Source organism: Lepisosteus oculatus, unplaced genomic scaffold (assembly GCF_040954835.1).
Source record: "Lepisosteus oculatus isolate fLepOcu1 unplaced genomic scaffold, fLepOcu1.hap2 HAP2_SCAFFOLD_45, whole genome shotgun sequence".
Taxonomy (NCBI): domain Eukaryota; kingdom Metazoa; phylum Chordata; class Actinopteri; order Semionotiformes; family Lepisosteidae; genus Lepisosteus; species Lepisosteus oculatus.
Window position 1 is genome coordinate 1,496,810 of NW_027167988.1, and position 139,042 is coordinate 1,635,851.

Here is a 139,042-nt window from a genome sequence, read left to right on the forward strand (position 1 = left end):
AGAACTGGAGAGCAGCTGAATTTGTGCTCAGTAGGGTTGGGAGGACTCAGCATTGCTATTGTTCTAATTGGCATGAACTGCAGGGGATCTGAATCAGAACATGTCAGTTAGTTCGATCATTGCGTCAATATGTAGGCCACGTTAATATAGAATTATTACTTTGTCTGTCTCGTCTTTGTATATAGCTGAATGTCCCTGACAATTTCATGTTAGTTTTTAAGAACGACATTGGTGCTAATATATACATATATAGCATATAAGGAACACGTAAAAGTTGAGTCCATGCTGAAAAGATAAGAAAACCGCCACAACGTTTCATCTTGGAATAAATCTTTACTTGTTGTTTTGCAGCCTACCCATTCTGACCTAACTCCTCCCTTGAAATTCCCTAACAGATAAGGGTACGTAACGGCTCATGCGATGCTCAGTTGCAATTTGTCCCAAAACAAACAAGAACAGCAGCTGAGGGTTTGAGTTTGAACATGCACTGTATTAAAGCAGCTTTTATTTCCATTGATAAATGCTAGATATTCCTACAGAGATTCTCCAGGTGAGTAAGCGATTCCTGTTTCTGTTTCTATTTCTGTTTCATATATATATACAGTATATATATATATTGTAACGCCCTCGCCTGGTGGTGAGGAGGAAGCGCCCCTAGGCGCTCGTAGTACCGCTGGGCATGATGGGAGTGGTAGCCGGGAAGAGTCTGAGGGTCAGCACGATGACCAGCGGCTGACCCTACCTGTGTAAATAATGTCCTAGTAATTCTAGTGTCCTGTGTAGTCCTGTAAAAGTAGAGTGTGTTGTTAGGTAATTACCACCCTAAATGTGTGTACGTGTTCGTCAGTCTCCTCATGTGTGTGTAGATCCTGTGTTTGGTTTTGGTGTGGTTGTTAAATAAAGTCAGTGCTTGGTTAATCGCGTCTCCACTGTTCTTTAGTTCTGAAAAAGAACCTGCAAACGCTACATTGGTGTCAGAAGCGGGCAGAATGAACATCTCGTGGCAGACACTACCCGATTCCGTAAAGCGCCGGCTGACGCTGAAAGACGCAGAACCCATCGGCGGCGCACATAGGGAGCCTGAGCAACTCCTGGGTGCGACAGGTGGCCACAGCCCTTACAGGGGCTACCCAGTAGTGGTCCAGTAGAATTGGGGCGGCCGCCCCGGAGAGAGGATGCCCTCCCTGCCGGAGCCGATCAGCGATTCCCACACCCATCGGCGCGGGGAGCGAGCGTGCCGTATCCTGCCCCTGAGTCAGACAAGGCGGCGGCGGGGGCCGAGCGTTGCATGGAAGCGAGGCGTGCCGTTGAGGACCTCTTCCAGTGGAGCTGCGAGGGCCTCGATCAGGACCAGCGGCAGCGGCTCCAGGAGCTACTCACCCAGAACGAAGACCTCTTTGCGGCGAGGGATGAGGACTGCACCCGCACTGCCCTGGTCCAACACGAGATCAACACCGGCGACGCTCGGCCCATCCGCATCCCACCGGGACGCATGGTCCACGCCAAGCGGACCGCCGCCGAGGAAAAGATCCGGGAGATGGCCGCAGCGGGGGTAATTGAGCCCTCCGCGAGCCCGTGGTCGGCGCCAGCCGTACTGGTTAAAAAAAAAGACGGCTCGTGGAGGTTCTGCGTCAACTACCGCAAGCTGAACGAGGTCACCCGGAAGGATTCCTACCCCCTGCCGAGGATAGATGACGCCCTGGACTACATCACCGGGTCGACCTGGTTCAGCTCCCTGGACCTCCGCTGCGGCTACTGGCAGGTACCGCTTGCTCCCGATGCTCGCCCGAAGATGGCCTTTTCCATCGGCCAGGGCCTCTGGCAGTTTACTGTCATGCCTTTTGGCCTGTGCAATGCCCCGGCGACGTTCGAGAGGCTGATGGAGAGGGTGCTGGCATCGGTCCCGCGGAACCAGTGTGTGTTGTATCTGGACGATCTGCTGGTTCATGCACGGAGTTTCGACCAGGCCTTGACGAACCTCCAGGCGGTGCTGGCTTGCATCCGCCGTGCTGGCCTGAGGCTCAACCCCCGCAAGTGCGAGCTCCTGCGGCGGGAGGTGACCTTCCTGGGACATGTTGTTGGACCGCGAGGGGTGGCTACGGACCCAGGTAAGGTCGCCGCAGTGAGGGGCTGGCCGACTCCACGCACCGTCGCGGAGCTCCGCAGCTTTCTGGGGTTGGCCTCGTACTATCGGAGGTTCGTCCGGGACTTTGCCAGCATCGCTGCCCCGCTGCACCGCCTCACCGACAAGGGCCGCCGTTTTGACTGGGACTCTGGCTGTGAGACTGCCTTTGGCCGGTTGCGTGAAGCTCTGGTGGGGGCCCCCGTGCTGGCCTACCCTGACCCGCGGTTGCCGTATATTCTCGACACCGACGCGAGTGACTCGGGAGTGGGGGCGGTGTTGGCGCAGGAGGGGCCGGATGGGGAGCGCGTAGTGGCTTACTATAGTCGGGCTCTGACTAGGCCTGAGCGGAACTACTGCGTGACCCGTCGCGAGCTGCTGGCGGTGATGGCGGCGGTCCACCACTTCAGGCCGTACCTGTTCGGGACCCGGTTCCGGTTGAGGACCAACCATGCGTCCCTCACCTGGCTGCTCCACTTTAAGGAGCCAGAGGGGCAGATGGCGCGATGGATAGAGATCCTGCAGGAGTACGACTTCACTGTCGTGCACCGTGCGGGGTCTCGCCATCTCAATGTCGACGCTCTCTCGCGGCGCCCCTGCGAGGCCGCGGACTGCCATCACTGCGCCCGGCGGGAGCAGCGTGAGGAGGCTGTCCGCACCGTGGCGGGGGTGAGCGCCGCGGCCACGGCCCGGGAGGGGCTGCTGGGGGTGGGCCTGCCAGACCTGGCGCAACGTCAGGCAGCTGATCCTGACGTGGGGCCGGTGCTCCGCTGGAGGGCAGCAGGAGTGCGGCCTACGCGAGAGGAGCTCGCCCCGCACCCGAAGTCCGTCAAGGCCCTCTGCGCCCTGTGGGAGGCCTTGGAGGTAAAGGACGGGGTGCTGCGCCGTGGGTGGCGGGTACCCTCCAGTGGCGATGTACGGTGGCAGCTGGTGGTGCCTCGGTCGCTCCGCGGGGCGGTGCTCCGAGCGGTGCACGGCCAGCCGGGTGTGGGGCACTTCGGCGGTAAAAAAACCCTGCAGCGTCTCCGAGGCCATTTTTATTGGGGTCTTTGCCACCGGGACGTGGAGCGGTACTGCCGAACGTGTGCGGTGTGCGTGGCGCAGAAGGGTCCCCCCGAGCGCTCTCGGGCCCCCCTCCAACAACACCAGGTGGGGGCTCCTATGGAGCGGGTGGGAGTGGACGTTTTGGGCCCGTTTCCGCGCACTGAGGCCGGGAACCGCTACGTCTTGGTGGCCATGGATTACTTTACGAAGTGGCCGGAGGCCTACGCTTTCCCGGACCAGAGTGCCCCCACGGTGGCCGATGCACTGCTGGAGGGGATGTTTGCCAGGCTGGGGGTGCCGGAGGAGTTACACAGTGACCAGGGGCGTAACTTCGAGTCCCAGGTCTTCGCCAGAGTGTGCCAGCGCCTGGGGATTACTAAGACGCGGACCACACCGCTGCATCCCCAGAGCAACGGGTTGGTAGAGCGGTTTAATCGGACGCTCGCCACCCAGCTGGCCACCCTGGTGTCCCGGCACCAACGGGACTGGGACCGCCACCTCCCCCTTGCGCTCTGGGCGTATAGGACCGCGGTCCAGGAATCCACCGGGTGCATCCCGGCCTCGCTCATGCTGGGCCGGGAAATGCGAACACCGGTGGACCTGGTCTTCAGCCCGCCGCCCGGAGACGGGTCGGCACCGCCGGCTGGACCGGACTACGAGTGGGACCTGCGGCAGCGGATGCAGCGGGTGCACAGCTTTGCACGGACCCACCTGACACAGGCGGGGGTCCGGCAGAAGCGGTACTACGACCTGCGCTGCAGGGGGCCTGCCTTCCAGCCCGGGGACTCGGTTTGGGTGTACAACCCGCGCCGCCGCAAAGGCCTCAGCCCTAAGCTGCCGCCGTCGTGGGAGGGGCCCGCTGAGGTACTCGGGGTGGTGGGCGAGGTCTGCTACCGTGTCCGGTTGCGAACACGGGGGAGAGTGGTGGTCCTGCACCGAGACCGCCTGGCCCCCTACCGGGCCCGGGAGGAGGAGCCGTGTGGGGAGGCTCCAGAGGAGCAGCCGGGGCCGGAGCCGGCCGATAGTGTGGCGTCCGTGGATCGCCAGCCGTCACCGCGGCGCAGCGGCCGCTCACGCAGGGTTCCGCAGCAGTTGGCCGAATACGAGTACAGCCTGAGGGGGGTGTTCGACGTCGGCGAGACGCCAGCCGCTTCAGGTGGGGGCAGTGTAACGCCCTCGCCTGGTGGTGAGGAGGAAGCGCCCCTAGGCGCTCGTAGTACAGCTGGGCATGATGGGAGTGGTAGCCGGGAAGAGTCTGAGGGTCAGCACGATGACCAGCAGCTGACCCTACCTGTGTAAATAATGTCCTAGTAATTCTAGTGCCCTGTGTAGTCCTGTAAAAGTAGAGTGTGTTGTTAGGTAATTACCACCCTAAATGTGTGTACGTGTTCGTCAGTCTCCTCATGTGTGTGTAGATCCTGTGTTTGGTTTTGGTGTGGTTGTTAAATAAAGTCAGTGCTTGGTTAATCGCGTCTCCACTGTTCTTTAGTTCTGAAAAAGAACCTGCAAACGCTACATTGGTGTCAGAAGCGGGCAGAATGAACATCTCGTGGCAGACACTACCCGATTCCGTAAAGCGCCGGCTGACGCTGAAAGACGCAGAACCCATCGGCGGCGCACATAGGGAGCCTGAGCAACTCCTGGGTGCGACAGGTGGCCACAGCCCTTACAGGGGCTACCCAGTAGTGGTCCAGTAGAATTGGGGCGGCCGCCCCGGAGAGAGGATGCCCTCCCTGCCGGAGCCGATCAGCGATTCCCACACCCATCGGCGCGGGGAGCGAGCGTGCCGTATCCTGCCCCTGAGTCAGACAAGGCGGCGGCGGGGGCCGAGCGTTGCATGGAAGCGAGGCGTGCCGTTGAGGACCTCTTCCAGTGGAGCTGCGAGGGCCTCGATCAGGACCAGCGGCAGCGGCTCCAGGAGCTACTCACCCAGAACGAAGACCTCTTTGCGGCGAGGGATGAGGACTGCACCCGCACTGCCCTGGTCCAACACGAGATCAACACCGGCGACGCTCGGCCCATCCGCATCCCACCGGGACGCATGGTCCACGCCAAGCGGACCGCCGCCGAGGAAAAGATCCGGGAGATGGCCGCAGCGGGGGTAATTGAGCCCTCCGCGAGCCCGTGGTCGGCGCCAGCCGTACTGGTTAAAAAAAAAGACGGCTCGTGGAGGTTCTGCGTCAACTACCGCAAGCTGAACGAGGTCACCCGGAAGGATTCCTACCCCCTGCCGAGGATAGATGACGCCCTGGACTACATCACCGGGTCGACCTGGTTCAGCTCCCTGGACCTCCGCTGCGGCTACTGGCAGGTACCGCTTGCTCCCGATGCTCGCCCGAAGATGGCCTTTTCCATCGGCCAGGGCCTCTGGCAGTTTACTGTCATGCCTTTTGGCCTGTGCAATGCCCCGGCGACGTTCGAGAGGCTGATGGAGAGGGTGCTGGCATCGGTCCCGCGGAACCAGTGTGTGTTGTATCTGGACGATCTGCTGGTTCATGCACGGAGTTTCGACCAGGCCTTGACGAACCTCCAGGCGGTGCTGGCTTGCATCCGCCGTGCTGGCCTGAGGCTCAACCCCCGCAAGTGCGAGCTCCTGCGGCGGGAGGTGACCTTCCTGGGACATGTTGTTGGACCGCGAGGGGTGGCTACGGACCCAGGTAAGGTCGCCGCAGTGAGGGGCTGGCCGACTCCACGCACCGTCGCGGAGCTCCGCAGCTTTCTGGGGTTGGCCTCGTACTATCGGAGGTTCGTCCGGGACTTTGCCAGCATCGCTGCCCCGCTGCACCGCCTCACCGACAAGGGCCGCCGTTTTGACTGGGACTCTGGCTGTGAGACTGCCTTTGGCCGGTTGCGTGAAGCTCTGGTGGGGGCCCCCGTGCTGGCCTACCCTGACCCGCGGTTGCCGTATATTCTCGACACCGACGCGAGTGACTCGGGAGTGGGGGCGGTGTTGGCGCAGGAGGGGCCGGATGGGGAGCGCGTAGTGGCTTACTATAGTCGGGCTCTGACTAGGCCTGAGCGGAACTACTGCGTGACCCGTCGCGAGCTGCTGGCGGTGATGGCGGCGGTCCACCACTTCAGGCCGTACCTGTTCGGGACCCGGTTCCGGTTGAGGACCAACCATGCGTCCCTCACCTGGCTGCTCCACTTTAAGGAGCCAGAGGGGCAGATGGCGCGATGGATAGAGATCCTGCAGGAGTACGACTTCACTGTCGTGCACCGTGCGGGGTCTCGCCATCTCAATGTCGACGCTCTCTCGCGGCGCCCCTGCGAGGCCGCGGACTGCCATCACTGCGCCCGGCGGGAGCAGCGTGAGGAGGCTGTCCGCACCGTGGCGGGGGTGAGCGCCGCGGCCACGGCCCGGGAGGGGCTGCTGGGGGTGGGCCTGCCAGACCTGGCGCAACGTCAGGCAGCTGATCCTGACGTGGGGCCGGTGCTCCGCTGGAGGGCAGCAGGAGTGCGGCCTACGCGAGAGGAGCTCGCCCCGCACCCGAAGTCCGTCAAGGCCCTCTGCGCCCTGTGGGAGGCCTTGGAGGTAAAGGACGGGGTGCTGCGCCGTGGGTGGCGGGTACCCTCCAGTGGCGATGTACGGTGGCAGCTGGTGGTGCCTCGGTCGCTCCGCGGGGCGGTGCTCCGAGCGGTGCACGGCCAGCCGGGTGTGGGGCACTTCGGCGGTAAAAAAACCCTGCAGCGTCTCCGAGGCCATTTTTATTGGGGTCTTTGCCACCGGGACGTGGAGCGGTACTGCCGAACGTGTGCGGTGTGCGTGGCGCAGAAGGGTCCCCCCGAGCGCTCTCGGGCCCCCCTCCAACAACACCAGGTGGGGGCTCCTATGGAGCGGGTGGGAGTGGACGTTTTGGGCCCGTTTCCGCGCACTGAGGCCGGGAACCGCTACGTCTTGGTGGCCATGGATTACTTTACGAAGTGGCCGGAGGCCTACGCTTTCCCGGACCAGAGTGCCCCCACGGTGGCCGATGCACTGCTGGAGGGGATGTTTGCCAGGCTGGGGGTGCCGGAGGAGTTACACAGTGACCAGGGGCGTAACTTCGAGTCCCAGGTCTTCGCCAGAGTGTGCCAGCGCCTGGGGATTACTAAGACGCGGACCACACCGCTGCATCCCCAGAGCAACGGGTTGGTAGAGCGGTTTAATCGGACGCTCGCCACCCAGCTGGCCACCCTGGTGTCCCGGCACCAACGGGACTGGGACCGCCACCTCCCCCTTGCGCTCTGGGCGTATAGGACCGCGGTCCAGGAATCCACCGGGTGCATCCCGGCCTCGCTCATGCTGGGCCGGGAAATGCGAACACCGGTGGACCTGGTCTTCAGCCCGCCGCCCGGAGACGGGTCGGCACCGCCGGCTGGACCGGACTACGAGTGGGACCTGCGGCAGCGGATGCAGCGGGTGCACAGCTTTGCACGGACCCACCTGACACAGGCGGGGGTCCGGCAGAAGCGGTACTACGACCTGCGCTGCAGGGGGCCTGCCTTCCAGCCCGGGGACTCGGTTTGGGTGTACAACCCGCGCCGCCGCAAAGGCCTCAGCCCTAAGCTGCCGCCGTCGTGGGAGGGGCCCGCTGAGGTACTCGGGGTGGTGGGCGAGGTCTGCTACCGTGTCCGGTTGCGAACACGGGGGAGAGTGGTGGTCCTGCACCGAGACCGCCTGGCCCCCTACCGGGCCCGGGAGGAGGAGCCGTGTGGGGAGGCTCCAGAGGAGCAGCCGGGGCCGGAGCCGGCCGATAGTGTGGCGTCCGTGGATCGCCAGCCGTCACCGCGGCGCAGCGGCCGCTCACGCAGGGTTCCGCAGCAGTTGGCCGAATACGAGTACAGCCTGAGGGGGGTGTTCGACGTCGGCGAGACGCCAGACGCTTCAGGTGGGGGCAGTGTAACGCCCTCGCCTGGTGGTGAGGAGGAAGCGCCCCTAGGCGCTCGTAGTACAGCTGGGCATGATGGGAGTGGTAGCCGGGAAGAGTCTGAGGGTCAGCACGATGACCAGCAGCTGACCCTACCTGTGTAAATAATGTCCTAGTAATTCTAGTGCCCTGTGTAGTCCTGTAAAAGTAGAGTGTGTTGTTAGGTAATTACCACCCTAAATGTGTGTACGTGTTCGTCAGTCTCCTCATGTGTGTGTAGATCCTGTGTTTGGTTTTGGTGTGGTTGTTAAATAAAGTCAGTGCTTGGTTAATCGCGTCTCCACTGTTCTTTAGTTCTGAAAAAGAACCTGCAAACGCTACAATATGTTACATGTGTCTCTGCAATAGTATAAATGTGTTATACACTATCAGGGGCTGCTTTTTTGTGCACCTCATCTACAACAAGGGTTTTTTTTTCATTTATGTTTGTGGACCTTCACCATTTGAGGAAGTGAGTTAGATAAGAAAGTTACAGGTATGGTGAGCAATGACTGACAAAGGCACGTACTGCGTATTCCTTACAGAAGTGTAAGCAATTTGTTCTAAAAAACACAGACTAAAGTCCAACATCGTTAGCAATCTTATTACTTAAACAGAATTAACATCAATAAACTGTAAGGTGCTGGTACATGCGAGTAGATTTGATCTTCTATTAAACAAAAATGCAATTACAGCTCTAAAAAGGTCAACCTAGACTTCTGTAACAGATCTGTTCAGGTCATCGCTGTTCCTCTGACCTTGTGAGTCTTTGGAATTTTAAAAGGGTATTTTGCTTGCCTTTCATGTGGTCTGTGTACAAGTCACTGTGGCGTAAGCGGTCCTACACAGCCTTGCTATAGACGTGACGAGCCTCCGCTATGTTGCAATGGAGAACAGGTTCAGTACGGAGCTGCCGAGAAAATTCAGCTGGAAAGCTTGTTGCAGAAAAGCATCGTTACCTGTGTCCAGCTGCAAAGCGTCCTTCGTGGGTGCTGAAGAATCGATTTCACAGGCTGCGGGTCCAGGCGATTTAGAGTGTTAAAGGTCCCAGCGAAAACGAAACGGCGCTGGTCCTTTTACACGCACGCACGCAACCAAATGCAAAGGACGCCGTAGTCGGCAGGATTTGAACCTGCGCGGGGAGACCCCAACAGATTTCAAGTGCGTCACCTTAACCACTCGGCCACGACAACAGCGAGTGCCACGGCCGCTGCCTTCTTGCTACAATCGAACAGGGAGTGCGAGGCGGCGGCGGCGGAGGCAACTTTTTTCAAGTTCGCTCTCCGTTTAAGAAACCTTTTACGCCATACGTGCAAGCACACACACACACCTCAGAGGACTTAAGGGTGGCTTCAAGTTGGAATGATAAAGTCTCACCGTTCGGACATGAAAACAGAACTTTCTTAGACAGAAAGCAATCAACAACGGAGACATGTGGACGACGATTTTAGTCACTGCACTTTGAATAGCATTTTTACTCCAGTTACAGGAGATGCACCAATGGCCCTTGACCTACGCTCTTACCAATGCCTTGAACATTCAAACAAAACAGCCCTCAAGTCCTGCGGTTTAATATAACGCTGTTACGTGTCGAGGCAGTATTTGACTCTGTCCTACCGTTGAGACACGGGGCGTATATGGAAACGAACACATGCTACGGATCGTCTCTAATCAGTCCCTACAGTTGGAAGGCTCCTTGAAGCGTGCACCCCCATCATTCATCTTTGCGCATCTGTGAAAGGTAGACTCTTGAGCAATGTTTGAGCCAGCTCTAAGGCAACTAGTGCTATTGGACAGACACCTCTGGAAGATCCTAAGAGTCTCTTAACACCACTTCCAGCAGCAAGCTTAATTGTTCACTGGAGGTCTCCCACCCAGGTACTGACCAGGCAAAGAATCACCAGTACATTGAATGTGGAAGTTAATCCTGAAATCCAATTACATATCTCAAGGTAAGACAAATCCATAAGAACATGTCTTAGTATTACTTCATTTACATTAGTATGGCACTGAGATGGTGCTCTTCTTTAAGCTGTGGTTTACAGATGCAGCCATTCAAAACAAGCGGGCGATACCGCAATATTTTGCGGTGCGCTTTACTCAGTCTACCACGACTTACCGTAAATTCTCCTATAGTACCGCAATTAAAATAATAGTATCCGGAATTTCCACAAGGTGGAGCTAATAAAGCTCATCCTCTCATGTTTGAGCTGTCGCCATCAAAGTCTTTACCGAAGATATTACTAATAGTATTAATAATGAATGACCTTGGACAAGCTGTAAACTCAAAGTATTGCCCTGGTCCACATTCTTTTTTTCATCGACCGTCTTTGTAAAAGTAACACCACAGCATTTCGCAATCACGCATTTGTTTCCAATCATGCAAAGCACAGTAATTTTTGAAAATCTCCTATTCACCACGCCTTTCACCTGCTCATAAAAGAGATCAGTTTAGGAACATAAACACAGTACTGTATGCAAACTGTACTGTATACAGATGCAGCCATTCAAAATGGGTGGGGTATTTCGCGGCATACCCCGGTCGGTGTGTCGCGGTATCACGCGGTTAATCGCATCATTTGACGTCATGCTGGAAACTATCCGGCGTCACCTTGTAAAACCGCCAGGGGGAGCTTAACCTCTCATGTACAGCATTTGAGCTTTTAATTTTGAACTGTGTATTACAGCATGTTAATCATTAGTCATTAAAATGTTGGTATATTTTATGAAAGCAAGATTGCTCAGTTGGACAGAAGTACACAACCTACCTTTATCAGAAATATTTATGCATCAAAGCCTTTACCGAAGATATTACTAATAGTATTAATAATGAATGACTTTGGACAAGCTGTATACTCAAAGTATAATTTCTTTAGCACATTTGTACAAGCACTTGGAATCTGTCCAAGCCATACTTTGTCAGGCATTTTGTTTTACTTCAACGGGCATAAAAACTCCCTTGCTTTTAACAGGGCGTTTCATAATTTTTAACTACGAAAATGATTTAAAATGCGACACTTATCATTCAACTAGAGCTCAAAATATCACAAGGATCCTCAAGAGCACAGCAAAGACTGTTTTAAAAGATACTTGTATGAGATACATGAGAATCCAGGCTTTTTTATCAACGCTTTCTTTTCCGTATACCAGATTTTATGGAACCACTTCAGAAGGGTGTCAGCCAGTCAGATTCCAGGAATCGGTACTTTAAAGGAAAAATACACACCGGTATTCCATTTCTCCCTAACGATTTTAAGCATCGAAGTATTTAACTAGCATGTGAAATAGCGTGTGAAAAAGTGGTAGTTTTAAGCTTTTCTGCTAATATAATATGGAATCGCGTATCTAAAGAATTTAATAACGATATGATTATATTCGTGTACTGCGACAGGGCTGTGTAGGGCTGTTTAGCCTCCATCTTCATGCGACTTCCCTTGTAGCCTACTGGTCTACGTGCGCGATTACCAGCTCACAGGTTGTGTGTTCAAATCCAGCTGGTGCTGGACTTTTCTTTTAACAAACATTTCTTCGAAAAAATAGAATAGCAATATTATGGACAATCAATTGACTTTTATATTTCAAAAATCACAACATGATCGATTCTAAGTCATTTTTGATAACAATGAATAGTCACCTTCTTCCCTTCTGACAACGGTCACTGCTTCTGCTTCCTGCTTCTATTGTGTGTGTGTGTGTAATAGAGTAAATTTTTATAGAGAAATGGAGGCTGGACAGTATGCGTTACAATATAAACATTTATATTGATTTAAATCGTGTTTTGATTTAAATCGTAAACGCGTGTTTAATTATATGTGTTTTTTTAATCATAATCAGGCTAATGCAACATAAATTGATACAGTATCTTTGTCTTCTAAGTATTGTTGTAACAGAAGAAATAAGGTTCTTGATCGTGAGATGAAGTAAAACAGATGAGTTTATTGCATGCAAGGAACAATAAAGCCGAAGTCTTGTTTCCCGCAAGAAACAACAAAACCGAAGTATTGTTCCCCGTACTGTTACAAACTTTTGGGTTATATAGTGTTTTCTTCTCCGTTTCTGACGTCACTCGGTCTGATGGTAAAGAGGGGGGTTCATGGTATTTGGCCAGTTTACGATGTTCTGGACAAATGGTCAGTTTAACATTACACCCAGGGGGGTTCCTAGCTTGCATCTGCAATCCTTATCAGTTAACCCCCCTTTCCTGCCATAAACCCCAGCTTGTGACTTGAAAGTCTAAACCCCCTACAGAAAGGATTAAATTCAAACCCCCGTCTTCACATCTTTTTTCATTCCCCCCTTATAAAATATGGCATACGTCAGTGTAGCCTATTTTTATACATACAATGTCAGGGCAGATCTTTCCTTTCTTGGCGAACAGGTATGTATTGCCATGACATTGTACGTTCCACGGTTATAGCAAGATGTGATACATGTTTTTGTGCACGTGATGATTACAATTATACATATAAACAATACTATTCCTACAAATAAACACTGTAAAAAGGTTCCACCCCAGGCCCCAAACACAGACTTTACCCAAGACCCAATTCCCCAATTTTCAGTATAATAGTCCTGATATTTCTGTCCCTCATTGTAAATGTGTTGGGCCAGATCTGAGATGTGCTCAGAATTATCAGGGATATATGTGCAGCATTCAGTGCCAATTACTGCACAAGTTCCTCCTTGGGCCGCCAGTACATAATCTAAAGCTAGTCGGTTCTGCATGGCCACTGTTCTGAGGGCTACCATCTCATCATTAACAGCCTTCAGACTAGATGAGGTAGAATTTGCTAATTCTTCTAAAGTCGAGGCCATTTGAATTAACTCTCGACTCAGAAAGTTCATGCCGGCTTGTGGAAATATTATACCTAAATAATATTCCCAATCAGCCAATTTTCTTTGTGGTCTGTGGTTAGGTCCGAAGGGGCTGTGGGTTTGAACACGGATATGAGGAACCACATATCCTAAATAACATGAGCCAGACCACTGGGCTGGCAACCATGGGTAGGCTCGTTTTCCACAAATGAAATATGTTCCGTTTGGCGCTCCCCATGCCTCTGAAAATAAGAAGCTTATACCAAATTGTGGGGTGTGCCGATCCCATCCTGGAATTTGGAAGGTAGAGGTGGATATATTTGCAGCGATGGTAAGGTTGCAACGACTCCATCCAACCAAGTGCAGACCATTAGTGTGCTGAAAACATATGTTTCCCTCACGTTCCTTATTTAGAGTCAGGTATGGTGGTGTATGGCTTCTGTTATATTTAGGAGCGTAAGAGCCTGTGAAACTCGTGGGCTCTAAGCCTCGCTCCTGTAGATATTGTAATGTTGTGCAGGTTAAAGTCGTGTTATGGCAACCCCCATAGTTTGTCATATTAAAATCTCCTAAATTATCCCTCCAAATGATCATGCCTATGACTTCCTCGAGACGCCAAGGAATGGCCCCCATAGGAAGTCCTTCCTGTACATATTTGGGTAATGCGGCACACACCCAGCAGGCACTTTGGTTGGTTTTCTTAGCTGTCAGATAGGAGAGGCCTAAAAAGGAATTAATTCCATGTTCTCCTTTGTGGGAGAGATGATCATTAATCCCTGCGGAACATAGTCCTACAGCAACAATTATCGTTATTGACAGAAATGATTTCATTCTGAGTCTGTAAATGGGGATGAGGCTCGTCGGCAGTGTGACGCGTGGATCCAGCGATCTTTTCCTTCCACTCGAACCGCAGACTCAGTTGTCAACAGGATCTGGTAGGGTCCGTCCCACCTGGGCTGGAGAACCTGTGAAGGAAATTTCCTGATCCACACCCACTCTCCTGGGATGAGGTCGTGCCCTCCTTCAGGTGGTGGTCCCCACGCCTCCAGGACCTGCTCGCGGGCTCCTTGGGTGGCCTCTGTCAGCAACTTGCAATACTGTAACAGAGAATCAGTTAGTATACTCAAGCCTACTCTGTCATGTCCTGGAGAGTCACTCAGTCTCATGGGACGCCCCGTGATCACCTCAAACGGGCTCAGCCCCACTATTCGATTTGTTCCAGCCCAGATGCTGCACAGTACGGCGGGCAATGCATCCACCCAGGGGATCCCTCCCAGGTGGTACTTTGTCAATTTAGCTTTCAAAGTCCGGTTCACCCGTTCCACCATGCCAGAGGACTGCGGGTGATGAGGGCAATGCAGGTCCCATTTGATCCCTAGTAGGTCTGCCACCACCTGACACACTTTTCCAGTAAAATGTGTGCCCTGGTCTGAGTCTATGCGACACGGGAGTCCCCATCGGGGAATTACTTCTGTCACGAGATATTTGGCAGTTGTCTGCGCAGTCTCTCGTTTGACAGGGACAGCCTCCACCCATCTAGAAAACTGGTCCACCATCACTAGGAGACCTGTTTTCCCTTTACAGGGTGGCAGTGAACAATAGTCTATTTGCCAGTGTCTAAAGGGCCCCTCGGGTGCAGGACGTCGAAGATTAGGAGCCCGAACCGGCGGTGCTCCAGAGGCTTTTTGGCACTCGCCACAGCGTTGTACCACATCAGCTGCGAAGGGTGTGAAGCCTGTGCCCACCCAGCTCTGAGCAAAGTGTCGAGTCATTTGGCTAACACCTGGGTGCCCTGTGGAGTGTATTTGCTGTGCCAGGTAGGGCATTAGTTGCTTGGGACAGGCGGGTCTGCCTGTACGCTGGCACCTCCAGGTCCCATCCTTCTGCAGCCCCACATTGCGTTCCATCCAGGTCCATTTCTCAATCCTTAGGGCCTGGGCCTGGAGCTCGCTGAGCTGTTCCGTCCGGAGTGCCTGTATGTTCACTGTGCAAACTGAAATAATCTGAAGAGGTTTTTCTATAGCCCACTCCTCCCATTGCCCCAGGGCAGCTTGATGTGCTGTCCAGTCTGCCAGCTTATTGCCCCTGGCCTCGGGAGTGTCCTCTCTGCTGTGGCCCTTACATTTGACTACAGCTACCTGCTTTGGGAGTTGGAGAGCCTCAAGCAGCTCAGACACCAGATCTGCATTCTTTACCGGAGTGCCAGCAGAGGTTAAAAAATCCCTATTACTCCATAACCTTCCAAAGTCATGGCATACTCCAAATGCGTATCGTGAGTCTGTGTATATTATGGTGGTCTTGCCTTTTGCTAATTTACAGGCTTCCACCAAAGCTTTCAGTTCAGCTCACTGTGCTGACGTGGGTACCTCAAATCTTCCCCCACATTGGATATCATGTTCTGTAGTCACAGCCCAACCCGCTTTCCTCTCCCCACTAGAATTTGTGAATTAAGTTCCATCAGTGAAGAGGATGAGGTCTTCATTCCTTAGTGGTTGCTCGGCTATTTTGATGCCCTCATCTTCTCCCATTGCCCAAACATCACAGCTGTGTTCTAACATGTAGGCTTCTGATGGGTCAGGTAACAATGTGGCTGGATTTAGAGCTCCTTCACGTTCAATGGTAATATTTGGAGCCTCTAACAAGACCTGCCACTTGCTCCATCGTATCGCATTAACCTGACTGACCCGATTCAGGGACATGAGGGTGTGTACCGCATGTGGGCATCGAACAATCAGTTGTTGATCTAGTACTATGTTATTGACTGCCTGTACTGCTAGACAGACGGCCTGAACGGCTCGTAGACATGGACCCCAGCCCCTGGCTACCTCGTCCAAGGATCCAGAGTAATACCCTACCGGGCGGTACCTGCCCCCATGTTCCTGTGTTAGTACAGCTGTCCAAAATCCATTCTTTTCACTTACGTAGAGGTAGAATGGTTGATCTGTCTGAGGAAACCCCAATGCAGGAGCCTGTAACAGAGCTTGTTTTAAATCATTAAAAGCATGTTCAGCTTCAGGACTCCAAGCAATAGGATCAAGGGACCTCCCTCCCCCCTTTAATAGGTCTGTAAGTGGTTTGGCCCTTTCAGAAAAAGCATCAACCCAATTTCTATTGAAATTGCACAGACCCAGAAATGATCGGAGCTCTCTCACCGTATTGGGACTAGGGTGTGTTCGGATTGCCTAGGCCCGATCTTCTGTCAATTCCCTTTTTCCCTGACTAATCTTTTGTCCCAAGTAAATTACGGTGTCTAGGCATAACTGTGCTTTGCTATAACTAGCCTTGTGTCCTTTTTTAACCAGTTGGTTGAGAATAATTTGGAGGTCCTTCTTGTGGGTTTCCTCGTCAGGAGACGCGATTAAAATATCATCCACATATTGGATAACGACGGAGGACACTTGAGGCAGCTCCCGGAGATGCCTCCGAAGTGCCATGTGATACACGGTGGGGCTGTTATGAAACCCCTGTGGTAACCTGGTCCAAGTATATTGTTCTCCATCTACAACAAAAGCGAACCAATCTTGTAACTCTGGGTGTAGAGGAACAGACCAGAACCCATTAGCCATGTCAATTACTGAAAACACCTGGTGCTCAGGGGTCAGTAGTTGAAAAATAGCAGAGGGGTCTGCTACCAAGGGGGTGAGACGGTTGATGTGTTGATTAGCTTTTGAGTAATCAACTGTGAATCGCCATGCTCCGCTGGCTTTCTTTACGGGCCATATTGGACTGTTGCTTGTACTATGTGTTTTTCGTACAATGCCTTGAGTCAATAGTTTTTGTATTACTGGTCGAACCCCTTCCTCCGCCTCTTTGTTGATTTTATATGGCTTTGTGTATGGCGGGGATTTCCCAGTAAATGTGGCGGGTTCCATATCCAGAAGCCCGCATTCGTCCTTATCCATAGTCCAAATTGAATGCCCTTTTAGTTCGTCTTTTTGGAGGGACCAGATGTTTACCTCCACCCTCTCCTCATGTATGGTTAATGTAACCCCTTGTAGGTATTTCAGAGCATCCCATCCCAACAGATCTGGGGTAGATCCTACCCACATGACAGCATTAAATGTTACCTCCCCATCTCCTAGTCTAATCTTGAGTTTTTGAGTTTCTCTGAGTGTTATTCGATTACCCCCTACACCAGTGGCCTCCAGCTCCCTCCCTGTGAACATGACACCACACCGTTTGGCTGACTGTTCAGATAAACACGATAATTGAGCCCCAGTGTCCCATAAAAGTGACATTTGAATCCCATTAATCGTGCATTGTAATTTGAGCTCTTTTTCACTCAGTTCCTGAGATAGGCGTAGGGAGGCCACTAGGGGGAGTCCTAGTTTAAAAGCTCCCTGATAGCGCGTTTGTCTGCTTCGCTCAAATCCTGTAATTGTGACAACAGGTTTTTTTGCCCCTCTCGATTCGAGGGATTGAAAGGGGGATCTCGGTATCTTCCAATCCTGCCCTCACTGCCTAATCGCTTTTTGCAATTCTTTTGCCAATGTCCGAAATTTTTACAATAATGGCACCGAGTTGTAATTTCGCCTTTTGGATTTAGTCGGGTGTCAGGGCCAGCTCCACCCTTCAGTATGGGGGGTGTCCACCCTGTTTGTATTGCCCGCACCTTAGCATACATATTTCTCTCGATTTGCCGTGCCATTTTAACTATTTCCTCAAATTGTTTAGTCGTATCTTGCCCTATTTCGGGCTCTTTTAACTGAAGGGCTTTGGCTATATCAGGCTTAAGACCGCCCAAATAAATTTGTTTAATCACAGCAGAGGCGTCGCTATTCACATCATCTTCGTCACTTAGTCCTGAGCATTCCAGCCAGAGTGTGACGAAGCGGTCAGTGAAGTCAGCCACATCCTCGCTTTCTTTTTGCTGACGCGCAGATATCTTTTTCCAATCTGTCTTTGGTGGATAATTTTGTTTAAGCCATCGCCAAACCCATTCCCATCGCCCTCCCCTGCCGTTATCCTCACACAATTGTTTAAGTTCTCCGAGACGCTTTTCCCCTGTCCTTCTGAGGATCATAGCGGCAGTCAGGGGGGAGATACCATAAGTATCTTTTAATTCCTGAAGCGCACTCCAGGTTCGCTGCATCCCTAATTTTGGGTGCGGTACTTCTCTAGCCCACCGGTCAATATCCTCCGGTTTTGGATTTGATCGTATTGGGGATTCAGGGAAGGTAGGTGCGAGAACGGACCCCCTCGGCGGGGTGCGAGACGGAGCTAGAGTGGCGCTGTCATCAACGGCGCCAGCCCCTGCTACATCAAGTCCTTTCCCACTTCGAGTGAGAGTACAGACCTACGGGCGCCCTCCCTCTAACAGGAGAGACTTTGATCCGTCTTTATCACACTCATACCAAGTGTTATCCCAATCCGACCCCCCATCTCCATATGGCCACAGTGGGAATTGATCCCAATTATTTTCGTTTCCTGCCTGTTTGTTCCCCTGTGGGAGAGCAGGATATAACTTAGTCGCCGGCTGTAGCACATTAACCAGTGCAGCGTGACCAGGAGTTAATTCCTTCTTTAGTTTCTCATTCTCCTGTACTCCCTCTTTTAGCTTTTTTTCTAGTACCTCTTTTGCCGCGAATAAATTATCTTTCCTCTCATTTAACGCTTTTATTTTTTCTGTGAACTCCTTCTCTTTTTTATCCCATTCTGATTTCTCCTTCATGCTAATCTGCCACCTCAGGTGTCGGCCGATCACCAGGGCTGCAGCTAAATCTTTGTTTTTGTTCCAATGTTCATACGCTTTTTTACAGGCATCTTCGCCCCAAACTCCTTCTGACAGACTCAGCTTCTTCCTATATTTCTCTTCCCTTTCAGTCAATTTACACTTTTCCGATATGTAATCAGATACTTCCACCACTTTCTCAAACACCCAATTAGCACACATGTTTGGTTTCTTTAAGATTTACTTTTGTCGTGTGTGAGGTAACAGCTCATTCAGTAGGGGGATGTTTTCACTTGGAAAAACCTGTGCATTACTGCACTCATTCAGCTAAGGGCGTCTGTTACCTCCAGATCTAAATGCCTCTCCGAGACTTTAGAGAGGGCTTACACCGCACTGTTCACAGGTAAGAAACGAGACCTCGAAAACCCCCTTTCTTGATCAGTAATTCACCATCCCCAGAACGCCAGCATCGCTGCTTTTGCCCCGGGGTGGACTTACGCACTGAGCTCAATCAGGGCGATTCTCGGGTCTCAACGTCCTTTAAATCCTGCTACTTAATGCTTTGCTCTTTTATTATGAGGTGTGTTTATGTTAGTGTCGTGCGTGTGTATATGTATTTCACAAACAAGGAAAACACCAAAAACATACATACATATATATATATATCTTCTACTCCTGTTTCCTTTAAAACAAAAAAACCACGCCATGCCAATCTGTGCACAATCAAGGCGTAGCTAATCTCAGGACCCCGGGCGCAATTAAGGCCCACACCAATCCTGGATTATACGTGCATTTAATGCACCACTCCAGAACCCCGGGCGCAATTAAGGCCCACACCGATCCCGAGCCACAGAACTCCGGGCGCAATTAAGGCCCACACCGATCCTGAGCCTCAGAACTCCGGGCGCAATTAAGGCCCAAACCAGTTCTGACCTTCAGAACTCCGGGCGCAATTAAGGCCCACACCAGTCCTGAACTTCACGGTAAGGGTCCAAAACCCGTTCAAAAACTCCACGCGCAATTAAGGCATATACCAGCTTCGAACGCCTGTACACAATACCGCGGAACCCCTGCCAGACCAAATTCTGGGCTTACAGCAAACAACCCATTACATACACCGGTGTCTTCCCCGGGCCAGAGGAATTCAGAAACTCACGTTTACTCCGTCATCTCGGGCGATTCTCGCAGGGAGCAGAGATTTCCCAATCGGTCAGAGAGAGTCAGGACTTTTAAATAAAAGAGGAGTCCTTACCTCTTAGTTATGTGCGCGCTGACCATCTCTCCTGCCGATGGGAAGTTCTGCGCCTTCTGGAGCATCCAGACTACGCCAAATTTGTTGTAACAGAAGAAATAAGGTTCTTGATCCCGAGATGAAGTAAAACAGATGAGTTTATTGCATGCAAGGAACAATAAAGCCGAAGTCTTGTTTCCCGCAAGAAACAACAAAACCGAAGTATTGTTCCCCGTACTGTTACAAACTTTTGGGTTATATAGTGTTTTCTTCTCCGTTTCTGACGTCACTCGGTCTGATGGTAAAGAGGGGGGTTCATGGTATTTGGCCAGTTTACGATGTTCTGGACAAATGGTCAGTTTAACATTACACCCAGGGGGGTTCCTAGCTTGCATCTGCAATCCTTATCAGTTAACCCCCCTTTCCTGCCATAAACCCCAGCTTGTGACTTGAAAGTCTAAACCCCCTACAGAAAGGATTAAATTCAAACCCCCGTCTCCACATCTTTCTTCAGTATCTTAATAAAGTGAAGGAGCTGCCCCTTCGCCAAGGCGGCGTGGGGCAGAATGGACAACATAATGCAACTCCTGGAAACGAATGCGGTGCTCAGCTACCAGTACATTCTGCTGGGGCTGGCACCTACCGGACTGGACAGGGGGACGCAGTTCCTGATGTGGCTGCTGCTGTCCCTCACAAAGAAAGGCCTGTGGGACGCGAGGAACAATCTCATCCGGCACAACAACAAGTGGGGAGCGAGGGAGCTGGAAGAGAGGATCCTGGCGGACCTCAGGAGGAGGATGAAGCGCGACGTTGCTAAATGGGGTTTCCCCACGGCAAAGGAGCGCTGGAAAGGCCTATGGACCCTGTACAGGGATTAATGGTTTACAGCAAGCGGTAGGGTTTGGAGGGACTCTCATAATAGCGCAAATACGCCCACCCTTGCAAGGATTGATAACGGACAATCACCGCCGTTCCGCCGATGTTTTAATTTTGTGGAGTGTTATCGTGTGAGATGTTTCCTTTTGAGATGTGTTTTTTTTCGGAATAAAGTATATTTTATAAGAAAAAAAAAAGATTGTACCATAAAGATTTCCATGGAGAGGACTATGGTTTCCTGCAGGACTATGCCGGTAGGAGGACCAGGTTCCACAACTTCAAGGGGCTGTGTCGAGGCGATCCACAGTACTGTCAGGACCAGCCGTGGCAGTTTTAGGATTCCCATTCTGGAACATAGATGAGGCACATGGTACAGTTCCACTATAATTTTGAATATATTTTCCTAGCAGGACCTACAGTACAGTACCTAACTGCCTGCAGCTACAAAGGGGCACCCCCCTCTTTGATCGGGTTTGGACGTTTAACCCTATTCTGTGTTCTCCGGCGCCATTTGAGGTGGGCGATACAACCGGAGGTGGTTGCGATGCACCCACTTGTAGACCAGAGATTGCCTTCCCTTCTCAATCTGAATTCGATAAGCTACCGGTGATACCTTATCGACAATCTCGTGGGGTCCTGTCCAACTGGGTAAGTACTTCCGGGCCACCCCTGTGGGTTTGGCAAATTGGAAGTACAGGACCTTGTCTCCTACTTGGAGTTCCTGGTTAACTGCCTTTCAGTCATAGTATGCTTTCCTACCCTCTGCACTCCTTCCCAGATTGTTCTGGGCAAAAGCAAAGGTTGCCTGCAGATGTGCTCGCAGGTCTGACACATACTGATGGGCCGTAGCAGCCCCAGTCGTGCTCAGGTCCTCCACCCCATAAAGACAGTGTAGGGGAAGAGTCATCTTCCGACTTGTCATCATCTCAAAAGGTGGGACCCCCGTAGAGCAATGGGGCGTAGCTCGGATGGCCATCAGAACCAGGGGCAGCTTAATGTCTCAGTCCCTACTGCTGTTGAAGACAAACTTTTTGAGCATACTAACCACCGTTCGGTTTGCCCTTTCTGCCTGGCCCGAGGATTGAGGGTGGTAGGAGATATGCAACTGGGTCTTGACCCCAAGCATATTCCACAGGGTTGCCATTACTGTAGCTGTGAAATGGGTTCCCCGATCCGAGACCACGGTCAGGGGGAATCCCCATCGACTGAACACATGGTTCACCAACAGCACTGCAGTTGTCTCTGCCGTGTCGTTGGGTGCTGGGAGGCACTCAATCCATTTTGTGAATGCACACGTAACAGTGAGGAAATATTTGTTCCCTCTGGATGACCTCACCAGCGGCCCCACCCAATCCATTTGAAGATTGGACCAGGTGAATGTCATGCCCTTTTTCTGGAGTGGTGCACGGTGCAAGGGCCGTGATGGTTGGAACTGGCTACACGTCAGACACCCCTTTACATACGCGGCGATGTCTTGGCCCATGTGAGGCCAGAATGCCACCTGCTGGATAGTGTCGTATGTAGCCTTGATTCCCCGGTGACCCCCACAGGGTTCGTCATGAGCATGTTGGATCATGACCCCCCGATGACAGTGGGGAACTACCCACTTTGGGACACCTTGTGCAACTGGTACACAAACCAACAACCCCTTTATAATTTTTAGGTTGTCTTTCACCTCTGCCAGCTCCTTCAACTCCAGAGACTGGCTCAGCACCTGCTCCGAAAGAGGTTGACGCACTGGGTCAGCGATATGCTGATACATTTGCCCAATTGCTGGGTCCTGTTTCTGCATTTCCGCAAGATCGGTGTTAAAACCCTGTGACCCAAGCACTACAGATTGAGGGTCAGCTCCGACATCCTGTCTAGCCCTGCTTCGGGTGACCGCCTTGACCTCAGCCACGAATTCTGGGGGTAGCCATTCCTGCTGGAACTGCCAGGGTTCACCCTCTAAGGCACCAGATTTGGCCAACCGGTCGGCCTCATCATTCCCGTCTTTGTCGGGTCCCTTCACCTGGGAGTGTCCCTTCACCTTCCTCCAGTAAACCATCATTCCAGCCTCGGTCGTGAGCTTGTCACTGGCCAGGAACAACTCTTTGTTCTTTACTTCCTTGCCCCGGGCATTTTTCATGCCGTTACCCTTCCAATACGGAACGTGAGACACGAAGCTATGTCGGGCGTAGTTCGAGTCACTACAGATGACAAACTGTTTAAGGCCATGTGTCAGGGCCTGCTGGAGGGTGATCAGCACCCCAGCTACTTCCGCATACTGACTAGTCTTTGGTCCTAGCTTATAGCGGGTCGGCCCACAGGGAGTATTGTCTTGCCAGACTACTCCTACCCCTGCTAGCACCTGCTGTTCGTGGCGAAAAGAGCAACCGTCAACATAGGCCATGGGTAAGCCCTGGCCCACGTTCTCATCGTAGTACCGATGATTGTTCGGTAGCTCAGCAGCGGGAATTGTTTCTGGAGCTTCCATGTCAGTGTCACAGCCGTGACACACTTGGCCCAAAGCCAGGCCCTGTCCCAGGTACATTTTCTTGCTCTGTGCATAACGTACCTCTATCTCATAGCCTTGTAGGGCCATCATTCATGCCACAATCCTGCTATTTGACACCCTGCCCGCTTTCAGTCTCTGGCTATGCAGGAATGTCACAGGTTGGTGGCAGGTTTCGATGATGATCTTTTGTCCCCCAACATAACTACGGAAGTGTTCTACCGACCAGACCGTAGACAACAGGGCCTTCTCGCAGTCCAAGAACTTTTGCTCCACTGGGCTCAGGGCTCGACTGGCATATGCCACCACCCTTCGCTCTTGGTTATATTCCTGACTCAGAGCAGCCCCAAGGCAGTGCTCTGAGAACCCTGCTTCAAGGTAGAAGACCTTATTTTTGTCAGGGTAGGCCAAGCTAGGTAAAGCACTACCGAGTCTGCGCTTCAGCTCCATCACAGCCTGTTCTGGGGAAGGCCCCCACTCAAAGGGCACGTCTTTCTGCAACAGCTTGTGGAGGGGCCTTGCTATTTCAGCGTAATCCTCAATGAACTGCTGGGAATAATTACATACTCCCAGAAAGCTGCGCAGTTCAGACAGGTTAGTGGGCGACTTCATATTCTGGATAGCTTGGACTCTGCTGGACTGTGGCTGTATGCCTTGGGCTCCAACCAACAGTCCCACGTACTCCACTTGGGTCCTACACCACTGTCCCTTAGCCAGGGACAGTTTGGCCCCTGCACAGGAGAGCTGGGTCAACACATGCCTGATCTCGGCCATGTGTTCTTCCCAGGTCTGACTCCTCATCAGAATATTGTCCACATAGACCAGGTTGCCCCTGGCGGCTGCATCACTCATGGCTTTGTGCAGAAATATGTTGAACTCCACTGGGGAGTTGGAATACCCAAAGGGGCATCGATTCCAGGTGAACTGCCTGTTTCCAAAGGAAAAGGCCAGTTTGTACTGGTCTGTTGGTTCTACCTTAAGGGTCCAGAACCCATTGGCCACATCCACTGTGGTGAAATATTTCGCTGTTGTCACCTTGGCTAACTCCTGATCTAGGTAGATCATTGGCCATCGTGACAAAGGAACCTGTTTATTCAGCTGCCAGTAGTCAATGGTCAGACGCCATTTACCATTGGGTTTCAGCACCGGCCACAGTGGGGAGTTATAAGTGGAGTTACACTCCCTTATGATCTGACGCTCTAGTAGAGCATCCAACGTCTGCTTTATGGACTCGTATGCCGTGAGGGAATGCGATACTGCCTGACATAGGTTGGGCGGGCGCCAGGGGCCGTTGGAATGCGCACTGTGTTCAAATCCGTCACCCCGCAGTCATAGGCGTCCCGTGCAAACACTTCCCGGAAATCCTGGAAATTCTGACGCAGCTGCTGACGCTGGCTTTCCGTTTCCAGGGCATCTGCCTTGCCAACCTGTTCCTGTACCTGCTCTAGGAACCCCGCTTTTGACGGCATGGCGGTATCCCGGGTCGTACTCTCGGCTGAGTGGTCCATCGGAACACCTGCGTGTACTGTGTACACAACCATCTCATCCTTATCGCTAAGGTCCACCCTGCACACCTCCTGGTTGCAGAATCCCTCTATTGGCATAATTGCAATCATCCGCTGGGGGTAGGTGTAGTACACCTGCTCGGTTCCCCCCTCCCTGGCCAAGGGACCAGGGAGCTGCCCCAGTACTGGGATGGCCAGTTCGAAATCATAGAAACCATTGTCAATTACCAGTCCCATGTCAGTGCGAGCAGGGATTTTGACATCTTGTTTTGCTATGTTCTGCACCAACAGGCAGGTGGCTCGGCCATTCCGTTCCAGTCTGGGGGTACAACAGACTGCTAGGTTCAGTCTGATAAACTGAGCTGATGGTTGGAAGAAAACCATCTCAGCGTCCATTCTCTGTCCCTTCTTTAGGACAAGGCGTACTGGAAACCCTGCTGTTGACACAGGAACGATCAGGTCCGATTCGTTTACTACCTGGCAGGCCTGAGGAATCGTCTGACCTGACCGAATGTTCTCGGGGTCACCGCTTAGAGAGTGGGCATCTGGGTCCACCCGTGTCCACAGCACACTGTTTACTGTGTCCAGCTGGGCGCCCAGTCGAACCAATAGGTACTTCCAATAGGAAGTAGTGAGCAAACTTCCTTTTTCCGATGGAGATGGAAGCTACACAGCTTCCTTTGCTCCAAATGGACCTATGAGATGGGGGTGCCCACCACAGAACCTGTGACTGCGTCACCAGGGTCACCTGACAGCTTCGCGACAGGTCCTCGAACAGACCTTCACTGATTATGGACTTCTCAGAGCTGAGGCTAAGAATTACATCATCAACCTGCACTTCTGCCACCTGGACCCCCTCCCACCACCATGGGGTGGTAGTCCTGGACCCCCTGAGGTACCAGAGTGCACAGAAAGAACTCCCATTCATTACCGGACAGGGAGATCCACTCTTCTTCAGGGATGAAAAGGGGGTGTGCTTTACCTGGCGGGTCAAGCAGCTGCTTGGAGCACTGCTCCTGTAGTTGGGAGACCGTGGGAGTGCTGGCCTGGGCAGGACTTCCCTGTAGTTTTGGAAAGCAAGAAGAGACATTTATTCTCGTCCAGAGGAACCAGGAGGAACCTCCAACTCAGCTATAGTGTTCAGTGGGCACTGTGTGATCACAGCATAACCACTGAATCCCCCTTTTTGCTGTGCAACAGGCTTAGGGTTTTTGACCTGAGCCCACAATTTTCCACGCTGGCAGTCCACCAGAGGCTCCAGCCTGTCAAGCAGGTCTTGGCCAATGAGTAGTGGCTCTGTTTTAAACCTAGAGATGTAAACAGGATGCACCACGTTCATTGGCCCGAACCTAAGTGCCACCCACACTCGGTGTGTGATCTTGGCATGATCCTGGGTATAGCTGGAAATATCTATCTTACACGGTTCTACCTTAAGTCTGATGCCTTTTCCTTTCGCTACTCGTTTGAGCTCGCTGAGTAGATCGGCTGACATCAAACTAATTTCAGCCCCAGTGTCAATCAGTGCTTCTCTATCTAAGACGTTTTCAAGAGAAACCTTGATATAAATACGCCTTGCTTTGCCTTTCTGGCTGAGATTCCCTAAGAATTGTTGGAAGCCTGCCTTTTCTTTGACTTCAGGGGCGGGGTCAGCGCCCAACTCAGAGTCACAGCCTTCTTCCAGGCAGGAACCCTCCCACCCAATCAGATAGACTGAGGGAGGGGCTTGGGACGGATCCCCGCCTCCTCCAGTGAGAAGGGGCGTGGTCCCCCTAAGCTCATTCACACTTCCGGCATTCTGTGCGGAAGGTTTACCCTGTCCTGATCTCTCAGGCAGGGCTTGTTCAAGCCTGGCCAGGCGGGCTGCAGTTGACTCCCTTCGTCCAGTCTTATGATAGGCTCTGCCTGAGCCCTTGCCTTCCCCGTAGCGCTCACGGCGGCTCTGACACTTAGTGCGGTCCTGCCTGCCTATTTTGCGCCAGGGCTTAGCGAGCTCAGGAACCTCAGCTGCCTCGAGCTGAGGCGAGTCGTCAACCCTGCTGGCTTTAGTGGCGAACACGGCCGTTTTAGCAGGTTTTCGCTCTGAGGAAGCAGAGACTTCAGCTCCCCAGGCTTTTTGAGCCAACCTTCTAATGTCAGACATTTTCATCGCTTTTGCATCAGTGTGCATCACAATCATTTTCCTGACTGAGGGATGCAGATTAGCAATGAATAAACCTTTGAAATTCACGTTCTCTTCGCAACCCTCTTCATTCCGCCCTGCAAAATAAGTGTGCCTAAGCCTCTGATAATAGTCGCGAGGGGCTTCAGCTTTTTCGTGCTTAATATGGTGCACAGCAGCCACGGCAGCTATGGGATCGATAAAAGCCGAAAATTCTCCGATCATTGCCTGACACAGCTCCTCAAAGCTATTACAGACCTCCGGTCCTTGTCTAGACATCCACTCGTGGACCGCTCGGCTGGTAGTTTTCCTTACTAACATAGCCTTTTCCTGTTCGGACGCTTCGGGCATAAACTGCAAAGTATATCTCAGCTCATCGATGTAGGTCTCCACATTATTCCCTGACACTGACGGGTTAAACCTTTCTACATCTTTGGCTAACTGCCTCAGGGAGTGGAGGTTAATTTTTACGGTTTCTCCGCGGGCAGGGAGACGGCCGTGATCAGGAGCAGGGGGTCTATGCCTGAACTGACTCGCCCTTGCGTTTCGCGCAGGACTCGGCGATCTCCCCTATGCCGATCCGACCACAGACCCTGGCCGGGAGAAACCTCCTCCCGGCGCGCTGGGTGAGCGCTCCGGGCTGCTAGGTGGGCTGGCATGCAAGTGGGATCTAGTCTATTTTGCTTCCAGTACGGCAGCATCTGACTCCTTTTGCCTTTCCTGGCTGAGCTCATTTAAATTCTCAATTTCTTTTTCTTTTTCTTTCAAGCTCGCTTCCAGGTCTCTCCTAGCTACCTCAGCCGCAGTTTCTCTAGCAGACAAGTCATCTAATTTACCTAAAGCTTCCCTGAGTCAGTCTTCACTTTCCTCATTTTTCACTCTCTTTTCTCTGATTATATCCAACAACTCAACTCGCTCCGCCTTATATCTTTCTAGCGTTCCCTGAAGCTTTTGAAACTTTGTCAGCTCGGACAAAGACAGTTCCAGCTGTTTAGCTAGATTTAAGGTGAAACTCGATAGGACCAGAACTGCTTTCACAGACCCTCCTGTGTTAAGCTGGTTCGCTACCTTAGCTACTAAATCTACTTGCAGCTTCTCAATATCATCAAAGTTCAACTTTTCGATACCACTCCAGTAACCAGGATTGTCGTCGCTAGAAATAGTACTTATAAGCGACTCCACTTCAGACATTTTAGCAGCCATTGTCATTACGTCAGAGAAACTTTAAGAGTATTACTTTTTTTTTTCTTTTTCCAAAATACAGTATGGAATCTAGACACCCGAGCAGATGGATTTCCAATCAGCACACGTTACACTAAACGCTAGAAAACAGGGGGATTTCTTTACGCAGTTATCAGCACACCCGGTATTCGCGTATAGAAGCCGCGGTGCTGTGCTGAACTTGAACTCACAGCAACATCAGTTATTCTGTGCGACTGATTCTCATTTCATTCTTAACTCGCCCACCCAGGGACGCCATTAAATGTAATGGTTTGATGGGTTTACTGAGACAATTATTAATTGTAGCAGTAATCACGAGGTTGTTCGTTGGGGCTTTTAGAAAATCAATCGTCAGAACAACTAACAACGCACACACAGGGGTTCAATACACTAGATACATTTATTAATATAAATTGTGCACCAAACATATACTAGTCTGCCTGGATACGAGTGGCAGACCTTACTGTGAGGGTTATCAATATACAAGGTATATAATCCCGAAGAGATGCAAACACAAAGAGATACACAACAGAGAATATATGTCAATATATATCGTTCGGTTACCAAATCGCTAATCAGTGTTATTACCCACTGTTACTCTAAACTCGGAAGTAAATACATTACTCATGAATTAAATTGATAACAACTTGTGTTGAGGTACAATTGAATTCTCGAGACGCAATGTAGAACATGGGGTTTACTTATCCACTGTGTATGGATTTGGAATTTCCCGGCACGAACACCAAACCAGCTGACAGGCTCTGTTGCAGCCTCTGTTCCAGCGGTTGTCCAATGGGCGTTGTCCCGGCATCCTCTGGCTACCGGCCAACCAGTCAAGGTGCAGCTCGGAGTAGGACGGACGGAGGAATCTGACTGCGGCGCGCAGGGCAGTCGTTGCTCCGAGGGGATCTACCAGCAGTCCGGCTGGCTGGTAGAAAGTCTCTATGCACAGAGTGTGACCGCGAGTCCTCACAAGTCACTCTTGTGCCTGGGAAGAAGCTGGTTCGTTCCCGGTCCAGCACTGCTTCTGAATAAGCTATTCAGGTTGTCGACGAGGGTCCAGCTGTAGGGTCCAACTGTCCAACACAAACACAATCTGTAGCGTTTAGCGTGACATAGTCTTGCAGGCATCGTGCTGTCTCACTGCAATACTATACCGCTGGAGGAAACAGTCCATCTGGCCATGAAACTCATTTGAACGTCTAGCTACAGCAACTAACAATATCATGATTTATTCAGGATGTGTGGAATCAGCACGTCCCGGAGACAGCTTCCGAAATCGTGAGCATTCTCTGGTGGTGTCCTGCAGGGAGCCTGTGGGCGTGCGTTGGTGGTATAGTGGTGAGCATAGCTGCCTTCCAAGCAGTTGACCCGGGTTCGATTCCCGGCCAGCGCAGTGGCGATTGGTTCCAAATGCTGTCATGAGCCTTGGATTGTGACTAGCAAAGCGAAGCCTTTTGAAAGAGCAAAACGGAATTGAAGGAGAATCTTACAGGGGATTCTGAGCGGTGTCTGCATACACGCAGTCCGATACGGGTGCTGAAAGCTTGAGCTACTCTCAATGTCATGCTGCCTTTCCCCGGAGTAAATCTGTTACATTGAAAGAATGCTTCTGGCAGGTTCAAAAAGGGACCCTTGTTAATTGGAGAAATCAATGATTTCGAATGAATTCTGTATGCGTTAAAAGACAGCTATACACAGAAAACATGCAGGACACTGCTCATGATGTCTCAGTGCGTTTTTCCAAGCCATCTGACAAAGCCCGCCCACTGAAAACTGCAGCACATCGTGTAAAGACGTTCAACTTTGTAACTACTGCACGCACAGGAAGCAGAATAAATTCCTCTTTTCAAACTGTCAAAGGTTTGCTTTGCGAACGCTGCAGGACATCGCACAATCTCTTTTGAACGGGGACAAACCATTTCTTATGGGGCGCAGTAAGTACAGACGTTTAAAAAGCTCCACTCATGCCGACGATGCAGCATGAAGAAGCGCAACCTAACGTTTGACAGACAAAAGCCGGGCGCCGCTACGAGCAATATGAAATCAAACTGACAGCACACGGCGTTTCGCGCTGACTCAAAAGTGATCTCGACAGACGCTGTTCTCTGCATAACGCTGAAAGAGCTAAAGAGCGTTTCTGTTGAGACGTAACAAGCTCGTTTCTTTCTACCATGATGTCACCATGACCAAATCTGTCTTTAAACACCTTGCTCAGTCTCTGACGAGACAGTCAAAAATTGCTTTCGCCGATTGTATTGCAAACCGGCGGAAGCGGGGTATTGGGAAAAGTTTTCAACTAGCAATAATCGCGCCTCGGCTAAACCTCACAGGCTACGATACTGCCACTGCGCAAAGCTGACGGTTGCCAGGCAACCGCGGGGATCCTATGGAAATCGTTATCGATCGTCTCATGGCATGTCGTTGCGGTAACGCTTCATATTTGTCGTCTTCTTCTTCTTCTAGCTTGAGGTTTTGAAGAATTTCATGACAGACAAGGGCTCCGTTGGGAACAAAGGGCGTTGTGAGAAAACCGTTGCTTATTTTCAGCAGCAGAAATACAAGCCTTTAAATACAAGATGACAGAACAATGACGAAGGGCGTGCCGGGAGGAACTCATGCACTACAGAGGAAAGGGGGCGGGCACGTACAGTTCACATTCAAGCCACAAGTACTCTTCTCGGATGTTACACAAACATATCCTAACGTCTTGAAAGCATTGCAGCATGTTTGTGTCCCACTTCCCGTGGCTGCAGGACGACTGACACGAACGGACAAACACAATCTGTGGCGTTTAGCGTGACATAGTCTTGCAGGCATCGTGCTGTCTCACTGCAATACTATACCGCTGGAGGAAACAGTCCATCTGGCCATGAAACTCATTTGAACGTCTGGCTACAGCAACTAACAATATCATGATTTATTCAGGATGTGTGGAATCAGCACGTCTCGGAGACAGCTTCCGAAATCGTGAGCATTCTCTGGTGGTGTCCTGCAGGGCGCCTGTGGGCGTGCGTTGGTGGTATAGTGGTGAGCATAGCTGCCTTCCAAGCAGTTGACCCGGGTTCGATTCCCGGCCAACGCAGTGGCGATTGGTTCCAAATGCTGTCATGAGCCTTGGATTGTGACTAGCAAAGCAAAGCCTTTTGAAAGAGCAAAACGGAATTGAAGGAGAATCTTACAGGGGATTCTGAGCGGTGTCTGCATACACACAGTCCGATACGGGTGCTGAAAGCTTGAGCTACTCTCAATGTCATGCTGCCTTTCCCCGGAGTAAATCTGTTACATTGAAAGAATGCTTCTGGCAGGTTCAAAAAGGGACCCTTGTTAATAGGAGAAATCAATGATTTCGAATGAATTCTGTATGCGTTAAAAGACAGCTATACACAGAAAACATGCAGGACACTGCTCATGATGTTTCCCGAGCCGAAACAGTGCGTTTTTCCAAGCCATTTGACAAAGCCCGCCCACTGAAAACTGCAGCAGATCGTGTAAAGGCGTTCAACTTTGTAACTACTGCACGCACAGGAAGCAGAATAAATTCCTCTTTTCAAACTGTCAAAGGTTTGCTGCAGGACATCGCACAATCTCTTTTGAACGGGGACAAACGATTTCTTATGGGGCGCAGTAAGTACAGACGTTTATAAAGCTCCACTCATGCCGACGATGCAGCATGAAGAAGCGCAACCTAACGTTTGACAGACAAAAGCCGGGCGCCGCTACAAGCAATATGAAATCAAACTGACAGCACACGGCGTTTCGCGCTGACTCAAAAGTGATCTCGACAGACGCTGTTCTCTGCATAACGCTGAAAGAGCTAAAGAGCGTTTCTGTTGAAACGTAACAAGCTCGTTTCTTTCTATCATGATGTCACCATGACAAAATCTGTCTTTAAACACCTTGCTCAGTCTCTGACGAGACTATCAAAAATTGCTTTCGCCGATTGTATTGCAAACCGGCGGAAGGGGGGTATTGGGAAAAGTTTTCAACTAGTAATAATCACGCCTCGGCTAAACCTCACAGGCTACGATACTGCCACTGCGCAAAGCTGACGGTTGCCAGGCAACCGCGGGGATCCTACGGAAACGTTATCAATCGTCTCATGGCATGTCGTTGCTGTAACGCTTCATATTTGTCGTCTTCTTCTTCTAGTTTGAGGTTTTGAAGAATTTCATGACAGACAAGGGCTCCGTCGGAAACAAAGGGCGTTGTGAGAAAACCGTTGCTTATTTTCAGCTGCAGGAATACAACCCTTTAAATACAAGATGACAGAACAATGACGAAGGGCATGCCGGGAGGAACTCATGCACTACAGAGGAAAGGGGGCGGGCACGTACAGTTCACATTCAAGCCACAAGTACTCTTCTCGGATGTTGCATAAACAAATCCTAACGTCCTGAAAGCATTGCAGCATGTTTGTGTCCCACTTCCCGTGGTTGCAGGACGACTGACACGAACGGACAAACACAATCTGTGGCGTTTAGCGTGACATAGTCTTGCAGGCATCGTGCTGTCTCACTGCAATACTATACCGCTGGAGGAAACAGCCCGGGTTCGATGAGCCTTGGAATGTGACTAGGAAAGTGAAGCCTTTTGAAAGAGGTAAAACACTGCTCAAAGGAACTGAGGGAGAATCTTACAGGGGATTCTGAGCGGTGTCTAAATAAATAAATTCTTCAGCGTCCGCGGATGGCATTTTGCAGCTGGAAACAGATGTCGACGCTTTTTGAACAGAGCACCAAAAAAGCGTCTTTTTTGAAGGTACGGGTATTGAGCATTGGTGGTTCAGTGGAAGAATTCTTGCCTGCTAAGTAAGAGGCTCGGGTTCGATTCCTGGCCAATGCAGTGGCTTTTGCATGCTCACCACTATACCACCAACACACGCCCACAGGATCCCAGCAGGACACCACCAGAGAATGCTCACGATTTCGGAAGCTGTCTCCGGGACGTGCTGATTCCACACATCCTGAATAAATCATGATATTGTTAGTTGCTGTAGCTAGACGTTCAAATGAGTTTCATGGCCAGATGGACTGTTTCCTCCAGCGGTATAGTATTGCAGTGAGACAGCACGATGCCTGCAAGACTATGTCACGCTAAACGCCACAGATTGTGTTTGTCCAAATTTGAACTTTCACAAAAGCATGCTAGCAGACAAATGCGCCTCAGAGGACTTAAGGCTGGCTTCAAGTTGGAATGATAAAGTCTCCCCGTCCGGTTAGGAAAAGGGAACTTTGTTAGACAGAAAGAAGGAAGTAACAATAACGGAGAATTGTGTGCAAGGATTTTAGAAGCTGCGCAGCCCTGCAGTTTCAATAGCCCTTTTATTCGTGTTAGATGCTGGAATTGCCTTTTTTTGACGCTCTTACGAATGCGATGTCAACGAAAACAGAACAAAGCACAAAAAAACCCTCAAGTCCTGCAGTTGGATAGAATGCCGGATTTCTGCATGAATGGCTCCTAACATGTGATCTCATCTTTATCTAAGTCATAATAATCAATAAAGAGAGTCTGATTTAACAAACAACACACGCCCAACATTTGACATTGCTGTTTTAACAAATGTTTTAAACAATCAAGGTCATTGGTGGAAAAAGTACGTGAACCCTTATATTAAGGAGCTAGTGGAACCTCCTTTATTGACAAAAACCTCAACCCCCACTTTCTGTAGCGGCTGGTCAGACCTGAGCAGCGGTCAGGAGGCATTTTGGCCTATTCCTCTATGCAAAACTGTTTCAGTTCATGTATATTTTTGGGATGTCTTGCGCTGAACGGCCTGCTTCAGATCATGCCACAGCACTTCAATGGGATTGGGGTCAGGACTCTTACTTGGCCATCCCAAAATACGGAATTTCTTCTGTTTCAGCCACTCTGTTGTTGATGTACTCCTTTGTTTTTGTCATGTTGCATGACCCAGCGTCTTTCGAGTTTTAGATCACAGGCAGACACCCTGACATTCTGCTGTAGAATTTCCTGATACATCTTGGAATTCATCGGTCCCTCGATGATTGCAAGCCGTACAGCCTCCGCCATGCTTCCCAGGTGGGATGAGGTTTTGGAGTTGGTATGCAGTGTTTTGTTATCTCCAAACATAACGCTGTGCACATTTACCAACAAGTTCAACTTTTGTCACGTCTGTCCACAGAACATTGTTCCAGGAGTTGCTGTGGAACATCCATGTGGTCTTTAGCAAACTTGAGAGGGGCAGTGGTGGTTTTTTTGTTGGGGAGAGCAGTGGTTTCCTCCGTGGTGACCTCGGATGATCACCACTCCTGTTCAGATTTCTTCTTATGGTGGACTCATGAACACAGACGTAAGACAAAGTCAACCACCTGTTCGCTAGATCCCATCCCCACTCAGCTAGTCAAAGATTCCCTCGAAGGACTGGCAGGACCTATAATTAGTATGATGAATGCATCGCTTGCGTCAGGCGTTGTACCTGATCAATTTAAGGTAGCGGTTGTTAGACCGCTCCTTAAGAAGTCAAATTTGGATCCACAAGTTCTTAACAACTACAGGCCTGTCTCAAAGGTCCCATTTCAATCTAAAAGTCTTGAGAGAATAGTTGTTGCCCAACGTCAATCGTATCTGGATTCAAATAATATAATTGAGAAATTTCAGTCTGGTTTCTGAAACTGCATTAACGAGAGTCGTAAATGATATTCTCTTAGCTACTGATGCGGGGAATGCAACAGTGCTTGTGCTTCTAGATCTTAGAGCTGCCTTTGACACGGTTGACCTCTCTGTTTTGTTACACAGGCTTGAGTTTGAGGTTGGCTTATCTGGAACCGTCCTTCAGTGGTTTACTTCACATTTTACTCATCGTTTTCATTATGTTCAAATATCTAATAATTGTACTGCTTCATCAACGTCACCAGTTCAATTTGGGGTACCAGACGGATCAGTGCCGGGACCAATATTGCTCTCTCTCTCTACATGCTGCTGCTAGGTAGGATAATACGAAAAAATAATATGAACTTTCATTCATATGCTGATGACACTCAAATAAACATTTTGTTTACACCAAATGACAACTCTTCTATTATCACTTTAGTTAAATGCATAAATGAAGGAAAGACTTGGATGTGTGAAAACTTTTTGTTACTCAACTCTGAGAAAACTGAGGATCTGTTGATCGGAGGCAACAATACTGATAGGACTACTATAACTTCAGCACTTAACTCAGAGGATTTAAACATTTGCCTCAAAGAGACAGCACGTAACCTAGGCGGCATATTAGACACAAGGCTCTTAACAACTTGCATTGTTAAGTGCCTTGGGACAACCTTGTTGTGAAAGGCGCTATATAGAAATACATTGATTTGAACTGAATTGACAATGTAAAATGTTGTGTGTTGTTTGTTAAACAAGACTGTCTTTATTTATTATTATGCGTCAGATGAAGATCAGATCACATTTTAAGAGCCATTCATGTAGAAATCCAGATCATTCGTGTTTTAAAAGTCGCGGGAAGAGCGAAATGGGTGCTTTTCCTTTGTTGCGCAGACACACAACAACACCGTAGGGGGCAGGACTCGAAGCTTCGCGGGGAGACCCCGACGGCTTTTTAATCCATCGCCCTAACCACTCGGCCACGGCTGCAGCGCATGCTGCTTTCTTGATACAGTCTAACATAGAGTGCCGGGCGGCGGTGGAAACCTTTTTCAAAGTCGCTTTTGGTTTAACAACAACAAAAAAAAATTTCACAAAATGCATGCTAGCAGACAAATGCGCCTCGGAGAACTTAAGGCTGGCTTCAAGTTGGAATGATAGTCTCCCCGTCCGGTCAGGAAAAGGGAACTTTGTTAGACAGAAAGAAGGAAGTAACAATAACGGAGAATTGTGTGCAAGGATTTTAGAAGCTGCGCAGCCCTGCAGTTTCAATAGCCCTTTTATTCGTGTTAGATGCTGGAATTGCCTTTTTTTGACGCTCTTACGAATGCGATGTCAACGAAAACAGAACAAAGCACAAAAAACCCTCAAGTCCTGCAGTTGGATAGTTGGATAGAATGCCGTTACGCGTCCAAGCCGTATTTTCAAGACGTGATTCCCTGAGTCCCAAAAATTTGTAAGTTCTTTGGATGATCTGTGGACCGATCTTTCACGATGAAGAATTCCTTAAGAAGAATAGATCTCGGCCCACCATCCCAATGCCTCCATCTCAAAACAGCAACCTCCCACTGCCCTTAGTCTGCAAGGCAGTCCTTTCAAGTGCGATGATGACGCCGGGACCTTCGTTGCCTATTGTACGAGCTGAACTTTTGTGCTCATCAATTCAACGGTCTTTCCATCAACTCATCTTGTCTTTTGACGCTTCGTGTTTTGTGCTCCTTTGACTATCGGCATATCGGGTGACTGCAAACACTGAAGTTCTTGCTTACGGAGTGTGGAACAGTGTTTTCAAGTGATCGCTGTTCTGTCATGTTGACGCCGAGTGAATCTTTCTTTGGCAACATGGGCAGGCTGACAGCAAAAGTAATGGCAAATTTCTTGACTTATTTCTGAATATGAATGTTCTTTAGAAAAGGGATGCGGCATTGCTTCTCCCCCGTGTAAAGGTCACGCATTCCAGACGTGGTTATGAGCGAACAGTTGCCGCAAGTGTTTGAAAAGAGCAAGCAGCCATGCCCCGTGTGAGGATCAAACTCAGGACCTTCAGATAAAGAGACTGACGCGCTACCAACTACGCCAACGAGGCCAGCTGCAGTGCACAGCCGGAAAGTTTGCCTCATATGGATTTCAGTCGCCCGTTCCCTAATCTTCAGACGCCCTCTGCTGGATGTTGCATTTGCCTTTTGATCTCACCGATACTTTTTTGGTCTGTTTCTGTTGCGAGTCCGTTTTTCAGATCTCACCTAGCACAAGTCTCTCTGGCTGAAGTGGCCTCTCTGCTTCAGCATCGTGCCCTCACTCAGCCATTAAAAATTGGGAAATGCAGAAGCAAAAACTGCCCTCTCTCAGCCACCGAAACGTGTGCGGCTCGCCTTGCACTCTCTGCGCCTCGCATATTTATGGAGCTGTCTGCTCTTCTTTCTGTTGAAGTACGCAAGTTACGGGGCGTACTGCAGACTATGATGTGCTCAATGACAGCTTTCAAGATTTGAAAACTATGAGCTTGATGGCTCAAGTCGAACGAATGTGGTTGTTACGCAATTGATGATCAAACGCACATATTCTAACGATTCGTGAGAGTATGTTCTAAAGGTCCCTGGCTCGATCCCGGGTTTCGGCATTTTGTTTCATCGCTCCCTTTGTTCCTCTCTCCAGCGCCCCCTGCCTAAAATGACGCGTCCCTTTCTCAGCCCGAAACGCAAGCGATACACCAGCAACAAACCGTACAGGTTTCCGTAGTGTAGTGGTTATCACGTTTGCCTAACATGCGAAAGGTCCCAGGTTCGAGACTGGGTGCAAACAGCCTCTTCTTGCACGCTCCTGCACTTCACAGAGGTCTTGAACCACCAGTCATTTGTTCCCAATGTATTTCCGGTGCGTTCATGCACTCTTGTACTAAACGCACGTTTTTTCTGTACCTGGAGCCGATCATTTGCAATTGGGCTGTCCCGACAGACCAAGACGAGCTGTCGGCTCAAAAGCAGCGCAACACCTGCGAGAACAACAGAAAGATTAGTACCCAGCGGGGGCCTCTTAGTGAGCCCAAAATCTAATCAAGAATCGACTCCAGCAACAGGGCTGGGCGCATTGTTCCATACTCCGACCACTCTTGGTGTAAACAGGTCCCTCCTGGTCTCTGCATGAAATGCACTTTCCTGCGTTTGCTTTGGTGTAACTGGCTTCCCCTGCATGGGCGAATGTGAAGAAGATCCTTAGTAAGTCATTGAAGAAACCCGAGAAGAGGTCGGAGTGGCCTCTGTCGTTCATCAACGATCCAGTCAGGCAGTACTCCTCTGTAAAGCGCCGTTCGTTCACATCGATTGGCTTTTTTTTGCCTTCATTCATGCAAGTAGTAAAAGCAGACGCCCCTATTCTGCCGTGACCCAGATTTGAACCAGGGTTGTTGCGGCCACAACGCAAAGTACTGACCACTATACGATCACGGCGAGTTACCGATACACACGTGGCAGGGCGGAAAAGGCTGTGCTCTCTTCGTGTGACATAAACGGAAAAGTCCTGACGTTGCATTTCAACTGAGTCCCAGTATACATCGACCCTTCGACACTTTGAGTGACAACTCTCTTGCGTTTTCTCATATTTATGTAGTTTGCTTGCATGATGCCGGGAACAGGAGGGTTGTTCGCTGCCATATGGTCTAGTGGTTAGGATTCCTGGTTTTCACCCAGGCGGCCCTGGTTCGACTCCCGGTATGGGAACGTGTCAGTTTTGCCTCCTGCTTTCCAAAAGATCAGCACCGTGTACCAAGGAGCCGCATTAAAACTACTCGAACGTGCAAAACGTGCGAGAAGAGGGGGCGCTTGTTTCCAGCCGAAACTTCTCGCGTGTGAGACCAGCTGACCATCGCTGCAGGAGGTGGGAGGGTTACTCTGGTAGACAGGGCTGACCTTCGGCAATAGGATCTATACTCTCCAAGATGATATTTGCACTTTCTGGAGAGGCGATTTTCTCCACGTCAGCAGCCCGATTTCGTCGATTGCGTGGAGAGGGCTGTAGAATGTGACGCCGCCTTTCCTGCTCCGTCCATGACAGGCGTGCTGGTCTCTGGAGAGAGAGCACGGTCCATCAGCGCACTCCAATAAAGGCACTGGAAGCAGCTGAATCGCATTGGCGAAGCTCAGCACTGGGCCGCTGGGCATGTCTTACCACCGTTTCCGTAGTGTAGTGGTTATCACGTTCGCCTCACACGCGAAAGGTCCCCAGTTTGAAACCGGGCGAAAACAGACTTCTTTTGTCGCCACGCACAAAAGGGGATTGGGGATTCGCCTAGCGCTGTGATCGAACAGACCCACTCACCTCTTAGTGTGGCGGGATCTGCACAGTGCATGTCGCAGCGCATCCTTCTTTCACTTCAATGCGCGTCCTGATGTACCCCGGTCTCCCGCGTGACAGGTGGAGACAGGTGACAGGTCCGCGTGACAGGTCCTATACTAACGAGGAAGACATCGCTCTCTCCGACCCCCGGCATCGTGTCCCGACCCACCGTGCTGGAAGCCGACTCGTGCTGTGATTCCTTTACGGAGCAGAAATGACAACCGAGGAGCCGAGAGATCATTTCAGCATTTCGCGTCTGAACGGAAAACACAAACGACCAACTCGGAATGATTTGCCTTTGACGCTTATCAAAGCGTTCTTTGTGCATCGAACAGACCCACTCACCTCTTAGTGTGGCGGGATCTGCACAGTGCATGTCGCAGCGCTCCCTGCTTTCACTTCAATGTGCTTCCTGATGTCGAGTCGTGTGCTGTGCGGAGGCTCTGAAAGCGAGAGCAATGAAAAGGTGCACGACGCTGTGTTAGAAAACAGAGAAGTGAAAGGCAGTCCTTTCTCTAAGGAGGTAAAAGAAAAGCTACGCCCCGTCGGGGAATCGAACCCCGGTCTCCCACGTGACAGGCAGGGATACTTGCCACTATACTAACGAGGAAGACATCGGATGCTCCCACCCCCGGCATCGTGTCCCGACCCAGCGTGCTGGAAGGCGACGCGTGCTGTGATTCCTTTACGGAGCAGAAATGACAACCGAGGAGCCGAGAGATCATTTCAGCATTTCGCGTCTGAACGGAAAACACAAACGACCAACTCGGAATGACTTGCTTTGGACGCTTTTCAAAGCGTTCTTTGTGCATGACGACTGCGCCGCCTAGCAGATGCAAATGGGTTCTACAACTTTGAAGTAGCAAATGGAAGAGGGCTAAGCCCCCTCTCTTTTAGCCCAGGTTCGATCTGTCTCCCAGAATCACCAGGGCGCACACACACACACCCGTGCCGTTGAAGTGCTCTGCTTCATTTCTAAGGGCAACTCAACATTCACTCCTACCCCGAGTGCAGAAAAGACAGCGTCCGCAGCAACAACAGCTCAGGTCTCTGCACAGGAGCTAAGCTGCCCCCATCTCCTCTGCTCTGCGGCTCCTGCAGAGCGGAGTCCTGCCTGGAGCCGTGTTTACAGGCGGCGGCTCCCCACGCTCTGTCTGTGCGTCGTGAAATTAATTAATAACGTTAATAAATTTATAAAGTTAATAAAGTTATAAATTAGAAATTAATAACGATATAATTATATTCATGTACCGCAACACAAGAATAGTACACGCTGTACATTGTCTGTCGATAATGTTTCTGTAGTGCTTTAGTGGGTTAGGTTCCTGACTTCCATGTCACACGGTCTATGATTGAATCCCATGGAACTATGACTTTATTTTTTAACAAACATTTCTTTGAAAAAATGAAACGTTTCCCTTGGTCAGAGATTAAATAAAACCTCACTTTTTTAGGTTTTACTGTGCAGAGTGAGGTTTTACCTCACTTTTTTTGAGCAGAAGGTTTACTGTGACCTGAGAAGGGCTGGCATCCAATCACGGTGGTAAATACACACAAGCTCTCACTCATCTGAGCTACACGGCTCTCACTCATCTCGGGTGCGCCGAGCTGGTACGGAACATATTGAACTGATCGATGGCGAATTGTCTCTCAGACAGGCTTTTCACCTCTAAGCTCCCTGACTGACAGTGATCAGCTAGGTAGTGAAACAGTCAGCTGCTTCTAAGCCTTAAACAGCTGCATCTCGGCGCTTCCACGGAGAGATGATTTTAAAGCCGAACATCACCCATTGGGAACACCTTACTATCACTAGTTTAAGAGACTCTTAAGGTCTTGCAGAGGTGCCTGTCTAATAGCATGCGCTTTGCAAGCTATAGGTGTTTAGGCTGAGGCAGAATGCCTGTTAACAAAATGTTTTTCTAAAGGTGTGTCCAAGTGGCTGCAAAAGGACAACACTCCTGGGGCGCTGTGGCTTAGTTGGTTAAAGTGCCTGCCTAGTAAACAGGAGATCCTGGGTTCGAATCCCAGCGGTGCCTTCTTTGTTCTGTCTTCTTGAACAGTACTGGTCATTATAGACAACCGCCTACGGCTAGACTTAATTAAATGCAAGTATTCATTTCCTGTCTTTAACGCGACTTGTTTTTCTTAAAATGGATGCAACTTGCAAAACATGAAATACAAACCTTGCTAATCAGCGCTAGCGGCTGGCAAAAAAAAAAGAAGTCAGCAATGTTTTTTTCTTTAAAAAGAAAGAACAGACCTGTAGACCTGTTTTATTTGTAGGGCAGGGCGCATTCCCAAACGCGAATCTCCTGTTTTAGAAGTGAGGCTTATTAATAAGAAAGAATTAAGTGTTTCTGAGCTTTCACAAATTAGGCCTCATCTCTCTGTTCATCTCTGTGGTGCAGCCACAGAGAATCTATTCATGCAGGCTGATTTAAGGTTTCCCTTGATAAGGGACAGCTCCCAAAGGGGGATGCACTTAGCTAAGCCTGGCTATCATGATCAATGGTCATCCATTGGCGCCTATCTGTCTAGGGAGTGCCAGATGGACATCTGGACTGCATTCCTAAGTGTCAGGAGTAAGTGACTCATATCTCACCTTGATCAACCAATCAGGGACTGGTAGGGCCGAGTAACCCACGTGGGACTCTGATGCCCATGGATCTTTCAGCCGAAAGCTGAAGTTCCTCCAGGTAAAAACAGGCAACACAGAGAGCCTGAGAGATTCAGTGGGAATTCAGTAGAGATTTCTGTGGAGTTTTCTAAAGGGAATTCAAAGGAGAATTCCAGGGCAGGACAGCCCAGGAGCAGAAGGCTCCCAAGGGCAGGACATTCTCACAGCGCACCTCCTGACCATCCTGAGACTCAGCCCGGACAACCACGGAACGGCCAGTGTGTCCGAGTGCCAGAACTTTCCTTCTAAGAGTATAGAGCGGAGGTTGCCAGAGAGTAACCAGAGGATCCACCCGAGGTTAGCACCAGCAGCAGGCCTCGTGAACAGGTCGGAACTGTGGACAGTTGAATCACTATTCAGAACTAGCTCTTCATCAGGAACGAACCGGTCTTCTTCTTGACTTGCTGGGACCCATAGTCATCTTTTCTCCTGTGCACAAACTTTGCTAGTTAAAGCCAACACTAACTAGCCGGTCAGTGAGCATCAGCAGGGCACCGTCGCAACCCGCACAGCACAGCCTGGCACCTAGACAGAGAGCGCGGATTGGACAGAAACAAGCGTGCAACCGCTTCTTTGTGCCCGCAGGAGATCTGAATCCCCAGAGATTGGATGAGTATTCAACTTCACTGCATTACTGCTCGAGAATTCAATTGTTATCCCAACCAGTTGATATCAATTTAATTCCTAAGAGTTATGTACTTGTTTTCAGTATCTAATGTAGAAGTTATAACCAGGTTCATTTATGAAATGGTCTAAATGAATGATATACTGAACGTATGTCCTCTTGATATGTGTAACACTTTGTAACTGACTGAATATATACCTTTTGTATTCTGATAACCCTCTCGATAAGATCTGTTCGTTTTACATGCATATTCTATGTATTGTAACGCCCTCGCCTGGTGGTGAGGAGGAAGCGCCCCTAGGCGCTCGTAGTACCGCTGGGCATGCTGGGAGTGGTAGCCGGAGTGCGGCCTATGCGAGAGAAGCTCGCCCCAAACCCAAAGTCCGTCAAGGCCCTCTGCGCCCTGTGGGAGGCCTTGGAGGTAAAGGACGGGGTGCTGCGCCGGGGGTGGCGGGTACCCTCCAGTGGCGAGGTACGGTGGCGGCTGATGGTGCCTTGGTCGCTCCGCGGGGCGGTGCTCCGAGCAGTGCATGGCCAGCCGGGCGTGGGGCACTTTGGCGGTAAAAAAACCCTGCAGCGCCTCCGAGGCCATTTTTATTGGGGTCTTTGCCACCGGGACGTGGAGCGGAACTGCCGAACGTGTGCAGTGTGCGTGGCGCAGAAGGGTCCCCCCGAGCGCTCTCGGGCCCCCCTCCAACAACACCAGGTGGGGGCTCCTATGGAGCGGGTGGGGGTGGACGTTTTGGGCCCGTTTCCGCGCACCGAGGCCGGGAACCTCTACGTCTTGGTGGCCATGGATTATTTTATGAAGTGGCCGGAGGCCTACGCCCTCCCGGACCAGAGTGCCCCCACGGTGGCCGATGCACTGCTGGAGGGGATGTTTGCCTGGCTGGGGGTGCCGGAGGAATTACATAGTGACCAGGGGCGTAACTTCGAGTCCCAGGTCTTAGCCAGAGTGTGCCAGCGCCTGGGGATCACTAAGACGCGGACCACACCGCTGCATCCCCAGAGCAACGGGTTGGTGGAGCGGTTTAATCGTACGCTCACCACCCAGCTGGCCACCCTGGTGTCCCGGCACCAACGGGACTGGGACCGCCACCTCCCCCTTGCGCTCTGGGCGTATAGGACCGCGGTCCAGGAATCCACCGGGTGCACCCCGGCCTCACTCATGCTGGGCCGGGAAATGTGAACCCCGGTGGACCTGGTCTTCGGCCCGCCGCCCGGAGACTGGTCGGCACCGCTGGCTGGACCGGACAACGAGTGGGACCTGCGGCAGCGGATGCAGCAGGTGCACAGCTTTGCACGGACCCACCTGACACAGGCGGGGGTCCGGCAGAAGCGGCACTACGACCTGCGCTGCAGGGGGCCTGCCTTCCAGCCCGGGGACTCGGTTTGGGTGTACAACCAGCGCCACCGCAAATGCCTCAGCCCTAAGCTGGCGCCGTCGTGGGAGGGGCCCGCTGAGGTACTCTGGGTGGTGGGCGAGGTCTGCTACCGTGTCCGGTTGCGAACATGGGGGAGAGTGGTGGTCCTGCACCGAGACCGCCTGGCCCCCTACCGGGCCCGGGAGGAGGAGCCGTGTGGGGAGGCTCTAGAGGACCAGCCGGGGCTGGAGCCGGCCGATAGTGGGGCGTCCGTGGGTCGCCAGCCGTCACCGTGGCGCAGCGGCTGCTCACGCAGGGTTCCACAGCAGTTAGCCGAGTACGAGTACAGCCTGAGGGGGGTGTTCGACGTCGGCGAGACGCCAGACGCTTCAGGTTTTTAAGGAGTAAGAGTGCAGGGGGTCTAAACCTGCGATCCAGTGTGTTGAAGTATTTCACAACACTACCCCTAGCACATCTGGAAATAAATCCTCATAATGATTATTGCCCTGGGCATGTACCAAAAAATCACTGAGCATATATATATATATCACTGTGTTGAAGCTAGAGACACAGAATAACTGCAAGCACATCCTAAATACAGTGTTCCTGCACCTTTGACCTCATCCAGAATGTATCGTTTTTTGAAAGGGATTGCTGTCAGAATGCACAACTGAATCCCAAACAGAATCTCTAGTCAAATATGATCATTTGTGAAACAGGCAAATGAGTCTCTCAGGTGCCCATTTTCAGACACAATTATGCAATACTTTCACCATGCGTTGAGCAATAGGGATTAAAGATACCAGAGGTAAGGTTTAAAAGTGATTCTGAGGTGCAACACATCAGCGATACAGCTAGGCATCTGAAATGTGGGGTTTGAGAGCCCTTCAGGGAACACCGTACCCTAAAGGTACCAAAAGTCCACTAGTATAAGCATTAAGTCACTGTCACCCCTGTTACAATGTGATTGCTACATATCTTCATTTCTTTGGTTTTTAAGGAGTAAGAGTGCAGGGGGTCTAAATCTGCGATCCAGTGTGTTGAAGTATTTCACAACACTACCTGTAGCCCGTCTGGAAATAAATCCTCATTCTGATTATTGACCTGGGCATGTACCAATAAATCACTGAGCATATATATATATCACTGTGTTGAAGCTAGAGACCTTTATGTAATATTATGATGCTAAAATGTCATTTTCACATATATTAATGTAATAAATGATTGCTTATGCTTTATAAACAAATCTAATTAAAATAAAAGCTTACGTTTTGTATTTATCTTGTACCATAGAACATGATTTGCTTTGTATTTCAAGCCCACAAAGTGTCCAACTGACGCACTACATGATATAAGGAAGATTATCACATGCATATCGGTATTATCTTTCTTATGAAAATGCATTCCTTTCATTACCTTTTACTTTTTAAAATGAACTCAAATTGTGTATAATGTAATAATTTAAGTAGAATAGATTCTAATAATATAATGATCCAGTGTGTTGCACTACTTCACTGCTTCACTGCTCTATGCCGTCTGGAAATAAATCCTCAGACTGCTTACTGCCCTGGGCATGTACCAATAAATTACAGGAGCACATCTATATATCACTGCGATGAAGCAGGAGACACACAATCACTGCAAACACATCCTAAATACAGTGTTCCAGCACCTTTGACCTCATCCAGTACGTATCATTTCTTGAAAGGGATTGCTGTCCGAATGCACATCTGAATCCCAAACAGAATCTCTAGTAAAATACGATCATTTGTGAAACAGGTAAATGACGGTCTCAGGGGCCCATTCCTCATTCTCAAGACACATCTATGCAGTACGTACACCATGCATTGAGCAATAGGGATTAAAGACACCACAGGTAAGGTTAGAAGTCATTCTGACTATATTCTAAAATATTGGACTCATATTCTTATGATGGCAGTCACTTATGATAGTGACAGAGACGCTGTGTTGTAAAAGGGCGCTGTCTTTTGGATGAGATGTAAAACAGAGGTCACAGCGAGCTGAAAAACACGTTTTGAAAAGTGTGCTTTTCCTGCCCCAGAAGTTAAATGGGGGTGACCAAAGTTGCCCAAACATGATTATTTCTCTGTCACTATGCTGGGGAATTGGGACCCGCACAGCCCTCAGGGTGAATGCCCCCCCGCCGGCACCATTAACACCGCTTCCAGCTGGAAGCTTTCTTTTTCCCTGTAGCTCACCCTCATCCGGGTACTGACCTGGCTCACACCTGCTTAGCTTCAGTGGGTTTTCAGTTGCGAGTTGCAAGGGGATGCAAGTGATGGAGCCGCTCGCTGCAAAAGCTACTGCATTGGCCGGGAATCGAACCCGAGCCTCCCGCGTGGCAGGCGAGAATTCTACCACTGAACCACCAATGCTCGGTACCTGGGCCTTCAAAAAAGACGCTTTTTTGGTGCTCTGTGCAAAACGCGTCGACATCTGCTTCCAGCTGCAAAATGCCATTCGCGGACGCTGAAGAACTTATTTCCGACACAGCGGGTACAAGCAATTGGGCATTTTAAAACCACCAGGAACAGCAAAGAGGCGCGCTTCTTTGCTTGCGCCGGAACACACCGACTGGAGGCGGACAACGTAGTCGGCAGGATTCAAACCTGCGCGGGGAGACCCCAATGGATTTCTAGTCCATCACCTAAACCACTCGGCCACGACTACAGAAAGCCCCACCGCCGCTGCGTTCTTGCTACAATCTTACCTGGATCGCGAGGCGCCGGCGGAAGCCTATTTCAAAGTCGTTCTCCGTTTCAAAAAAACATTTCCAAAATACAAGCCTTGCAGACAGACACGCCTCAGAGGACTTAAGGGTGGCTTCATGTCGGAATGATAAAGTCTCCCCGTCCGGACATGAAAATGCCAGTTTGTTACACACAAAAAAAGAATCAACAACAGAGAAATGCCCACAAGCATTTGAAAAGCCGCACCACGTCGCACTTGAAATAGCTCTTACATTAGTGGTAGACGCAGGAATCGCCTTTTTATTTACGCTCTTACCAACGCGATGGAAAGACAACAAAGCAAAGCAGAGCAAAACAAAACGAACAAACGAAAACCCTCACGTCCCGCACTTGCATATAACGCCGTTACGTGCCCAAGCGGTATTGTACGTCATCTTAGCGCTGCACCCCGGGGCGTACGGTATATGGGAACGAGCACACGCCACGATTCGTCTCGAATCACTCCCTACAGCTGTAAGGCGCCTTGAAGCGTGCACCCCCAACATTCTTCTTTGCGCATCTGTGAAAGGTAAACTCTTGAGCAAACTCTGAACCAGCTCTAAGGAAACCAATCCGATTAGACGTTACTTTGACTCATCTTTTTACGCTCAGTGCTGGATTGCTCAAACTCCAGCTAGGGTTAGGGTTAGCATTCCCACGCTACTTAGACACTTTGTTTACGCTCAGTGCTGGATTTTGGGAACTTCAGGACGAGTGGGAATTTTCTCCTATATGTCCATTCTGTTTTGTTTTGGAGACTCTTGGCTGCCTATGTTGTACAGTGCAGCGTGAAGAAAACATTTTCCAAAACTGTGTCAGCTCAAAAGTTGTAAGAAAACCTCTCCAGCTGCTTTAACTCTCTTCATTTTTGTCATTTAATGTGACACTCGATGTATAACTGGAGCCTCACCATTTGCAGTTCGACACCACTTTACAGTATATGGCAAAAGCATGGCAGACTGTGCCGGACCGGCAGATAACTTCCGCTTATTTTTACCATATTAAACATTGGAAATCCTCCCACTTGCATTTGTGACACTTGATTTTGGCTCCACCTAAGACACTCTTGAATCTTCAAACACTTTTCTCTTCTCCCGCAACACTCTTGTCTGTCGGCACTATGTGGCAGCGTTGCATGACAACCCCTCTCACCACGGAAAGGAACCTAACAGCTTTGGTAAGAGAGGAGAAAAGGACCTGGCCCGTACAGGGATCGAACCCGAGACCTTGGCATTATTAGCACCACGCTCTAACCAGCTGAGCTAAACGGCCTCACGACAGTGTTCCTCTCTGTGCTGCAAAAATCGATCTCAGGGAATTTCTTTTGCCCTCCTTTGAATAGAAAGCCGTGTAATTCAGTGTACGGGCTTTCTCGTGCAGTTTCATGGTTCTTGTAACCCAAATCCTACACTGGCCTGAAGTGCCCCCCCATTTCACAACAGTTTTCAGCTGATTTAAAATGTACCTAAAGGAGAAGCATTATTGAAGACCATCAATTACCAAGAGCTTTTGTCAAAGGTTTTGGTGGTCATTTTTAATGACCACAGAGCGCTGTGACCTCGGTTTTACATCTCATCCGAAAGACAGCACCCTTTTACAACACAGCATCTCCGTCACTATACTGGGGCATTGGGACCCGCACAGACCTCAGGGTGAGCGCCCCCCCCCGCCGGCACCATTAACACCGCTTCCAGCTGGAAGCTTTGTTTTTCCCTGTAGCTCACCCTCATCCGGGTACTGACCTGGCTCACACCTGCTTAGCTTCAGTGGGTTTTTTGAGTTGCGAGTTGCAAGGGGGTGCAAGTGATGGAGCCGCTCGCTGCAAAAGCCACTGCATTGGCCGGGAATCGAACCCGAGCCTCTTGCGTGGCAGGCGAGAAATCTACCACTGAACCACCAATGCTCAGTGCCTGGGCCTTCAAAAAAGACGCTTTTTTGGTGCTCTGTGCAAAACGCGTCGACATCTGCTTCCAACTGCAAAATGCCATTCGCGGACGCTGAAGAACTTATTTCCAAGGCAGCGGGTACAAGCGATTGGGCGTTTTAAAACCACCAGGAACAGCAAAGAGGCGCGCTTCTTTGCTTGCGCCGAAACACACCGACTGGAGGCGGACAACGTAGTCGGCAGGATTCGAATCTGCGCGGGGAGACGCCAATGGATTTCTAGTCCATGGCCTTAACCACTCGGCCACGACTACAGCAAGCCCCACTGCCGCTGCGTTCTTGCTACAATCTTACCTGGATCGCGAGGCGCCGGCGGAAGCCTATTTCAAAGTCGTTCTCCGTTTCAAAAAAACATTTCCAAAATACAAGCCTTGCAGACAGACACGCCTCAGAGGACTTAAGGGTGGCTTCATGTCGGAATGATAAAGTCTCCCCGTCCGGACATGAAAATGCCACTTTGTTACACACAAAAAAAGAATCAACAACAGAGAAATGCCCACAAGCATTTGAAAAGCCGCACCACGTCGCACTTGAAATAGCTCTTACATTAGTGGTAGACGCAGGAATCGCCTTTTTATTTACGCTCTTACCAACGCGATGGAAAGCAAAACAAAGCAAAGCAGAGCAAAACAAAACGAACAAACGAAAACCCTCATGTCCTGCACTTGCGTATAACGCCGTTACGTGCCCAAGCGGTATTATACGTCATCCTAGCACTGCACCCCGGGGCGTACGGTATATGGGAACGAGCACGCGCCACGAATCGTCTCGAATCACTCCCTACAGCTGTAAGGCGCCTTGAAGCGTGCACCGCCAACATTCTTCTTTGCGCATCTGTGAAAGGTAAACTCTTGAGCAAACTCTAAACCAGCTCTAAGGAAACTAATCCGATTAGACGTTACTTTGACTCATCCTTTAAGGGACCTTTGTTAATTGGAGAAATCAATGATTTCGAATGAATTCTGTATGCGTTAAAAGACAGCTATACACAGAAAACATGCAGGACACTGCTCATGATGTTTCCCGAGCCGAAACACAGTGCGTTTTTCCAAGCCATCTGACAAAGCCCGCCCACTGAAAACTGCAGCAGATCGTGTAAAGACGTTCAACTTTGTAACTACTGCACGCACAGGAAGCAGAATAAATTCCTCTTTTCAAACTGTCAAAGGTTTGCTTTGCGAACGCTGCAGGACATCGCACAATCTCTTTTGAACGGGGACAAACGATTTCTTATGAGGCGCACTAAGTACAGACGTTTAAAAAGCTCCACTCATGCCGACCATGCAGCATGAAGAAGCGCAACCTAACGTTTGCATTCCTAGCTCTGTTGCAACCTAGCACTGTTGCATTCCGCGCATCAGTAGCTAAGAGAATATCATTTAAGGCTCTTGTTAATGCTGTTTCAGAAACCAGATTGAAATTTCTCAAGTATATTATTTGAATCCAGATACGATTGACGTTGGGCAACAACTATTCTCTCAAAACTTTTAGATTGAAATGGGACCTTTGAGACAGGCCTGTAGTTGTTAAGAACTTGTGGATCCAAATTTGACTTCTTAAGGAGCGGTCTAACAACCGCTACCTTAAATTGATCAGGTACAACGCCTGACGCAAGCGATGCATTCATCATACTAATTATAGGTCCTGCCAGTCCTTCGAGGGAATCTTTGACTAGCTGAGTGGGGATGGGATCTAGCGAACAGGTGGTTGACTTTGTCTTACGTCTGTGTCCATGAGTCCACCATAAGAAGAAATCTGAACAGGAGTGGTGATCATGCGAGGTCACCACGGAGGAAACCACTGCTCTCCCCCCCAAAAAAAACCACCACTGCCCCTCTCAAGTTTGCTAAAGACCACATGGATGTTCCACAGCAACTCCTGGAACAATGTTCTGTGGACAGACGTGACAAAAGTTGAACTTGTTGGTAAATGTGCACAGCGTTATGTTTGGAGATAACAAAACACTGCATACCAACTCCAAAACCTCATCCCACCTGGGAAGCATGGCGGAGGCTGTACGGCTTGCAATCATCAAGGGACCGATGAATTCAAAGATGTATCAGGAAATTCTACAGCAGAATGTCAGGGTGTCTGCCTGTGATCTAAAACTCGAAAGACGCTGGGTCATGCAGCATGACAAAAACAAAGGAGTACATCAACAACAGAGTGGCTGAAACAGAAGAAATTCCATATTTTGGGATGGCCAAGTAAGAGTCCTGACCCCAATCCCATTGAAGTGCTGTGGCGTGATCTGAAGCAGGCCATTCAGCACAAGACATCCCAAAAATATACATGAACTGAAACAGTTTTGCATAGAGGAATAGGCCAAAATACCTCCTAACCGCTGCTCAGGTCTGACCAGCCACTACAGAAAGTGGGAATTGAGGTTTTTGTCATAAAGGAGGTTCCACTAGCTCCTTAATATAAGGGTTCACGTACTTTTTCCATCAATGACCTTGATTGTTTAAACCATTTGGTCAATAAAGAAACAGCAATGTCAAATGTTGGGCGTGTGTTGTTTGTTAAATCAGACTCTCTTTATTAATTATTATGACTTAGATAAAGATAAGATCACATGTTAGGAGCCATTCATGCAGAAATCCACATCATTCCGAAGGGCTGTTTACAAAAGTTTTTCTCCCAACTGTATGTGAGAGAAAAGCAGAGACGCTCACTGAGTAAGGTGGGGTTGTAGCTTTGCAAATCACAAGGACATTTGTACGCTCAAAATGGGACAGGAGCACCCCAGATGGGACTCAAACCCACAATCCCTGTTTTAGGAGGCCAGTGTCTTAGCCATTAGGCCACTGGGGCATACTGGGTAGGGTCAATCACGCTGATGAGAGCCAGTTTTTTTTTCCTTTGCTTTTTCAAAGGGATCCCCAAAATTAGGGAAGTTAGGCAGCAGAAGGTTTACTGTGACCTGAGAAGGACCGGCATCCAATCACGGTGGTACACACACACACGCTCTCACTCATCTGAGCTACACGGCTACCAAGATGATCTCAGTTGCACCGAGCAGGAACGGAACATATTGAACTGATCGACGGCGAATTGTCTCTCAGACAGGCTTTTCACCTCTGAGCTCCCTGACTGACAGTAATCAGCTAGGTAGTGAAACAGTCAGCTGCTTCTAAGCCTTAAACAGCTGCATCTCGGCGCTTCCACAGAGAGATGATTTGAAAGCCAAACATCGCCCATTGGGAACACCTTACTATCACTAGTTTAAGAGACTCTTAAGGTCTTGCAGAGGTGCCTGTCTAATAGCATGCGCTTTGCAAGCTATAGGTGTTTAGGCTGAGGCAGAATGCCTGTTAACAAAATGTTTTTCTAAAGGGGCCTCGCACTCTTTTCCAAGCAATGGTCACCATCCCCACCGAGTGTCACAATGTAGTCATGTCCTAGGACATCACCTGTTAGTCTCCATTTGTCTGCCACCAACACTTTAGGTTACGGGGTCACAACCGCACCCCAAAGACCAGAGGAGCCGTTGGCGTTCTGGCGGCGCAGATTGGGCTGAAGGTGGGGCGCTTGAATCTCGCTGTTGGAGGCCGTCTGAAACTGACCCAAGCCTTTCCCTTGAATTAAATGTAAATAAGAAATGAACCCCAGATGCACATGGAATCAATCACGTGTTTCCTTTGAGCCGTTTCAGAGACTGCTCCAGAGTTTACCTTGCACAGATGCGCAAAGATTAATGATGGGGGTGCACGCTTCCAGGCGTCTTACAACTGTAGGGACTGATTAGAGACAATTCGTAGCTTGTGCTCATTTCCCTCTATTCCCCGTGTTGCAGTGGTAGGATGACGTAAATTCCTGCTTCGACACGTAACGGCATTATAATCAAGTGCAGGAGCTGAGGGCTTTAGTTTTGTTTCGTTTTCCATGGCGTTCGTAAGCGCGCAAATCAAAGGCAATTCCTGCGTCTAACACGAATGTAAATGCTTTTGAAAGTGCAGTGTGGTGCAGGTTGTAAAATCCTTGTCCACATTTTTGGTTTGTTGATGTTTTTTCTGTCTGCCAAAGTTGCATTTTGACATCCGGACTGGGGGACTTTATCATTTGAACGTGAAGCCAGCCTTAAACCCTCTGAGGCGTGTCTGTCTGCCGGCACGAATCTTGTGAAAGGTATTTTTTTTAACGGAGAGCAACTTTAAAAAGGTTTCCGCAGCCAAATCGCAGTCCGTGTTTGATTATAGGAGGAATGCGGCAGCGGCGAGCTCGCATTTGTCCTGCTCGAGTGGTTAAGGCGATGGGCTCGAAATGCGTTGGGGCTTCCCCGCGTAGGTTCGAAACCTGCCGACTCCGGCGTCTGCCGCACGTCGCCTTGTGCCTGCGCGGCAGAGGCGAAGTGCCGCTTTCCCTTTCCTGGTACTATAACAACGCGAAATCGCTTGGACCCGCTGCCATGGAAATCAATTCTTCAGATAACTACACATTTTGCGTTCGCACCTCTGGTGCTCTACTTATGCCTTTGAAAACCTAATGAATAAAGCTGAAAGAACCGACACGATATGTAGGTGCTGGTAAAGCACGCAGTAAAGAACTGTTAACAGCAAGGGTTTCAGTGGGTTAACTGAGGAGAAGGCGTGATCGCTAATTGTTGACTTTTTATTTGGTGTTAGAAACACTCTTACTGTGCATGACGTGCAACAAATGTAGCCACAGAAATTGCATCACGCTTTCATGTATGCTATTGCAGACACCAACGTTGCCTAGATAGAAAACCGAAATAGCCGTGGGTTTGCTTGCTGGTCTGAAGGATCTCTCTTCGAATCTCTATCATTTGTCAATGGAAGTAAAAGGCGCTGCAATCTCATACGTTCAGAATCAAACCCGCAGCTGTTGTTCGACTTTATTTCTTGACTAATTACAACTGAGTGTCGCATGAGCAGTTACATAAACTTGTCTGGTATATTTGAACACAAATGCCGTTCTTCAATTAAAACTAACAGTACATTGTCAGGGACATTCAGTTCTATACAAACAAGAGACAGACAAGAGAATATTTCTACCGTTCATGTGGACTACGTGTTGACTTACTGATCGGAATAATTGAAAGGTTCAGGCTCATAGCCGATGCAGTGCGTGCTAATTAGAACAGCAACGCTGAGCTCTCAGCACCGTACTGAGCCCAGGTGTTTTTCTAAAGCTCTCAGGTGCAGTTCATTTACATGAAGGAAATCTCTTACTGGGTACGATTACAATGCAGTAAGTAGCACAGACTACTTAGGGAGTAGCCCGATGCGTTTAAAAACGACCCGAGCCAGGCAGGAGTCGAACCTGCAATCTCCTGATCCGTAGTCAGACGCGTTATCCATTGCGCCACTGGCCCTGCTGTGACACTGCAGGACTGTAACCCAGTGAGATCAGCACTGCACCTAGTAAAATATTACCCCCGGTCCATTCTTTTCCAAAAGTGAGAAACACCTGTTTTCTACATTTTGTCTGTTTTAAAACCATATCTCTTTAAACCAAACCAAGAGTTTGTCTTTTGCACTGATATTCTGATTCATTTCGATTTCAAAGAAAAAAAAAACATTATCTTCCAAAGCATCATAAAATTGTCCATTCTTCCAGACTCTACTTCTCTCTTGTAGTAGTACAGCAGACCTTTCCAGGTGAGCAGATCACAGAGTCCGAAATATGCTTCCTCCATCAAGCAAAGTACCTGAACATGACTCTGTCTTCATAAAAGCGCCCCTGTAATAAAGAAATTAAATCCGAAATCAAGAGGGCAGTTGCCTACTGAAGTTCAAGAAGTCATCAATTTTAACCTAGCAACACATTCAAGGCTGCATCTATACAAGTACGATTCTAGAAATGCTCACCAGACGTTTTAAGAAGGAACTGCGCCTCAGGTTCCGCCGAGATCTTAACTTGGATGGCAGGATTCAGAGTCCGGAGTGCGGACTGATGGCGCACGGAGGGTCCACATACTGTGGATCCCTCAGTTTTCTTCCGCGTGTTTAAACCGCCAGCGTGTGACTCCCCTGTCCCCGTGACCTCATTGCTCTGCTCTCGCCTCTGTGCAGCTGAGCCCGACTCATGGTAAAGTGGAAAAAAATATGCCCTCATTGTGGGATTTACTCTGGATCGAGGATAGATGTCACCTTTTTATCGTTGAACAGGATGTATGTGATGTGGCGACTAGGTTCAATTTTGTATCCTTTTAAAAGATTAAGGACTGGGGTGAGCGTGATTTACCACCCTTTCAGCTAAGAACCCGACATGAGCACCGTTTAAGCTGCATAGACTCGGTCGTTTAACTCTTCTCCATTAGCAGGGTTAAGGTTAAAGAAAAAAAACATTGCTGACTTCTTTTTTTTTGCCAGCCGCTAGCGCTGATTAGCAATGTTTGTATTTCATGTTTTGCAAGTTCCATCCATTTTAAGAAAAACAAGTCGCGTTTAAGACAGGAAATGAATACTTGCATTTAATTAAGTCTAGCCGTAGGCGGTTGTCTGTAAGGACCAGTTCTGTTCGAGAAGACAGAACAAAGAAGGCACCACTGGGATTCGGACTCAGGATCTCCTGTTTAAGAGACAAGCGCTTTAACCAACTAAGCAATGGCGCCCCGGTAGTGTTGTCCTTTTGCAGCCACTTGGACACACCACTCAGACACATCTGCATTCGGTGTGTGCTCCGCCTGCTCGCTGAGCAAGTTGCCACCTTTACATACAATAGCAACATCGACACCAAGAGAAAGGATGACAAATGGCTTTTATCTGGAACTTTTCATGTCCAAGGAGCTCAATGTGCTTTCTGTGTACAACAGGGCCACTGAACTCCACACTGGCCACTGAACCACAGCAGTGGCTTGCTGGCTTGACATCTCCCAAGGAAAATGTTGAAATCGCATGTGGAACAGGAAAATGACCCTCGAGTATGAGGGAAAAAAAAGAAAAAGATCATCTGGAGCGCGCCAACCCATGTCTGGACAGCCCAGTTTCATCGACGAGGTGGCCGAGTGGTTAAGGCGATGGACTGCTAATCCATTGTGCTCTGCACGCATGGGTTCGAATCCCATCCTCGTCGCTCTCTACGTTTGACGTTGGCTCTCCTTTTGTTTGCTCCAGTACTAGAGCCTTACATTTTCTAGCGGTGGCTGAACATGGTATAGTAGGCTAACGTTGGTATCGAGCAGTGGTAGTAACAGTATTTACGTGCCGCTGCTGCCAAGTGGCTCTGGGTTGAGACCGCGTTTTCACTTACTTGCAGCACAAACGGAGAAAGCGATTTTTGACAGTCTCTCGAGAGACTGCGCTAGGTGTTTAGGGATAGACTTTGTCAGTTCCCCCTGGGATGATGGCCTCTCAAATAGTTTGTGATTCCTCTAGACGTTTATACAGTAGAGGCCTGCTTCGTGGCTTAAATCCAAGCTAAGGAAACGAGTTAGAGGTCTGATGCAGAACTGCAAATTCAATGAAGGGGAACACTACAGTACATTGCACTGTATGTGTGAGGAAAGCTGCCCCCTTCTGTTCCTTGTCGACCGAACAGAGGACTGTAAAGGATACCGCCAAGAAACTTTAGGATGCTGGTTGGAATCCAGCTCCAAAGAAGCCCCTTTGGGTGTTATGTAATCAAAAAGTAAGAACAGAGAATCTCCCTTTGATCAAAAGCGCAACAGAACTGTTTTCCGTGGAGCAGGTTTCAGACCCGTAGACCTGTTTTATTTGTAGGGCAGGGCGCATTCCCAAACGCGAATCTCCTGTTTTAGAAATGCTTTGGGCGGCGTGAAGTGAAAATAAGAAGTGGGCTCCAGATGCACATGGAAGCAATCAAGTGTTTCATCCGAGCTGTTTCAAAGACTGCTCAACAGCTTTCCTTTTACAGAGGCCCAACGATTAATGATGGGGGTGCACCCTTCAATGTGCCTTACGACTCTAGGGAGTGATTGAGACGATTCGTAGCGTGTGTTCATTTCCCTCTATTCCCCATGTTGCAGTGGTAAGATGACGTAAATTCCTGCTTCGACACGTAACGGCATTATAATCAAGTACAGGAGCTGAGGGCTTTTGTTTTGTTTCATTTTCTATGGCGTTCATAAGCGCGCAAAACAAAGACAATTCCTGCGTCTAACACGAATGTAAATGCTTTTGAAAGTGCAGTGTGGTGCAGCTTGTAAAATCCTTGTCCACATTTGTGGTTTGTTGATGTTTTTTCTGTCTGCCAAAGTTGCATTTTGACATCCGGACGGGGAGACTTTATCATTTGAACGTGAAGCCAGCCTTAAACCCTCTGAGGCGTGTCTGTCTGCCGGCATGTATCTTGTGAAAGGTATTTTTTTTTTTAACGGAGAGCGACTTTAAAAAGGTTTCCGCAGCCACCTCACACTCCGTGTTAGATTATAGGAGGAATGCGGCGGCGGCGAGCTCGCTGTAGTCGTGGCCGAGTAGTTAAGGCGATGGATTTGAAATCCATTGGGGACTCCCCACTCAGGTTCGAATCCTGCCGACTACGGCGTCTGCCGCACGTCACCTTGTGCCTGTGCGGCAAAGGCGAAGTGCTGCTTCTCCTTTCCTGGTACTATAAAAATGCTACATCGCTTGGTCCTGCTTCCATGGAAAGCAGTTCTTCAGGTAGTTCTACTCTCTTACCAAAGCTGTTAGGTTCCTTTCCGTGGTGAGATGGGTTGTCATGCAACGCTGCCACATAGTGCCGACAGACAAGTGTGTTGCGGGAGAAGAGAAAAGTGTTTGAAGATTTAAGAGTGTCTTAGGTGGAGCCAAAATCAAGTGTCACAAATGCAAGTGGGAAGATTTCCAATGTTTAATATGGTCAAAATAAGCGGAAGTTACCAGCTGGTCCGGCACAGTCTGCCATGCTTTTGTCATATACTGGAAAGTGGTGTGGAACTGGGTGTCGAACTGGAGCCTCACCATTTGCATATGTGAGGCTCCAGTTATACATCGAGTGTCACATTAAATGACAAAAATGAAGAGAGTTAAAGCACCTGGAGAGGTTTTCTTACAACTTTTGAGCTGACACAGTTTTGAAAAATGTTTCCTTCACGCTGCACTGAACAACATAGGCAGCCAAGAGTCTCCAAAACAAAACAGAATGGACAGATAGGAGAAAATTCCCATTCGTCCTGAAGTTCCCAAAATCCAGCACTGAGCGTAAACAAAGTGTCTAAGTAGCGTGGGAATGCTAACCCTAACCCTAGCTGGAGTTTGAGCAATCCGGCACTGAGCGTAAGAAGATGAGTCAAAGTAACGTCTAATCGGATTAGTTTCCTTAGAGCTGGTTCAGAGTTTGCTCAAGAGTTTACCTTTCACAGATGCGCAAAGAAGAATGTTGGGGGTGCACGCTTCAAGGCGCCTTACAGCTGTAGGGAGTGATTCGAGACGATTCGTGGGGTGTGCTCGTTCCCATATACCGTACGACCCGGGGTGCAGTGCTAGGATGACGTACAATACCGCTTGGGCACGTAACGGCGTTATATGCAAGTGCAGGACGTGAGGGTTTTCGTTTGTTTGTTTTGTTTTGCTCTGCTTTGCTTTGTTTTGCTTTCCATCGCGTTGGTAAGAGCGTAAAGAAAAAGGCGATTCCTGTGTCTACCACTAATGTAAGAGCTATTTCAAGTGCGACGTGGTGCGGCTTTTCAAATGCTTGTGGGCATTTCTCTGTTGTTGATTCTTTTTTTGTGTGTAACAAAGTGGCATTTTCATGTCCGGACGGGGAGACTTTATCATTCTGACATGAAGCCACCCTTAAGTCCTCTGAGGCGTGTCTGTCTGCAAGGCTTGTATTTTGGAAATGTTTTTTTGAAACGGAGAACGACTTTGAAATAGGCTTCCGCCGGCGCCTCGCGATCCAGGTAAGATTGTAGCAAGAACACAGCGGCAGTGGGGCTTGCTGTAGTCGTGGCTGAGTGGTTAAGGCGATGGACTAGAAATCCATTGGGGTCTCCCCGCACAGGTTCCAATCCTGCCGACTACGTTGTCCGCCTTCAGTCGGTTTGTTTCGGCACAAGCAAAGAAGCGCGCCTCTTTGCTGTTCCTGGTGGTTTTAAAACGCCCAATCGCTTGTACCCGCTGCCTTGGAAATAAGTTCTTCAGCGTCCGCAAATGGCATTTTGCAGCTGGAAGCAGATGTCGACGCGTTTTGCACAGAGCACCAAAAAACCTTCTTTTTTGAAGGCCCAGGCACTGAGCATTGGTGGTTCAGTGGTAGAATTCTCGCCTGTCATGTGGGAGGCTCGGGTTCGATTCCCGGCCAATGCAGTGGCTTTTGCAGCAAGCGGCTCCATCACTTGCATCCCCTTGCAACTCGCAACTCAAAAAACCCACTGAAGCTAAGCAGGTGTGAGCCAGGTCAGTTCCTGGATGAGGATGAGCTACAGGGAAAAACAAAGCTTCCAGCTGGAAGTGGTGTTAATGGTGCCGGCGGGGGGGCGCTCACCCTGAGGTCTGTGCGGGTCCCAATGCCCCAGTATAGTGACGGAGATGCTGTGTTGTAAAAGGGTGCTGTCTTTTGGATGAGATGTAAAACCGAGGTCACAGCGCTATGTGGTCATTCAAAATGACCACCAAAACCTTTGACAAAAGCTCTTGGTAATTGATGGTCTTCAATAATGCTTCTCCTTTAGGTACATTTTAAATCAGCTGAAAAATGCTGTGAAATGGGGGGGCACTTCAGGCCAGTGTAGGATTTGGGTTACAAGAACCATGAAACTGCACGAGAAAGCCCGTACACTGAATTACACGGCTTTCTATTCAAAGGAGGACAAAAGAAATTCCCTGAGTTTAATTTTTTGCAGCACAGAGAGGAGCACTGTCGTGAGGCAGGTTAGCTCAGTTGGTTAGAGCGTGGTGCTAATAACACCAAGGTCGTGGGTTTGAGCCCTGTACGGGCCAGGTCTAGGTCTAGGTCCAGGTCCAGGTCCCTGTTTGTGAAACAGGCAAATGACTGTCTCAGGGGCCCATTCCTCATTCTCAAGACACATGTATGCAGTATGTACACTGTGCATTGAGCAATAGGGACTGAATACACCACAGGTAAGGTTAGAAGTCATTCTGAGGTGCCACAAGTGAGGGATACAGCTAGGCATCCAAAATGTAGGGTTTGAGACCCTTCAGGAGTACTGCATCCTTTGAGACAGACCCGTGCATGTTAAACAAATGATCATTTCTTTCGGCATTAGGGACTAAATATACTAAACATATGATGCTAAAATGTTATTTTTACATATATTAATGTAATAAATGATTGCTTATGCTTTATAAACAAATCTAATTAAAATAAAAGCTTAAGTTTTGTATTTATCTTGTACCATAGAACATGATTTGCTTTGTATTTCAAGCCCACAAAGTGTCCAAATGTTCTATGATCATTTCTTTTAGCATTAGGGACTAAATATACCAAACGTATGATGCTAAAATCCTGAAAAAAGGATGTGCTCCATCTCGTCAGTAGATTGGATTCCAAAACTGATTTGGGTCAATATACATTACCTTTGAAATTAAAGTACAGTCTACTGTAGGGAACCATCAACTTAGAAAGCATTGGCCTTCCCTGGGGGTCAGGTAGGTGCAAAAGATAAACCTTTATCCTATCTTTATCTTAAGATAAGTGGCCAAGCAGTATTTTTCCAAGTTTCACCAAGCACATCATGTTGCCATAGTAGACAAAGTTCTATAAAATGTTAAATAACTTTTAAAAAAAGCATCTTGGTCTTACAGTACTGTACAAGGTGAATTAAACTGTCCCTGGTAATAAAAAGTAATTAGAAGCATCTCAGAAACTTTATCTCTAGAAACATTAGCTGTTTTATATCATGTAATTTAGTGTGATGTTGTCAGAATTCAAGGACATTATCACACACAGAAATTGGTTCAGTTAAATCTAAAAAACACAGCTAAACATGGGTTTAAATGTAACAGAAGTCTTACCTCTTGTCAAAAGATTTAATTCAAGAAGCGATGTAATAAATGATTGCTTATGCTTTATAAAGAAATCTAATTAAAATAAAAGCTTAAGTTTTGTATTTATCTTGTACCATAGAACATGATTTTCTTTGTATTTGAAGCCCACAAAGTGTCCAAATGATGCACTACATGATATAAGGAAGATTATCACATGCATATCGGTATTATCTTTCTTATGAAAATGCATTCCTTTCATTACCTTTTACTTTTTAAAATGAACTCAAATTGTGTATAATGTAATAATTTAAGTAGAATAGATTCAGGTAGGAAATATAGAGTCATGATGTTTATGGCTGACATCATTTCACATGGGTGAATTTTAAGCTAAGAAATAAAAACATTTACAATGAAGATACCATTGCTTAATTTTAAATGCCTTTAAAAAATAAATACCTCCTGAGAATAATTTGCCACTCCCAGATCCTTGGTAAGGTACTGTTTGAATCCAATCAGGAGAGGAGCATCCAGGGAGTGCTTTCTATAGAGTCCAGCTTGGGCCACTCTCTTCCGGCCTGCTGATACTTTTTAACTACTCAGGGCCTGTAAGGATATAAAACACCGGTTTAAACATTTTATACCTATAAGACAAATTAGAATTTTAGTAAAAAATAGATACATCTGAATAATAAAAAGTCTTACTGCTGATAGAGTTCTTCAGAGCTCACATCTTCCCCTTCCTTATCCGCTTCTGTTTCAGTTTCTAGAGCAACCTCTGGCATCTCTTCCTCCTGGACAGCGGCCTCTTGCTCAGGGCCGCTGGAATGCAGGTAGATTCTTTTCAACATGCTTTTACATAATATGTTGTAACAATGATTTCAAAAAGAAACTACAGAAGCCTTACAGATTAAAAATATCTCACCTTGCCAATGTGTCTTCAGGCTTCCCATGTACAAAAAGGCCCAAGGACTCTAGCAGTCTTACAACCACTATCCTGTTTGCCTCACCAGACACGATCTCTATTCTGTGGTAATCCACGATGACCCCGTTCTTCAGGTGATTCATCATGTCCTCCCTCGCCTGTTGAGAGGCCATCCTGATCTTTTCTGCCGTGGCGTGCTTCATACACGCCCTCTTCAAGTGAGCAGGAAGCTGATCAAGAGTATTCAGGCACATCTTGCACACCAGGGGAATCCTCGCGGGTTTCCTTTGAAAATAAATAATACCATCTGTGTATAGAAACAAGCTAAGACTGATTTCTTAAATTATCCTTAATTTTCTCTCTCATAGTTTGAGCATAATGATTTTATTGCATTTATATAAGAATTGCTCATTGCTCCTAAATAAATAATGGTTTCATAAAAAAGTGAACACTTACTTGGTCTCAGTCACAGACTTTCCAATAGAAGCCATTGTGGAGTTCAGCAACTGCAGGTCCTAGAAGTGGGGAAGGAATTTTAAAAGAGAAATTGAATTACAATACAGAAGGAATGGCTGAGGGATCACTGAAATATATATATACAAATTCCAAAGACTGAGTCCATATAGAAACAACTACCTTTCATTTTCAGTATAAAAAAAAAAACATTATCTTCCAAAGCATCATAAAATTGTCCCTTCTTCCAGACTCTACTTCTCTCTTGTAGTAGTATAGCAGACCTTTCCAGGTGAGCAGATCACAGAGTCCGAAATGAGCTTCCTCCATCAAGCAAAGTACCTGAACATGACTCTGTCTTCATAAAAGTGCCCCTGTAATAAAGAAATTAAATCCGAAATCAAGAGGGCAGTTGCCTACTGAAATACAAGAAGTCATCAATTTTAACCTAGCAACACATTAAAGGCTGCATCTATACAAGTACGATTCTAGAAATGCTCACCAGATTACGTTTTAAGAAGGAACTGCGCCTCAGGTTCCGCCGAGATCTTAACTCGGATGGCAGGATTCAGAGTACGGAGTGCGGACTGATGGCGCACGGAGGGTCCATATACTGTGGATCCCTCAGTGATCTTCCGCGTATTCAAACCGCCAGCGTGTGACTCCCCTGTCCCCGTGACCTCATTGCTCTGCTCTCTCCTCTGTGCAGCTGAGCCCGACTCACGGTAAAATGGAAAAAAATATGTCCTCGACGTGAGATTTATTCTGGAGCGAGCCAGTGTTGCGCATAGCTGCCTTCAAAGCAGTTAACCCAGGTTCGATTCCCGGCCAACGCATTAGCGAATGTTTTCAAATGCTGTCATGAGCCTTGGATTGTGACTAGCAAAACGAAGCCTTTTGAAAGAGCTAAAGCACTGCAAAACGGAATTGAAGGAGAATCTTACAGGGGATTCTGAGCAGTGTCTGCATACATGCAGTCAGATAAAGGTGCTGAAAGCTTGAGCTATTCTCAATGTCATGCTGCTCTTCCCCGGAGTAAATCTGTTACATTGAAAGAATGCTTCTGGCAGGTTCAAAAAGGGACCCTTGTTAATTGGAGAAATCAATGATTTCGAATGAATTCTGTATGCGTTAAAAGACAGCTATACACAGAAAACATGCAGGACACTGCTCATGATGTTTCCCGAGCCGAAACACAGTGCGTTTTTCCAAGCCATTTGACAAAGCCCACCCACTGAAAACTGCAGCAGATCGTGTAAAGACGTTCAACTTTGTAACTACTGCACGCACAGGAAGCAGAATAAATTCCTCTTTTCAAACTGTCAAAGGTTTGCTTTGCGAACGCTGCAGGACATCGCACAATCTCTTTTGAATGGGGACAAACGATTTCTTATGGGGTGCAGTAAGTACAGACGTTTAAAATGCTCCACTCATGCCGACGATGCAGCATGAAGAAGCGCAACCTAACGTTTGACAGACAAAAGCCAGGCGCCGCTACGAGCAATATGAAATCATACTGACAGCACACGGCGTTTCGCGCTGACACAAAAGTAATCTCGACAGACGCTGTTCTCTGCATAAAGCTGAAAGAGCTAAAGACCGTTTCTTTCTACCATGATATCACCGTGACCAAATCTGTCTTTAAACACCTTGCTCAGTCTCTGACGAGACTGTCAAAAATTGCTTTCGCCGATTGTATTGCAAACCGGCGGAAGTTGGGTATTGGGAAAAGTTTTCAACTAGCAATAATCGCGCCTCGGATAAACCTCACAAGCTACGATACTGCCACTGCGCAAAGCTGACGGTTGCCAGGCAACCGCGGGGATCCTATGGAAATCGTTATCGATCGTCTCATGGCATGTCGTTGCTATAACGCTTCATATTTGTCGTCTTCTTCTTCTTCTAGCTTGAGGTTTTGAAGAATTTCATGACAGACAAGGGCTCCGTTGGGAACAAAGGGCGTTGTGAGAAAACCGTTGCTTATTTTCAGCAGCAGAAATACAACCCTTTAAATACAAGATGACAGAACAATGACGAAGGGCGTGCCGGGAGGAACTCATGCACTACAGAGGAAAGGGGGCGGGCACGTACAGTTCACATTCAAGCCACAAGTACTCTTCTTGGATGTTGCACAAACAAATCCTAACGTCTTGAAAGCATTGCAGCATGTTTGTGTCCCACTTCCCGTGGCTGCGGGACGACTGACACGAACGGAAAAACACAATCTGTGGCGTTTAGCGTGACATAGTCGTGCAGGCATCGTGCTGTCTCACTGCAATATTATACCGCTGGAGGAAACAGTCCATCTGGCCATGAAACTCATTTGAACGTCTAGCTACAGCAACTAACAATATCATGATTTATTCAGGATGTGTGGAATCAGCACGTCCCGGAGACAGCTTCCGAAATCGTGAGCATTCTCTGGTGGTAGGGGCGTTCAAGATGGTGCTCAGGTGGGAGGTAAACTTTAGTGGTTGGGGAGTTTTTTTGAGTTTTTCATGACCTGAATGTTAATTTTTGCTTTTTTTGACTACAGAAAAATAAGGACTTAACACTAGTTGTTTAAACTTCAGTTATAATTGAAAGAAAAAACGATTTTTTTTTAGGTTTAAAAAGTCCGATATGAGTAACACTGGGAAAAGAAAAGAGAGTGCTGGGTCTTCGAAGGAGAATTCTAAGATACCTCAATCGTATATGTATAGCACTACAAAAAAATCGATGGCAACTAAAGGGAAAAGTGAAGCAGCTGCAGGGGCAGCAAGAGGGCTGTGCACTGAAGACTTGCCTGGTGCTCCTCCGTGCAGATTGTTTGTCCTCCTCCAGTGCGGGACGAGCCAACACAAGGGAGCGCATTCGCCAACATCCAGGCACGCAATGCGATTTGGAAAGCAGCTCCTTTCCAAAGAGTGGCACACGAACGATCCTTCAGTCCCGCTCGGGGGGCACGGAACCCCCGCCACACACAGCTTCAAGTAGCGAGTCAGGCGCCGGGGCTTTCGCTTACGGCCACACCACCCTGAACACGCCCGATCTCGTCTGATCTCGGAAGCTAAGCAGCGTCGGGCCTGGTTAGTACTTGGATGGGAGACTGCCTGGGAATACCAGGTGCTGCAAGCTTTTGCTCTCCCGGCCAGCAGGGGTCGCCGTTGGTGCCGTATGCTTTGGGAGGAAAACCTGCAGGATGGAAAGGTGATCTATAGCCTCATCTCTAGAGATGTTTTGTTGCTGTGGCATGTGTGTGACCCATATTCAAAAAAAAAAACCCGTCTGTAAAACGAATATCGAAGCTGCCTCTAAATCTGCAAATGAAGATGAGTCGATAAACCACTCGTTTTTCGTATAACTAGACATATATTCATTTGTTACCGATTTCATTCATTGAGCACGGATACAATAGAGGTACAGCCATTCACTGTTTGACATGTCTGCACTGGTACAGAACCGAGCAATCAGAAAACGGGTGAAACTGTCTTTAGACTCAGCATACAGTACCGAGGCCCCCCATGACCAAATAAAGGCTAACCTCGATAATCAGCCTAAAGAACGCAGACTACAGCAAAACGACTGACTTTGAAAAGGGAATGAACGTCCGGAAGGAGTAGTGGAACTAGCTTGAGATGCTTCTCCGGACCCCTAACTAAAAGCCAGCGAGAACCAGCAGCGGCGTCCACTCCTGTCGAACCGGGATCCTTCCGCAGCCACGCAGCTCGTGGTGTCCTAACCCTCCCGTATCTGATTTTGGACCAAGCACATCAGGGGAGAGCGCGAACGCAGTCCCCCACTACCAGAAATTATGCAGTCGAGATTCCCACATTTGGGGAATTCGCAGGGGTCAGCACAGCCGGAGTGCAATGGCCGAGCCTCGCCCTGGGTGAACCTCCTTCTTGATCAAGGTATCTCCCCTGCCAGGTAAGTATGAGTTAAACAGGCCCTGCAAGCGGCCCGCACCCACAGCACAAATCGCGCAGCCTAGGCCACCTCCTCGCCCCGCACGCCACCGCCTCCTGCTGGGCCCACTCTTTCACACACTCACACGCCACACTAACACTCAAAAGTGTGGGCAAAACGAGAAAACGAGCGCGCCGTTTCCTACACATCTGCAGTCGCCGTTGCGCATTCGCAGCATGTCCCGGGATGCAATTCGGCCACATTTGCATAACTCCAGACCGGCAGATCGCCACGCAAGCTCGCGACGTGCGCCTGCCACACACCGAACAAACCTTTTCAGCAATTTCCAAAAAACGGGCCTGCTCGCCTGCCCACAAGGCTCCGTCTCTTACCTGCTCTCCAGAGCCTGCTGCCTTCTGTGCTTTTCTCTCGGCACCGCTGCAGCGCACACAACTCCTGCAGCGGGAGGGGGGGAGAAAGTTCCCGCGCTCCGCCGCAGGGAAGGCTCGCTCCGTGCGCACACGTCCTTTCGATGCCAGTCCAACAAGTGCTCCGCATTAGCTGCGTCGGGGCTCCGGCGTGTCGCACCTCACCTCACCTCGCACTGCCCCCTCCTTGAATGTCTGCCGCTGGGCATGCCCCGCTCTCCTCCGCCTTATCTTATCGCGTGTGAGCACCGACAATGGCCACAATGCCGGGGAACGGCACCTGTAAAGTGTTAATTGGGGCACAGGAACAGCCCGTCTCGTCTCGGGGGGGCCGGCTTCAGAGACAATACAGCAAACACAGCGGGGCGGGGGAAGAAGACGACACCACACATGCGGGTACATTCAGCTCCGGCGGGAACGAGACATTTGTCGGTCTTTTCAAGTGCCGAGAGCCGAGCAATCCTTCACTTGTATCGTTTCTCCCCGGTGACTAGATCTGGCCCTGCGACTCTCGACTGGGCTCACCCCCGGGGCAGCCCAGCAGGTGTGAGCCTGGCCGGCACCCGGATGGGAGATTCCACCCCGGAAAAGCTCCGGTTGCTGCTGCTCCTGCAAGAGGTGTGACTGGGACCAGTAGGGAGCGCTCACCCTGCGGGCTGTGTGGCTCTCTTACGCCCCAGCCTCCTGATGGCGACACTCTGCTGCACAAACAGGCGCCGTCCTTCGGGGGAGGCGTCAAACCGAGGTCCCGACCCTCCTTGGCCATTAGGAAACCCCAGGGCGTCTCTCAAAAAGAGACGCCGGGGGTGTCCCTCTGGTGTTAGTGCTCCCCTTTACCCATCAGTCGGGGTCTCCTCCTAATCCCCGTCTCACCTGTAACAATCAATGACGAGGCCCCCCTGTCCGTGAGATTTAGTACTCGCGCAAGAGACCGGGGGCAGAGCGCGAACGCGGTCCCCCGCCCCCCACAAAGTGCGCGCTCCGGGTCCTGCAACACAGCGGAAGGGCAGCGAGAAGGAGCCTCTTGCTCTGACGCCGCAAGGCCACAAGAGGGCGGAGGCGCCGCGCGCCCGGCCGACGTGTTGGACCGGTGCGCTTTACGTGCTGAAATAAACACGCGAAAGCCCCGAAATGTTTCCAGAGTGCTGTGCACTGGAGGTTTTTGTCTGGTGAAGACTTGCCTGGTGCTCCTCCGTGCAGATTGTTTGTCCTCCTCCAGTGCGGGACGAGCCAACACAAGGGAGCGCATTCGCCAACATCCAGGCACGCAATGCGATTTGGAAAGCAGCTCCTTTCCAAAGAGTGGCACACGAACGATCCTTCAGTCCCGCTCGGGGGGCACGGAACCCCCGCCACACACAGCTTCAAGTAGCGAGTCAGGCGCCGGGGCTTTCGCTTACGGCCACACCACCCTGAACACGCCCGATCTCGTCTGATCTCGGAAGCTAAGCAGCGTCGGGCCTGGTTAGTACTTGGATGGGAGACTGCCTGGGAATACCAGGTGCTGCAAGCTTTTGCTCTCCCGGCCAGCAGGGGTCGCCGTTGGTGCCGTAGGCTTTGGGAGGAAAACCTGCAGGATGGAAAGGTGATCTATAGCCTCATCTCTAGAGATGTTTTGTTGCTGTGGCATGTGTGTGACCCATATTCAAAAAAAAAAACCCGTCTGTAAAACGAATATCGAAGCTGCCTCTAAATCTGCAAATGAAGATGAGTCGATAAACCACTCGTTTTTCGTATAACTAGACATATATTCATTTGTTACCGATTTCATTCATTGAGCACGGATACAATAGAGGTACAGCCATTCACTGTTTGACATGTCTGCACTGGTACAGAACCGAGCAATCAGAAAACGGGTGAAACTGTCTTTAGACTCAGCATACAGTACCGAGGCCCCCCATGACCAAATAAAGGCTAACCTCGATAATCAGCCTAAAGAACGCAGACTACAGCAAAACGACTGACTTTGAAAAGGGAATGAACGTCCGGAAGGAGTAGTGGAACTAGCTTGAGATGCTTCTCCGGACCCCTAACTAAAAGCCAGCGAGAACCAGCAGCGGCGTCCACTCCTGTCAAACCGGGATCCTTCCGCAGCCACGCAGCTCGTGGTGTCCTAACCCTCCCGTATCTGATTTTGGACCAAGCACATCAGGGGAGAGCGCGAACGCAGTCCCCCACTACCAGAAATTATGCAGTCGAGATTCCCACATTTGGGGAATTCGCAGGGGTCAGCACAGCCGGAGTGCAATGGCCGAGCCTCGCCCTGGGTGAACCTCCTTCTTGATCAAGGTATCTCCCCTGCCAGGTAAGTATGAGTTAAACAGGCCCCTGCAAGCGGCCCGCACCCACAGCACAAATCGCGCAGCCTAGGCCACCTCCTCGCCCCGCACGCCACCGCCTCCTGCTGGGCCCACTCTTTCACACACTCACACGCCACACTAACACTCAAAAGTGTGGGCAAAACGAGAAAACGAGCGCGCCGTTTCCTACACATCTGCAGTCGCCGTTGTGCATTCGCAGCATGTCCCGGGATGCAATTCGGCCTCATTTGCATAACTCCAGACCGGCAGATCGCCACGCAAGCTCGCGACGTGCGCCTGCCACACACCGAACAAACCTTTTCAGCAATTTCCAAAAAACGGGCCTGCTCGCCTGCCCACAAGGCTCCGTCTCTTACCTGCTCTCCAGAGCCTGCTGCCTTCTGTGCTTTTCTCTCGGCACCGCTGCAGCGCACACAACTCCTGCAGCGGGAGGGGGGGAGAAAGTTCCCGCGCTCCGCCGCAGGGAAGGCTCGCTCCGTGCGCACACGTCCTTTCGATGCCAGTCCAACAAGTGCTCCGCATTAGCTGCGTCGGGGCTCCGGCGTGTCGCACCTCACCTCACCTCGCACTGCCCCCTCCTTGAATGTCTGCCGCTGGGCATGCCCCGCTCTCCTCCGCCTTATCTTATCGCGTGTGAGCACCGACAATGGCCACAATGCCGGGGAATGGCACCTGTAAAGTGTTAATTGGGGCACAGGAACAGCCCGTCTCGTCTCGGGGGGGCCGGCTTCAGAGACAATACAGCAAACACAGCGGGGCGGGGGAAGAAGACGACACCACACATGCGGGTACATTCAGCTCCGGCGGGAACGAGACATTTGTCGGTCTTTTCAAGTGCCGAGAGCCGAGCAATCCTTCACTTGTATCGTTTCTCCCCGGTGACTAGATCTGGCCCTGCGACTCTCGACTGGGCTCACCCCCGGGGCAGCCCAGCAGGTGTGAGCCTGGCCGGCACCCGGATGGGAGATTCCACCCCGGAAAAGCTCCGGTTGCTGCTGCTCCTGCAAGAGGTGTGACTGGGACCAGTAGGGAGCGCTCACCCTGCAGGCTGTGTGGCTCTCTTACGCCCCAGCCTCCTGATGGCGACACTCTGCTGCACAAACAGGCGCCGTCCTTCGGGGGAGGCGTCAAACCGAGGTCCCGACCCTCCTTGGCCATTAGGAAACCCCAGGGCGTCTCTCAAAAAGAGACGCCGGGGGTGTCCCTCTGGTGTTAGTGCTCCCCTTTACACATCAGTCGGGGTCTCCTCCTAATCCCCGTCTCACCTGTAACAATCAATGACGAGGCCCCCCTGTCCGTGAGATTTAGTACTCGCGCAAGAGACCGGGGGCAGAGCGCGAACGCGGTCCCCCGCCCCCCACAAAGTGCGCGCTCCGGGTTCCCTCTCGGGGCCCTGCAACACAGCGGAAGGGCAGCGAGAAGGAGCCTCTTGCTCTGACGCCGCAAGGCCACAAGAGGGCGGAGGCGCCGCGCGCCCGGCCGACGTGTTGGACCGGTGCGCTTTACGTGCTGAAATAAACACGCGAAAGCCCCGAAATGTTTCCAGAGTGCTGTGCACTGGAGGTTTTTGTCTGGTGAAGACTTGCCTGGTGCTCCTCCGTGCAGATTGTTTGTCCTCCTCCAGTGCGGGACGAGCCAACACAAGGGAGCGCATTCGCCAACATCCAGGCACGCAATGCGATTTGGAAAGCAGCTCCTTTCCAAAGAGTTGCACACGAACGATCCTTCAGTCCCGCTCGGGGGGCACGGAACCCCCGCCACACACAGCTTCAAGTAGCGAGTCAGGCGCCGGGGCTTTCGCTTACGGCCACACCACCCTGAACACGCCCGATCTCGTCTGATCTCGGAAGCTAAGCAGCATCGGGCCTGGTTAGTACTTGGATGGGAGACTGCCTGGGAATACCAGGTGCTGTAAGCTTTTGCTCTCCCGGCCAGCAGGGGTCGCCGTTGGTGCCGTAGGCTTTGGGAGGAAAACCTGCAGGATGGAAAGGTGATCTATAGCCTCATCTCTAGAGATGTTTTGTTGCTGTGGCATGTGTGTGACCCATATTCAAAAAAAAAAACCCGTCTGTAAAACGAATATCGAAGCTGCCTCTAAATCTGCAAATGAAGATGAGTCGATAAACCACTCGTTTTTCGTATAACTAGACATATATTCATTTGTTACCAATTTCATTCATTGAGCACGGATACAATAGAGGTACAGCCATTCACTGTTTGACATGTCTGCACTGGTACAGAACCGAGCAATCAGAAAACGGGTGAAACTGTCTTTAGACTCAGCATACAGTACCGAGGCCCCCCATGACCAAATAAAGGCTAACCTCGATAATCAGCCTAAAGAACGCAGACTACAGCAAAACGACTGACTTTGAAAAGGGAATGAACGTCCGGAAGGAGTAGTGGAACTAGCTTGAGATGCTTCTCCGGACCCCTAACTAAAAGCCAGCGAGAACCAGCAGCGGCGTCGACTCCTTTCGAACCGGGATCCTTCCGCAGCCACGCAGCTCGTGGTGTCCTAACCCTCCCGTATCTGATTTTGGACCAAGCACATCAGGGGAGAGCGCGAACGCAGTCCCCCACTACCAGAAATTATGATTCCCACATTTGGGGAATTCGCAGGGGTCAGCACAGCCGGAGTGCAATGGCCGAGCCTCGCCCTGGGTGAACCGATTTCGATTTTTAAGAACTTTATTTTCTTTTCACAAAAAAATACAGGACATCACAAATCAGAAAGCTTTACATTAATATACATACTTAAAACAGTATATATGATCACATCTCATTACATTTTGACACGGTAACAGTTACATAGCAACAATTTTCTTTTTTTCTGGTGCAAATCACATTCTTTACTTAAACTTGATAATGTTTTTCACAGTTTCTTGAGATATTGACCTATGCTCTCTATTTCCCACAGATTTTCTGCTTCCTCCCTCCCTTCTCTCCACAGATCTCTGAGGTAATAGTTCTCTCGGGTGATGAACAGGGCCAGGCTACCTGCTGCCTTGACTGGGATCTTGATGCCTTTGAACAGCCCCATGTTCCTCACTCTCCACAGGGCAACTTTCCCACTGTTCACCACGGCCCAGATCCTGTCAAACACGTCAGGAGGAAGTTTGACAGGAGAGATGCCGTATATGACGAAAGCAGCGGTCAGGGTAAATTGGGGCGAGAGAGCCAGCAACCAATCTTCAAACTGTGCCCAGAAGGCCTTAGCAAAAAAGCAGGACCACAGGAGATGGGATACAGTCTCCTCCTCGCCGCAGCCCACCCTAACGCAGCGAGGGCTGGGGGTGAGGCCCCTACGGTACAAGAAAGTTCGTACCGGTAAGCACTGGTGGACGACACTCCAGGCTAAATCTCTGTGAATGTTGCACAGAAACTTAGAGGATGTGTGTTTCCACACCTTCCTTGTTTGGGCTGATGTTAAAATGCCCACATGGGTCTGCCTATTGTTCTGGGGTGCAACGAAATCTTCCAGTTTTTGGACGCTGACATCTCGGAGGGGAATATGGCCAATTGGGTGAGATCTTAAAAAACTTTTAACTGTCCCATAAATTGCAGGGCATGTGTCAGAGAGTGGGACGTCCAGCTTGGGTCTGACACCCCACACTCTGAACACCTCCCTACCTACCCAGAGCCTGGAAAAATAAGTCCAGGTACGCGCTGCAGGTGCTGTTGCAAAGCCTCTCAGCACAGAGGCCAGGAAAATGCACAGCAGCTTCGTAGCAATATCTGGGACAGACTTCCCCCCTGAGGGTAGCGGCCTGTACATTATTTCCCTTCTGAGTCTTTCCTGCTTCCCACCCCATAGAAATTGAAACATCAATCTCCTCATCACCGCCGCAACACGGTGTGGGATTGGGAAGGTAGAAGCCAGAAAATTCAAGACAGGCAAGAGCTCGGCTTTGATGACCAGCACCTTCCCTGTCATGGTGAGGTCTCGGTCCTTCCATTGCATCAGTTTTTTGTTTAAGATTGGCAATTTGTTCTGCCAATTTACTGTTCCCATCTCTTCTCCAAAATACACCCCCAGGACCTTAATTCTCTTCTCTTGCAGCCTGAGATCATGTCCTTCTTTTGGCTCCCTCCAGTTCTGATAAAAAATCTCACTCTTAGATTTGTTAATTTTTGCGGAGGAAGCCAAAGAGAAACGATCACAGCACTGCAGAGCTCTGCTAATTGAGGCATTGTCAGAGAGGAGCAGGGTGACGTCATCCATGTATAGAGATGTCTTTACCTCTCCTCCCCCACTTCCAGGCACTGGTATCCCATTAATGGCCTGATCCTGGCGCAAGGCACAGGCTAAGGGCTCCATAGCCAAAACGCATAACAAGGGGGATAATGGGCAGCCCTGCCTCACCCCTGAACAGACTTCAAAGGGGCGTGATCTATTGCCATTAACCATGACTCTGCTGTTGCTACCTGTGTACAGCAGGTTAATCCACTTTCTCATGATGGGGCCAAACTTCATGTGCTCAAGTCCCGATGTTAAGTACTGCCGGTTTAGGCGGTCAAAGGCCTTTTCTAGGTCTACACCTAAAATGCAAAGAGGGAGGGAGCGATCCTCAGAGTACAGACAGACATCCCTCAACAAGGCCAGGTTGTCGCTCATCAGGCGTCCTGCTATCCCACAAGTCTGTTCTTTCCCTACCAGTGAGGCCACTACATTTTGTAGGTGCAGGAAAAGGGCTTTGGACAGGATCTTAGTGTCCACGCCTAACAGGCTGAGGGGTCTCCAGTTCTTTATGTCATTTTTTGCTCCTTTCTTAAACAAGAGAGAGATAGTGCCTTCTCTTAAGGAGTCAGGCAGCAATTCTGTCTTATATCTTTCCTCGAATAGGACCAGTAGCGGATCCTGAAGCAGATCCCAAAAGGTGCAATAAAATTCTTTAGGGAGCCCGTCAGCACCTGGAGTTTTCCCCTTCTGTAAGCTCTCCATAGCCTGTCTCAGCTCTTCTACTGTCAAATCCCTCTCAAGTACTTCCCTATCTTCTTCACTCAAAACGTTTTCTAGCTTTGAGGTAAAAAAATGAATTTCTTCATCCTTTACCTCTGTAGAGCTGTACAGTCTTGAGTAGAAGGCCTTGGTGCAGGAGAGGATAGCACTCGGCTCTGTTCTCTTTCGTCCCTCCTCATCAACTACACTTTCCATGACAGACTTGGAGCCTACCACTTTCCTGAAAAAGAAGCGAGTACACTTCTCATTTTCTTCCAAGAACTGCACTCTGCCTCTTAACAGCACTCCTCGACTACTTTCTTCGGCTATGCTCCGGATGTCCTTTTTTAAAAGGGTGATATCCTCGAGCACATCGAAGCCACTGTGCATCATCGTGTAGAGACGCTGCAGCTGCCTCTGTTTCCTGGCTAGCACTCCTCTCCGTCTGGCAGCAGCCTTCCTTCCCTCAGCCATGAAAAAGACCTTTGTCCTCATCTTCACCTCCTCCCACCACTCTCCTACTGACCCGTACAGACACTGCAAGGACAGCCACTGTGATAGTTTCTCCTTGTAGCGGGATACTACCCCCTCGTTCTCTAGCAGCTTTGTGTTGAGTTTCCAGAGGCCTGGGCCAAAGACAGTCCCGCCCTGGAGTTCCACTCTACACCCTAAAGCCTGATGATCTGAGAAGAAGACAGGCTGAAGAGTGACCCCAACAACTTTCACTCTCTCTGAGACAAAGCAATAGTCAATTCTGGAGCTGCTATTCCTCCCTGACCATGTATATCCTGCTGTTGTGGGATATATACATCTATATGTGTCTGAGAGTTTAAAGTCTTGAACTAAGTTATGCAGGGCCAGTGAGCTGGAATCCAATTTTATCGGAGAGCTAGACTGCCTGTCTGTGTGCTCTAAGATACAATTAAAATCCCCTCCCACTATCACGTCTGTGCTACATAACAATAGGGGGGAGAGTGCCTTGAGTAGCTCCACCCTTCCTCCCACGTCAGTAGGACAATACACATTGATTAGCCGCAGGTTAACAGTCCCCCATTCCACATCCACACACAGCAACCTGCCATCTATGACCCTCTGAATACTTTTCAATTTGACAGCCCATCCTTTGAAAAGAATGGCCACGCAAGAGGCTCTGTTGTTATTGTCCCCTGACCAAACAGAAGGCCCTTTATCCCACCTATCTTCAAAGCTTTTATACCTCTCTTGATAGGCTAAAGCACACTCCTGCAACATCAACACATCTCCCTCTCTCTGCTGGAGGTAATCAAAGACAGACTGGCATTTCACTCTGTCATTGATACCTCTGGTGTTAAGAGAAATTATGTTTAGAGCCATATTACATAAGAAAGTGGAACCAGTCTTTACAAAACACATTTCTCTTCGGTCTCACCTGTTACCTTCTTCTTTTTCTGTTTCTTCTTACCAATTTCCTGCCAGCCATCCTCTGAATGAGCCTTCATCAGGGTGGCAGCAGTAAAAGCATTCACGGAGTCCATTTCAAGGAAGGGGGCAGAAGGAGGGGTGGAGGGGTTCCAGCTGTCCCCATCGCCATGCTCTCCTTCCTCCTCGCTCGGGGAGAAAACAGAGTCATTTTTCCTTTTCCTCAAGTCCAGCTCCTGGGAGCACTGAGGGGAAAGGGGTGCAGCCGATGAGTTTATTGAGTTTATTGGCGTAGGCGTGAGGGCAGTTCTTAAAAACGTGTCCTTCCGAGCCACATAAATTGCACTTTGGCAGCATTGAACAGTCAGAGGCTAAATGTCCGTGTTTGCCACAGGTCTTGCAGCATTTCACAGTGCAGGACGATGCCAGGTGTCCCACAGCACCACAGCGCCGACACACCTTTGGTTGTCCCACATAAAAAACATAGCCATTGCAGGCGCCCAGCCGGATTGTAGAGGGCAGGTGCCTTAAGCCTCCATTTACATTGTCCGGTAGCAAGCGAACCTCGAATTTCCTTGCTCCTGTTTTTATACCGTCAACATCTCTAACCTCAGTTCCATGGTGGACGGTGCAGTTCTGCTTAAGCCAGGTGTGAATGTCCTCCGTCTTTGCCAGTTCCGAGAACATAACAACATGCACCGTTTTCTTCTCTCTCTGTGTCAGAGGCTGCAAGTTGATCTTCTCAAGGGCAGGAACTTTCCCTCTTTTTGCCTCAAACACATCCACACATTGTTCAAACAGAGAATAGGTAGCAAAAACAACCTCAAATGCTTTCTGACCTGGGAGAGCGAAGATGAAATCCAAGTGCCGAGGTTCAAAGCCAAGTTCCTTCTGTAACACTTTTCTGCTGAACTGCATACGATCCATGAAGAGGTCATCCAAAAGCTCAAAACGTACAGCATTCTTGCGGGATCCAAAGGTTGCCATCTCAAACTGCAAAACAAACACTGCTTCCACAAAACAAGAAAACAATCCAACTACTCCAACTACAGGCTGATCAAGGTATCTCCCCTGCCAGGTAAGCCGAGAGCCGCAGGTGCTGAGCCCGGAGCTGAACGGGCCCCACTGGCTCGTTTGTAAGGCCAGGTGCATTGCCAACCACGACCGGCAGGGCAGAGGCCTTGAAGGCGGCCTGGGCTCCTGCAGCTGTCGAGCCACGCACTCTGGTTTCTCTTCATCTCGTACAAATCTTTTGCCTTTTACTAAAGATTTCCATGGAGAGGAGCATGAATGAGTTCCATACAATTTTTGTGCTTCCCTGCCTTCGGGTGTGGGGCGCAGCTGGGCTGGTCAAAGAGAGAAAACAAAACCGCTCACAATCGCTCTTATTACGGCGACTGTGGCCGTCTGCTCAGCGAGTCCTCGGTCTCCGCCTGTCTGATTGGCGCTCTTTTCTTTGGGGGGCGGGAAGTGTCCGGCCGCAAATATGAAGCGTACAGCAACGACATGCCATGAGACGATTGATAACGATTTCCATAGGATCCCCGCGGTTGCCTGGCAACCGTCAGCTTTGGGCAGTGGCAGTATCGTAGCCTGTGAGGTTTAGCCGAGGCGCGATTATTGCTAGTTGAAAACTTTTCCCAATACCCCGCTTCCGCCAGTTTGCAATACAATCGGCGAAAGCAATTTTTGACAGTCTCGTCAGAGACTGAGCAAGGTGTTTAAAGACAGATTTTGTCATGGTAACATCATGGTAGAAAGAAACAAGCTTGTTACGTCTCAACAGAAACGCTCTTTAGCTCTTTCAGCGTTATGCAGAGAACAGCGTCTGTCGAGATCACTTTTGAGTCAGCGCGAAACGCCATGTGCTGTCAGTTTGATTTCATATTGCTCGTAGCGGCGCCCGGCTTTTGTCTGTCAAACGTTAGGTTGCGCTTCTTCATGCTGCATCGTCGGCATGAGTGGAGGTTTTTAAACGTCTGTACTTACTGCGCCCCATAAGAAATCGTTTGTCCCCGTTCAAAAGAGATTGTGCGATGTCCTGCAGCGTTCGCAAAGCAAACCTTTGACAGTTTGAAAAGAGGAATTTATTCTGCTTCCTGTGCGTGCAGTAGTTACAAAGTTGAACGTCTTTACACGATCTGCTGCAGTTTTCAGTGGGCGGGCTTTGTCAGATGGCTTGGAAAAACGCACTGTGTTTCGGCTCGGGAAACATCATGAGCAGTGTCCTGCATGTTTTCTGTGTATAGCTGTCTTTTAACGCATACAGAATTCATTCGAAATCATTGATTTCTCCAATTAACAAGGGTCCCTTTTTGAACCTGCGAGAAGCATTCTTTCAATGTAACAGATTTACTCTGAGGAAAGGCAGCATGACATTGAGAGTAGCTCAAGCTTTCAGCACCCGTATCGGACTGCGTGTATGCAGACACCGCTCAGAATCCCCTGTAAGATTCTCCCTCAATTCCGTTGTGCAGTGCTTTACCTCTTTCAAAAGGCTTCACTTTCCTAGTCACATTCCAAGACTCATCGAACCCGGGCTGTTTCCTCCAGCGGTATAGTATTGCAGTGAGACAGCACGATGCCTGCAAGACTATGTCACGCTAAACGCCACAGATTGTGTTTGTCCCTTCGTGTCAGTCGTCCTGCAGCCACGGGAAGTGGGACACAAACATGCTGCAATGCTTTCAGGACGTTAGGATTTGTTTGTGCAACATCCGAGAAGAGTACTTGTGGCTTGAATGTGAACTGTACGTGCCCGCCCCCTTTCCTCTGTAGTGCATGAGTTCCTCCCGGCATGCCCTTCGTCATTGTTCTGTCATCTTGTATTTAAAGGGTTGTATTTCTGCTGCTGAAAATAAGCAACGGTTTTCTCACAACGCCCTTTGTTCCCGACGGAGCCCTTGTCTGTCATGAAATTATTTAAAACCTCAAGCTAGAAGAAGGAGACGACAAATATGAAGCGTTACAGCAACGACATGCCATGAGACGATTGATAACGATTTCCATAGGATCCCCGCGGTTGCCTGGCAACCGTCAGCTTTGCGCAGTGGCAGTATCGTAGCCTGTGAGGTTTAGCCGAGGCGCGATTATTGCTAGTTGAAAACTTTTCCCAATACCCCGCTTCCGCCGGTTTGCAATACAATCGTCGAAAGCAATTTTTGACAGTCTCGTCAGTGCGTGACATAGTCTTGCAGGCATCGTGCTGTCTAACTGCAATACTATACCGCTGGAGGAAACAGCCCGGGTTCAATGAGCCTTGGAATGTGACTAGGAAAGTGAAGCCTTTTGAAAGAGGTAATGTCAACGCTTTTTTAACAGAGTACCAAAAAAGCGTCTTTTTTGAAGGCCTGGGCACTGAGCATTGTTGGTTCAGTGGTAGAATTCTCGCTTCTCACGCGGGAGGCTCTGGTTCGATTCCCAGCCAAAGCAGTGGCTTTTGCAGCGAGCGGCTCCATCACTTGCATCCCCTTGCAACTCGCAACTGAAAACCCACTGAAGCTAAGCAGGTGTGAGCCAGGTCAGTACCCGGATAAGGGTGAGCTACAGGGAAAAACAAAGTTTCCAGCTGGAAGCGGTGTTAATGGTGCCGGCGGGGGGGCGCTCACCCTGAGGTCTGTGCGGGTCCCAATGCCCCAGCATAGTGACGGAGACGCTGTGTTGTAAAAGGGCGCTGTCTCTTGGATGAGATGTAAAACCGAGGTCACAGCGCTCTGTGGTCATTAAAAATGACCACCAAAACCTTTGACAAAAGCTCTTGGTAATTGATGGTCTTCAATAATGCTTCTCCTTTAGGTACATTTTAAATCAGCTGAAAAATGCTGTGAAATGGGGGGTCACTTCACGCCAGTGTAGGATTTGGGTTACAAGAACTATAAAACTGCACGAGAAAGCCCGTACACTGAATTACACGGCTTTCAATTCAAAGGAGGGCAAAAGAAATTCCCTGAGTTCGATTTTTTGCAGCACAGAGAGGATTGCTGTCGTGAGGCTGGTTAGCTCAGTTGGTTAGAGCTAATAACACCAAGGTTGTGGGTTCGAGTCCCGTACGGGCCAGGTCCTTTTCTCCTCTCTTACAAAAGCTGTTAGGTTCCTTTCCGTGGTGAGATGGGTTGTCATGCAACGCTGCTACATAGTGCCGACAGACAATTAAATGACAAAAATGAAGAGAGTTAAAGCAGCTGGAAAGATTTTCTTACAACTTTTGAGCTGACACAGTTTTGGAAAAGGTTTTCTTCACGCTGCACTGTACCACATAGGCAGCCAAGAGTCTCCAAAACAAAACAGAATTGACAGTCATATAATGTCCATTAACCCCGGTTTTAAACACAGCATCATGTCTGCCATCATAAGAATATGAGTCCAATATTTTAGAATATAGTCAGAATGTCTTCTAACCTTACCTGTGGTGTCTTTAATCCCTATTGCTCAATGCATGATGTACGTACTGCATACATGTGTCTTGAGAATGAGGAATGGGCCCCTGAGACATTTACCTGTTTCACAAATGATCGTATTTTACTAGAGATTCTGTTTGGGATTCAGATGTGCATTCGGACAGCAATTCCTTTCAAGAAATGATACGTTCTGGATGAGGTCAAAGGTGCTGGAACACTGTATTTAGGATGTATTTGCAGTGATTGTGTCTCCTGCTTCAACGCAGTGATATATAGATGTGCTCCTGTAATTTATTGGTACATGCCCAGGGCAGTAAGTTGTCTGAGGATTTATTTCCAGACGGCATAGAGCAGTGAAGCAGTGAAGTAGTGCAACACACTGGATCATTATATTATTAGAATCTATTCTACTTAAATTATTACATTCTACACAACTTGAGCTCTCAGCACCGTACTGAGCCCAGGTGTTTTTCTAAAGCTGTCAGGTGCAGTTCATTTACATGAAGGAAATCTCTTACTGGGTACGATTACAATGCAGTAAGTAGCACAGACTACTTAGGGAGTAGGCTGATGTGTTTAAAAACAACCAGCGCCAGACAGGAGTCGAACCTCCAAACTCCTAATCCATAGTCAGACACATTATCCATTGCACCACTGGCCCTCATGTGACACTGCAGGGCTGTAACCCAGTGAGCTTAGCACTGCAACTAGTAAAATATTACCCCCGGTCCATTCTTTTCCAAAAGTGAGAAACACCTGTTTTCTACATTTTGTCTGTTTTAAAACCATATCTCTTTAAACCAAACCAAGAGTTTGTCTTTTGCACTGATATTCTGATTCATTTCGATTTCGAAGAAAAAAAAAACATTACCTTCCAAAGCATCATAAAATTGTCCCTTCCTCCAGACTCTACTTCTCTCTTGTAGTAGTACAGCAGACCTTTCCAGGTGAGAAGATCACAGAGTCCGAAATGAGCTTCCTCCATCAAGCAAAGTACCTGAACTTGACTCTGTCATCATAAAAGCGCCCCTGTAATAAAGAAATTAAATCCGAAATCAAGAGGGCAGTTGCCTACTGAAGTTCAAGAAGTCATAAATTTTAACCTAGCAACATATTAAAGGCTGCATCTATACAATTACGATTCTAGAAATGCTCACCAGATTACGTTTTAAGAAAGAACTGCGCCTCAGGTTCCGCCGAGATCTTAACTCGGATGGCAGGATTCAGAGTCTGGAGTGTGGAATGATGGCGCACGGAGGGTCCACATACTGTGGATCCCTCAGTGATCTTCCGCGTGTTCAAACCGCCAGCGTGTGACTCCCCTATCCCCCTGACCTCATTGCTCTGCTCTCGCCTCTGTGCAGCTGAGCCCGACTCATGGTAAAGTGGAAAAAAATATGCCCTCAACGTGAGATTTACTCTGGAGTGAGGATAGTTGTTACCTTCTTATCGTTGAAACGGATGTATGTGATGTGGCGACTAGGTTCTTCTCCATTAGCAGGCTTAAGGTTAAAGAAAAAAACATTACTGACTTCTTTTTTTTTTTGCCAGCCGCGAGCGCTGATTAGCGAGGTTTGTATTTCATGTTTTGCAAGTTGCATCCATTTTAAGAAAAACAAGTCGTTCAAGACAGGAAATGAATACTTGCATTTAATTAAGTCTAGACGTATGCGGTTGTCCATAATGACCAGTTCTGTTCGAGAACACAGAACAAAAAAAGGCACCGCTGGGATTCGGACCCAGGATTTTCTGTTTACTAGACAGGCGCTTTAACCAACTAAGCCACGGCGCCCCGGGAGTGCTGTCCTTTTGCAGCCACTTGGACACGCCACTCAGACACATCTGCATTCGGTGTGTGCTCCGCCTGCTCGCTGAGCAAGTTGCCACCTTTACATACAATAGCAACATCGACACCAAGAGAAAGGATGACAAATGGCTTTTATCTGGAACTTTTCATGTCCAAGGAGCTCAATGTGCTTTCTGTGTACAACAGGGCCACTGAACTCCACACTGGCCACTGAACCACAGCAGTGGCTTGCTGGCTTGACATCTCCCAAGGAAAATGTTGAAATCGCATGTGGAACAGGAAAATGACCCTCGAGTATGAGGGAAAAAAAAGAAAAAGATCAACTGGAGTGCGCCAACCCATGTCAGGACAGCCCAGTTTCCTAGACGAGGTGGCCGAGTGGTTACTGTATGCTGAGTCTAAAGACAGTTTCACCCGTTTTCTGATTGCTCGATTCTGTAACAGTGCAGACATGTCAAACAGTGAATGGCTGTACCTCTATTGTATCCGTGCTCAATGAATGAAATCGGTAACAAATGAATATATGTCTAGTTATACGAAAAACGAGTGGTTTATCGACTCATCTTCATTTGCAGATTTAGAGGCAGCTTCGATATTCGTTTTACAGACGGGTTTTTTTTTTTGAATATGGGTCACACACATGCCACAGCAACAAAACATCTCTAGAGATGAGGCTATAGATCACCTTTCCATCCTGCAGGTTTTCCTCCCAAAGCCTACGGCACCAACGGCGACCCCTGCTGGCCGGGAGAGCAAAAGCTTACAGCACCTGGTATTCCCAAGCAGTCTCCCATCCAAGTACTAACCAGGCCCGACGCTGCTTAGCTTCCGAGATCAGACAAGATCGGGCATGTTCAGGGTGCTGTGGCCGTAAGCGAAAGCCCCGGCGCCTGACTCGCTACTTGAAGCTGTGTGTGGCGGGGGTTCCGTGCCCCCCGAGCGGGACTGAAGGATCGTTCGTGTGCAACTCTTTGGAAAGGAGCTGCTTTCCAAATCGCATTGCGTGCCTGGATGTTGGCGAATGCGCTCCCTTGTGTTGGCTCATCCCGCACTGGAGGAGGACAAACAATCTGCACGGAGGAGCACCAGGCAAGTCTTCACCAGACAAAAACCTCCAGTGCACAGCACTCTGGAAACATTTCGGGGCTTTCGCGTGTTTATTTCAGCACGTAAAGCGCACCGGTCCAACACGTCGGCCGGGCGCGCGGCGCCTCCGCCCTCTTGTGGCCTTGCGGCGTCTGAGCAAGAGGCTCCTTCTCGCTGCCCTTCCGCTGTGTTGCAGGGCCCCGAGAGGGAACCCGGAGCGTGCACTTTGTGGGGGGCGGGGGACCGCGTTCGCGCTCTGCCCCCGGTCTCTTGCGCGAGTACTAAATCTCACGGACAGGGGGGCCTCGTCATTGATTGTTACAGGTGAGACGGGGATTAGGAGGAGACCCCGACTGATGGGTAAAGGGGAGCACTAACACCAGAGGGACACCCCCGGCGTCTCTTTTTGAGAGACGCCCTGGGGTTTCCTAATGGCCAAGGAGGGTCGGGACCTCGGTTTGACGCCTCCCCCGAAGGACGGCGCCTGTTTGTGCAGCAGAGTGTCGCCATCAGGAGGCTGGGGCGTAAGAGAGCCACACAGCCCGCAGGGTGAGCGCTCCCTACTGGTCCCAGTCACACCTCTTGCAGGAGCAGCAGCAACCGGAGCTTTTCTGGGGTGGAATCTCCCATCCGGGTGCCGGCCAGGCTCACACCTGCTGGGCTGCCCCGGGGGTGAGCCCAGTCGAGAGTCGCAGGGCCAGATCTAGTCACCGGGGAGAAACGATACAAGTGAAGGATTGCTCGGCTCTCGGCACTTGAAAAGACCGACAAATGTCTCGTTCCCGCCGGAGCTGAATGTACCCGCATGTGTGGTGTCGTCTTCTTCCCCCGCCCCGCTGTGTTTGCTGTATTGTCTCTGAAGCCGGCCCCCCCGAGACGAGACGGGCTGTTCCTGTGCCCCAATTAACACTTTACAGGTGCCATTCCCCGGCATTGTGGCCATTGTCGGTGCTCACACGCGATAAGATAAGGCGGAGGAGAGCGGGGCATGCCCAGCGGCAGACATTCAAGGAGGGGGCAGTGCGAGGTGAGGTGAGGTGCGACACGCCGGAGCCCCGACGCAGCTAATGCGGAGCACTTGTTGGACTGGCATCGAAAGGACGTGTGCGCACGGAGCGAGCCTTCCCTGCGGCGGAGCGCGGGAACTTTCTCCCCCCCTCCCGCTGCAGGAGTTGTGTGCACTGCAGCGGTGCCGAGAGAAAAGCACAGAAGGCAGCAGGCTCTGGAGAGCAGGTAAGAGACGGAGCCTTGTGGGCAGGCGAGCAGGCCCGTTTTTTGGAAATTGCTGAAAAGGTTTGTTCGGTGTGTGGCAGGCGCACGTCGCGAGCTTGCGTGGCGATCTGCCGGTCTGGAGTTATGCAAATGAGGCCGAATTGCATCCCGGGACATGCTGCGAATGCGCAACGGCGACTGCAGATGTGTAGGAAACGGCGCGCTCGTTTTCTCGTTTTGCCCACACTTTTGAGTGTTAGTGTGGCGTGTGAGTGTGTGAAAGAGTGGGCCCAGCAGGAGGCGGTGGCGTGCGGGGCGAGGAGGTGGCCTAGGCTGCGCGATTTGTGCTGTGGGTGCGGGCCGCTTGCAGGGGCCTGTTTAACTCATACTTACCTGGCAGGGGAGATACCTTGATCAAGAAGGAGGTTCACCCAGGGCGAGGCTCGGCCATTGCACTCCGGCTGTGCTGACCCCTGCGAATTCCCCAAATGTGGGAATCTCGACTGCATAATTTCTGGTAGTGGGGGACTGCGTTCGCGCTTTCCCCTGATGTGCTTGGTCCAAAATCAGATACAGGAAGGTTAGGACACCACGAGCTGCATGGCTGCGGAAGGATCCCGGTTCGACAGGAGTGGACGCCGCTGCTGGTTCTCGCTGGCTTTTAGTTAGGGGTCCGGAGAAGCATCTCAAGCTAGTTCCACTACTCCTTCCGGACGTTCATTCCCTTTTCAAAGTCAGTCGTTTTGCTGTAGTCTGCGTTCTTTAGGCTGATTATCGAGGTTAGCCTTTATTTGGTCATGGGGGGCCTCGGTACTGTATGCTGAGTCTAAAGACAGTTTCACCCGTTTTCTGATTGCTCGGTTCTGTACCAGTGCAGACATGTCAAACAGTGAATGGCTGTACCTCTATTGTATCCGTGCTCAATGAATGAAATCGGTAACAAATGAATATATGTCTAGTTATACGAAAAACGAGTGGTTTATCGACTCATCTTCATTTGCAGATTTAGAGGCAGCTTCGATATTCATTTTACAGACGGGTTTTTTTTTTGGAATATGGGTCACACACATGCCACAGCAACAAAACATCTCTAGAGATGAGGCTATAGATCACCTTTCCATCCTGCAGGTTTTCCTCCCAAAGCCTACGGCACCAACGGCGACCCCTGCTGGCCGGGAGAGCAAAAGCTTACAGCACCTGGTATTCCCAGGCAGTCTCCCATCCAAGTACTAACCAGGCCCGACGCTGCTTAGCTTCCGAGATCAGACGAGATCGGGCGTGTTCAGGGTGGTGTGGCCGTAAGCGAAAGCCCCGGCGCCTGACTCGCTACTTGAAGCTGTGTGTGGCGGGGGTTCCGTGCCCCCCGAGCGGGACTGAAGGATCGTTCGTGTGCAACTCTTTGGAAAGGAGCTGCTTTCCAAATCGCATTGCGTGCCTGGATGTTGGCGAATGCGCTCCCTTGTGTTGGCTCATCCCGCACTGGAGGAGGACAAACAATCTGCACGGAGGAGCACCAGGCAAGTCTTCACCAGACAAAAACCTCCAGTGCACAGCACTCTGGAAACATTTCGGGGCTTTCGCGTGTTTATTTCAGCACGTAAAGCGCACCGGTCCAACACGTCGGCCGGGCGCGCGGCGCCTCCGCCCTCTTGTGGCCTTGCGGCGTCAGAGCAAGAGGCTCCTTCTCGCTGCCCTTCCGCTGTGTTGCAGGGCCCCGAGAGGGAACCCGGAGCGCGCACTTTGTGGGGGGCGGGGGACCGCGTTCGCGCTCTGCCCCCGGTCTCTTGCGCGAGTAAAATCTCACGGACAGGGGGGCCTCGTCATTGATTGTTACAGGTGAGACGGGGATTAGGAGGAGACCCCGACTGATGGGTAAAGGGGAGCACTAACACCAGAGGGACACCCCCGGCGTCTCTTTTTGAGAGACGCCCTGGGGTTTCCTAATGGCCAAGGAGGGTCGGGACCTCGGTTTGACACCTCCCCCGAAGGACGGCGCCTGTTTGTGCAGCAGAGTGTCGCCATCAGGAGGCTGGGGCGTAAGAGAGCCACACAGTCCGCAGGGTGAGCGCTCCCTACTGGTCCCAGTCACACCTCTTGCAGGAGCAGCAGCAACCGGAGCTTTTCCGGGGTAGAATCTCCCATCCGGGTGCCGGCCAGGCTCACACCTGCTGGGCTGCCCCGGGGGTGAGCCCAGTCGAGAGTCGCAGGGCCAGATCTAGTCACCGGGGAGAAACGATACAAGTGAAGGATTGCTCGGCTCTCGGCACTTGAAAAGACCGACAAATGTCTCGTTCCCGCCGGAGCTGAATGTACCCGCATGTGTGGTGTCGTCTTCTTCCCCCGCCCCGCTGTGTTTGCTGTATTGTCTCTGAAGCCGGCCCCCCCGAGACGAGACGGGCTGTTCCTGTGCCCCAATTAACACTTTACAGGTGCCATTCCCCGGCATTGTGGCCATTGTCGGTGCTCACACGCGATAAGATAAGGCGGAGGAGAGCGGGGCATGCCCAGCGGCAGACATTCAAGGAGGGGGCAGTGCGAGGTGAGGTGAGGTGCGACACGCCGGAGCCCCGACGCAGCTAATGCGGAGCACTTGTTGGACTGGCATCGAAAGGACGTGTGCGCACGGAGCGAGCCTTCCCTGCGGCGGAGCGCGGGAACTTTCTCCCCCCCTCCCGCTGCAGGAGTTGTGTGCGCTGCAGCGGTGCCGAGAGAAAAGCACAGAAGGCAGCAGGCTCTGGAGAGCAGGTAAGAGACGGAGCCTTGTGGGCAGGCGAGCAGGCCCGTTTTTTGGAAATTGCTGAAAAGGTTTGTTCGGTGTGTGGCAGGCGCACGTCGCGAGCTTGCGTGGCGATCTGCCGGTCTGGAGTTATGCAAATGAGGCCGAATTGCATCCCGGGACATGCTGCGAATGCGCAACGGCGACTGCAGATGTGTAGGAAACGGCGCGCTCGTTTTCTCGTTTTGCCCACACTTTTGAGTGTTAGTGTGGCGTGTGAGTGTGTGAAAGAGTGGGCCCAGCAGGAGGCGGTGGCGTGCGGGGCGAGGAGGTGGCCTAGGCTGCGCGATTTGTGCTGTGGGTGCGGGCCGCTTGCAGGGGCCTGTTTAACTCATACTTACCTGGCAGGGGAGATACCTTGATCAAGAAGGAGGTTCACCCAGGGCGAGGCTCGGCCATTGCACTCCGGCTGTGCTGACCCCTGCGAATTCCCCAAATGTGGGAATCTCGACTGCATAATTTCTGGTAGTGGGGGACTGCGTTCGCGCTCTCCCCTGATGTGCTTGGTCCAAAATCAGATACGGGAGGGTTAGGACACCACGAGCTGCGTGGCTGCGGAAGGATCCCGGTTCGACAGGAGTGGACGCCGCTGCTGGTTCTCGCTGGCTTTTAGTTAGGGGTCCGGAGAAGCATCTCAAGCTAGTTCCACTACTCCTTCCGGACGTTCATTCCCTTTTCAAAGTCAGTCGTTTTGCTGTAGTCTGCGTTCTTTAGGCTGATTATCGAGGTTAGCCTTTATTTGGTCATGGGGGGCCTCGGTACTGTATGCTGAGTCTAAAGACAGTTTCACCCGTTTTCTGATTGCTCGGTTCTGTACCAGTGCAGACATGTCAAACAGTGAATGGCTGTACCTCTATTGTATCCGTGCTCAATGAATGAAATCGGTAACAAATGAATATATGTCTAGTTATACGAAAAACGAGTGGTTTATCGACTCATCTTCATTTGCAGATTTAGAGGCAGCTTCAATATTCGTTTTACAGACGGGTTTTTTTTTTTGAATATGGGTCACACACATGCCACAGCAACAAAACATCTCTAGAGATGAGGCTATAGATCACCTTTCCATCCTGCAGGTTTTCCTCCCAAAGCCTACGGCACCAACGGCGACCCCTGCTGGCCGGGAGAGCAAAAGCTTACAGCACCTGGTATTCCCAGGCAGTCTCCCATCCAAGTACTAACCAGGCCCGACGCTGCTTAGCTTCCGAGATCAGACGAGATCAGGCGTGTTCAGGGTGGTGTGGCCGTAAGCGAAAGCCCCGGCGCCTGACTCGCTACTTGAAGCTGTGTGTGGCGGGGGTTCCGTGCCCCCCGAGCGGGACTGAAGGATCGTTTGTGTGCAACTCTTTGGAAAGGAGCTGCTTTCCAAATCGCATTGCGTGCCTGGATGTTGGCGAATGCGCTCCCTTGTGTTGGCTCGTCCCGCACTGGAGGAGGACAAACAATCTGCACGGAGGAGCACCAGGCAAGTCTTCAGTGCACAGCACTCTGGAAACATTTCGGGGCTGTCGCGTGTTTATTTCAGCACGTAAAGCGCACCGGTCCACCACGTCGGCCGGGCGCGCGGCGCCTCCGCCCTCTTTCTGCCCCTGCAGCTGCTTCACTTTTCCCTTTAGTTGCCATCGATTTTTTTGTAGTGCTATACATATACGATTGAGGTATCTTAGAGTTCTCCTTCGAAGACCCAGCACTCTCTTTTCCTTTCCCAGTGTTACTCATATCGGACTTTTTAAACCTAAAAAAAAAACGTTTTTTTTTCTTTCAATTATAACTGAAATTTAAACAACTAGTGTTAAGTCCTAATTTTTCTGTAGTCAAAAAAAGCAAAAATTAACATTCAGGTCATGAAAAACTCAAAAAAACTCCCCAACCACTAAACTTTACCTCCCACCTGAGCGCCATCTTGAACGCCCCTACCACCAGAGAATGCTCACGATTTCGGAAGCTGTCTCCGGGACGTGCTGATTCCACACATCCTGAATAAATCATGATATTGTTAGTTGCTGTAGCTAGACGTTCAAATGAGTTTCATGGCCAGATGGACTGTTTCCTCCAGCGGTATAATATTGCAGTGAGACAGCACAATGCCTGCAAGACTATGTCACGCTAAACGCCACAGATTGTGTTTGTCCGTTCGTGTCAGTCGTCCCGCAGCCACGGGAAGTGGGACACAAACATGCTGCAATGCTTTCAAGACGTTAAGAAGAGTACTTGTGGCTTGAATGTGAACTGTACGTGCCTGCCCCCTTTCCTCTGTAGTGCATGAGTTCCTCCCGGCATGCCCTTCGTCATTGTTCTGTCATCTTGTATTTAAAGGGTTGTATTTCTGCTGCTGAAAATAAGCAACGGTTTTCTCACAACGCCCTTTGTTCCCAACGGAGCCCTTGTCTGTCATGAAATTCTTCAAAACCTCAAGCTAGAAGAAGAAGAAGACGACAAATATGAAGCGTTATAGCAACGACATGCCATGAGACGATCGATAGCGATTTCCATAGGATCCCCGCGGTTGCCTGGCAACCGTCAGCTTTGCGCAGTGGCAGTATCGTAGCCTGTGAGGTTTAGCCGAGGCGCGATTATTGCTAGTTGAAAACTTTTCCCAATACCCCGCTTCCGCCGGTTTGCAATACAATCGGCGAAAGCAATTTTTGACAGTCTCGTCAGAGACTGAGCAAGGTGTTTAAAAACAGATTTGGTCATGGTGATATCATGGTAGAAAGAAACGAGCTTGTTACGTGTCAACAGAAACGCTCTTTAGCTCTTTCAGCGTTATGCAGAGAACAGCGTCTGTCGAGATTACTTTTGTGTAAGCGCGAAACGCCGTGTGCTGTCAGTATGATTTCATATTGCTCGTAGCGGCGCCTGGCTTTTGTCTGTCAAACGTTAGGTTGCGCTTCTTCATGCTGCATCGTCGGCATGAGTGGAGCATTTTAAACGTCTGTACTTACTGCGCCCCATAAGAAATCGTTTGTCCCCATTCAAAAGAGATTGAGCGATGTCCTGCAGCGTTCGCAAAGCAAACCTTTGACAGTTTGAAAAGAGGAATTTATTCTGCTTCCTGTGCGTGCAGTAGTTACAAAGTTGAACGTCTTTACACGATCTGCTGCAGTTTTCAGTGGGTGGGCTTTGTCAAATGGCTTGGAAAAACGCACTGTGTTTCGGCTCGGGAAACATCATGAGCAGTGTCCTGCATGTTTTCTGTGTATAGCTGTCTTTTAACGCATACAGAATTCATTCGAAATCATTGATTTCTCCAATTAACACGGGTCCCTTTTTGAACCTGCCAGAAGCATTCTTTCAATGTAACAGATTTACTCCGGGGAAGGGCAGCATGACTTTGAGAGTAGCTCAAGCTTTCAGCACCTTTATCTGACTGCATGTATGCAGACACTGCTCAGAATCCCCTGTAAGATTCTCCTTCAATTCCGTTTTGCAGTGCTTTAGCTCTTTCAAAAGGCTTCGCTTTGCTAGTCACAATCCAAGGCTCATGACAGCATTTGAAAACATTCGCAACTGCGTTGGCCGGGAATTGAACCTGGGTCAACTGCTTTGAAGGCAGCTATGCGCAACACTGGCTCGCTCCAGAGTAAATCTCACGTCGAGAGCATATTTTTTTCCATTTTACCGTGAGTCGGGCTCGGCTGCACAGAGGAGAGAGCAGAGCAATGAGGTCACGGGGACAGGGGAGTCACACGCTGGCGGTTTGAATACGCGGAAGATCACTGAGGGATCCACAGTATATGGACCCTCCGTGCGCCATCAGTCCGCACTCCGGACTCTGAATCCTGCCATCCGAGTTAAGATCTCGGCGGAACCTGAGGCGCAGTTCCTTCTTAAAACGTAATCTGGTGAGCATTTCTAGAATCATACTTGTATAGATGCAGCCTTTAATGTGTTGCTAGGTTAAAATTGATGACTTCTTGTATTTCAGTAGGCAACTGCCCTCTTGATTTCGGATTTAATTTCTTTATTACAGGGGCGCTTTTATGAAGACAGAGTCATGTTCAGGTACTTTGCTTGATGGAGGAAGCTCATTTCGGACTCTGTGATCTGCTCACCTGGAAAGGTCTGCTATACTACTACAAGAGAGAAGTAGAGTCTGGAAGAAGGGACAATTTTATGATACTTTGGAAGATAATGTTTTTTTTTTCTTATACTGAAAATGAAAGGTAGTTGTTTCTATATGGACTCAGTCTTTGGAATTTGTATATATATATATTTCAGTGATCCCTCAGCCATTCCTTCTGTATTGTAATTCAATTTCTCTTTTAAAATTCCTTCCCCACTTTTAGGACCTGCAGTTGCTGAACTCCACAATGGCTTCTATTGGAAAATCTGTGACTGAGACCAAGTAAGTGTTCACTTTTTTATGAAACCATTATTTATTTTGGAGCAATGAGCAATTCTTATATAAATGCGATAAAATCATTATGCTCAAACTATGAGAGAGAAAATTAAGGATAATTTAAAAAATCAGTCTTAGCTTGTTTCTATACACAGATGGTATTATTTATTTTCAAAGGAAACCCGCGAGGATTCCCCTGGTGTGCAAGATGTGCCTGAATACTCTTGAACAGCTTCCTGCTCACTTGAAGAGGGAGTGTATGAAGCACGCCACGGCAGAAGAGATAAGGATGGCCTCTCAACAGGCGAGGGAGGACATGATGAATCACCTGAAGAACGGGGTCATCGTGGATTACCACAGAATAGAGATCGTGTCTGGTGAGGCAAACAGGATAGTGGTTGTAAGACTGCTAGAGTCCTTGGGCCTTTTTGTACATGGGAAGCCTGAAGACACATTGGCAAGGTGAGATATTTTTAATCTGTAAGGCTTCTGTAGTTTCTTTTTGAAATCATTGTTACAACATATTATGTAAAAGCATGTTGAAAAGAATCTACCTGCATTCCAGCGGCCCTGAGCAAGACGCCGCTGTCCAGGAGGAAGAGATGCCAGAGGCTGCTCTAGAAACTGAAACAGAAGCGGATAAGGAAGGGGAAGATGTGAGCTCTGAAGAACTCTATCAGCAGTAAGACTTTTTATTTTTCAGATGTATCTATTTTTTACTAAAATTCTAATTTGTCTCATAGGTATAAAATGTTTAAACCGGTGTTTTATATCCTTACAGGCCCTGAGTAGTTAAAAAGTATCAGCAGGCCGGAAGAGAGTGGCCCAAGCTGGACTCTATAGAAAGCACTCCCTGGATGCTCCTCTCCTGATTGGATTCAAACAGTACCTTACCAAGGATCTGGGAGTGGCAAATTATTCTCAGGAGGTATTTATTTTTTAAAGGCATTTAAAATTTCTTTATAAAGCATAAGCAATCATTTATTACATCGCTTCTTGAATTAAATCTTTTGACAAGAGGTAAGACTTCTGTTACATTTCAACCCATGTTTAGCTGTGTTTTTTAGATTTAACTGAACCAATTTCTGTGTGTGATAATGTCCTTGAATTCTGACAACATCACACTAAATTACACGATATAAAACAGCTAATGTTTCTAGAGATAAAGTTTCTGAGATGTTTCTAATTACTTTTTATTAACAGGGACAGTTTAATTCACCTTGTACAGTACTGTAAGACCAAGATGCTTTTTTTTAAAGTTATTTAACATTTTATAGAACTTTGTCTACTATGGCAACATGATGAGCTTGGTGAAACTTGGAAAAATACTGCTTGGCCACTTATCTTAAGATAAAGATAGGATAAAGGTTTATCTTTTGCACCTACCTGACCCCCAGGGAAGGCCAATGCTTTCTAAGTTGATGGTTCCCTACAGTAGACTGTACTTTAATTTCAAAGGTAATGTATATTGACCCAAATCAGTTTTGGAATCCAATCTACTGACGAGATGGAGCACATCCTTTTTTCAGGATTTTAGCATCATACGTTTGGTATATTTAGTCCCTAATGCTGAAAGAAATGATCATAGAACATTTGGACACTTTGTGGGCTTGAAATACAAAGCAAATCATGTTCTATGGTACAAGATAAATACAAAACTTAAGCTTTTATTTTAATTAGATTTGTTTATAAAGCATAAGCAATCATTTATTACATTAATATATGTGAAAATAACATTTTAGCATCATACGTTTAGTATATTTAGTCCCTAATGCCGAAAGAAATGATCATAGAACATGACATCTAACCTTACCTGCGGTGTTTTTAATCCCTATTGCTCAATGCACAGTGAAAGCATTGCATACATGTGTCTGACAATGAGGAATGGGCCCCTGAGACAGTCATTTGCCTGTTTCACAAATGATCGTATTTTACTAGAGATTCTGTTTGGGATTCAGATGTGCATTCGGACAGCAATCCCTTTCAAGAAATGATACGCTCTGGATGAGGTCAAAGGTGCTGGAACACTGTATTTAGGATGTGTTTGCAGTGATTGTGTGTCTCCTGCTTCAACGCAGTGATATATAGATGTGCTCCTGTAATTTATTGGTACATGCCCAGGGCAGTGAGCAGTCTGAGGATTTATTTCCAGACGGCATAGAGCGGTGAAGCAGTGAAGTAGTGCAACACACTGGATCATTATATTATTAGAATCTATTCTACTTACATTATTACATTATACACAATTTGAGTTCATTTTAAAAAGTAAAATGTAATGAAAGGAATGCATTTTCATAAGAAAGATAATACCGATATGCATGTGATAATCTTCCTTATATCATGTAGTGCGTCATTTGGACACTTTGTGGGCTTGAAATACAAAGAAAATTATGTTCTATGGTACAAGATAAATACAAAACTTAAGCTTTTATTTTAATTAGATTTGTTTATAAAGCATAAGCAATCATTTATTACATTAATATATGTGAAAATAACATTTTAGCATCATATGTTTAGTATATTTAGTCCCTAATGCCGAAAGAAATGATCATTTGTTTAACATGCACGGGTCTGTCTCAAAGGATGCAGTACTCCTGAAGGGTCTCAAACCCAACATTTCGGATGCCTAGCTGTATCCCTCACATGTGGCACCTCAGAATGACTTCTAACCTTACCTGTGGTGTATTCAGTCCCTATTGCTCAATGCACGGTGTACATACTGCATACATGTGTCTTGAGAATGAGGAATGGGCCCCTGAGACAGTCATTTGCCTGTTTCACAAAGAGGGACATGGACCTAGACCTGGCCCGTACGGGGTTCAAACCCACGACCTTGGCGTTATTAGCACCACGCTCTAACCAACTGAGCTAACATTCCTCACGACAGTGCTCCTCTCTGCGCTGCAAAAAATCAAACTCAGGGAATTTCTTTTGCCCTCCTTTGAATAGAAAGCCGTGTAATTCAGTGTACGGGCTTTCTCGTGCAGTTTCATGGTTCTTGTAACCCAAATCCTACACTGGCCTGAAGTGCCCCCCCATTTCACAGCATTTTTCAGCTGATTTAAAATGTACCTAAAGGAGAAGCATTATTGAAGACCATCAATTACCAAGAGCTTTTGTCAAAGGTTTTGGTTGTCATTTTGAATGACCACAGAGCGCTGTGACGTCGGTTTTACATCTCATCCAAAAGACAGCGCCCTTTTACAACACAGCATCTCCGTCACTATACTGGGGCATTGGGACCCGCACAGACCTCAGGGTGAGCGCCCCCCCGCCGGCACCATTAACACCGCTTCCAGCTGGAAGCGTTGTTTTTCCCTGTAGCTCATCCTCATCCGGGTACTGACCTGGCTCACACCTGCTTAGCTTCAGTGGGTTTTCAGTTGCGAGTTGCAAGGGGATGCAAGTGATGGAGCCGCTCGCTGCAAAAGCCACTGCATTGGCCGGGAATCGAACCCGAGCCTCCCGCGTGGCAGGCGAGAATTCTACCACTGAACCACCAATGCTCAGTGCCTGGACCTTCAAAAAAGACGCTTTTTTGGTGCTCTGTGCAAAACGCGTCGACATCTGCTTCCAGCTGCAAAATGCCATTCGCGGACGCTGAAGAACTTCCAAGGCAGCGGGTACAAGCGATTGGGCGTTTTAAAACCACCAGGAACAGCAAAGAGGCGCGCTTCTTTGCTTACGCCGAAACACACCGACTGGAGGCGGACAACGTAGTCGGCAGGATTGGAACCTGCGCGGGGAGACCCCAATGGATTTCTAGTCCATCGCCTTAACCACTCGGCCACGACTACAGCAAGCCCCACCGCCGCTGCGTTCTTGCTACAATCTTACCTGGATCGCGAGGCGCCGGCGGAAGCCTATTTCAAAGTCGTTCTCCGTTTCAAAAAAACATTTCCAAAATACAAGCCTTGCAGACAGACACGCCTCAGAGGACTTAAGGGTGGCTTCATGTCGGAATGATAAAGTCTCCCCGTCCGGACATGAAAATGCCACTTTGTTACACACAAAAAAAGACTCAACAACAGAGAAATGCCCACAAGCATTTCAAAAGCCGCACCACGCCGCTCTTGAAATAGCTCTTACGTTAGTGGTAGACGCAGGAATCGTCCTGCACTTGCATATAACGCCGTTACGTGGCCAAGCAGTATTGTACGTCATCCTAGCACTGCACCCCGGGTCGTACGGTATATGGGAACGAGCACACGCCACGAATCGTCTCGAATCACTCCCTACAGCTGTAAGGCGCCTTGAAGCGTGCACCCCCAACATTCTTCTTTGCGCATCTGTGAAAGGTAAACTCTTGAGCAAACTCTGAACCAGCTCTAAGGAAACTAATCCGATTAGACGTTACTTTGACTCATCTTCTTACGCTCAGTGCCGGATTGCTCAAACTCCAGCTAGGGTTAGGGTTAGCATTCCCACGCTACTTAGACACTTTGTTTACGCTCAGTGCTGGATTTTGGGAACTTCAGGACAAGTGGGAATTTTCTCCTATCTGTCCATTCTGTTTTGTTTTGGAGACTCTTGGCTGCCTATGTTGTTCAGTGCAGCGTGAAGGAAACATTTTCCAAAACTCAAATTTTGTAAGAAAACCTCTCCAGCTGCTTTAACTCTCTTCATTTTTGTCATTTAATGTGACACTCGATGTATAACTGGAGCCTCACATATGCAAATGGTGAGGCTCCAGTTCGACACCCAGTTCGACACCACTTTACAGTATATGACAAAAGCATGGCAGACTGTGCCGGACCAGCTGGTAACTTCCGCTTATTTTGACCATATTAAACATTGGAAATCTTCCCACTTGCATTTGTGAAACTTGATTTTGGCTCCACCTAAGACACTCTTAAATCTTCAAACACTTTTCTCTTCTCCCAGCGTTGCATGAAAACCCATCTCACCACGGAAAGGAACCTAACAGCTTTGGTAAGAGAGCAGAATTACCTGAAGAACTGCTTTCCATGGAAGCAGGACCAAGCGATGTAGCATTTTTATAGTACCAGGAAAGGAGAAGCGGCACTTCGCCTCTGCCGCGCAGGCACAAGTCGACGTGCGGCAGACGCCGGAGTCGGCAGGTTTCGAACCTGCGCGGGGAAGCCCCAACGCATTTCGAGCCCATCGCCTTAACCACTCGAGCACGACAAATGCGAGCCCGCCGCCGCCGCATTCCTCCTATAATCAAACACGGACTGCGAGGTGGCTGCGGAAACCTTTTTAAAGTTGCTCTCCGTTAAAAAAAATACCTTTCACAAGATTCGTGCCGGCAGACAGACACGCCTCAGAGGGTTTAAGGCTGGCTTCACGTTCAAATGATAAAGTCCCCCAGTCCGGATGTCAAAATGCAACTTTGGCAGACAGAAAAAACATCAACAAACCAAAAATGTGGACAAGGATTTTACAAGCTGCACCACACTGCACTTTCAAAAGCATTTACATTCGTGTTAGACGCAGGAATTGCCTTTGATTTGCGCGCTTACGAACGCCATGGAAAACGAAACAAAACTAAAGCCCTCAGCTCCTGCACTTGATTATAATGCCGTTACGTGTCGAAGCAGGAATTTACGTCATCCTACCACTGCAACACGGGGAATAGAGGGAAATGAGCACAAGCTACGAATTGTCTCTAATCAGTCCCTACAGTTGTAAGACGCCTGGAAGCGTGCACCCCCATCGTTAATCTTTGCGCATCTGTGCAAGGTAAACTCTGGAGCAGTCTCTGAAACGGCTCAAAGGAAACACGTGATTGATTCTATGTGCATCTGGGGTTCATTTCTTATTTACATTTAATTCAAGGGAAAGGCTTGGGTCAGTTTCAGACGGCCTCCAACAGCGAGATTCAAGCGCCCCACCTTCAGCCCAATCTGCGCCGCCAGAACGCCAACGGCTCCTCTGGTCTCCGGGGTGCGGTTGTGACCCCATAACCTAAAGTGTTGGTGGCAGACAAATGGAGACTAACAGGTGATGTCCTAGGACATGACTACATTGTGACACTCGGTGGGGATGGTGACCATTGCTTGGAAAAGAGTGCGAGGCCCCTTTATAAAAACATTTTGTTAACAGGCATTCTGCCTCAGCCTAAACACCTATAGCTTGCAAAGCGCATGCTATTAGACAGGCACCTCTGCAAGACCTTAAGAGTCTCTTAAACTAGTGATAGTAAGGTGTTCCCAATGGGCGATGTTTGGCTTTCAAATCATCTCTCTGTGGAAGCGCCGAGATGCAGCTGTTTAAGGCTTAGAAGCAGCTGACTGTTTCACTACCTAGCTGATTACTGTCAGTCAGGGAGCTCAGAGGTGAAAAGCCTGTCTGAGAGACAATTCGCCGTCGATCAGTTCAATATGTTCCGTACCAGCTCGGCGCACCTGAGATCATCTTGGTAGCCGTGTAGCTCAGATGAGTGAGAGCGTGTGTGTGTGTACCACCGTGATTGGATGCCGGTCCTTCTCAGGTCACAGTAAACCTTCTGCTGCCTAACTTTCCTAATTTTGGGGATCCCTTTGAAAAAGCAAAGGAAAAAAAAACTGGCTCTCATCAGCGTGATCGACCCAACCCAGTGTGCCCCAGTGGCCTAATGGATAAGGCACTGGCCTCCTAAGCCAGGGATTGTGGGTTTGAGTCCCATCTGGGGTGCTCCTGTCCCATTTTGAGCGTACAAATGTCCTTGTGATTTGCAAAGCTGCAATCCCACCTTACTCTGCTTTTCTCTCACATACAGTTGGGAGAAAAACTTTTGTAAACAGCCCTTCGGAATGATGTGGATTTCTGCATGAATGGCTCCTAACATGTGATCTTATCTTTATCTAAGTCATAATAATTAATAAAGAGAGTCTGATTTAACAAACAACACACGCCCAACATTTGACATTGCTGTTTCTTTATTGACCAAATGGTTTAAACAATCAAGGTCATTGATGGAAAAAGTATGTGAACCCTTATATTAAGGAGCTAGTGGAACCTCCTTTATGACAAAAACCTCAACCCCCACTTTCTGTAGCGGTTGGTCAGACCTGAGCAGCGGTTAGGAGGTATTTTGGCCTATTCCTCTATGCAAAACTATTTCAGTTCATGTATATTTTTGGGATGTCTTGCGCTGAACGGCCTGCTTCAGATCACGCCACAGCACTTCAATGGGATTGGGGTCAGGACTCTTACTTGGCCATCCCAAAATACGGAATTTCTTCTGTTTCAGCCACTCTGTTGTTGATGTACTCCTTTGTTTTTGTCACGCTGCATGACCCAGCGTCTTTCGAGTTTTAGATCACAGGCAGACACCCTGACATTCTGCTGTAGAATTTCCTGATACATCTTGGAATTCATCGGTCCCTCGATGATTGCAAGCCGTACAGCCTCCGCCATGCTTCCCACGTGGGATGAGGTTTTGGAGTTGGTATGCAGTGTTTTGTTATCTCCAAACATAACGCTGTGCACATTTACCAACAAGTTCAACTTTTGTCACGTCTGTCCACAGAACATTGTTCCAGGAGTTGCTGTGGAACATCCATGTGGTCTTTAGCAAACTTGAGAGGGGCAGTGGTGTTTTTTTTTTGGGGGGAGAGCAGTGGTTTCCTCCATGGTGACCTCGCATGATCACCACTCCTGTTCAGATTTTTTCTTATGGTGGACTCATGAACACAGACGTAAGACAAAGTCAACCACCTGTTCGCTAGATCCCATCCCCACTCAGCTAGTCAAAGATTCCCTCGAAGGACTGGCAGGACCTATAATTAGTATGATGAATGCATCGCTTGCGTCAGGCGTTGTACCTGATCAATTTAAGGTAGCGGTTGTTAGACCGCTCCTTAAGAAGTCAAATTTGGATCCACAACTTCTTAACAACTACAGGCCTGTCTCAAAGGTCCCATTTCAATCTAAAAGTCTTGGGAGAATAGTTGTTGCCCAACGTCAATCGTATCTGGATTCAAATAATATACTTGAGAAATTTCAGTCTGGTTTCTGAAACTGCATTAACAAGAGTCGTAAATGATATTCTCTTAGCTACTGATGCGGGGAATGCAACAGTGCTTGTGCTTCTAGATCTTAGAGCTGCCTTTGACACGGTTGACCTCTGTTTTGTTACACAGGCTTGAGTTTGAGGTTGGCTTATCTGGAACCGTCCTTCAGTGGTTTACTTCACATTTAACTCATCGTTTTCATTATGTTCAAATATCTAATAATTGTACTGCTTCATCAATGTCACCAGTTCAATTTGGGGTACCAGAAGATCAGTGCTGGGACCAATATTGCTCTCTCTCTCTACATGCTGCTGCTAGGTAGGATAATATGAAAAAATAATATGAACTTTCATTCATATGCTGATGACACTCAAATAAACATTTTGTTTACACCAAACGACAACTCTTCTATTATCAGTTTAGTTAAATGCATTAAGGAAGGAAATACTTGGATGTGTGAAAACTTTTCGTTACTCAACTCTGAGAAAAATGAGGATCTGTTGATCGGAGGCAACAATACTGATAGGACTACTATAACTTCAGCACTTAACTCAGAGGATTTAAACATTTGCCTCAAAGAGACAGCACGTAACCTAGGCGGCATATTAGACACAAGGCTCTTAACAACTTGCATTATTAAGTGCCTTGGGACAACCTTGTTGTGAAAGGTGCTATATAGAAATACATTGATTTGAATTGAATTGACAATGTAAAATGTTGTGTGTGTTGTTTGTTAAACAAGACTGTCTTTATTTATCAAAAAATAAAAGGAATTTGCTAGGAATGCAAACGTTAGGTTGCGCTTCTTCATGCTGCATCGTCGGCATGAGTGGAGCTTTTTAAACGTCTGTACTTACTGTGCCCCATAAGAAATCGTTTGTCCCCGTTCAAAAGAGATTGTGCGATGTCCTGCAGTGTTCGCAAAGCAAACCTTTGACAGTTTGAAAAGAGGAATTTATTCTGCTTCCTGTGCGTGCAGTAGTTACAAAGTTGAACGTCTTTACACGATTTGCTGCAGTTTTCAGTGGGCGGGCTTTGTCAGATGGCTTGGAAAAACGCACTGTGTTTCGGCTCGGGAAACATCATGAGAAGTGTCCTGCATGTTTTCTGTGTATAGCTGTCTTTTAACGCATACAGAATTCATTCGAAATCATTGATTTCTCCAATTAACAACGGTCCCTTAAAAGATTAGTCAAAGTAACGTCTAATCGGATTAGTTTCCTTAGAGCTGGTTCAGAGTTTGCTCAAGAGTTTACCTTTCACAGATGCGCAAAGAAGAATGTTGGGGGTGCATGCTTCAAGGTGCCTTACAGCTGTAGGGAGTGATTCAAGACGATTCGTGGCGTGTGCTCGTTCCCATATACCGTACGCCCCGGGGTGCAGTGCTAGGATGACGTACAACACCGCTTGGGCACGTAACGGCGTTATATGCAAGTGCGGGACGTGAGGGTTTTCGTTTGTTCATTTTGTTTTGCTCTGCTTTGCTTTGTTTCGTGGTCAAGAGGCGTAAGGTAAGTCGTAATCCAGGGAGAACACTGGTGGCAAACAGTCCGAGGTGAGAGGCGAGGTCCAAAGTCGAAAAGGCAGAAACGCCAGGTAGAGCTCTCAAGGAGTAGACTCAATACCAGTGGGAAGCAGGTAAAGATGGTAAAAATAGCACTGCGTACCGCACGGTGGAGTGTGTGCAGGTGGGTTAACTCGTGCGGCGGCGTTTGTTAATAATCACCCGCTGCTGGTGCTGTTTAGATTGCTTAAGAGTTGGTCTTAACTGCCTGGCGGTCATGACAAGCTCCTCTTTAAGCTGTGGTTTAGTTTTGCATTCATGTGTTTCTAGAGCAGTTATTTATGGGGGTGGGTGGGTCTTTCACAGAGGCTCAGGACAAATCCCCCGCCTGAAAGTCTAATGTGTGCGTTCAGACAGTCACAGGTCAAGAGCCAGGCAGGAGGACAATGGACAGAAGAGCCAACGAACTAAAAATAAAAGAACAGATATGAAAAAGCCACCATCTTTTTCTTTTTGACATTTTCCGACTTTCATGCAAGCCAGGACAAAGTTGCTCGTAGCTACTTGTGGATTCAAATACTCTATCGAGTGCTTTGATGAGTTTTTGCAATTTGATTGTCGTCCTGTCAGCCTGTTTCTGTTTTTTTTTTCAATCTAGTGATGGAAAGTAAGAGGGAAATGATGGAGCAATCAATAACCGCTCCGGAAAAATGGCAGAAAGAAATGGCCCGTCACTAAGGACATTTGTGAAGCAGAGGAGTGACATCACCACAAAGGCGACTTATTCTGCTGATCGTTTTGGTGAATAATGATTGAGCCGTGTTAAGAGAAAGGTAGCTGCGTCAGCATGCTTAGGCTGCAAAGGATAAAGCAAAGGTTTACTCCATGCTGAAAAGAGAAGAAAAGAAGCACAATGTTTCGGCTGTGGAGCCTTCTACATTGGAAAAACTGAGACACGCATACTGGAGGGGCTTGAACCACCAACTTTTCAGCACCACAGAGTCTGACAGTCTTTTGTGCGCCCTACATTTGCAGGTTTATGGTCAAAGAAAACAATCACTTGCGCTTCTTGCAGCCGGCAATCTTTTTCCACTGACAACCAAGAAATGGATTTCATCTTTCACAAGCTGTATGGATTTCTTCAAAAACAAGTTATTCCAGAAAGGAAATGAATTCTTGCATTAAACTGAACCAAGCTGTACATGTTTGTCTGAAATGAGACATGCGGCACAACAAGACATGGAGAGAGGCACCGCTGGTATTCAGACCCAGGATCGCCTGCTTACTAGGCAGGCACTTTAAGCCACTAGGGAACAGCGCCAGCAGAGCACCGCGCTTTTACAGACACTTGGACACATCTGCATTCGGTGTGCACTTAACCTGCTCTCTGAGCCCGTTGCCTCCGTCCCATTTAATAGCAGAACTGACGCCAAGAGAAATGATGAGAAATGGCATTTATCTGGCACTTCTCATGTCCAAGGAGCTCAATGCCCTTGACACCTCCCCAAGGCGACAGAGCTGTGCATTCTTTGGCGACAACATTTTTTCTTTTGTTTTATTTCTATAGTTATTGATAGAATAAAAACGATATGTCATGTACTGTAAGGGAAATGTCTCTTTTCATGGGGAAAGCTAGAACCAGCAAATGTTGTGTTTAGAAGAAGTGATTTAACATGACACGTGACCTAATTTACCGGAGCAAAAGCTCACCCAGCAAGCCCTGCTTTACTTCTACAGGAGAGAAGTACTGTAGAGTCTGCAAGATGTTCAGCTGGGTAGCTACGTCAGCATGCCTCGGCTGCAAAGGAACAAGTAATAGGTTTATTGCATGCTGAAAAGAGAAGAACGGAAACACAGCGTTTCGGCCGTGAGGTCTTCTCACACCTGAAGAAGCCTCACACCTGTAAAAGGCTCCATGGTTTTCTTTCTTCTCTTTTCAACATGGAATACACCTATTGTCTGCAAGATATGACAATTTCACGGTGTTTTGGAAGAAAACCTTTTTTCCTTGAATTCAAAATCAATCAGAATTTCAGCACGACACACCAACACTTTTTCTGTTTTAAGGAGATGATATTTTAAACCTGATAAAAATAGTAGGAAACACAAGTTTCTTGCTGTGAAAATTTAGATGGGGAAGTGTACTACTGGTAGCAGTGTAGAGCTCTCTGTGGTGGAGTGCAAGCGCATGTTCTATGGGCCAGTGGCGTAATGGATTACGCGTCTGACTTCGGATCAGAAGATTGTAGGTTCGAGTCCTGCCTGGTTCGTGAGGCTTTTAAACCTCTCAGGTTCCTCGGTAACAGGTTGCCGTCATGTATATGAACTATAGAAAAGCATCTGCCACAACCCGTAAATTAGCACGCAAGTGCGGGCTAGTTAACACAGAACTGTATGGAGATCATCTCCAGCTCCGAGCTCAATTGCAATGATAAAACATGCAGAACAGAACTGGAGAGCAGCTGAATTTGTGCTCAGTAGGGTGGGGAGGACTCAGCATTGCTATTGTTCTAATTGGCATGAACTGCAGGGGATCTGAATCAGAACACGTCACTTAGTTCGATCATTGCGTCAATATGTAGGCCACGTTAATATAAAATTATTACTTTGTCTGTCTCGTCTTTGTATATAGCTGAATGTCCCTGACAATTTCATGTTAGTTTTTAAGAACGACATTGGTGCTAATATATACATATATAGCATATAAGGAACACGTAAAAGTTTAGTCCATGCTGAAAAGATAAGAAAACCGCCACAACGTTTCATCTTGGAATAAATCTTTACTTGTTGTTTTGCAGCCTACCCATTCTGACCTAACTCCTCCCTTGAAATTCCCTAACAGATAAGGGTACGTAACGGCTCATGCGATGCTCAGTTGCAATTTGTCCCAAAACAAACAAGAACAGCAGCTGAGGGTTTGAGTTTGAACATGCACTGTATTAAAACAGCTTTTATTTCCATTGATAAATGCTAGATATTCCTACAGAGATTCTCCAGGTAGTAAGCGATTCCTGTTTCTGTTTCTATTTCTGTTTCATATATATATACAGTATATATACAGTATTGTACTATTATTATATAATTGTTACACTGTCGCTGTATTGTGTGTGTTAAGCTGCTGTTGCACTGCAATTTCCCTCACGGGATCAATAAAGTATCTATCTATAAGAAGACATTACCAACAACGACCACAAGATGGAGATATTGTCTAGACATTACCAACAACGACCACAAGATGGAGATATTGTCCAAAGAGGCAAGAAGGGCAAAGCTGCGATAAGGTAAAATCATTTTTTGTAAGAGATTGCTGTCAGAATGCACATCCGTATCCCAAACAGAATCTCTAGTAAAATATGATCATTTGTGAAACAGGCAATTGAGTGTCTGCTACAATATGATTGCTACAGATGCAGCCATTCAAAATGCGCGGGCGTACGCTGTACGCAGTCTACCACAAGTTACCGGTAAATACCGCGAGTTACCGGTAAATACCGCTAGCAAAATAATAGTATCCGGAATTTCCGCAAGGTGGAGCTAATAAAGCTCAACTTCTCATGTTTGAGCTGTAGCCATCAAAGTCTTTAATGAAGATATTACTAATAGTATTAATAATAAATGAACTTGGACAAGCTGTAAACTCAAAGTATTGCCCTGGTCCACATTATTTTTTTCATTGACCGTCTTTGTAAAAGTAACACCACAGCATTTCGCAATCACGCATTTTTTTCCAATCATGCAAAGTACAGTAATTTTTGAGAATCGATTCACCATGCCTTTCACATGCTCATAAAAGAGGTTGATTTAGGAACATAAACATATTACCGTATGCAAACTGTACTGTATACAGTTTGTATATGTATATGTATATTTAATGTCTTAACTGTGCCCGTTTAAGTATTGAATATTTATATGGAATTTTACCACTGAAGGGAAATCTTAGTGCCTGAGCATAAAAAGAATAGGAGCATACTGCAACATGTGTGAAGGCCATAAACGATATTAATTTTGGAACATAAACATACAGTATATGGCTGGTCTCGGTACTTTAAAGAAAACATACACGAAACATGGTTTCATTATGACCAGAATCGGTCTTGAGATATTTTAAACTTGATTTACAGTATTTGAGAGGTATGTCTTGACACCGATACTACGTAAATACTCCTCACGTATATGTTTCTAGGTTTATATTATGCATTTCATACGGTCAAATTGCTTTTGAGCAACTGATAAGAAGCGCGAAACGGTATGCCCAGGGCGTTTTAGTTTTCGTTTTGTTTTAATGCAGTGCAGTGGATTGATTAGAGATATCAAGTACATACAAGTCATTTTTTAAAAGTTGTAGTTCGTCTTGTAAAAATGTTACGAGTACATCATCTGTCAACAATTACACAGGTTCTGTTTCCATATTGCGGTTTTTGGTTATGTAATATTATTTTCTAATTTCACGTTGTGAATATATGATTTGGGCAAACAGAGCCGCAAAGAAGTACATTATGGGCTGTTGTTGTTTTTTTGCAGTTTTATCTAAAATAAGCGATGCTTAAACCTTTGTCTGATTCTTGTGAAACTATCCACACGACAGTTACCTAGGAGTTGACTTCAGTGATGTCACTGATGGGATGTTTCTAAAAATCCATCCTCTGTAAAACATCTTCTCTAGTTGTTCTGCATATGTATTCGCTAATGAAGCTGTGTGTTCTGAGCCTGGTTCTCTACATTTCTGTATGAACCAGCTTAGAGGGCTAAAGACAGCTTGTGTTTAAATTGAGTGTAAGGTAATTTATGCTTCTAAAGTCATGGTCAGCATTTATTATTGTACTGTGCTGTAAACTTCTTCTGTGCCTAATTACATTATTTTATAGTCGATAATGTTTCTGTAGTGCTTTTTCAGCCCTCAGCATGTGTCTGCGCTGGTGGTGCTGTGGGTTAGGTTCCTGACTCCTATGTCACATGGTCTGTGGTTGAATCTCATGGAACTATGACTTTAATTTTTAACAAACATTTCTTTGAAAAAATGAAACATTTCCCTTGGTCAGAGATTAAATAAAACCTCACTCGCATCAAAACAAATTTATATTTCTAAATATCACAACATGATCGAATTTACGTCTTTTTAATAACAATGAATAGTCACCTATGCGTTACAAAATAAACATTTATATTGATTTGAATCGCGTTTTGATTTAAATCATAAACGCGTGTTTAAATATATGTGTTTAAAGGCGATATACTGTATAAAAGCGCTGATTCTTATGGAATGTGTTCGGCCGGGGATTCAAAAAAATTATTTTTTTTAATCGCGTATCTAAGGAAAATTGCAGTATAACTTTGTTCATGCACAAACAGTGGCATGTTACATTATAATTTGGGTGTCTCCTCTTGCCAGAAAGCTCTAAATTGCATTTTGAGTGCGGTTTTTGACTTTTTCGAAATTGCAACCCATAAATAAAGCTGATACAGTTTAGACTTACTGTATTCTAAACTGTATTACAACATCACATTGGACAATGCAACGTAAATTGCAAAAATGCACTTGGAATCTGTCCAAGCCCTACTACGAAAATTATTTAAACTGCGACACTTATCATTCATCTTTAAATAAACTTTATTTTATATAGCGTTTTAAGCGAATAGGTAATTAGATTGCTCATAAACCTAATCGCTTTTTCTACATAAACACAGCGTGATTGCTCTCTGAAAATGTTTTTTTCTTTATATTTAGGCTCAGATTTCAACTATAGATCGTATTATTATAAACTTTCTTGGAAAAATGTCTTTTATGTAAACCATGTTTGCTATTAATTCATTTAGGGCTAAAATACGTTCATTGTCTTCCAATCGAGTCGAGTTGACATTGGAAGCTTGCCACGCCCGGACTGTTACACCAACGCATTAGCATGTTGAAGCGATTTCATTGAGGAGGCCATCTACTAGTTAACACTGTACTTCCTACTTTGAAAATACCTGTGAAATTGGTTTAATTCGTCACAGCCAGCACTCCAGCAGAGAGGGGGGTTGTACTCGTTAATGTCTGATGACATACAAGTGGAAAGATTACAGATTTTAATCGTCTTTTTTCTGAACCAGGGAAAATCTGATCATGTTTCTCTATAACAATAATAAAAAACTTTATTTTCAATTATTTTACATATCCCGCTTGCACATCGCATGACTTTAATAAATCTATTCTTTATTAATACTAAATAAATAATACTAAAAATACTACAGCAAAGAGGTCACTTGATTTTTGGAATAATTCCAAATAGCACAATGATCCACTGGCATCCCTGAAGTCTGTTTAGTGCATAATCTTCCAAATACAATCACTAAGCAATTATAAGAATTATACCATCCTATTTCTTTGTGATGTCCTGTAAAAACTAAACCTATTTTTATAAGGCTTTTACTCAAAAGATTTCCAAACACACAAAGCATTTGTGAAGTACTATAGTATTTCTAAAGGTTACTGGTACAACATCAATCATTAAAGCTTAACAATAAAGTTTAGATTGCTGACTATGGACTAACTACATTAACTAACTGCAATGCAACAGTATACATTTTACAAGAATATCTGGTTGAATTCTTGCATTTGTAGCCAATTTAATGCGAGAGAAATAAGCCAATTTAATTATTTCACAAAAAATAATGTAATATAAAATGGATGTTTTTAACTTTATTGTAGTGTTTTAGAAACTAATATGTCTTCAAAAATGGTTGTTTTTCACTCCTAGGAATGAAAGCTGTTGTTATATAATGTTTATTTTCAAATTTTGAAAAATCAAAGGATTCTAGCTTTCTCCCCTTGCAGGCATCGGACACAGAGAACCTCATGGTTTTCCTAAAAATCATTTTTTATGTTCCCTGGTGTTCCAAACTTAGTTTTAATCAATTTTAATTTGTTATTATGTTAAAAACAGGGTAATAAATTTCTAATTGGACTATAAATAATGTCATATTGTCTGCTATAAAACTGATGTTTTCAACTCTATTGTAGAGATTCTAGAATCAACTAATAGAGAATTGAAATAAAAAAGGGCATAAGAAAACATTACCAACAATGACCACAAGATGGAGATACTGTCTAGACATTACCAACAACGACCACAAGATGGAGATATTGTCCAAAGAGGCAAGAAGGGCAAAGCTGCAATAAGGTAAAATCATTTTTTGAAAGAGATTGCTGTCAGAATGCACAACTGAATCCCAAACAGAATCTCTAGTCAAATATGATCATTTGTGAAACAGGCAAATGAGTCTCTCAGGTGCCCATTGCTCATTTTCAGACACATTTATGCAATACTTTCACCATGCGTTGAGCAATAGGGATTAAAGATACCAGAGGTAAGGTTTAAAAGTGATTCTGAGGTGCAACACATCAGCGATACAGCTAGGCATCTGAAATGCGGGGTTTGAGAGCCCTTCAGGGAACACCGTACCCTAAAGGTACCAGAAGTCCACTAGTATAAGCATTAAGTCACTGTCAGCCCTGTTGCAATGTGATTGCTACATATCTTCATTTCTTTGGTTTTTAAGGAGTAAGAGTGCAGGGGGTCTAAATCTGCGATCCAGTGTGTTGAAGTATTTCACAACACTACCTGTAGCCCGTATGGAAATAAATACTAATTCTGATTATTGTCCTGGGCATGTACCAATAAATCACTGAGCATATATATATATATCACTGTGTTGAAGCTAGAGACCTGTATGTAATATTATGGTGCTAAAATGTCATTTTCACATATATTAATGTAATAAATGATTGCTTATGCTTAATAAACAAATCTAATTAAAATAAAAACTTAAGTTTTGTATTTGTCTTGTACCATAGAACATGATTTTCTTTGTATTTCAAGCCCACAAAGTGTCCAAATGATGCACGACATGATATAAGGAAGATTATCACATGAAAAATCGGTATTATCTTTCTCATGAAAATGCATTCCTTTCATTACCTTTTAATTTTTAAAATGAACTCAAGTTGTGTATAATGTAATAATTTAAGTAGAATAGATTCTAATAATATAATGATCCAGTGTGTTGCACTACTTCACTGCTTCACTGTTCTATGCCGTCTGGAAATAAATCCTCAGACTGCTTACTGCCCTGGGCTTGTACCAATAAATTACAGGAGCACATCTATATATCACTGCGTTGAAGCAGGAGACACACAATCACTGCAAACACATCCTAAATACAGTGTTCCAGCACCTTTGACCTCATCCAGAACGTATCATTCTTGAAAGGGATTGCTGTCTGAATGCACATCTGAATCCCAAACAGAATCTCTAGTAAAATACGATCATTTGTGAAACAGGCAAATGACTGTCTCAGGGGCCCATTCCTCATTCTGAAGACACATGTATGAACTACGTACACCATGCATTGAGCAAAAGGGATTAAAGACACCACATGTAAGGTTAGAAGTCATTCTGACTATATTCTAAAATATTGGACTCATATTCTTATGATGGCAGACATGATGCTGCGTTTAAAACCGGGGTTAATGGACATTATATGACTGTCAATTCTGTTTTGTTTTGGAGACTCTTGGCTGCCTATATGGTACAGTGCAGCGTGAAGGAAACATTTTCCAAAACTGTGTCAGCTCAAAAGTTGTAAGAGAACCTCTCCAGCTGCTTTAACTCTCTTCATTTTTGTCCTTTAATTGTCTGTCGGCACTATGTGGCAGCGTTGCATGACAACCCATCTCACCACGGAAAGGAACCTAACAGCTTTGGTAAGAGAGGAGAAAAGGACCTGGCCAGTAAGGGGCTCGAACCCACGACTTTGGCGTTATTAGCACCATGCTCTAACCAACTGAGCTAACCGGCCTCATGACAGTGGTCCTCTCTGTGCAGCGCCTTTTACTTCCATTGACAAATGATAGCGATTCGAAGAGAGATCCTTCAGACCAGCAAGCAAACCCACGGCTATTTCGGTTTTCTATCTAGGCAACGTTGGTGTCTGCAATAGCATACATGAAAGCGTGATGCAATTTCTGTGGCTACATTTGTTGCACGTCATGCACAGTAAGAGTGTTTCTAACACCAAATAAAAAGTCAACAATTAACGATCACGCCTTCTCCTCAGTTAACCCACTGAAACCCTTGCTGTTAACAGTTCTTTACTGCGTGCTTTACGAGCACCTACATATCGTGTCGGTTCTTTCAGCTTTATTCATTAGGTTTTCAAAGGCATAAGTAGAGCACCAGAGGTGCGAACGCAAGATGTGTGGTTATCTGAAGAACTCATTTCCATGGCAGCAGGGCCAAGTGATTTAGCGTATTTATAGTACCAGGAAAGGAGAAGCGGCACTTCACCTTTGCCGCGGAGGCACAAGGATACGTGTGGCAAACGCCATAGTCGGCAGGATTCAAACCTGCGCAGAGAGTTCTCAACGGATTTCGAGTCCATCGCCTTAACCACTCGGCCACAACTACAGCGAGCTCACCCCCGCCGCATTCCTCCTATAATCTAACACGGAGTGCGAGGTGGCTGCGGAAACGTTTTCAAAGTCGCTCTCCGTTAAAAAAAAATAAATACCTTTGACAAAATACGTGCCGGCAGACAAACATGCCTCAGAGGGTTTAAGGCTGGCTTCACGTTCAAATGATAAAGTCTCCCCGTCCGGATGTCAAAATGCAACTTTGGCAGACAGAAAAAACATCAACAAACCACAAATGTGGACAAGGATTTTACAAGCTGCACCACACTGCACTTTCCAAAGCATTTACATTCCTGTTAGACGCAGGAATTGCCTTTGATTTGCGCGCTTACGAACGCCATGAAAAACGAAACAAAACTAAAGCCCTCAGCTCCTGCACTTGATTATAATGCCGTTACGTGTCGAAGCAGGAATTTATGTCATCCTACCACTGCAACACGGGGAATAGAGGGAAATGAGCACATGCTACGTACGTCTCAATCACTCCCTAGAGTCGTAAGGCGCATTGAAGGGTGCACCCCCATCATTTATCGTTGCGGTCTTTGAAACAGCTCGGATTAAACACTTGATTGCTTCCATGTGCATCTGGAGCCCATTTCTTATTTTCACTTCACGCCGCCCAAAGCATTTCTAAAACATGAGATTCGCGTTTGGGAATGCGCCCTGCCCTACGAATAAAACAGGTCTACGGGTCTGAAACCTGCTCCACGGAAAACAGTTCTGTTGCGCTTTTGATCAAAGGGAGATTCGCTGTTCTTACTTTTTGATGACATAACACCCAAAGGGGCTTCTTTGGAGCTGGATTCCAACCAGCATCCTAAAGTTTCTTGGCGGTATCCTTTACAGTCCTCTGTTCGGTCGACAAGGGACAGAAGGGGGCAGCTTTCCTCACACACACAGTGCAATGTACTGTAGTGTTCCCGTTCATTGAATTCGCAGTTCTGCATCAGACCTCTAACTCGTTTCCTTAGCTTGGATTTAAGCCATGAAGCAGGCTTCTAGTGTATAAACGTCTAGAGGAATCACAAACTATTTGAGAGGCCATCATCCCAGGGGGAACTGACAAAGTCTATCCCTAAACACCTAGCGCAATCTCTCGAGAGACTGTCAAAAATCGCTTTCTCCGTTTCCGTTGCAAGTAAGTGAAAACGCGGTCTCAAACCAGAGCCACTTGGCAGCAGCGGCACGTAAATACTGTTACTGTCACTGCTCGATACTGACGTTAGCCTACTATACCATGTTCAGCCACCGCTAGGAAATGTACGGCTCTAGTACTGGAGCAAACAACAGGAGGGCCAAAGGCACACGGGCACACATGTCAGACATGGAGAGTGACGAGAATGGGACTCAAACCCATGCGTGCAGAGTACAGTGGATTAGCAGTCCATTGCCTTAACCACTCGGCCACCTCATCTAGGAAACTGGGCTGTCCAGACATGGGTTGCCGCGCTCCAGATGATCTTTTTCTTTTTTTTCCCTCGTACTCGAGGGTCATTTTCCTGTTCCACATGCGATTTCAACATTTTCCTTGGGAGATGTCAAGCCAGCAAGCCACTACTGTGGTTCAGTGGCCATTGTGGAGTTCAGTGGCCCTGTTGTACACAGAATGCACATTGAGCTCCTTGGACATGAAAAGTTCCAGATAAAAGCCATTTGTCATCCTTTCTCTTGGTGTCGATGTTGCTATTGTATGTAAAGGTGGCAACTTGCTCAGCGAACAGGCGGAGCACACACCGAATGCAGATGTGTCTGAGTGGTGTGTCCAAGTGGCTGCAAAACGACAGCACTCCCAGGGCGCCGTGGCTTAGTTGGTTAAAGCGCTTTTCTAGTAAACAGGAAATCCTGGGTCCGAATCCCAGCGGTGCCTTTTTTGTTCTGTGTTCTTGAACAGAACTGGTCATTATGGACAACCGCCTACAGCTAGACTTAATTAAATGCAAGTATTCATTTCCTGTCTTTAACGCGACTTGTTTTTCTTAAAATGGATGCAACTTGCAAAACATGAAATACAAACCTTGCTAATCAGGGCTAGCGGCTGGCAAAAAAAAAGAAGTCAGCAATGTTTTTTTTCTTTAACCTTAACCCTGCTAATAGAGAAGAGTTAAACGACCGAGTCTATGCAGCTTAAACGGTGCGCACGTCGGGTTCTTAGCAGAAAGGGTGGTAAATCACGCTCACCCCAGTCCTTAATCTTTTAAAAGGATACAAAATTGAACCTAGTCGCCACATCACATACATCCTGTTCAATAATAAAAAGGTAACATCTATCCTCGCTCCAGAGTAAATCTCACGTTGAGGGCACCTTTTTTTTTCACTTTACCGTGAATCGAGCTCGGCTGCACAGAGGAGAGAGCAGAGCAATGAGGTCACGGGGACAGGGGAGTCACACGCTGGCGGTTTGAATACGCGGAAGATCACTGAGGGATCCACAGTATATGGACCCTCCGTGCGCCATCAGTCCGCACTCCGGACTCTGAATCCTGCCATCCGAGTTAAGATCTCGGCGGAACCTGAGGCGCAGTTCCTTCTTAAAACGTAATCTGGTGAGCATTTCTAGAATCGTACTTGTATAGATGCAGCCTTTATTGTGTTGCTAGGTTAAAATTGATGACTTCTTGTATTTCAGTAGGCAACTGCCCTCTTGATTTCAGATTTAATTTCTTTATTACAGGGGCGCTTTTATGAAGACAGAGTCATGTTCAGGTACTTTGCTTGATGGAGGAAGCTCATTTCGGACTCTGTGATCTGCTCACCTGGAAAGATCTGCTGTACTACTACAAGAGAGAAGTAGAGTCTGGAAGAAGGGACAATTTTATGATTCTTTGGAAGGTAGGTTTTTTTTTCTTTGAAATCGAAATGAATCAGAATATCAGTGCAAAAGACAAACTCTTGGTTTGGTTTAAAGAGATATGGTTTTAAAACAGACAAAATGTAGAAAACAGGTGTTTCTCACTTTTGGAAAAGAATGGACCGGGGGTAATAGTTTACTAGTTGCAGTGCTGAGCTCACCGGGTTGCAGTCCCGCAATGGATAACGCGTTTGACTATGGATCAGGAGATTGTAAGTTTGACTCCTGCCTGGCTCGGGTCGTTTTTAAACGCATCGGGCTACTCCCCTAAGTAGTCTGTGCTACTTACTGCATTGTAATCGTACTCAGTAAGAGATTTCCTTCATGTAAATGAACTGCACCTGACAGCTTTAGAAAAACACCTGGGCTCAGTACGGTGCTGAGAGCTCAGCGTTGCTGTTGTTCTAATTAGCACGCACTGCATCGGCTATGAACCCGAACTTTTCAATTATTCCGATCATTAAGTCAACACGTAGTCCACATGAAAGGTAGAAATATTCTCTTGTCTGTCTCTTGTTTGTATAGAACTGAATGTCCCTGACAATGTACTGTTAGTTTTAATTGAAGAACGGCATTTGTGTTCAAATATATCAGACAAGTTTACGTAACTGCTCATGCGACACTCAGTTGTAATTAGTCAAGAAATAAAGTCGAACAACAGCTGCGGGTTTGATTCTGAACGTATCAGATTGCAGCGCCTTTTACTTCAATTGACAAATGATAGAGATTCGAAGAGAGATCCTTCAGACCAGCAAGCAAACCCACGGCTATTTCGGTTTTCTATCTAGGCAACGTTGGTGTCTGCAATAGCATACATGAAAGCGTGATGCAATTTCTGTGGCTACATTTGTTGCACGTCATGCACAGTAAGAGTGTTTCTAACACCAAATAAAAAGTCAACAATTAGCGATCACGCCTTCTCCTCAGTTAACCCACTGAAACCCTTGCTGTTAACAGTTCTTTACTGCGTGCTTTACGAGCACCTACATATCGTGTCGGTTCTTTCAGCTTTATTCATTAGGTTTTCAAAGGCATAAGTAGAGCACCAGAGGTGCGAACGCAGAATGTATGGTAATCTGAAGAACTGCTTTCCATGGTAGCGGGTCCAAGCGATTTAGCGTTTTTATAGTACCGGGAAAGGAGAAGCCTGCAGTCGCCGTTGCGCATTCGCAGCATGTCCCGGGATGCAATTCGGCCTCATTTGCATAACTCCAGACCGGCAGATCGCCACGCAAGCTCGCGACGTGCGCCTGCCACACACCGAACAAACCTTTTCAGCAATTTCCAAAAAACGGGCCTGCTCGCCTGCCCACAAGGCTCCGTCTCTTACCTGCTCTCCAGAGCCTGCTGCCTTCTGTGCTTTTCTCTCGGCACCGCTGCAGTGCACACAACTCCTGCAGCGGGAGGGGGGGAGAAAGTTCCCGCGCTCCGCCGCAGGGAAGGCTCGCTCCGTGCGCACACGTCCTTTCGATGCCAGTCCAACAAGTGCTCCGCATTAGCTGCGCCGGGGCTCCGGCGTGTCGCACCTCACCTCACCTCGCACTGCCCCCTCCTTGAATGTCTGCCGCTGGGCATGCCCCGCTCTCCTCCGCCTTATCTTATCGCGTGTGAGCACCGACAATGGCCACAATGCCGGGGAATGGCACCTGTAAAGTGTTAATTGGGGCACAGGAACAGCCCGTCTCGTCTCGGGGGGGCCGGCTTCAGAGACAATACAGCAAACACAGCGGGGCGGGGGAAGAAGACGACACCACACATGCGGGTACATTCAGCTCCGGCGGGAACGAGACATTTGTCGGTCTTTTCAAGTGCCGAGAGCCGAGCAATCCTTCACTTGTATCGTTTCTCCCCGGTGACTAGATCTGGCCCTGCGACTCTCGACTGGGCTCACCCCCGGGGCAGCCCAGCAGGTGTGAGCCTGGCCGGCACCCGGATGGGAGATTCCACCCCGGAAAAGCTCCGGTTGCTGCTGCTCCTGCAAGAGGTGTGACTGGGACCAGTAGGGAGCGCTCACCCTGCGGGCTGTGTGGCTCTCTTACGCCCCAGCCTCCTGATGGCGACACTCTGCTGCACAAACAGAGGTCAAACCGAGGTCCCGACCCTCCTTGGCCATTAGGAAACCCCAGGGCGTCTCTCAAAAAGAGATGCCGGGGGTGTCCCTCTGGTGTTAGTGCTCCCCTTTACCCATCAGTCGGGGTCTCCTCCTAATCCCCGTCTCACCTGTAACAATCAATGACGAGGCCCCCCTGTCCGTGAGATTTAGTACTCGCGCAAGAGACCGGGGGCAGAGCGCGAACGCGGTCCCCCGCCCCCCACAAAGTGCGCGCTCCGGGTCCTGCAACACAGCGGAAGGGCAGCGAGAAGGAGCCTCTTGCTCTGACGCCGCAAGGCCACAAGAGGGCGGAGGCGCCGCGCGCCCGGCCGACGTGTTGGACCGGTGCGCTTTACGTGCTGAAATAAACACGCGAAAGCCCCGAAATGTTTCCAGAGTGCTGTGCACTGGAGGTTTTTGTCTGGTGAAGACTTGCCTGGTGCTCCTCCGTGCAGATTGTTTGTCCTCCTCCAGTGCGGGACGAGCCAACACAAGGGAGCGCATTCGCCAACATCCAGGCACGCAATGCGATTTGGAAAGCAGCTCCTTTCCAAAGAGTGGCACACGAACGATCCTTCAGTCCCGCTCGGGGGGCACGGAACCCCCGCCACACACAGCTTCAAGTAGCGAGTCAGGCGCCGGGGCTTTCGCTTACGGCCACACCACCCTGAACACGCCCGATCTCGTCTGATCTCGGAAGCTAAGCAGCGTCGGGCCTGGTTAGTACTTGGATGGGAGACTGCCTGGGAATACCAGGTGCTGTAAGCTTTTGCTCTCCCGGCCAGCAGGGGTCGCCGTTGGTGCCGTAGGCTTTGGGAGGAAAACCTGCAGGATGGAAAGGTGATCTATAGCCTCATCTCTAGAGATGTTTTGTTGCTGTGGCATGTGTGTGACCCATATTCAAAAAAAAAAACCCGTCTGTAAAACGAATATCGAAGCTGCCTCTAAATCTGCAAATGAAGATGAGTCGATAAACCACTCGTTTTTCGTATAACTAGACATATATTCATTTGTTACCGATTTCATTCATTGAGCACGGATACAATAGAGGTACAGCCATTCACTGTTTGACATGTCTGCACTGGTACAGAACCGAGCAATCAGAAAACGGGTGAAACTGTCTTTAGACTCAGCATACAGTACCGAGGCCCCCCATGACCAAATAAAGGCTAACCTCGATAATCAGCCTAAAGAACGCAGACTACAGCAAAACGACTGACTTTGAAAAGGGAATGAACGTCCGGAAGGAGTAGTGGAACTAGCTTGAGATGCTTCTCCGGACCCCTAACTAAAAGCCAGCGAGAACCAGCAGCGGCGTCCACTCCTGTCGAACCGGGATCCTTCCGCAGCCACGCAGCTCGTGGTGTCCTAACCCTCCCGTATCTGATTTTGGACCAAGCACATCAGGGGAGAGCGCGAACGCAGTCCCCCACTACCAGAAATTATGCAGTCGAGATTCCCACATTTGGGGAATTCGCAGGGGTCAGCACAGCCGGAGTGCAATGGCCGAGCCTCACCCTGGGTGAACCGATTTCGATTTTTAAGAACTTTATTTTCTTTTCACAAAAAAATACAGGAAATCACAAATCAGAAAGCTTTACATTAATATACATACTTAAAACAGTATATATGATCACATCTCATTACATTTTGACACGGTAACAGTTACATAGCAACAATTTTCTTTTTTTCTGGTGCAAATCACATTCTTTATTTAAACATGATAATGTTTTTCACAGTTTCTTGAGATGTTGACCTATGCTCTCTATTTCCCACAGATTTTCTGCTTCCTCCCTCCCTTCTCTCCACAGATCTCTGAGGTAATAGTTCTCTCGGGTGATGAACAGGGCCAGGCTACCTGCTGCCTTGACTGGGACCTCGATGCCTTTGAACAGCCCCATGTTCCTCACTCTCCACAGGGCGTCTTTCCCACTGTTCACCACGGCCCAGATCCTGTCAAACACGTCAGGAGGAAGCTTGACAGGAGAGATGCCGTATCTAACGAAAGCAGCGGTCAGGGTAAATTGGGGCGAGAGAGCCTGCAACCAATCTTCAAACTGGGCCCAGAAGGCCTTAGCAAAAAAGCAGGACCACAGGAGATGGGTCACAGTCTCCTCCTCGCCGCAGCCCACCCTAACGCAGCGAGGGCTGGGGGTGAGGCCCCTACGGTACAAGAAAGTTCGTACCGGTAAGCACTGGTGGACGACACTCCAGGCTAAATCTCTGTGAATGTTGCACAGAAATTTAGAGGATGTGTGTTTCCACACCTTCCTTGTTTGGGCTGATGTTAAAATGCCCACAGGGGTCTGCCTATTGTTCTGGGGTGCTACGAAATCTTCCAGTTTTTGGACGCTGACATCTCGGAGGGGAATATGGCCAATTGGGTGAGATCTTAGAAAACTTTTAACTGTCCCATAAATTGCAGGGCATGTGTCAGAGAGTGGGACGTCCAGCTTGGGTCTGACGCCCCACACTCTGAACACCTCCCTACCTACCCAGAGCCTGGAAAAATAAGTCCAGGTACGCGCTGCAGGTGCTGTTGCAAAGCCTCTCAGCACAGAGGCCAGGAAAATGCACAGCAGCTTCGTAGCAATATCTGGGACAGACTTCCCCCCTGAGGGTAGCGGCCTGTACATTATTTCCCTTCTGAGTCTTTCCTGCTTCCCACCCCATAGAAATTGAAACATCAATCTCCTCAGCACCGCCGCAACACGGTGTGGGATTGGGAAGGTAGAAGCCAGAAAATTCAAGACAGGCAAGAGCTCGGCTTTGATGACCAGCACCTTCCCTGTCATGGTGAGGTCTCGGTCCTTCCATTGCATCAGTTTTTTGTTTAAGATTGGCAATTTGTTCTGCCAATTTACTGTTCCCATCTCTTCTCCAAAATACACCCCCAGGACCTTAATTCTCTTCTCTTGCAGCCTGAGATCATGTCCTTCTTTTGGCTCCCTCCAGTTCTGATAAAAAATCTCACTCTTAGATGTGTTAATTTTTGCGGAGGAAGCCAAAGAGAACCGATCACAGCACTGCAGAGCTCTGCTAATTGAGGCATTGTCAGAGAGGAGCAGGGTGACGTCATCCATGTATAGAGATGTCTTTACCTCTCCTCCCCCACTTCCAGGCACTGGTATCCCATTAATGGCCTGATCCTGGCGCAAGGCACAGGCTAAGGGCTCCATAGCCAAAACGAATAACAAGGGGGATAATGGGCAGCCCTGCCTCACCCCTGAACAGACTTCAAAGGTGCGTGATCTATTGCCATTAACCATGACTCTGCTGTTGCTACCTGTGTACAGCAGGTTAATCCACTTTCTCATGATGGGGCCAAACTTCATGTGCTCAAGTACCGATGTTAAGTACTGCCGGTTTAGGCGGTCAAAGGCCTTTTCTAGGTCTACACCTAAAATGCACAGAGGGAGGGAGCGATCCTCAGAGTACAGACAGACATCCCTCAACAAGGCCAGGTTGTCGCTCATCAGGCGTCCTGCTATCCCACAAGTCTGTTCTTTCCCTACCAGTGAGGCCACTACATTTTGTAGGCGCAGGAAAAGGGCTTTGGACAGGATCTTAGTGTCCACGCCTAACAGGCTGAGGGGTCTCCAGTTCTTTATGTCATTTTTTGCTCCTTTCTTAAACAAGAGAGAGATAGTGCCTTCTCTTAAGGAGTCAGGCAGCAATTCTGTCTTGTAGCTTTCCTCGAATAGGAGCAGTAGCGGATCCTGAAGCAGATCCCAAAAGGTGCGATAAAATTCTTTAGGGAGCCCGTCAGCACCCGGAGTTTTCCCCTTCTGTAAGCTCTCCATAGCCTGTCTCAGCTCTTCTACTGTCAAATCCCTCTCAAGTACTTCCCTATCTTCTTCACTCAAAATGTTTTCTAGCTTTGAGGTAAAAAAATGAATATCTTCATCCTTTACCTCTGTAGAGCTGTACAGTCTTGAGTAGAAGGCCTCGGTGCAGGAGAGGATAGCACTCGGCTCTGTTCTCTCTCGTCCCTCCTCATCAACTACACTTTCCATGACAGTCTTGGAGCCTACCACTTTCCTGAAAAAGAAGCGAGTACACTTCTCATTTTCTTCCAAGAACTGCACTCTGCTTCTTAACAGCACTCCTCGACTACTTTCTTCGGCTATGCTCCGGATGTCCTTTTTTAAAAGGGCGATATCCTCGAGCACATCGAAGCCACTGTGCAGCATCGTGTAGAGACGCTGCAGCTGCCTCTGTTTCCTGGCTAGCACTCCTCTCCGTCTGGCAGCAGCCTTCCTTCCCTCAGCCATGAAAAAGGCCTTTGTCCTCACCTTCACCTCCTCCCACCACTCTCCTACTGACCCGTACAGACACTGCAAGGACAGCCACTGTGATAGTTTCTCCTTGTAGCGGGATACTACCCCCTCGTTCTCTAGCAGCTTTGTGTTGAGTTTCCAGAGGCCTGGGCCAAAGACAGTCCCGCCCTGGAGTTCCACTCTACACCCTAAAGCCTGATGATCTGAGAAGAAGACAGGCTGAAGAGTGACCCCAACAACTTTCACTCTCTCTGAGACAAAGCAATAGTCAATTCTGGAGCTGCTATTCCTCCCTGACCATGTATATCCTGCTGTTGTGGGATATATACATCTATATGTGTCTGAGAGTTTAAAGTCTTGAACTAAGTTTTGCAGGGCCAGTGAGCTGGAATCCAATTTTATCGGCGAGCTAGACTGCCTGTCTGTGTGCTCTAAGATACAATTAAAATCCCCTCCCACTATCACGTCTGTGCTGCATAACAATAGGGGGGAGAGTGCCTTGAGTAGCTCCACCCTTCCTCCTACGCCAGTAGGGCAATACACATTGATTAGCCGCAGGTTAACGGTCCCCCATTCCACATCCACACACAGCAACCTGCCATCTATGACCCTCTGAATACTTTTCAATTTGAATGCCCATCCTTTGAAAAGAATGGCCACGCCAGAGGCTCTGTTGTTATTGTCCCCTGACCAAACAGAAGGCCCTTTATCCCACCTATCTTCAAAACTTTTATACCTCTCTTGATAGGCTAAAGCACACTCCTGCAACATCAACACATCTCCCTCTCTCTGCTGGAGGTAATCAAAGACAGACTGGCATTTAACTCTGTCATTGATACCTCTTGTGTTAAGAGAAATTATGTTAAGAGCCATATTACATAAGAAAGTGGAACCAGTCTTTACAAAACACATTTCTCTTCGGTCTCACCTGTTACCTTTTTCTTTTTCTTTTTCTTCTTACCAATTTCCTGCCAGCCATCCTCTGAATGAGCCTTCATCAGGGTGGCAGCAGTAAAAGCGTTCACAGAGTCCATTTCAAGGAAGGGGGTAGAGGGAGGGGTGGAGAGGTTCCAGCTGTCCCCATCGCCATGCTCTCCTTCCTCCTCGCTCGGGGAGAAAACAGAGTCATTTTTTCTTTTCCTCAAGTCCAGCTCCTGGGAGCACTGAGGGGAAAGGGGTGCAGCCGATGCACCAGTCTCCTCTTCCCCCTCACCCACCAGCTGCTGCAGATCCTCCGTGATGGACTGGATGGAGGAGAGGAGGGCATCTGTAGCACTTGCAGAGTCTGAGAAAAGCAGCTCCGCTGAATCCTGGGTATCCTCGCTGGACCCGCTCCACCGGGGGGCCCCACACTGGCCCTCATTCTGAGGAGCAGGAGTGGGGGAGGGGTCCTCGCTGTTCTCGGGGGTTTTCAAACCCTCGTGCTTGTCTGGTGCAGTCTGCGGTTGTGGGGGCGTAGTGGATTTCTCTTCCACCAGCCCCGGAGCCACAGCAGGACTGATCCTGGCTGGAGGCTGAGAGTCTTTGTCCAACAAGGGTTCTTTGTTTGACTTGTTGTTTGCTTTGGATTTTCGGGTCGGTTTGGCTGAAACAAGCACTGCCTCATCCTTTCTCATTTTGAGTTTATTGGCGTAGGCGTGAGGGCAGTTCTTAAAAACGTGTCCTTCCGAGCCACATAAATTGCACTTTGGCAGCATTGAACAGTCAGAGGCTAAATGTCCCTGTTTGCCACAGGTCTTGCAGCATTTCACAGTGCAGGACGATGCCAGGTGTCCCACAGCACCACAGCGCCGACACACCTTTGGTTGTCCCACATAAAACACATAGCCATTGCAGGCGCCCAGCCGGATTGTAGAGGGCAGGTGCCTTAAGCCTCCATTTATGCTGTCCGGTAGCAAGCGAACCTCGAATTTCCTTGCTCCTGTTTTTATACCATCAACATCTCTAACCTCAGTTCCATGGTGGACGGTGCAGTACTGGTTAAGCCAGGTGTGAATGTCCTCCGTCTTTGCCAGTTCCGAGAACATAACAACATGCACCGTTTTCCTCTCTCTCTGTGTCAGAGGCTGCAAGTTGATCTTCTCAAGTGCAGGAACTTTGCCTCTTTTTGCCTCAAACACATCCACGCATTGTTCAAACAGAGGATAGGTAGCAAATACAACCTCAAATGCTTTCTGACCTGGGAGAGCGAAGATGAAATCCAAGTGCCGAGGTTCAAAGCCAAGTTCCTTCTGTAACACTTTTCTGCTGAACTGCATACGATCCATGAAGAGGTCATCCAAGAGCTCAAAACGTACAGCATTCTTACGGGATCCAAAGGTTGCCATTTCAAAAACCGCAAATCGAACACTGCTTCCAACAAAAGAAAAACAATCCAACTACTCCACCTACAGGCTGATCAAGGTATCTCCCCTGCCAGGTAAGTATGAGTTAAACAGGCCCCTGCAAGCGGCCCGCACCCACAGCACAAATCGCGCAGCCTAGGCCACCTCCTCGCCCCGCACGCCACCGCCTCCTGCTGGGCCCACTCTTTCACACACTCACACGCCACACTAACACTCAAAAGTGTGGGCAAAACGAGAAAACGAGCGCGCCGTTTCCTACACATCTGCAGTCGCCGTTGCGCATTCGCAGCATGTCCCGGGATGCAATTCGGCCTCATTTGCATAACTCCAGACCGGCAGATCGCCACGCAAGCTCGCGACGTGCGCCTGCCACACACCGAACAAACCTTTTCAGCAATTTCCAAAAAACGGGCCTGCTCGCCTGCCCACAAGGCTCCGTCTCTTACCTGCTCTCCAGAGCCTGCTGCCTTCTGTGCTTTTCTCTCGGCACCGCTGCAGCGCACACAACTCCTGCAGCGGGAGGGGGGGAGAAAGTTCCCGCGCTCCGCCGCAGGGAAGGCTCGCTCCGTGCGCACACGTCCTTTCGATGCCAGTCCAACAAGTGCTCCGCATTAGCTGCGTCGGGGCTCCGGCGTGTCGCACCTCACCTCACCTCGCACTGCCCCCTCCTTGAATGTCTGCCGCTGGGCATGCCCCGCTCTCCTCCGCCTTATCTTATCGCGTGTGAGCACCGACAATGGCCACAATGCCGGGGAATGGCACCTGTAAAGTGTTAATTGGGGCACAGGAACAGCCCGTCTCGTCTCGGGGGGGCCGGCTTCAGAGACAATACAGCAAACACAGCGGGGCGGGGGAAGAAGACGACACCACACATGCGGGTACATTCAGCTCCGGCGGGAACGAGACATTTGTCGGTCTTTTCAAGTGCCGAGAGCCGAGCAATCCTTCACTTGTATCGTTTCTCCCCGGTGACTAGATCTGGCCCTGCGACTCTCGACTGGGCTCACCCCCGGGGCAGCCCAGCAGGTGTGAGCCTGGCCGGCACCCGGATGGGAGATTCCACCCCGGAAAAGCTCCGGTTGCTGCTGCTCCTGCAAGAGGTGTGACTGGGACCAGTAGGGAGCGCTCACCCTGCGGGCTGTGTGGCTCTCTTACGCCCCAGCCTCCTGATGGCGACACTCTGCTGCACAAACAGAGGTCAAACCGAGGTCCCGACCCTCCTTGGCCATTAGGAAACCCCAGGGCGTCTCTCAAAAAGAGATGCCGGGGGTGTCCCTCTGGTGTTAGTGCTCCCCTTTACCCATCAGTCGGGGTCTCCTCCTAATCCCCGTCTCACCTGTAACAATCAATGACGAGGCCCCCCTGTCCGTGAGATTTAGTACTCGCGCAAGAGACCGGGGGCAGAGCGCGAACGCGGTCCCCCGCCCCCCACAAAGTGCGCGCTCCGGGTCCTGCAACACAGCGGAAGGGCAGCGAGAAGGAGCCTCTTGCTCTGACGCCGCAAGGCCACAAGAGGGCGGAGGCGCCGCGCGCCCGGCCGACGTGTTGGACCGGTGCGCTTTACGTGCTGAAATAAACACGCGAAAGCCCCGAAATGTTTCCAGAGTGCTGTGCACTGGAGGTTTTTGTCTGGTGAAGACTTGCCTGGTGCTCCTCCGTGCAGATTGTTTGTCCTCCTCCAGTGCGGGACGAGCCAACACAAGGGAGCGCATTCGCCAACATCCAGGCACGCAATGCGATTTGGAAAGCAGCTCCTTTCCAAAGAGTGGCACACGAACGATCCTTCAGTCCCGCTCGGGGGGCACGGAACCCCCGCCACACACAGCTTCAAGTAGCGAGTCAGGCGCCGGGGCTTTCGCTTACGGCCACACCACCCTGAACACACCCGATCTCGTCTGATCTCGGAAGCTAAGCAGCGTCGGGCCTGGTTAGTACTTGGATGGGAGACTGCCTGGGAATACCAGGTGCTGTAAGCTTTTGCTCTCCCGGCCAGCAGGGGTCGCCGTTGGTGCCGTAGGCTTTGGGAGGAAAACCTGCAGGATGGAAAGGTGATCTATAGCCTCATCTCTAGAGATGTTTTGTTGCTGTGGCATGTGTGTGACCCATATTCAAAAAAAAAAAACCCGTCTGTAAAACGAATATCGAAGCTGCCTCTAAATCTGCAAATGAAGATGAGTCGATAAACCACTCGTTTTTCGTATAACTAGACATATATTCATTTGTTACCGATTTCATTCATTGAGCACGGATACAATAGAGGTACAGCCATTCACTGTTTGACATGTCTGCACTGGTACAGAACCGAGCAATCAGAAAACGGGTGAAACTGTCTTTAGACTCAGCATACAGTACCGAGGCCCCCCATGACCAAATAAAGGCTAACCTCGATAATCAGCCTAAAGAACGCAGACTACAGCAAAACGACTGACTTTGAAAAGGGAATGAACGTCCGGAAGGAGTAGTGGAACTAGCTTGAGATGCTTCTCCGGACCCCTAACTAAAAGCCAGCGAGAACCAGCAGCGGCGTCCACTCCTGTCGAACCGGGATCCTTCCGCAGCCACGCAGCTCGTGGTGTCCTAACCCTCCCGTATCTGATTTTGGACCAAGCACATCAGGGGAGAGCGCGAACGCAGTCCCCCACTACCAGAAATTATGCAGTCGAGATTCCCACATTTGGGGAATTCGCAGGGGTCAGCACAGCCGGAGTGCAATGGCCGAGCCTCACCCTGGGTGAACCTCCTTCTTGATCAAGGTATCTCCCCTGCCAGGTAAGTATGAGTTAAACAGGCCCCTGCAAGCGGCCCGCACCCACAGCACAAATCGCGCAGCCTAGGCCACCTCCTCGCCCCGCACGCCACCGCCTCCTGCTGGGCCCACTCTTTCACACACTCACACGCCACACTAACACTCAAAAGTGTGGGCAAAACGAGAAAACGAGCGCGCCGTTTCCTACACATCTGCAGTCGCCGTTGCGCATTCGCAGCATGTCCCGGGATGCAATTCGGCCTCATTTGCATAACTCCAGACCGGCAGATCGCCACGCAAGCTCGCGACGTGCGCCTGCCACACACCGAACAAACCTTTTCAGCAATTTCCAAAAAACGGGCCTGCTCGCCTGCCCACAAGGCTCCGTCTCTTACCTGCTCTCCAGAGCCTGCTGCCTTCTGTGCTTTTCTCTCGGCACCGCTGCAGCGCACACAACTCCTGCAGCGGGAGGGGGGGAGAAAGTTCCCGCGCTCCGCCGCAGGGAAGGCTCGCTCCGTGCGCACACGTCCTTTCGATGCCAGTCCAACAAGTGCTCCGCATTAGCTGCGTCGGGGCTCCGGCGTGTCGCACCTCACCTCACCTCGCACTGCCCCCTCCTTGAATGTCTGCCGCTGGGCATGCCCCGCTCTCCTCCGCCTTATCTTATCGCGTGTGAGCACCGACAATGGCCACAATGCCGGGGAATGGCACCTGTAAAGTGTTAATTGGGGCACAGGAACAGCCCGTCTCGTCTCGGGGGGGCCGGCTTCAGAGACAATACAGCAAACACAGCGGGGCGGGGGAAGAAGACGACACCACACATGCGGGTACATTCAGCTCCGGCGGGAACGAGACATTTGTCGGTCTTTTCAAGTGCCGAGAGCCGAGCAATCCTTCACTTGTATCGTTTCTCCCCGGTGACTAGATCTGGCCCTGCGACTCTCGACTGGGCTCACCCCCGGGGCAGCCCAGCAGGTGTGAGCCTGGCCGGCACCCGGATGGGAGATTCCACCCCGGAAAAGCTCCGGTTGCTGCTGCTCCTGCAAGAGGTGTGACTGGGACCAGTAGGGAGCGCTCACCCTGCGGGCTGTGTGGCTCTCTTACGCCCCAGCCTCCTGATGGCGACACTCTGCTGCACAAACAGGCGCCGTCCTTCGGGGGAGGCGTCAAACCGAGGTCCCGACCCTCCTTGGCCATTAGGAAACCCCAGGGCGTCTCTCAAAAAGAGATGCCGGGGGTGTCCCTCTGGTGTTAGTGCTCCCCTTTACCCATCAGTCGGGGTCTCCTCCTAATCCCCGTCTCACCTGTAACAATCAATGACGAGGCCCCCCTGTCCGTGAGATTTAGTACTCGCGCAAGAGACCGGGGGCAGAGCGCGAACGCGGTCCCCCGCCCCCCACAAAGTGCGCGCTCCGGGTCCTGCAACACAGCGGAAGGGCAGCGAGAAGGAGCCTCTTGCTCTGACGCCGCAAGGCCACAAGAGGGCGGAGGCGCCGCGCGCCCGGCCGACGTGTTGGACCGGTGCGCTTTACGTGCTGAAATAAACACGCGAAAGCCCCGAAATGTTTCCAGAGTGCTGTGCACTGGAGGTTTTTGTCTGGTGAAGACTTGCCTGGTGCTCCTCCGTGCAGATTGTTTGTCCTCCTCCAGTGCGGGACGAGCCAACACAAGGGAGCGCATTCGCCAACATCCAGGCACGCAATGCGATTTGGAAAGCAGCTCCTTTCCAAAGAGTGGCACACGAACGATCCTTCAGTCCCGCTCGGGGGGCACGGAACCCCCGCCACACACAGCTTCAAGTAGCGAGTCAGGCGCCGGGGCTTTCGCTTACGGCCACACCACCCTGAACACGCCCGATCTCGTCTGATCTCGGAAGCTAAGCAGCGTCGGGCCTGGTTAGTACTTGGATGGGAGACTGCCTGGGAATACCAGGTGCTGTAAGCTTTTGCTCTCCCGGCCAGCAGGGGTCGCCGTTGGTGCCGTAGGCTTTGGGAGGAAAACCTGCAGGATGGAAAGGTGATCTATAGCCTCATCTCTAGAGATGTTTTGTTGCTGTGGCATGTGTGTGACCCATATTCAAAAAAAAAACCCGTCTGTAAAACGAATATCGAAGCTGCCTCTAAATCTGCAAATGAAGATGAGTCGATAAACCACTCGTTTTTCGTATAACTAGACATATATTCATTTGTTACCGATTTCATTCATTGAGCACGGATACAATAGAGGTACAGCCATTCACTGTTTGACATGTCTGCACTGGTACAGAACCGAGCAATCAGAAAACGGGTGAAACTGTCTTTAGACTCAGCATACAGTACCGAGGCCCCCCATGACCAAATAAAGGCTAACCTCGATAATCAGCCTAAAGAACGCAGACTACAGCAAAACGACTGACTTTGAAAAGGGAATGAACGTCCGGAAGGAGTAGTGGAACTAGCTTGAGATGCTTCTCCGGACCCCTAACTAAAAGCCAGCGAGAACCAGCAGCGGCGTCCACTCCTGTCGAACCGGGATCCTTCCGCAGCCACGCAGCTCATGGTGTCCTAACCCTCCCGTATCTGATTTTGGACCAAGCACATCAGGGGAGAGCGCGAACGCAGTCCCCCACTACCAGAAATTATGCAGTCGAGATTCCCACATTTGGGGAATTCGCAGGGGTCAGCACAGCCGGAGTGCAATGGCCGAGCCTCACCCTGGGTGAACGATTCGATTTTTAAGAACTTTATTTTCTTTTCACAAAAAAATACAGGAAATCACAAATCAGAAAGCTTTACATTAATATACATACTTAAAACAGTATATATGATCACATCTCATTACATTTTGACACGGAACCAGTTACATAGCAACAATTTCTTTTTTTCTGGTGCAAATCACATTCTTTACTTAAACATGATAATGTTTTTCACAGTTTCTTGAGATACTGTCCAATGCCCTCTATTTCCCACAGATTTTCTGCTTCCTCCCTCCCTTCTCTCCACAGATCTCTGAGGTAATAGTTCTCTCGGGTGATGAACAGGGCCAGGCTACCTGCTGCCTTGACTGGGACCTCGATGCCTTTGAACAGCCCCATGTTCCTCACTCTCCACAGGGCGTCTTTCCCACTGTTCACCACGGCCCAGATCCTGTCAAACACGTCAGGAGGAAGCTTGACAGGAGAGATGCCGTATATGATGAAAGCAGCGGTCAGGGTAAATTGGGGCGAGAGAGCCTGCAACCAATCTTCAAACTGTGCCCAGAAGGCCTTAGCAAAAAAGCAGGACCACAGGAGGTGGGTCACAGTCTCCTCCTCGCCGCAGCCCACCCTAACGCAGCGAGGGCTGGGGGTGAGGCCCCTACGGTACAAGAAAGTTCGTACCGGTAAGCACTGGTGGACGACACTCCAGGCTAAATCTCTGTGAATGTTGCACAGAAATTTAGAGGATGTGTGTTTCCACACCTTCCTTGTTTGGGCTGATGTTAAAATGCCCACAGGGGTCTGCCTATTGTTCTGGGGTGCTACGAAATCTTCCAGTTTTTGGACGCTGACATCTCGGAGGGGAATATGGCCAATTGGGTGAGATCTTAGAAAACTTTTAACTGTCCCATAAATTGCAGGGCATGTGTCAGAGAGTGGGACGTCCAGCTTGGGTCTGACACCCCACACTCTGAACACCTCCCTACCTACCCAGAGCCTGGAAAAATAAGTCCAGGTACGCGCTGCAGGTGCTGTTGCAAAGCCTCTCAGCACAGAGGCCAGGAAAATGCACAGCAGCTTCGTAGCAATATCTGGGACAGACTTCCCCCCTGAGGGTAGCGGCCTGTACATTATTTCCCTTCTGAGTCTTTCCTGCTTCCCACCCCATAGAAATTGAAACATCAATCTCCTCAGCACCGCCGCAACACGGTGTGGGATTGGGAAGGTAGAAGCCAGAAAATTCAAGACAGGCAAGAGCTCGGCTTTGATGACCAGCACCTTCCCTGTCATGGTGAGGTCTCGGTCCTTCCATTGCATCAGTTTTTTGTTTAAGATTGGCAATTTGTTCTGCCAATTTACTGTTCCCATCTCTTCTCCAAAATACACCCCCAGGACCTTAATTCTCTTCTCTTGCAGCCTGAGATCATGTCCTTCTTTTGGCTCCCTCCAGTTCTGATAAAAAATCTCACTCTTAGATGTGTTAATTTTTGCGGAGGAAGCCAAAGAGAACCGATCACAGCACTGCAGAGCTCTGCTAATTGAGGCATTGTCAGAGAGGAGCAGGGTGACGTCATCCATGTATAGAGATGTCTTTACCTCTCCTCCCCCACTTCCAGGCACTGGTATCCCATTAATGGCCTGATCCTGGCGCAAGGCACAGGCTAAGGGCTCCATAGCCAAAACGAATAACAAGGGGGATAATGGGCAGCCCTGCCTCACCCCTGAACAGACTTCAAAGGTGCGTGATCTATTGCCATTAACCATGACTCTGCTGTTGCTACCTGTGTACAGCAGGTTAATCCACTTTCTCATGATGGGGCCAAACTTCATGTGCTCAAGTACCGATGTTAAGTACTGCCGGTTTAGGCGGTCAAAGGCCTTTTCTAGGTCTACACCTAAAATGCACAGAGGGAGGGAGCGATCCTCAGAGTACAGACAGACATCCCTCAACAAGGCCAGGTTGTCGCTCATCAGGCGTCCTGCTATCCCACAAGTCTGTTCTTTCCCTACCAGTGAGGCCACTACATTTTGTAGGCGCAGGAAAAGGGCTTTGGACAGGATCTTAGTGTCCACGCCTAACAGGCTGAGGGGTCTCCAGTTCTTTATGTCATTTTTTGCTCCTTTCTTAAACAAGAGAGAGATAGTGCCTTCTCTTAAGGAGTCAGGCAGCAATTCTGTCTTGTAGCTTTCCTCGAATAGGAGCAGTAGCGGATCCTGAAGCAGATCCCAAAAGGTGCAATAAAATTCTTTAGGGAGCCCGTCAGCACCCGGAGTTTTCCCCTTCTGTAAGCTCTCCATAGCCTGTCTCAGCTCTTCTACTGTCAAATCCCTCTCAAGTACTTCCCTATCTTCTTCACTCAAAATGTTTTCTAGCTTTGAGGTAAAAAAATGAATATCTTCATCCTTTACCTCTGTAGAGCTGTACAGTCTTGAGTAGAAGGCCTCGGTGCAGGAGAGGATAGCACTCGGCTCTGTTCTCTCTCGTCCCTCCTCATCAACTACACTTTCCATGACAGTCTTGGAGCCTACCACTTTCCTGAAAAAGAAGCGAGTACACTTCTCATTTTCTTCCAAGAACTGCACTCTGCTTCTTAACAGCACTCCTCGACTACTTTCTTCGGCTATGCTCCGGATGTCCTTTTTTAAAAGGGCGATATCCTCGAGCACATCGAAGCCACTGTGCAGCATCGTGTAGAGACGCTGCAGCTGCCTCTGTTTCCTGGCTAGCACTCCTCTCCGTCTGGCAGCAGCCTTCCTTCCCTCAGCCATGAAAAAGGCCTTTGTCCTCACCTTCACCTCCTCCCACCACTCTCCTACTGACCCGTACAGACACTGCAAGGACAGCCACTGTGATAGTTTCTCCTTGTAGCGGGATACTACCCCCTCGTTCTCTAGCAGCTTTGTGTTGAGTTTCCAGAGGCCTGGGCCAAAGACAGTCCCGCCCTGGAGTTCCACTCTACACCCTAAAGCCTGATGATCTGAGAAGAAGACAGGCTGAAGAGTGACCCCAACAACTTTCACTCTCTCTGAGACAAAGCAATAGTCAATTCTGGAGCTGCTATTCCTCCCTGACCATGTATATCCTGCTGTTGTGGGATATATACATCTATATGTGTCTGAGAGTTTAAAGTCTTGAACTAAGTTTTGCAGGGCCAGTGAGCTGGAATCCAATTTTATCGGCGAGCTAGACTGCCTGTCTGTGTGCTCTAAGATACAATTAAAATCCCCTCCCACTATCACGTCTGTGCTGCATAACAATAGGGGGGAGAGTGCCTTGAGTAGCTCCACCCTTCCTCCTACGTCAGTAGGGCAATACACATTGATTAGCCGCAGGTTAACGGTCCCCCATTCCACATCCACACACAGCAACCTGCCATCTATGACCCTCTGAATACTTTTCAATTTGAATGCCCATCCTTTGAAAAGAATGGCCACGCCAGAGGCTCTGTTGTTATTGTCCCCTGACCAAACAGAAGGCCCTTTATCCCACCTATCTTCAAAACTTTTATACCTCTCTTGATAGGCTAAAGCACACTCCTGCAACATCAACACATCTCCCTCTCTCTGCTGGAGGTAATCAAAGACAGACTGGCATTTAACTCTGTCATTGATACCTCTTGTGTTAAGAGAAATTATGTTAAGAGCCATATTACATAAGAAAGTGGAACCAGTCTTTACAAAACACATTTCTCTTCGGTCTCACCTGTTACCTTTTTCTTTTTCTTTTTCTTCTTACCAATTTCCTGCCAGCCATCCTCTGAATGAGCCTTCATCAGGGTGGCAGCAGTAAAAGCGTTCACAGAGTCCATTTCAAGGAAGGGGGTAGAGGGAGGGGTGGAGAGGTTCCAGCTGTCCCCATCGCCATGCTCTCCTTCCTCCTCGCTCGGGGAGAAAACAGAGTCATTTTTTCTTTTCCTCAAGTCCAGCTCCTGGGAGCACTGAGGGGAAAGGGGTGCAGCCGATGCACCAGTCTCCTCTTCCCCCTCACCCACCAGCTGCTGCAGATCCTCCGTGATGGACTGGATGGAGGAGAGGAGGGCATCTGTAGCACTTGCAGAGTCTGAGAAAAGCAGCTCCGCTGAATCCTGGGTATCCTCGCTGGACCCGCTCCACCGGGGGGCCCCACACTGGCCCTCGTTCTGAGGAGCAGGAGTGGGGGAGGGGTCCTCGCTGTTCTCGGGGGTTTTCAAACCCTCGTGCTTGTCTGGTGCAGTCTGCGGTTGTGGGGGCGTAGTGGAATTCTCTTCCACCAGCCCCGGAGCCACAGCAGGACTGATCCTGGCTGGAGGCTGAGAGTCTTTGTCCAACAAGGGTTCTTTGTTTGACTTGTTGTTTGCTTTGGATTTTCGGGCCGGTTTGGCTGAAACAAGCACTGCCTCATCCTTTCTCATTTTGAGTTTATTGGCGTAGGCGTGAGGGCAGTTCTTAAAAACGTGTCCTTCCGAGCCACATAAATTGCACTTTGGCAGCATTGAACAGTCAGAGGCTAAATGTCCCTGTTTGCCACAGGTCTTGCAGCATTTCACAGTGCAGGACGATGCCAGGTGTCCCACAGCACCACAGCGCCGACACACCTTTGGTTGTCCCACATAAAACACATAGCCATTGCAGGCGCCCAGCCGGATTGTAGAGGGCAGGTGCCTTAAGCCTCCATTTACGCTGTCCGGTAGCAAGCGAACCTCGAATTTCCTTGCTCCTGTTTTTATACCATCAACATCTCTAACCTCAGTTCCATGGTGGACGGTGCAGTACTGGTTAAGCCAGGTGTGAATGTCCTCCGTCTTTGCCAGTTCCGAGAACATAACAACATGCACCGTTTTCCTCTCTCTCTGTGTCAGAGGCTGCAAGTTGATCTTCTCAAGTGCAGGAACTTTGCCTCTTTTTGCCTCAAACACATCCACGCATTGTTCAAACAGAGGATAGGTAGCAAATACAACCTCAAATGCTTTCTGACCTGGGAGAGCGAAGATGAAATCCAAGTGCCGAGGTTCAAAGCCAAGTTCCTTCTGTAACACTTTTCTGCTGAACTGCATACGATCCATGAAGAGGTCATCCAAGAGCTCAAAACGTACAGCATTCTTACGGGATCCAAAGGTTGCCATTTCAAAAACTGCAAATCGAAAGCTGCTTCCAACAAAAGAAAAACAATCCAACTACTCCACCTACAGGCTGATCAAGGTATCTCCCCTGCCAGGTAAGTATGAGTTAAACAGGCCCCTGCAAGCGGCCCGCACCCACAGCACAAATCGCGCAGCCTAGGCCACCTCCTCGCCCCGCACGCCACCGCCTCCTGCTGGGCCCACTCTTTCACACACTCACACGCCACACTAACACTCAAAAGTGTGGGCAAAACGAGAAAACGAGCGCGCCGTTTCCTACACATCTGCAGTCGCCGTTGCGCATTCGCAGCATGTCCCGGGATGCAATTCGGCCTCATTTGCATAACTCCAGACCGGCAGATCGCCACGCAAGCTCGCGACGTGCGCCTGCCACACACCGAACAAACCTTTTCAGCAATTTCCAAAAAACGGGCCTGCTCGCCTGCCCACAAGGCTCCGTCTCTTACCTGCTCTCCAGAGCCTGCTGCCTTCTGTGCTTTTCTCTCGGCACCGCTGCAGCGCACACAACTCCTGCAGCGGGAGGGGGGGAGAAAGTTCCCGCGCTCCGCCGCAGGGAAGGCTCGCTCCGTGCGCACACGTCCTTTCGATGCCAGTCCAACAAGTGCTCCGCATTAGCTGCGTCGGGGCTCCGGCGTGTCGCACCTCACCTCACCTCGCACTGCCCCCTCCTTGAATGTCTGCCGCTGGGCATGCCCCGCTCTCCTCCGCCTTATCTTATCGCGTGTGAGCACCGACAATGGCCACAATGCCGGGGAATGGCACCTGTAAAGTGTTAATTGGGGCACAGGAACAGCCCGTCTCGTCTCGGGGGGGCCGGCTTCAGAGACAATACAGCAAACACAGCGGGGCGGGGGAAGAAGACGACACCACACATGCGGGTACATTCAGCTCCGGCGGGAACGAGACATTTGTCGGTCTTTTCAAGTGCCGAGAGCCGAGCAATCCTTCACTTGTATCGTTTCTCCCCGGTGACTAGATCTGGCCCTGCGACTCTCGACTGGGCTCACCCCCGGGGCAGCCCAGCAGGTGTGAGCCTGGCCGGCACCCGGATGGGAGATTCCACCCCGGAAAAGCTCCGGTTGCTGCTGCTCCTGCAAGAGGTGTGACTGGGACCAGTAGGGAGCGCTCACCCTGCGGGCTGTGTGGCTCTCTTACGCCCCAGCCTCCTGATGGCGACACTCTGCTGCACAAACAGAGGTCAAACCGAGGTCCCGACCCTCCTTGGCCATTAGGAAACCCCAGGGCGTCTCTCAAAAAGAGATGCCGGGGGTGTCCCTCTGGTGTAAGTGCTCCCCTTTACCCATCAGTCGGGGTCTCCTCCTAATCCCCGTCTCACCTGTAACAATCAATGACGAGGCCCCCCTGTCCGTGAGATTTAGTACTCGCGCAAGAGACCGGGAGCAGAGCGCGAACGCGGTCCCCCGCCCCCCACAAAGTGCGCGCTCCGGGTCCTGCAACACAGCGGAAGGGCAGCGAGAAGGAGCCTCTTGCTCTGACGCCGCAAGGCCACAAGAGGGCGGAGGCGCCGCGCGCCCGGCCGACGTGTTGGACCGGTGCGCTTTACGTGCTGAAATAAACACGCGAAAGCCCCGAAATGTTTCCAGAGTGCTGTGCACTGGAGGTTTTTGTCTGGTGAAGACTTGCCTGGTGCTCCTCCGTGCAGATTGTTTGTCCTCCTCCAGTGCGGGACGAGCCAACACAAGGGAGCGCATTCGCCAACATCCAGGCACGCAATGCGATTTGGAAAGCAGCTCCTTTCCAAAGAGTGGCACACGAACGATCCTTCAGTCCCGCTCGGGGGGCACGGAACCCCCGCCACACACAGCTTCAAGTAGCGAGTCAGGCGCCGGGGCTTTCGCTTACGGCCACACCACCCTGAACACGCCCGATCTCGTCTGATCTCGGAAGCTAAGCAGCGTCGGGCCTGGTTAGTACTTGGATGGGAGACTGCCTGGGAATACCAGGTGCTGTAAGCTTTTGCTCTCCCGGCCAGCAGGGGTCGCCGTTGGTGCCGTAGGCTTTGGGAGGAAAACCTGCAGGATGGAAAGGTGATCTATAGCCTCATCTCTAGAGATGTTTTGTTGCTGTGGCATGTGTGTGACCCATATTCAAAAAAAAAAACCCGTCTGTAAAACGAATATCGAAGCTGCCTCTAAATCTGCAAATGAAGATGAGTCGATAAACCACTCGTTTTTCGTATAACTAGACATATATTCATTTGTTACCGATTTCATTCATTGAGCACGGATACAATAGAGGTACAGCCATTCACTGTTTGACATGTCTGCACTGGTACAGAACCGAGCAATCAGAAAACGGGTGAAACTGTCTTTAGACTCAGCATACAGTACCGAGGCCCCCCATGACCAAATAAAGGCTAACCTCGATAATCAGCCTAAAGAACGCAGACTACAGCAAAACGACTGACTTTGAAAAGGGAATGAACGTCCGGAAGGAGTAGTGGAACTAGCTTGAGATGCTTCTCCGGACCCCTAACTAAAAGCCAGCGAGAACCAGCAGCGGCGTCCACTCCTGTCGAACCGGGATCCTTCCGCAGCCACGCAGCTCGTGGTGTCCTAACCCTCCCGTATCTGATTTTGGACCAAGCACATCAGGGGAGAGCGCGAACGCAGTCCCCCACTACCAGAAATTATGCAGTCGAGATTCCCACATTTGGGGAATTCGCAGGGGTCAGCACAGCCGGAGTGCAATGGCCGAGCCTCGCCCTGGGTGAACCTCCTTCTTGATCAAGGTATCTCCCCTGCCAGGTAAGTATGAGTTAAACAGGCCCCTGCAAGCGGCCCGCACCCACAGCACAAATCGCGCAGCCTAGGCCACCTCCTCGCCCCGCACGCCACCGCCTCCTGCTGGGCCCACTCTTTCACACACTCACACGCCACACTAACACTCAAAAGTGTGGGCAAAACGAGAAAACGAGCGCGCCGTTTCCTACACATCTGCAGTCGCCGTTGTGCATTCGCAGCATGTCCCGGGATGCAATTCGGCCTCATTTGCATAACTCCAGACCGGCAGATCGCCACGCAAGCTCGCGACGTGCGCCTGCCACACACCGAACAAACCTTTTCAGCAATTTCCAAAAAACGGGCCTGCTCGCCTGCCCACAAGGCTCCGTCTCTTACCTGCTCTCCAGAGCCTGCTGCCTTCTGTGCTTTTCTCTCGGCACCGCTGCAGCGCACACAACTCCTGCAGCGGGAGGGGGGGAGAAAGTTCCCGCGCTCCGCCGCAGGGAAGGCTCGCTCCGTGCGCACACGTCCTTTCGATGCCAGTCCAACAAGTGCTCCGCATTAGCTGCGTCGGGGCTCCGGCGTGTCGCACCTCACCTCACCTCGCACTGCCCCCTCCTTGAATGTCTGCCGCTGGGCATGCCCCGCTCTCCTCCGCCTTATCTTATCGCGTGTGAGCACCGACAATGGCCACAATGCCGGGGAATGGCACCTGTAAAGTGTTAATTGGGGCACAGGAACAGCCCGTCTCGTCTCGGGGGGGCCGGCTTCAGAGACAATACAGCAAACACAGCGGGGCGGGGGAAGAAGACGACACCACACATGCGGGTACATTCAGCTCCGGCGGGAACGAGACATTTGTCGGTCTTTTCAAGTGCCGAGAGCCGAGCAATCCTTCACTTGTATCGTTTCTCCCCGGTGACTAGATCTGGCCCTGCGACTCTCGACTGGGCTCACCCCCGGGGCAGCCCAGCAGGTGTGAGCCTGGCCGGCACCCGGATGGGAGATTCCACCCCGGAAAAGCTCCGGTTGCTGCTGCTCCTGCAAGAGGTGTGACTGGGACCAGTAGGGAGCGCTCACCCTGCAGGCTGTGTGGCTCTCTTACGCCCCAGCCTCCTGATGGCGACACTCTGCTGCACAAACAGGCGCCGTCCTTCGGGGGAGGCGTCAAACCGAGGTCCCGACCCTCCTTGGCCATTAGGAAACCCCAGGGCGTCTCTCAAAAAGAGACGCCGGGGGTGTCCCTCTGGTGTTAGTGCTCCCCTTTACACATCAGTCGGGGTCTCCTCCTAATCCCCGTCTCACCTGTAACAATCAATGACGAGGCCCCCCTGTCCGTGAGATTTAGTACTCGCGCAAGAGACCGGGGGCAGAGCGCGAACGCGGTCCCCCGCCCCCCACAAAGTGCGCGCTCCGGGTTCCCTCTCGGGGCCCTGCAACACAGCGGAAGGGCAGCGAGAAGGAGCCTCTTGCTCTGACGCCGCAAGGCCACAAGAGGGCGGAGGCGCCGCGCGCCCGGCCGACGTGTTGGACCGGTGCGCTTTACGTGCTGAAATAAACACGCGAAAGCCCCGAAATGTTTCCAGAGTGCTGTGCACTGGAGGTTTTTGTCTGGTGAAGACTTGCCTGGTGCTCCTCCGTGCAGATTGTTTGTCCTCCTCCAGTGCGGGACGAGCCAACACAAGGGAGCGCATTCGCCAACATCCAGGCACGCAATGCGATTTGGAAAGCAGCTCCTTTCCAAAGAGTTGCACACGAACGATCCTTCAGTCCCGCTCGGGGGGCACGGAACCCCCGCCACACACAGCTTCAAGTAGCGAGTCAGGCGCCGGGGCTTTCGCTTACGGCCACACCACCCTGAACACGCCCGATCTCGTCTGATCTCGGAAGCTAAGCAGCATCGGGCCTGGTTAGTACTTGGATGGGAGACTGCCTGGGAATACCAGGTGCTGTAAGCTTTTGCTCTCCCGGCCAGCAGGGGTCGCCGTTGGTGCCGTAGGCTTTGGGAGGAAAACCTGCAGGATGGAAAGGTGATCTATAGCCTCATCTCTAGAGATGTTTTGTTGCTGTGGCATGTGTGTGACCCATATTCAAAAAAAAAAACCCGTCTGTAAAACGAATATCGAAGCTGCCTCTAAATCTGCAAATGAAGATAAGTCGATAAACCACTCGTTTTTCGTATAACTAGACATATATTCATTTGTTACCAATTTCATTCATTGAGCACGGATACAATAGAGGTACAGCCATTCACTGTTTGACATGTCTGCACTGGTACAGAACCGAGCAATCAGAAAACGGGTGAAACTGTCTTTAGACTCAGCATACAGTACCGAGGCCCCCCATGACCAAATAAAGGCTAACCTCGATAATCAGCCTAAAGAACGCAGACTACAGCAAAACGACTGACTTTGAAAAGGGAATGAACGTCCGGAAGGAGTAGTGGAACTAGCTTGAGATGCTTCTCCGGACCCCTAACTAAAAGCCAGCGAGAACCAGCAGCGGCGTCCACTCCTGTCGAACCGGGATCCTTCCGCAGCCACGCAGCTCGTGGTGTCCTAACCCTCCTGTATCTGATTTTGGACCAAGCACATCAGGGGAGAGCGCGAACGCAGTCCCCCACTACCAGAAATTATGCAGTCGAGATTCCCACATTTGGGGAATTCGCAGGGGTCAGCACAGCCGGAGTGCAATGGCCGAGCCTCGCCCTGGGTGAACCTCCTTCTTGATCAAGGTATCTCCCCTGCCAGGTAAGTATGAGTTAAACAGGCCCCTGCAAGCGGCCCGCACCCACAGCACAAATCGCGCAGCCTAGGCCACCTCCTCGCCCCGCACGCCACCGCCTCCTGCTGGGCCCACTCTTTCACACACTCACACGCCACACTAACACTCAAAAGTGTGGGCAAAACGAGAAAACGAGCGCGCCGTTTCCTACACATCTGCAGTCGCCGTTGCGCATTCGCAGCATGTCCCGGGATGCAATTCGGCCTCATTTGCATAACTCCAGACCGGCAGATCGCCACGCAAGCTCGCGACGTGTGCCTGCCACACACCGAACAAACCTTTTCAGCAATTTCCAAAAAACGGGCCTGCTCGCCTGCCCACAAGGCTCCGTCTCTTACCTGCTCTCCAGAGCCTGCTGCCTTCTGTGCTTTTCTCTCGGCACCGCTGCAGCGCACACAACTCCTGCAGCGGGAGGGGGGGAGAAAGTTCCCGCGCTCCGCCGCAGGGAAGGCTCGCTCCGTGCGCACACGTCCTTTCGATGCCAGTCCAACAAGTGCTCCGCATTAGCTGCGTCGGGGCTCCGGCGTGTCACACCTCACCTCACCTCGCACTGCCCCCTCCTTGAATGTCTGCCGCTGGGCATGCCCCGCTCTCCTCCGCCTTATCTTATCGCGTGTGAGCACCGACAATGGCCACAATGCCGGGGAATGGCACCTGTAAAGTGTTAATTGGGGCACAGGAACAGCCCGTCTCGTCTCGGGGGGGCCGGCTTCAGAGACAATACAGCAAACACAGCGGGGCGGGGGAAGAAGACGACACCACACATGCGGGTACATTCAGCTCCGGCGGGAACGAGACATTTGTCGGTCTTTTCAAGTGCCGAGAGCCGAGCAATCCTTCACTTGTATCGTTTCTCCCCGGTGACTAGATCTGGCCCTGCGACTCTCGACTGGGCTCACCCCCGGGGCAGCCCAGCAGGTGTGAGCCTGGCCGGCACCCGGATGGGAGATTCCACCCCGGAAAAGCTCCGGTTGCTGCTGCTCCTGCAAGAGGTGTGACTGGGACCAGTAGGGAGCGCTCACCCTGCGGGCTGTGTGGCTCTCTTACGCCCCAGCCTCCTGATGGCGACACTCTGCTGCACAAACAGGCGCCGTCCTTCGGGGGAGGCGTCAAACCGAGGTCCCGACCCTCCTTGGCCATTAGGAAACCCCAGGGCGTCTCTCAAAAAGAGACGCCGGGGGTGTCCCTCTGGTGTTAGTGCTCCCCTTTACCCATCAGTCGGGGTCTCCTCCTAATCCCCGTCTCACCTGTAACAATCAATGACGAGGCCCCCCTGTCCGTGAGATTTAGTACTCGCGCAAGAGACCGGGGGCAGAGCGCGAACGCGGTCCCCCGCCCCCCACAAAGTGCGCGCTCCGGGTTCCCTCTCGGGGCCCTGCAACACAGCGGAAGGGCAGCGAGAAGGAGCCTCTTGCTCTGACGCCGCAAGGCCACAAGAGGGCGGAGGCGCCGCGCGCCCGGCCGACGTGTTGGACCGGTGCGCTTTACGTGCTGAAATAAACACGCGAAAGCCCCGAAATGTTTCCAGAGTGCTGTGCACTGGAGGTTTTTGTCTGGTGAAGACTTGCCTGGTGCTCCTCCGTGCAGATTGTTTGTCCTCCTCCAGTGCGGGACGAGCCAACACAAGGGAGCGCATTCGCCAACATCCAGGCACGCAATGCGATTTGGAAAGCAGCTCCTTTCCAAAGAGTTGCACACGAACGATCCTTCAGTCCCGCTCGGGGGGCACGGAACCCCCGCCACACACAGCTTCAAGTAGCGAGTCAGGCGCCGGGGCTTTCGCTTACGGCCACACCACCCTGAACACGCCCGATCTCGTTTGATCTCGGAAGCTAAGCAGCGTCGGGCCTGGTTAGTACTTGGATGGGAGACTGCCTGGGAATACCAGGTGCTGTAAGCTTTTGCTCTCCCGGCCAGCAGGGGTCGCCGTTGGTGCCGTAGGCTTTGGGAGGAAAACCTGCAGGATGGAAAGGTGATCTATAGCCTCATCTCTAAAGATGTTTTGTTGCTGTGGCATGTGTGTGACCCATATTCAAAAAAAAAAACCCGTCTGTAAAACGAATATCGAAGCTGCCTCTAAATCTGCAAATGAAGATGAGTCGATAAACCACTCGTTTTTCGTATAACTAGACATATATTCATTTGTTACCGATTTCATTCATTGAGCACGGATACAATAGAGGTACAGCCATTCACTGTTTGACATGTCTGCACTGGTACAGAACCGAGCAATCAGAAAACGGGTGAAACTGTCTTTAGACTCAGCATACAGTACCGAGGCCCCCCATGACCAAATAAAGGCTAACCTCGATAATCAG

General features: G+C 49.3%; 42 non-coding genes and 1 pseudogene across 42 annotated transcripts; 23 read left to right on the top strand and 20 right to left on the bottom strand.

Annotated features, from left to right (window-relative positions):
- Positions 1-29,350: 29,350 nt before the first annotated feature.
- Positions 29,351-29,422, top strand: trnag-ucc (transfer RNA glycine (anticodon UCC)). The gene has a single exon. It is a non-coding gene; the product is annotated as a tRNA-Gly (tRNA).
- Positions 29,423-30,244: 822 nt separating this feature from the next.
- On the bottom strand, positions 30,245-30,386 carry LOC138229454 (U4 spliceosomal RNA). Its single transcript, XR_011185865.1, has one exon. It is a non-coding gene; the product is annotated as a U4 spliceosomal RNA (small nuclear RNA).
- Positions 30,387-31,039: 653 nt separating this feature from the next.
- Positions 31,040-31,111, top strand: trnag-ucc (transfer RNA glycine (anticodon UCC)). Its single transcript has one exon. It is a non-coding gene; the product is annotated as a tRNA-Gly (tRNA).
- Positions 31,112-31,934: 823 nt separating this feature from the next.
- On the bottom strand, positions 31,935-32,076 carry LOC138229505 (U4 spliceosomal RNA). Its single transcript, XR_011185916.1, has one exon. It is a non-coding gene; the product is annotated as a U4 spliceosomal RNA (small nuclear RNA).
- A 6,206-nt stretch (positions 32,077-38,282) lies between these two features.
- trnae-uuc (transfer RNA glutamic acid (anticodon UUC)) lies at positions 38,283-38,354 on the top strand. Its single transcript has one exon. It is a non-coding gene; the product is annotated as a tRNA-Glu (tRNA).
- A 2,578-nt stretch (positions 38,355-40,932) lies between these two features.
- Positions 40,933-41,006, top strand: trnat-agu (transfer RNA threonine (anticodon AGU)). The gene has a single exon. It is a non-coding gene; the product is annotated as a tRNA-Thr (tRNA).
- Positions 41,007-45,961: 4,955 nt separating this feature from the next.
- Positions 45,962-46,032, bottom strand: trnag-gcc (transfer RNA glycine (anticodon GCC)). The gene has a single exon. It is a non-coding gene; the product is annotated as a tRNA-Gly (tRNA).
- Positions 46,033-53,592: 7,560 nt separating this feature from the next.
- trnar-acg (transfer RNA arginine (anticodon ACG)) lies at positions 53,593-53,665 on the bottom strand. The gene has a single exon. It is a non-coding gene; the product is annotated as a tRNA-Arg (tRNA).
- A 1,621-nt stretch (positions 53,666-55,286) lies between these two features.
- On the top strand, positions 55,287-55,368 carry trnas-gcu (transfer RNA serine (anticodon GCU)). Its single transcript has one exon. It is a non-coding gene; the product is annotated as a tRNA-Ser (tRNA).
- Positions 55,369-58,491: 3,123 nt separating this feature from the next.
- On the top strand, positions 58,492-58,562 carry trnad-guc (transfer RNA aspartic acid (anticodon GUC)). The gene has a single exon. It is a non-coding gene; the product is annotated as a tRNA-Asp (tRNA).
- A 4,674-nt stretch (positions 58,563-63,236) lies between these two features.
- LOC138229490 (U4 spliceosomal RNA) lies at positions 63,237-63,378 on the bottom strand. Its single transcript, XR_011185901.1, has one exon. It is a non-coding gene; the product is annotated as a U4 spliceosomal RNA (small nuclear RNA).
- A 1,198-nt stretch (positions 63,379-64,576) lies between these two features.
- LOC138229609 (5S ribosomal RNA) lies at positions 64,577-64,695 on the top strand. Its single transcript, XR_011186019.1, has one exon. It is a non-coding gene; the product is annotated as a 5S ribosomal RNA (ribosomal RNA).
- A 636-nt stretch (positions 64,696-65,331) lies between these two features.
- Positions 65,332-65,495, bottom strand: LOC138229367 (U1 spliceosomal RNA). The gene has a single exon (XR_011185787.1). It is a non-coding gene; the product is annotated as a U1 spliceosomal RNA (small nuclear RNA).
- Positions 65,496-67,288: 1,793 nt separating this feature from the next.
- Positions 67,289-67,407, top strand: LOC138229610 (5S ribosomal RNA). The gene has a single exon (XR_011186020.1). It is a non-coding gene; the product is annotated as a 5S ribosomal RNA (ribosomal RNA).
- A 636-nt stretch (positions 67,408-68,043) lies between these two features.
- LOC138229368 (U1 spliceosomal RNA) lies at positions 68,044-68,207 on the bottom strand. The gene has a single exon (XR_011185788.1). It is a non-coding gene; the product is annotated as a U1 spliceosomal RNA (small nuclear RNA).
- Positions 68,208-70,014: 1,807 nt separating this feature from the next.
- Positions 70,015-70,133, top strand: LOC138229611 (5S ribosomal RNA). Its single transcript, XR_011186021.1, has one exon. It is a non-coding gene; the product is annotated as a 5S ribosomal RNA (ribosomal RNA).
- Positions 70,134-70,769: 636 nt separating this feature from the next.
- LOC138229440 (U1 spliceosomal RNA) lies at positions 70,770-70,931 on the bottom strand. The gene has a single exon (XR_011185852.1). It is a non-coding gene; the product is annotated as a U1 spliceosomal RNA (small nuclear RNA).
- A 4,842-nt stretch (positions 70,932-75,773) lies between these two features.
- LOC138229564 (U5 spliceosomal RNA) lies at positions 75,774-75,892 on the top strand. The gene has a single exon (XR_011185974.1). It is a non-coding gene; the product is annotated as a U5 spliceosomal RNA (small nuclear RNA).
- Positions 75,893-76,121: 229 nt separating this feature from the next.
- Positions 76,122-76,263, top strand: LOC138229478 (U4 spliceosomal RNA). Its single transcript, XR_011185889.1, has one exon. It is a non-coding gene; the product is annotated as a U4 spliceosomal RNA (small nuclear RNA).
- A 1,330-nt stretch (positions 76,264-77,593) lies between these two features.
- On the top strand, positions 77,594-77,735 carry LOC138229495 (U4 spliceosomal RNA). The gene has a single exon (XR_011185906.1). It is a non-coding gene; the product is annotated as a U4 spliceosomal RNA (small nuclear RNA).
- Positions 77,736-80,670: 2,935 nt separating this feature from the next.
- trnat-agu (transfer RNA threonine (anticodon AGU)) lies at positions 80,671-80,744 on the bottom strand. The gene has a single exon. It is a non-coding gene; the product is annotated as a tRNA-Thr (tRNA).
- Positions 80,745-81,516: 772 nt separating this feature from the next.
- Positions 81,517-81,635, bottom strand: LOC138229337 (5S ribosomal RNA; annotated as a pseudogene).
- A 1,807-nt stretch (positions 81,636-83,442) lies between these two features.
- Positions 83,443-83,606, top strand: LOC138229347 (U1 spliceosomal RNA). Its single transcript, XR_011185767.1, has one exon. It is a non-coding gene; the product is annotated as a U1 spliceosomal RNA (small nuclear RNA).
- A 636-nt stretch (positions 83,607-84,242) lies between these two features.
- On the bottom strand, positions 84,243-84,361 carry LOC138229370 (5S ribosomal RNA). Its single transcript, XR_011185790.1, has one exon. It is a non-coding gene; the product is annotated as a 5S ribosomal RNA (ribosomal RNA).
- A 1,805-nt stretch (positions 84,362-86,166) lies between these two features.
- Positions 86,167-86,330, top strand: LOC138229369 (U1 spliceosomal RNA). The gene has a single exon (XR_011185789.1). It is a non-coding gene; the product is annotated as a U1 spliceosomal RNA (small nuclear RNA).
- A 636-nt stretch (positions 86,331-86,966) lies between these two features.
- Positions 86,967-87,085, bottom strand: LOC138229592 (5S ribosomal RNA). The gene has a single exon (XR_011186002.1). It is a non-coding gene; the product is annotated as a 5S ribosomal RNA (ribosomal RNA).
- A 1,270-nt stretch (positions 87,086-88,355) lies between these two features.
- On the top strand, positions 88,356-88,497 carry LOC138229449 (U4 spliceosomal RNA). Its single transcript, XR_011185860.1, has one exon. It is a non-coding gene; the product is annotated as a U4 spliceosomal RNA (small nuclear RNA).
- A 5,113-nt stretch (positions 88,498-93,610) lies between these two features.
- Positions 93,611-93,681, bottom strand: trnag-gcc (transfer RNA glycine (anticodon GCC)). The gene has a single exon. It is a non-coding gene; the product is annotated as a tRNA-Gly (tRNA).
- A 209-nt stretch (positions 93,682-93,890) lies between these two features.
- On the bottom strand, positions 93,891-93,972 carry trnas-aga (transfer RNA serine (anticodon AGA)). The gene has a single exon. It is a non-coding gene; the product is annotated as a tRNA-Ser (tRNA).
- Positions 93,973-96,738: 2,766 nt separating this feature from the next.
- Positions 96,739-96,811, top strand: trnar-ccu (transfer RNA arginine (anticodon CCU)). The gene has a single exon. It is a non-coding gene; the product is annotated as a tRNA-Arg (tRNA).
- A 5,023-nt stretch (positions 96,812-101,834) lies between these two features.
- trnar-ucg (transfer RNA arginine (anticodon UCG)) lies at positions 101,835-101,907 on the top strand. Its single transcript has one exon. It is a non-coding gene; the product is annotated as a tRNA-Arg (tRNA).
- Positions 101,908-109,001: 7,094 nt separating this feature from the next.
- Positions 109,002-109,083, bottom strand: trnas-cga (transfer RNA serine (anticodon CGA)). The gene has a single exon. It is a non-coding gene; the product is annotated as a tRNA-Ser (tRNA).
- Positions 109,084-114,677: 5,594 nt separating this feature from the next.
- On the top strand, positions 114,678-114,796 carry LOC138229381 (5S ribosomal RNA). The gene has a single exon (XR_011185801.1). It is a non-coding gene; the product is annotated as a 5S ribosomal RNA (ribosomal RNA).
- A 636-nt stretch (positions 114,797-115,432) lies between these two features.
- Positions 115,433-115,602, bottom strand: LOC138229410 (U1 spliceosomal RNA). The gene has a single exon (XR_011185827.1). It is a non-coding gene; the product is annotated as a U1 spliceosomal RNA (small nuclear RNA).
- A 6,908-nt stretch (positions 115,603-122,510) lies between these two features.
- On the top strand, positions 122,511-122,629 carry LOC138229409 (5S ribosomal RNA). The gene has a single exon (XR_011185826.1). It is a non-coding gene; the product is annotated as a 5S ribosomal RNA (ribosomal RNA).
- A 637-nt stretch (positions 122,630-123,266) lies between these two features.
- On the bottom strand, positions 123,267-123,430 carry LOC138229350 (U1 spliceosomal RNA). The gene has a single exon (XR_011185770.1). It is a non-coding gene; the product is annotated as a U1 spliceosomal RNA (small nuclear RNA).
- Positions 123,431-125,224: 1,794 nt separating this feature from the next.
- Positions 125,225-125,343, top strand: LOC138229392 (5S ribosomal RNA). The gene has a single exon (XR_011185812.1). It is a non-coding gene; the product is annotated as a 5S ribosomal RNA (ribosomal RNA).
- A 635-nt stretch (positions 125,344-125,978) lies between these two features.
- On the bottom strand, positions 125,979-126,146 carry LOC138229407 (U1 spliceosomal RNA). The gene has a single exon (XR_011185824.1). It is a non-coding gene; the product is annotated as a U1 spliceosomal RNA (small nuclear RNA).
- A 6,907-nt stretch (positions 126,147-133,053) lies between these two features.
- LOC138229403 (5S ribosomal RNA) lies at positions 133,054-133,172 on the top strand. The gene has a single exon (XR_011185823.1). It is a non-coding gene; the product is annotated as a 5S ribosomal RNA (ribosomal RNA).
- A 636-nt stretch (positions 133,173-133,808) lies between these two features.
- On the bottom strand, positions 133,809-133,972 carry LOC138229371 (U1 spliceosomal RNA). Its single transcript, XR_011185791.1, has one exon. It is a non-coding gene; the product is annotated as a U1 spliceosomal RNA (small nuclear RNA).
- A 1,807-nt stretch (positions 133,973-135,779) lies between these two features.
- On the top strand, positions 135,780-135,898 carry LOC138229613 (5S ribosomal RNA). The gene has a single exon (XR_011186023.1). It is a non-coding gene; the product is annotated as a 5S ribosomal RNA (ribosomal RNA).
- A 636-nt stretch (positions 135,899-136,534) lies between these two features.
- On the bottom strand, positions 136,535-136,698 carry LOC138229372 (U1 spliceosomal RNA). The gene has a single exon (XR_011185792.1). It is a non-coding gene; the product is annotated as a U1 spliceosomal RNA (small nuclear RNA).
- A 1,807-nt stretch (positions 136,699-138,505) lies between these two features.
- LOC138229526 (5S ribosomal RNA) lies at positions 138,506-138,624 on the top strand. The gene has a single exon (XR_011185936.1). It is a non-coding gene; the product is annotated as a 5S ribosomal RNA (ribosomal RNA).
- Positions 138,625-139,042: the final 418 nt, after the last annotated feature.